The sequence below is a fragment of the Lottia gigantea genome (genome assembly GCF_000327385.1).
Source record: "Lottia gigantea unplaced genomic scaffold LOTGIsca_37, whole genome shotgun sequence".
NCBI lineage: Eukaryota > Metazoa > Mollusca > Gastropoda > Lottiidae > Lottia > Lottia gigantea.
In genome coordinates this window covers 374090-498275 of record NW_008709259.1, presented here as the reverse complement: position 1 = coordinate 498275, position 124186 = coordinate 374090, and the positions used below count along the sequence as shown (strand labels likewise).

The window sequence follows — 124186 nt, the reverse complement described above, 5'->3', positions numbered from 1 at the left end:
TGTTCTTCAATTTACATCTGTTGACGGATCCTAAACATGAACTTCAAGACTGTACAGTCAGTAGCATGGATGTTTAGAGTGCCTCAATTTGACGATCAATCAGAAGAAACAAGTCAGTCCTTTAGAAGACCTACATCACTAACAAGGAAAAATGGCTTTTTGTTTTAAAGATGAATTTCCTTATTTTTTTAGTGTCAAATTAAGCAAACTATTTGATTAATTGGTGTTTTCCATGAATTATCATGTATTGTTAATTATATCATTATGTTCTTAATACATATAATTAAGAGTTTTAACCAATCATAAATGTCCATGTATGTACAGTCTGGATAAACAAAAGGAACCCATCTTTAAGCACATTGACCTTCTTTCCTATTTTGGTTCTTGATGTAATAACCAAAACATCTACTTAAGCATTTGCAATGTTCACATCTATAAGTCCACCAATACAAAATTGAAGTTGCCATCTTGCTAACCTCCTAAAATAGAACTTACACAACACCTAACCTAGTTTCTAATAAAAAAGATTCATCCATCTATTGTACAATAGGTAAAAAGTATGTTAATGGTATGTTACAGGGCAATATGATCTGACCATATATCATATACTGTTATTAACTAGTACAATACCTAATACTAACATTACTATTACCAAACACATTATACATATATTATCATAGGGTATCTACTAACAATAGGTATATTGTACTGGAGATAAAAATTCTGCAACTTTTAAATTTTGCTGAATGTGGCATATGATAGACAAATATTTCCTGTAAAGCAAATCTAACTAGCTTTATCAGTCTTTACATGTGCAGAATCCAAGTTGTAATCCCTTGCATTGCTCCCTGAATCTGCTGCAGGTCAGTTAACTTGGTATCTCCCCATCATTTGCTTTTGAAATTGATGGCTGTGGTTTCTAATCTCAGTTGATGCAAAATCTTTCATAATTATTCCCTATGACTCACCTGTAAATGAGTTTTGGGTAATTACAAAAGACCATTTGATTTCGGTCAAAGGCTTAAAGTGATTCCCAATAAACACAAATTAGAGTAACAGTTGATGTCATGTTATCTTTCAAATCACATCCAATATTAAAGTCTAATCCACAGTTTTTGCAAGAGACCAGCTGGTAGAGTTGATTTCCTCCAGAAACCTAAGTCACCGTTGATATCATATATAACATTTCAAATCACATCCAATATGAAAGTCTAACCTGCAGTGAACCTGGATGAACCCTTCACAATAGTATCAATACAGAGACACATGTATGAATCTGATTAAAGGCTTAATTCAAATATAAATAGATATGTTTTCTATCATTGTAAGATCAAAAGCAAATTCAATTGATCCATTGACAAGATCTCCAGCTGATCATTTTTCACCTGAAGTGACCCCTCTAATCTATTGACCACTGCGGTTTGACCACTTGACCAGAACATGCAGTCATTGACATACTTGTTAATAATATACAGTTAGTGTAGGTTCATCAAGTGGAAAATTGGTTGATTGTCAGATTAAACTATCTGTTGTAAGGTGCATTGCATTCTACAAAACAACAATCCAAATTGTCAAAACTGTAATTATGTCCAATTTTTTAAACCCTCTCTATGTCCATCTGTATTTATCAATACTTGCTGAGATTACATCCCAAACTATAAGTTCCCTCACACCATATCGATTACCAGTTGCATAAGGTTGTAAATAATGAAAATGGTCATACGTTTAAAACGCAACTCAAAACCCAGTTGCATTCAAAATGACTCTTATTCTTATTCGCAACCATACGCAAACTGGTGATCACTACCTAACTTAATAATTAAGCTTTAAGGTAACATAAAATATACTCTATAAGCTTGTTTTTGATTCAGTTTGACCGGTGAAAAGGAGAAAAATCAATTGAATCAATAAAATAAGGCGGTTTTAGAAATGATAAATCACACTTTGATGTAAATGGAATGCTGATTGATAAACATAAAGCTATGAATAGGAGTACAAGGTTCACAGTGGGTGGTGGCCATTTCGATCAGTTTTTCAATTTAATTCAAAACAATGTAATGAATAGTTCAAGGTATTCAAATAGTTACTATTTAACTTAACAGAAAACCTAAGAAGTAAGCAATCATTCAAAGGACACATAGGACAAAAATAACTGTTTTTTTACAGAGAGTTCTACTTTAATATAGCAAGAAATAAAAGCCTTATCAAATTATTTTTTTAACATTTCAACAGGTGATAATAGCCTCTTAATAGAACTTTTCATCAAAATTTAAAAAAAAAATCATTAATAGATTACATAAATGATAAAGGTCTCAAAATGGAACCTTGCTTCAAGCCTAACTAAATGCATTAAGTTTCACTAAAGGAAATAAGTAATCAAGATTAAATGTGATAACAAGATATTTATTTTAACACAGGGAATTTATAGGTAATAGTTTTGTGGCAAATGCAAATGAAATTGTAGTTTCTTAACCCAGGGCCTTCTCAAAAAAATTTACTTAGATAGAATCCTGATTTTAAGAATAGCATTAATTTGAAAAATAAAAATAAAATCAGATTGGAACACTAAAAATCATTTTCTTATTAGTTGAGTTTTGGAGAGAAAAACACCAAGCTTAAAATTCAAATTTGATTGCATGACAAATACCTTCATGTACCAATCAATTCAAATTTGATTGAAATTGAAATGTATCATTTAATTCATCTTGTTACCAGTATAAAATGATAATTTGGTTACAAGTCAAATACCATCATTTATCAATCAAATCAATCAAATTTGATTGGTATTAAAATTCATTAATCTGGTTGGGTTATTTCAGGTCATCCTCTCTTAGTTTTTTATCATTGGTGAACCTGACTTGACCTTTCAAATCCCTATGTAAATATTTGTATTATAGTTTCGACATTTTTAACAATGTGATACAAGGGCACTCATTTTCAATTTTCATTCAAACGTCAGATTACTTCAAAACATTATAATGGAGATGCCACTTTGATTTTTAGATGAAGTCAGCAATTTTCCAGAAATGACAATTGCCTTTGAAATACCGATTCAATTTTAGCCACATTATCAATTTTGGTGTTCAGAAATCTGTATATGTATGTTTCATTATCAAAATAACATGGCTAGAGGCATCAGAGAGAATTTTACATCGAACAAGACAAAAGTATCCATCAAGTTTATCCAAAAATAAGAAAATTGGATCTGGAAACAGGCTAACTATTAGCTCTATTTCCAAGTTTTCTAAATTACAAAAATCTGACAAGCCAAAGACTTTTTGAGAGGCAAGATACCACAATGGAATCAACAATTCAAATAGGCATAACATACTTCATTAAGATGCAGAATTTATGTGGAAAAACAGCATTATTTTTTGAATTAGCACACATTTTTCTAAACTATTTGGCATCATATGTCACACAATATGAAAAGAATACCAAAACCAAAGTTCAGAACTTCCCACTGCAATACTGCTGGTCACACTTACAGAAGCAAGGTACAAAGTCCCCTTTTGTATGTGGAATATAGACTTGGGTCATAGATAACACTAATTAAAAGGTAATGAATGAGTCATAATTAAAAGACTGTAAGGTTATCTGCATTTAGAGGATATACCTTGACTTCCCGCCCTATATTTACTGATAATACTCAGTTGTATTAGTTTAATTATAAACAATGCCTTTCATTGGTCTAATGACATATACAAATTAAAATTCAAGACAGTTTAAATGTCTCCTCTTTTATAAGATATTTGTTTTATATCTAGTTTGACAAGTACTTGGTGAATAATGCATGTTACTATGTTCATTCTTGGTTAGCAACCATTTAGATTCCTGGTGCTTGTAAATTTAGCTCATTAACTCCTGATACCTGTAACTTTGATACATTATCTCCTGGTACCTGTAACTTTGATACATTATCTCCTGGTACCTGTAACTTTGATATATTATCTCCTGGTACCTGTAATTTTGATACATTATCTCCTGGTATCTGTAATTTTGATACATTTCTCCTGGTACCTGTAACTTTGATACATTATCTATGAAGGGTAAAGATGTGCAGGAACACGTAACTTGAGTCTTTTTTTTTTATAAGGCAAAAATTCTGTTGTCTTTGAAGTCAGTTATCTTTACCACAAACATCAAATAAGGAATACATTTAGTGGATATTATCTTTACATTTTTAATTTTTTAAACAAAATTTCTTTTTTGTTAAATCAGACAATAGGCATTAGCCTCATTTGCCTTGATGTAGTTACGTTATGAAGTGGTGGCATAAAGATTCTCATCAATTCAAAATAGCCTAGTAACCATGGTGGTGATTGCTTGTAGCCCCTTAAGTTACAAGAACCCGAGGAGTTTAAAAACCAGGGATTTATATAATCCATTAATTCATAACACCTAAAAAAAAGACTCAAAGTTACAGACTTCATTTTCCACCTGCACACCCAGAATTCTCATAGTGTTTTTTAAAAAAATATTTTGGTGAACAAAAGAAACATGAGCAGACTGTCCTAATTTTTGTCTGATAAGACCTACTTGTGTTACATTTTTTTTAGATGCGCATATTTTAAAATATTCAACTTACCTTTCAAATAATCTACTTATTATGAAAATGTTTACAGTTTTATGGTCAACATTGAAGTTATGTATCACTTATATTCACAAGTCAGTTGCACCTATTTGCAATTTCAACAAAATCATTTAAACATAAATACATCTACATAATCCTTAATTCATCTGAAGCCATAGTTCCACATATTTGAAGAAAAGAAAACTTGGCAAAATGTCTACTACATTCAAATACTTATACCTATTTCCACTGGCCACAATGTTGTGGTCTGTCAACTAGGCCATACATTAGTCTATTGTGATATAGTATGCTAATTAGATGGGGTCAGAAAGGTTAAAGATATATATGGTCAATGTTGACCAGTATAGGTTTATCAGTCTAGGGCTATTATTGATAATAATTAGATATTAATAGTAGATATTAATATTGACTTGGTGTTAATTCAGGGTTTTATAATGTTTGTTTCGCCTGAAGAAGATTATCTATTCCTAAGTAATGAGCAAGACCTTTAAGGAATTGTAAAGAGGTTTTCTAGTGTGTATTTTTTCTGGCTACTAATTGCATCATTCCAATTTTCAGTCTGATGTCTATGGTTTCTGTAATAAAAATCTATAGAAGCAAGACAATTCTGTCCATCAAAAATCTCGTCCAAAGAATAGCAAAAATCAAAATACAAAAACCTCTAAGCAATCCCTTTAACTTAGGATTTTATCTCCCACATTTGAAAATCATGAAGTCGACCTAACTTTAAAAAGAATATTAAGGTATCAAAGTATATTTGAAGGTAAACATTAATGAAAATTGATCTGCCTTATAAATCATATTAAAACCAATATTGACAGTGTATCATATTCTTTGACAGTTTCTAAATAAGAAGGTATAAATAGTCTAATCTATGTTCTCAATAACAGTAAGACACTTGAGTCTTGTATTCACTTTCAGATTTTTGATTACTGATACATGTCCGGGTTTTTATTTATTCAGTTATAAAATCAAGCCCATACTATAGCATATTATACTGTGACAACGTTACAATATAATATTCCAGAGAATTTAATGCTTAACGCATAATGGTTTATAAACAGGTTGAAATGAGGCCATGATACATACACAGACTGACATTGGACCATAATGATACATAGACAGGTTGAAATGAGGCCATAATGTTACATAGACAGGCTGACACTAGACCATAATGATACAGAAACAGACTGTCATTGGACCATAATGATAATACATAGATTGAAATAAGGCCATAATGGTACATAGTCAGGCTGACATGGACCATAATGATACAGAAACAGTTGACATCTTGCTACATAACCATACTGCAATGATTATACATAAAAAAGTTGATATTGTACAATAATGATACATGAACACAACCATAAATGATACACAAACACAACTTCTGCACAGAACCATTATGACGCATAAAAAAGATGCATAAACAAATTGACGAAAAACCACAAGGATGCATACAGACTGTCAAAGAACCATAATGATGCATACAAGTTGAGGCTAAACCAAACTGATTCATAAATAGATTGACATTGAACATTGCATCTTTGTAATATATCAAATCTACCATAACAGATATGCTATGACCAAAGCAACAACACACATTGTGTAATTATGACTAATACAGAAGACATAAGTCACTCACTAATTACCTAAATGTAGCCAATAACCACAAACACAAACAAAATAATACTTAGTATATCTATGTAAATATATGTAATAAAAATTAATCATTAATTGTATCTCAGATCTAATTAACAATCTGATTATGTCATGACAGGACAGAGAAACATAATTAACATAAATAATTATCAATCAATGACTAGGGTCATGTCAACAAACCAATTTTCTACTCTATTTTGAATATGTAATACCCTTGTCAGAAGACATAACTCTTTCAATTGAATTAATCAAGATGAAGATAAAAATAAGGTCACTCTGAGGATTGATTGGAATGTAATGTTTGAATGAAAAAATGGGAAAAAAAATCCTAAATTTTTGACCGTCTCTTTTATTAAAAATATTTCTGACAACTGTAACTTTTATGCTACAACAAATCATGATCAATATTTTGCAATAATGTTACGAACATATATAAGTATATATATATAAGTTATATGTATCTCATACAAGTATATAGGGCAAATAATACCCAAAATTTTAACCACCTTCCTCAAAAACAGATTTTACCAAAGTAACCAAGACTATTGAATAGTGGATGTCAACTTATCAACTGTGCACAATTCCAATTTTCATTCGGACGTCTGTGGTTCTTGCAATTTCCCAAGAATGAATTTTATGATGTCGGAATGAAAATTGGAATGGTGTAAATTAATACTATCAGTTTCCCTGATACACATAAAAAATTTAGAAAACCTCTTTACAATCCCTTTAACTTACAGTTGATCTATATTTCCTGGTCAAGTATTAAACAAGATATATAAAGATGTAGATTGTAGATATGCTTGTATAATAACAATTGATAATAACCAGCAGGTAGTCTACTGTCTTTATCATTTCCTTCTTATATTATTATATACTACACATTTCCTCATTGACCAAACATTACAATGGACAATGGTCAGAATGGACACCTTTAAATTTATTTTATGTCATCTAAGGTCCAATTGTTACTTCGAAATATTTCAGTTCATGTCAAAATATATGAACATTGAGAGAAAAATATTGAAGAACTTTCTTCTGAAGGTCTTAAAATTTGTCTAGCCATTTTGTTGGCACCATTCTCCATTCATTTCAAACTAAATGGTACTAACATCATTGGCAGCAATTTTTGAAAATCTGAACAGCACAAATAGAAACTGCCAGTGCCCCAAATGGACATACAAAGGTCAGAAGTGATCTAGTTTCAATTCTTTTGAGAAGTTTTGTACAATGCACTCAAATATTCAGAAAAGGAAATGGTAACTTTTATAATCTAAAGTATCAAAAGTTAAAATAGAAACAATGAAAAGCAAACAATTTCAAAATCACACGTTTGTCAACTGTATTGTGTAATTATTTGTAGGCTTACGTCAATGGTGGCTTTTTAAAACTTTAAACCCAGTTGCTAGATGATGTCACTAACCTAAAATCTATTCAATGTTTAAAATATTTTGAATGTTTTTGTTCAGGAAAAGTTGAATTGAAGTTAGTATCCTGTGTAGATGTACCTACATTCCTTTTAAAGGTGTAACAGGGTGAAGTCAAGAACGGCAAAGAATAAAAATCCCTACAAGCAAGACAATTCCATCAATCAACAATCTCGTCCATAGAATGTCAAATTTGGGAGTAAAGGTAGTACATTAGTGGACTGCTCTAAAGAGAAGTAACATCAGGTGTTTCGAAAAGAATTAATTTGGTTCACACGCGACAACCGTTGTTAAAGTGATACAAAGCAACCACAAAGTTTACATAACAAATTAAGCAATTTTAAAGTTTAAAACCACAAAAAAAAATTTTATCCAAACTCCTTAAAGGTAGTTCGGATTAACTAATCCTTCTGTTACAGATTCAAACAGCTCAGGTCATTTTTGCGAGAATAGAATCTCTAAGTTACCAGTAGTCTTGAAATAATAGTTGCCACAGTGACTGGTATCATACTGTTTGTTGAAACACGATATATCTGTCCCCCCTTTTTGGGGACCTTTGCTTTTTTTAAACAAACAGTCCCTGTGTTAGTTGCTCTCAGATTCTCATAATTTTACTTAGAAAAGATTATTAGAGTCTTACAAAACTTGAAGTTTAAATATTTAAATATTATCATTTTGCACCTCTATAATGGTTGTGGGTAAATTTTTGTTTAAATCTGTCTCCATTTTTTTCTCATTCAGCTCAAACTAGCTTAATATAGATTATAAATAAAAATAGTGTCATCAGCCATGTTTTTATGATGTTGTTTTTAAATTATATTATAATTACCCTGAGGGTAAACATAGTATATATGAAGGTCATAACAGATTAACAACTAAATAATTTTCATATTTCATGATTTACAATCAAGCTGATAAATAAATGCAGTTAATTCTGTCAGCATCAGTCCCTTGGTTTAAAATATTTATTTCAACTTAATACCAGGGCAATGGGATAGCTCGTTCAAAAGAAAATGAAGTTGGTAATGAAGTTAAAATTCTTCTTGGGCCAAAAACAATTTCACAATGATCATGACCTTCAATGGTCTCCATCCATCAAAAGTGTTCAAGGTCATTTTAATCCTGAAAGATTACCAATTTTCACTTTGAGTCATAAAAATCCGGAATGTTTCAGTCAAGTGTGGGAAAGTTCAAGCTTTTGATTTCAGAGAACCAATCAGATTAATAAATTGACTAACTCAATGGTCCTAGGACACCTTCATTTCAAAAGAGCAGCTGACATGTTTAAGATACATTATTCCTCATCAGGACAGCTGTTTTGGAAATTGGGTTTACACTACAATACCAGAAGTTTTAGTGTACGAGGATAGAAAACAGATTCTTTATAGAAATGTATACCTAAGTTAGTTTATCACTATCCATATCTCAGATTATCATTATAATGAATCGAACAATATCATAGTAGTGACAAATTCCAAGCAGGTTACGCTTACTCTTTTCAGAACACCTGATGGTACTGCTCCATGGAGGTGTCCACTACTATACAACTTTTACTTCTGGTTTCAACGTACTTTGAACAAGATTTTGATTAATGGAATTGTCTTGATTGTACTGTTTAATTTGTTCGTAAATATTGGCCGGATCAACTATCTTACACAATGTCCAATATAAAATAGGTAGATTGTTGCTGGCAGACCACTCCCCCAGATTATCACCATGATTTAACAATTGTTGTTATATATGTATAGATAACGGGTGTATTTTCTCAATTAGTCATAAAACAACAATAATCACAAGTTAGTTCCTTATTTAGATATATTTAGTTTAAACTATGTATAGGATTGTTTTCAATGAAAGTTTGGGATTGTAATACAATGGTGCAATACAATATGATTTTGACATTTTCTTTCAAATTTTGTTCATCCAATAGTGTAAGTTTCAATTCAAATGAATATAATGATCAATACAGCCTTCAAATGATAAAGGGGAGCAGCGGTGGCTCAGTGTGCTTGGTCCAGGGTTCAACTCCAGCAAAGGTCGAGATAATACCTTCAGATTTTTCAACAGACTAATGCTGCTGTCCTGACATTATTTCTCTCACTGCACCCTGCCTGGCGTCGCTGTCTACATTAGCCCAAACGGTGCAGAAAAGTAGGATGTAAAACTCCATTCATTTTATTTAAAATGATATAGTGCAGTATAAAATAAAAATTTCAAATTTTTATATAATATTTTGACTTCTTAATCATATTCTGAACCTAAAGGACTGTTAAATTGTCATCTGATCTGTGATGTCAGAGTGAAGTTACCAAACATATGGTCACAATGCTCATAAATTAACTGAAGTAGTCTTTTGTTTTTGATAGTTTACAAAATACTGGGAAAAATTGAAGAAAAAGCCAAGATATAGGTAATATGACAAAATTTAATATACAAGAAAATATGCAAGGGTTCCATTGTTTGAATTATAGGTAATAAGGGGGATCAACTAAACCCTTGCCCCACACGTCATTCGTCCCCTGACATGAAAGGGCAAACTCTACATATTATGACAAGAACTAGAAGAACTCACCTCAATCTGTCAACAATACTGTATAGTAAATTTAAATAATTTTACCAGAAGACAAGTTTAAAACTCCAGACATAAGTCAACATAGATCACTTGAGGTAAACTAAACAATAAATACACACTGAAGCTTAGTGTACTTGATAATGTTTATCATGGGTAGTCCATTCACAGGTAGACAGGATCATAAGACCTTTAACTAGCTTCACATCACATACACACAGACAGGTATGATGTTGATCTAGAATTTAAAGGGATTGTAAAGAGGTTTTCTAAATTTTCTATGTGTCGCGGACACTGATAGCATTAATCTACACTATTCCAATTTTCAATAAGACGTCTGTGGTTCCTGTAATTCCACTAAAACTAAATGTTTGATGCCGCCACTAATCGCAAAATATGCTTATCACATAAGGACTTTTGCGATTAGTGACGTCATCAAACATTTAGTTTAGTGGAATTACAGCAACCACAGACGTCTTTTTGAAAATTGGAATGGTGCAAATGGATGCTATCAGTGTCCCCAACACACAATTTTTTTTTTTAGAAAACCTCATTACTATCCCTTTAAATGTTAAAGCATAAATCCAGATGGGAAAAAAGCAAAAAACAAAATTACATATATTTGATTTCAATTTTCGCATTTATTAATACTAAAGTTCATTAATATTGTAAGTGAAATCTATTATAATACTTCTTTAAAGATTTTCATTTCTTTCAAAACCAAGTTAATCTTTAATAGAGTGCTTTCAAAGGATACAGGAACTGAACATTAATTGAAAGCTCTCCTCATAAAAAGTTATCAAAAGCCTTTGAAAAAGGCAGACATGAAAAAAAGGTGATATGGATTTCATAAGCTTTTTATCATAACTGATGAAACTGGGTTATCATAATCATAAATACAGGTTGAATTCACAGGTGAAATATTGTTAAGTTTATACATATAGTTTTAATTTTCAAAAATTGAAGAGTCAAAAAAAAACTGCAATTCAGTTTAAAATTTTGTCTTTTCAAAATCAGTCATGTATATACAAGCAATTATAAAGGAAGGCAACTTTGAGAAAAAGATGCATTTTTTTAAAACTACCATCTACAGTTATTTATGATATAAATAAAATTCAAATCTGAATAAAAAACCTCTTGTCATAAAATACTTAAATTCAAACTATGACAGCTTATATTTGTTTCAGAAATCTGCCAACCAATCAGATTGCAGGCACAAATTTTGGAAAACCATCTTCATGTTGATAAATGTACATGCATTAAATATGTTCACCAACTTAATGATAGTTGATTTTACTGATTTCATTTCAATAGCTGATCTCAATTGTCTGCATATGGAACCCTAATCAGGACAGAGAAAACAGGAAACTCACTAATAAGTTGCAAAACTCTAATCCTTAGGCTCAAGCACTATGGTGCATGCAATTTCAAAAATATGTGTTTAAAATGAAACCTGTCCAATGAAATATAAATGTCAAGAGTAAATAATATATTACATATTCAACTGACATTTTGTCACTATATGTAACAAGTTTTAAAAACATGGATGAATAATAATAGTTTAAAATAAATTAATTGTCCTATGATTCAGAATACACAATGTGGCCAGTCATCAGCTGGTATTTTGATGCCTTTGATTCTCATTAAATTCAGACAAGAAAACTTCTGACACCATGGCCAGTGAGGATAGATGACTTATTCAAGATAATCAGACAAAAATATGTTACGAAAATTGGAAACTAAGAAACAATCAGGTGGAAAATGTTTAGGACAGAACATATTCCGTGTTTCCTATTGAAATTTGAGTCACCTGCATGAAGACAATGATACAATCCCTTGGTGTTTAACCTTTGACCCAAATTGTCTATATTTGGGGTATGAACCAGGTCTAATAGTGTTTATTTAGATATAGTCTTCCCTGTTTTCTACTGAAATGTCACGTAAACAATGAAAGGGAAATCCCAGAATGACCTGTATAAGATCAACTGATAGGTGATATGTCATGTGATGTGGTTGTATTTTGAATTTTAATGTCATAGAAGCAAATGTTACAATTTGCAGTGTACTGGATGTAGGAGTCTAAATAAGAAATAATATGCAAGAGCAAAGCAAAAGGTTTCATTTATGCAGACATTCTAAGACTGGACTGTTATTCCAATTCTGATAAAAAAAAATTGAAATTTTTTTAAAAAATTTTTAACTTTGCTCGAACAATGGATGCATTAAAGTAGATTCCAAAAACTGTTTTTGCTTCATTCAATTGGCATGGACTTCAGGTAGACAGCATTTCTGCTCAAGTCTCTCATGGCGCTTTGTAATTATTGCTTGAAAAAACACTAATTTCTGCCTTATAGAAATTCCAGTTACATATAGCAATAGATTATTAACATTATATTGCTATTAAAGAAGTCAAAATATCAAGAATCCAATCAAATCTGACTTCCTCACCAACAAAAATGGCAGCCACTGATAAGTAAGATGTAATGTAGAAGTGACAATGAAATTTCAACTATGTTCTTTAAGTGAACAATGAAGCATGTGACATGAAAGTGTCTTCTCTTTGAAGTGCCATTTGTTTTCATGTCTGTGCTTTGAAATAACTGAAAAATGATGTGTTTTTGATGCTGAGCTTGCATCGTGCACCTAATATACATGAAGGTAAGTAAAGGGAAGGAAGACCAGTTACTTGGTACAATCTGAAATGAGACTTACCTCTTCTTCTAGGAGGAGGAATAGGACTGTCAATATATTCTCTAAGATTAGAATCACGATCTTCACTACATGATCTCTTTACAGTCTGAAAATAAACATTTAAATTATTAATTTTCCATGGAATTAGATATAGAGAAATTCCAAATAGTTACATAACTCTTGAGAGGCCTTCAGACGAGGCCTTAAGGCTTTTTGAGGCAGAAAACTCATAGAATGATAGTATTATATCAGAATATGTGTACGTCCAATAAAAATAGAAATTGCAAAAAAATTTCATAGAAATTTACATGTACAAATACTCTTGATGACCTTTTGCTCATAAGATTCAAGATTAAGGCTGGGTGCATAATAAAATACCTTTTGAATGCAAAAGTAATCCATACCCCAACCACATTTCTGACCTGAACAGCAGAATATTAACTGAACACCATATACAAAGAATGATATTTGCACAGGACAACAGGTATCAACCTATCATACAAATCAACTAATAAATTGAAACCATTCACACAAGAAATTTGTCCAACCAAAACATACTGAACCATCCAAAATAAGAACACATTTAAATAAACTAATCACACAATAAGTACGTAAAATCAAATTAATATTAAAATTCTACCAATCAAAAATACATCATTATCAAAAAAACATCATTCCATCATCAAATTAAATTGAAAAATAAAAATTGAACCATTCTATCCAGACACAAAACTGCAGAAAATCTGAGTATATTAAAAACTGTATATAGCAGACGTAAAGTTGTGCCTCTGTTCATATCTACTTCACTTTTGTTTAATGTTATAATTTGAGAAGATGTTTAACATATTTCAATAAAATTAAAAATTATAAAAAAGATAAACTATACACAGGTGCAAAATAAAAATTATCTTTAAAAACTCATTTTAATTTTCAAATGAACCACATAATAGAGGTAGCAAAAGAAAAATTTGTTAAGCTGGTAAAACCATTAAATTTTCTCCCTTGCCATGCAGTATTTTTCTACAATTCAGGTTCACTGCCATATGATGTTGTTACAATTACAATTAAGAAAAAGTCTACAAGATTACAAATGAAATGAACGGAGTTTTACTTTCTACTCTTTGGCACCTAATTTTGCTCATAAAAATGGGCACAGACATGTAGAGTGGAGGGAGTGTAGCCACAACAGCGGCAAGTTAACTGCACAGACTTTAGCACACTAGCACACAATTAAAAAAAAAAAAATGGTTTCGAACTTTAGATGATGTAAATAGCAACAGTAAAGCCTATACAAAATTCGATTCTCAACAAAATGCAACTTCTTTCTGACTTAAGCTCAATTTGGAAATGTTATTCGATTTATTGATCCAACTATACACATTTTTGCCAATTAAGTAATGTAATAAATCCATGGAAATCTCCATGTATCAACTCTTCATCTTCCAATTTAAATTGTATCAAAAATCTCGCTTGTTGTGAAGGGAATTTTCCTTCAATTTTGGGGATAATGAAGACTTATTATTATCAAAATCAAATTAAAGTATCGTGTCACAACTACAGTTTAAAATTCAGGACTTATGACATCACAAAACCTGCAACTGCATGTAAATAAAAATTTTCCATTTCTACTATAAGAAATGACAATTCAAATTTCTATGACAGAAAATAAGACATTACCTGTAGAAAAGTCACATCTAATCCAAAAGAAAAAATCTTTGCCAAAGTTGAGATATCAATCAAAGAGTGAGTTCAAGAGTTTATGGTTAACCTACAGTAAAATGATGATTAGTGTAGAAGAGTTGAACCATGTACATGTTAGCCTATTTAAAAGAACAAGATGATTGAAATTTTTTGTAGATGTAAACTAGAGGTATAATGAGACCATGTGGTAATAATATAAAGAGAAGATATCTGGTTATATTAGCTAGGTAAACTAATATGTATTCAGTGCACCATGATATCTTCTCTATTTTAATCAGTATAGGTCAGGTGATTTTTAAATTTTTTATGAAATTATCTAAGGTTTCTTCACTGTTTTGTGTTAGTTAATTGTAAAGCCATTCCAAGTTTTGTGTTTAATTCCCATATTATGATATTTGTTTCCTCATTTTGCTTGGTTTTTACCCCTTGGCATGTACCTGGAAACTTTATTCTGTTTTCATTAGCCCAATTAGGTGCAGGACCTTGTTTCTCAAAATTCCATAAGTCTAAACTTATAATGTTTAACTAAGAATAAGAATAATTTTTTTTAATTTATAACGTTTACGCTGGTACGTTAATCTAAGATATTTTGTGAAACATGGTGTAGGAAATAGGCTGACACATCTACCTCTATTTCAGTCTCTGATAGATATTTTGCAAGTTGTCGGCTGGTGTAGAGACAGAAAAACTAGCCCTGATTTGTGGAGATTTTTCCCTCCTTTTAAGTTGCAGGGTTTTCATCCTATTTATTTAAATCAGTGAAATCCAGATAAATCCATGAAGATGGATATTTTTGTAGTTCAGTCATACCATCATATTCACCCCTACCCTACAACCATTTATGTCTTGTGTTTGGCTCCATCTGGGTTGTCTAATTTTCACATAAGACTTAAGAGTCGTTGATTGGTTTCCAATGATCTTGAATACACCTACATAGTACTCCAATAAATAACTAATATATGATCGGTATGTTAGAAAATTATATTGAAGTGGTTATAAACCTATCGGTACTTCACATACCAAACTACTATTAAGTACTATTATAAATTATACTAGATTACTAATACTTATTAAAGATTTAGGCTTTTCCTCATATAACATTTATTCTGCATTTAACTTTTATTTTATGTACATGTAGGTTAGAGGATTTACAAGCATGCCTTAAATCGAAAAAATTTTCACGAAATTTAATAATGGCATTTACAGCGACATAAAAAGAGAAATGGTCGACCACATTATTTCAACTTTTTAGTCTGTCTGCACAACTGGATTAAAGTCTAAATTGTGCAGAGAAAATTGAGTTTCCCACAAGCATTTACATCCGAACTCGAAAAAAATTTCCATTAGTATGACATTTCATTTCCAAGGAGTTCAAATGATAATATCTCCATCCTGAATAAATATCAAAAATACAAACCTTTCTTTTAACAATGGATATCCATTTCCTTAGTGGAGAAGCCATTTTGCCTTTAACGTAGAGTATGCATACTTTACTAGTACAAAGTGGAGTTTCATAAAAAAAAATTAACAGTTACAACAGGTCTATCAACACATACCACAAACTTATTAGGTCCGAAAACAGACGTACAGATGATCCATGTTTGTTCCTATTTTAACAAACCGAAATATTGCACTGCTCTCACTGATCATACATTTGTGTTACAACAGATGATGAACTGCTATCCAAAGAAGAGACTTTTGACATTATTTCATAAATTACAACATGGACATTCAGGATAAGACTGCTGCAAGACATAAAACCAGTTCTACAATCATGGATAGCTTAAGATGCCGTCTGGCCTATGTGCACACATTTGTCTGAAATGGTCCAATCGTTCAATAATCATTCCATATCAGAGTATTCTGTTGCTGCCTTCATCAAAGTATATGCCTCAAAATTTGCCAAAATTCATTCACGCAAGTCACATTCTATTCATTGTCAGATGCGATAATTTAACCAGCCGTTTAAAATCTGTAATCAATAGTAAGTATTATCTAATCAAGGTTTTGACATGGACAAGATGGAGATATTTTTATCAGAGATTTCAATGCTGGTAGATGATAAATTCACAACTAACTGATATTTTTCATGTTCAGGACTAACGTAACTTTCAGTTTCTATATCAAATCACAAGCTCACATGTTTCAAATTCAAGATAAAGTTTTGAATATGTGTATGTTAAATTAATTGAGTACTAGTAAAATGACAAAATGGATATTCTTATGGCTTCTTCAAATTCAAGAATGAACAAGAATATTTTCATGTGATTAGGCTGCTAGAAACTTTCTGATTTCAAAGTCCATTGATGAATCCAGACAATCCATTGAAATTGTCTAGCATAAGTAAGTTGCAAACTTCAAATCTTATGCCATTTCTTTGCAACATCAAAAAACTAAGTGGTTACAGATCCTTTTGTATGTTGAACCAGGGTAAAGATCAATGCCAAAAGTTTTGTCCAAGAACTGGCTGGTAGACATGATCTTCGTGAACCCAGGTAGTTAACCTAGTATAAAATATACCAGAATTGCGTCTGTTCCTTTGGAATCACATAAGTCCAGGCTTTCACAGCTTTTTCAGAAAATGTTTCACATCCAAAAAAATCTATCAAAATTATTTCCAGAAATATCTACTTTTTAACAGTTTAACCTATTAATTTATGAACAATATAGAAGTACAATGTCATAACAATAAAATATTTACTTCATACTTGCCAAAATCCAAAATCAAACAATTTAAATCACTAATCATCACAAGAGCTCAAGGCCTACAAAAATGTGTTAATTTTGGTTTATCAATAACACATGGGCTGTCACAAAAAGAAACTAAGTTCTCTAAATCTACATTCTATTCAGATATAATGTCCAAAGCTTACATGGAAAAGATATAAAACCATGTGTACCTACCGTATACCTATCAGCAACAGTCACTCTACCTATTCCACAAAAACGCAGTCCACATAACATTTTAAATCCAGCTATATACTGACGAAACAATGCCCAACACAAAAAGTCTCCACAGAACACAGGTACGAAAAGTGACTTTTCTACCTCCAATATAAGATACTCATAGCAATATTTCTAGATGTAAAAATACGATATCGTAAATGATTCCCAAATGTATTTCTTTATAAATAAATGATATACCTTTATATCTCACCTGTATACCACATGACAATAGATTCTACTTATATCAGTGTCAAATTGATAACATTGTGATGAGATGAAACAGAGTTTTAGGACATAATTTTTGTATCTTGTACACTACTATGAAAGAATTTACCATTTATTTTGTCTGAAAAACGTCACCAAGCATTTTGTCTGAACAACGGCACCAAACATTATGTCTGAACAACAGCAACAAGCATTTTGTCAGAATAATAACACCAAGCATTTTGTCAGAATAACAGCACCAAGCATTTTGTCTGAACAACAGCACCAAGCATTTTGTTAACAGCACCAAGTATTTTGTCTGAAAAACATCACCAAACATTTTGTCTAAACAACACCACCAAGCATTTTGCCTGAACAACAACACCAAGCATTTTGCCTGAACAACAACACCAAGCATTTTGTCTGAACAGCATCAAGCATTTTGTCTGAACAACAAAACCAAGCATTTTGCCTCAACGTTACCAAGCATTTTGTCTGAACAACGTTACCAAGCATTTTGTCTGAAAAACAAAGCTAAGCATTTTCTCTGAACAACAGCATCAAGAATTTTGTCTGAACAACAGCATCAAACATTTTGCCTGAACAACAACACCAAGCATTTTCTCTGAACAACAACACCAAACATTTTGTCTGAACAACAGCACCAAACATTTTGTTTGAACAACAACACCAAGCATTTTGTTTGAACAACAGCACCAAACATTTTGTCTGAACAACAACACCAAGCATTTTGTCTGAACAACAGCACCAAACATTTTGTTTGAACAACAGCACCAAACATTTTGTCTGAACAACAACACCAAGCATTTTGCCTGAACATTTAACATTTTCAAATTTGAAGAAATTGAAAAGTATTAATTAATATATTCAGTTGATAATTAAAGAAATGAGATACAGACTGACATGTACTTTATCTTGATAAATAAATTGACAATAAAAATAAAGTTATAATAATAAATACAGAGAGAGGAGAGTGATTTCTGAGTGAACTGTAGATCTAAACATATCTTATCTCACCTGTATACCATATGACAGCAGACGTATAGATACCTGAGAATACATCACAATTACTACAAATGTTACATAAACATTCAAACACGTTTTTAAACTTTCAATTCTTAATGTTAAATGAAAATTAAGTGAGATTTACACCCTATTTTCTGCCCCTGATTGGCCTAATGAAAACAGGTACACAATGCAGTGTACAATGAGAAAATGAGCTTTGTCGATTATCAACTGTTAAGAGATCTTTAAAGTGCACAGCCTGTAGCCCAAATGACTAAAGAATTTCACCATGTCATCCCCCCCCTCGGAGGACTTGCATCACTGGAGGGAAACGAGTTGAAAAATCCAAAAGTATTTTCTCACCCTATGCCAGTTGTGAGCCAATCTTAAGTACATCTCTAACATTATCAAATTATTTATGAACATTGCACGAAATTAAATGCAGAAATCTATTTAGTGCTTTCTTGTCTCAACAGTCTTTCAAGACTCGATTAACATTAGGATGTAAACTTTTGTTATCGTTAAACTTCTGGCAGTGTTTTCTAGATTGAAGACTAAAGGGAGAAAACCTACATGTTATATATCAGACAACAAATGACTCTTTGGTATAGTTTTAATGTTTAAAAATGAAGTACAACTCATGTTTGATATTTTCTTTCCCTTTCCTTACTCTGAAATTTAATACGTTTTGTTATACACAAATGAATCTTGTGAAATATTTTATCAAGACTACCTGTAACGTAAAAGTCAAACTCTTGAAGAACAACAGACTTGCTTCAAGACAACATTCAAATCTTGGGCGCCATGGCAAGTTATGCATGTTTTTCATGAAAATATTGATTTGTGAAAGCCTTTCCCAGATACTTTCAATTAATGACAGTAGCCTCCAATGATATACTGGCAATGCTAGCCCATAACCAAAGTAACTAACACAGTATGGTAAGAGTCATGGTAAGAGTCATGGTAAGAGTCGTGAAGATTTGAACAGATGTCATAGTTCTTAAAATCATACAAATAATCAATCTAATTAAAACTCAATGCCAAGAAGATTCCAGGGACTCGCTGGAAAAGAACAGAGCTTAGGAATCAAAATTGCTATTCAAACAAATACAAAATTGTTTGTTTTTAGAACTGTCTATGTTTAATTGCCATCATCCATGAAATATCATCCATGAAAAAAGACAACAAATCAAATGTCAACCAAAAAACAAAGTTATATAAAGCTAACTGAAGTTTCACAAACAAATCAACAAGAGTAAACGTACAACTATAAAAGAGAGAAAGTTGTAAGTTCAAATCAACACAATTCAGTAGGTAAATATCAAATATTCCAAATATTCTACACCAGTCAGCCAAGTTTTAAGTCTGAAAAGTCTAGTTCAAATATTTATAACATAACATTAAAGATACCTTTCTACCAGACTTGATTTGTGCTTGTTGATCTCATTAAATATTAGATATTCAAATTTATTGCAAAATAAGGTCATAAATATAATAAACATTGTACAAAATTGGTAAAATTGTATCTCCATCAAAATTGTTTTCCAAATGAACTGGAACAAAAATTGTCCTAATAATTCAAGTCTACTTTGTACATTATCAAGAACTGAAAAGCAGTTTTGATTATCCTGACGCTCAAAAATTGAACAAGTGGATTTGGCTATAAGTCAAAATAATGATTTCATGGATTATGTGCAATTAAATACAGATAAGAAGTATGTGAACAACTTAGGTTCACTGTTAGGGATCTTTTCTACCAGCTGGTCCTTGTCTAAACCTCTTTGCATTTTCCCAGATTATCTGTACCTATTTACAGCTGAGTTATTCCAGTCATCCTGATCTAGATCAGAACCCACAGTCACCATTTGCTTGACATAACCAAGCAAATGACGTCATTTAATGAAAGTGCTTTAGAACCTTACAAACCTCTTATCTGGGATGCTAACTTTAATATTTGCATTTTATTTAAAATTCCAGTCAGAACTTCCTTAAATGCACAATTTTAACAAAGATTAAAGAGTTTTTTCTGCAAGTGGCACCTTCGTGTTTAATACTGCATTTATCTTCAAGATTTAGCTAACAAAGTAAACTTCTTAAATGTAAATCCAAACATGCTTTGTATACACTTCACTTCATTTTAAAACAAATGTTTGAAACAAGTGAGATCTAATTTACCAGTTACATTAACAAAAGAAAATGGAGGAAAAGATTAATAGTAACTTGTTAATATCTTGAACGCATTAAAATGTGGAAATCTTCAGTCTTTGATATTTTGAAATAATGAAATATTGCACATAATTCTAATCTAAGTGATTTTTTGACAACAACATTTAACAATTAAGCGATGCGACAAAAATGTCCATTGTTTCCAAATTAAAATATGGGACCATTGTTAACTTTATCCAAATAGCTATGTATGAGGCTACGACCACTTAAAACAACTTTTTCATGACAGAGGGGTTTGTACCTTATAACAACTAACAACTCAGTTTCATAAGAAATGTCTTTGAAACGTATGACCGCTATTCTTATTTGCAACCATACACAAGCTGGTGATCCCTATGATCTGAGTGCCCCTATACAGTCTTACATACTGTAGTCAAAACACAATCGTAGTACTTAATAATATTGGAAAATATCTTGAGATATAAGACAGTAATCAATAATGTAATGAAATTAAACTAAGTTTAAACTTACCCTCTTGGAAGACCAGATGTATCCTTTCCTCCTGACAGCAGGCTGCCGTCTTAATACTAACTCTGTATCTTCCTCGTCCTCAGACATTATTTCTGAAAAAACAAAAAAGTTTTCAGAATTTTTGGTCGGCTTCAATCAGGTTTCTTACATGGTTAAGGGTCAGTCAATGTATCGTGTACTAAGGAAGAAGACAGTATATCATGTTCTTTCAGTTGACGCGGAATTCCTTATGCATCATAGGGTGGTACAGTCACGAGGCTGGTGATGTACATACACGAAACATACACACATTCAGCGATTTTTAATCACCCAAAAAGAAATTTACCAAAGTTTCTGGAGTAACATTAAAATAGGCATCTGCTTGTCTAACATGAATATATCAAGAATTACAAGACAGATTTCACAGATCCTCTTTACTAGCTTAACCTCTTGACAATAGTTTTAGAAGGAAGAAATTAAAAATGTACTTGACATTGTTAGAATGAAACTTATTTTATATCTTTAATTTCCTTGAACCTTTTTATCAATTCACAATATTCACCAACCTTTTCCTGTATTTGTTTACAAATAAACAACAACAAATTATCAAAGGCATTTAGGTGTCTAAACAAAGCAAATCTCTTTTAATTAATGAATGACAAATTAAACCTCTGTTTTTAATACAATTTCTATTGAAACCTAAATCTTGGTTACAAACCCAAATTATGAAAATTGATAAAATGAAAGCCAGCATTTGACAAACCCTCGAAGGCACACGCCATGGCATCAGAAATATTCTCCTTCTGAGCCAAATAATTACTAGTCAGTAACAGAAATCATTTGTCAAAGGTGAACACCTTGATAATTTAGGATTAATGTCATAAATCACATTTCTAATCTTTACAATTGGAAATTGCCTTGATTGATGTGATGCATGTAAGAAGGGCTGACATAGAAAAAGCGTCTAGTCTTTCGGATGGGACAATAAACCGAGGCCCCGTATGTTGGAAATTGAAAAAAGAGCATGCTAATGCTGCTGTCCTGGCATATCAAAATATTGTAAAGAGCCAAAATGAATATGCAAATCTCTCTTATTTTAAATAATTATTAATCTTAATGTATGATTATGAGATCTACCCTTCAATATGTCCTTAGACACAAGGTAAACAAAATACAACATCAATATCACAGAGGGTCAGACACTTCGAATTAAACAATATTTATTATGTAAAAATCATATTGACATGATTCGCTGAGAATTCGCTGTGAAAATCAAACATCTTTCATTATATTAAGAGAATATACTCTATTCAATAGAGAATAATGAATTTCATACTCTTTTTCTTGTTCTTATTTTGATATGTCACTGAAAATTGTCAATGGACATCGTTTAGAATTGAAACCAAAGAAAACTTTCAATGCCCATGCTTTTGAAATGAATGGAGTTTAAAGTCCTACTTTTCTGCACCATGTGGGCTAATGAAGACGGGTAACGCGCCATGCAAGGTGTATTGAGGGAAATTTTGCCAGGACAGTGATTTTAGCCTGCTCTTTTCGATTTCCAACTGTCGAGCAATCTTTCACTTTCACAGCCTATAGCACACGGGGCCTCGGTTTATTGTTTCATCCTAATAACTAGATGCTTTTTTCATTTCAGCACCATTTACCTGTATCACTGACAGGGGTTAAACTGGGTTGAAAAATCTGAAGGTATTATCTTGACCAATGTCGGGATTGAACCTTCAAGTTAGCGAACAATCGTCTAACTCACTGAGCCACTGTGCCATGCCTTTGAGAGTCGGCTAGTATCTGGTCTCTCAAAACCATCCAAACACATTAAGAACTAGCTGGCCAGGATTCCATGCCAGAGGTGGACGTCCTTCCCTGTCCCTCAAAGGCAAAACAATCATACTGTTCTAACAAACATCAAAAAAATGTAAGAAAATAAAACAAAAATTAAATTGAAAGGAAAGATAAAGAGAGCAAAAGTTAAGCTAATATAAACAATTTTAGTAAATATCTCTTAAATTTAATTTTATTTCAGAAGATCAATGGCCTTCATCATATTTAGTTTGGCAGACGGCTTTATTTCTACAGTAATATCTCTCTAATACTCCATTAAACATTATTGTCTCTTGATCATCATACACACATCTTCTCTCATCAAATAATGATACATATCTCAATACATCATAGGATGGGTAAACTTTGTATCAAGGACTTGGTGAATTTCTTGCCAAACCTTTTCTACATCTTTAACTGGTCAAACTTGTTGATTTATTTTACAAAGGAATGAGAAATTCAACTATCACAGGGTGGTTCTCTCAAAAGATGACAACTTGTTTAAAGTGCAATATGATTCAACTTCAACTGATGACCACACAGTTGAATTATAAACTAGCTTTATACCCTCTTCAGTGGCACAAATTACAAATCTTAGGTAGTGTCTACCATTCATGCTTGCACATCTTCATAACTCGCCTGTATTTCCTCATAAAGTGGTCACATCAAAAGGTACCACGTTTTTTAAAAAAATTGTCAATTAAAAAGAAGAATAACAACAAGATAGTGTACAAAACAAATCTCTTTTAAAACAGGACAAAAAAAATCATTAAAATAATCTGACAAACCTTGAACAAAATAATCAAAAATCATCAAAATTAATCCACAAAATATGTTAAATTAATCCATAATTTTCTTTTTTACTTTCCTTTCCACTGATATAATAAATGGAATTGTTATTTTAATGGGTATATATGTCAAATACCTCCAAATGTTTCATATAACACCATTTAAACAGTGAAATCTTTGTATTGTAATATAAGACAGTCAAAGTGTTAAAATAAAAATAAAGAGTTGAAACTACCCATCCTGGTGGAAATAGATAAAGGAAATATATTAATAACATTTCAAGTAGGAGTGAGAACACAAAGATATTGTTACCAAATTAGAGTGAAACCCAAATATTCAGTAGCCTACTTTTTCCGTTGCCAAATTAGAACATGTTTTAGGGCATAGGCACAACTCACATACTAAATACTGTGTCAAACTAGCCAGCAGATTATTTGGCACAATGACCATGGTAGCTCAGTTGGTAGAAAATTTGAAAATTTCCCCCTGCCTTATGATTAAGGGCTTCAGTAGCTCCAAAATCAGATGGTCTCTCCTTATTCATTTAGATACAGCCCATCTTTATCCTGTAGATATACCAGATCTGATAAGAAAAGTGTGTGGATAAGGGAGTGTATACTATTTGCCTCACATAATACTTCCTATTTACATCACACATCATGTTTTATATTGTATTTACATCACATCATGCTCATATAATGCCTACATGCCTATTATTTACATCACATCATGCCTAATATTCACATCGCATTATGCCTACATGCTAACCATTTACATCACATCATGCCTACATGCCAACCATTTACATCACATCATGCCTACATGCTAATCATTTATGTCACACCATGCCTACATGCCAACCATTTACATCACATCATGCCTACATGCCAACCATTTACATCACATCATGCCTACATGCTAATCATTCACATCACATCATGCCGCCATTCCAACCATTTACATCACATCATGCCTACATGTTAACCATTTACATCACATCATGCCTACATGTCAACCATTTACATCACATCATGCCTATGTACCTGCCTACTATTTACTGGTATCTTATGTGATGCATCTTATGTGATGCAAGCAAAGTTCGTAGAGGAAACGTCTTAAAACGTTTTCGGGAAATTGCAGCAACCACAGACGTCTGATTGAAAATTGGAATGTGGAAATTGATGCTATCTGTGTCCCTATTACATCACTATTTACATCACGTCAAGAGCATATAAGAATTTAGCTGAATGTCAAAGCTGCATATTACATAGCAACTAAAGCAAAATAAAAAATATTGTATTCAAAAAAATATAAGTCATATAGCTGTCAGTCTTGATGAGGTTTGACAATTCTATGTAATTTGAATAATAGAACCAGTACAAGTAAACAGAAACTAGAGATATATGTCAATACTCAATATATTTATCCTTGAAACAACTTATCCATTTTCACCACTTTGAATATTGAAATAGTCACTAAATAACTGTATAAATACATACTAATGAAAGTTGGGAAATCTTGAAGGAGAAATGGTAGAAAAAAATTTCATTTTGTGAACAAAATTTCAGAGCTTTTTTCCCTTTCATTTTTTCCATCCAAGGCCTGTACATTTAGGAGAATCAACACTCCTTGGTGGAATTTAATAAATGTCTGGAAGAATGCTTGTTTTCATTCTGCAAAAAGCTCAAGACAGCTAATAAAGAAAACAATTTCGAAGCGTAATGTATCAATTTGAGAGTGAAATTTTAATTTTGAAAAGTGACACATAGGATTATTTTTATTAGATAGCAAGTTTATTTCACTCAAATTTGTACAGTAGTTTCTTTCAGCTTCCAATAAGCTAAAAATTTACATAAATCTTTTTAATAGTTTTGTTGTTAAAAAACAGCTGGATTTTTTTTGTTATAAATATCAGATAGTGAAGGGACACTTTTCTCTAGATTGTGGTGTATAGATTTCACAGAAATTTTTCGACTTACAAAAAGGATTGAATGTTCCTTTAAATTTTAGAAAATAAATTTGATGAAAATATGTGATTTTATTACAGGCTTAACTCACATTTATCTAAAACTTAATCCATTAATTCTAAATCTCAAATAAACTCTCTATTTTATAAAAATATAATCCAATTAAATATTTATCTCCATCCCTAAATCATAACATCCTCGAGATGAGGACACACGCTAAACATAAACTTCTTGTGTATATCTATCATAATAATTATCTACATTCTTGGTTTCGCTTCACTTACTATTAATATAAGAATCACATTTCATAAGGGACGAAGAACCATATAACATTATATACTTCTATATTGCCTAAATATACCTCTATTTATGTTGTCATGTTATTTAGTTATAATTTTCATAACATAACTTTCATTTTCATGACATTTATTATAAAATACATAACTGAATTTCTGTAATACTCGATTTTATTATCAGTTGAAATTTTCATAACATAACTTACATTTTCATGACATTTATTATAAAATACATAACTGAATTTCTGTAATACTCGATTTTATTATCATTTATAATTTTCATAACATAACTTTCATTTTCATGACATTTATTATAAAATACATAACTGAATTTCTGTAATACTCGATTTTATTATCAGTTATAATTTTCATAATATAATTTTCATTTTCATGACATTTATTATAAAATACATGACTGAATTTCTGTAATGATCGATTTTATTATCAGTTATAATTTTCGTAATATAATTTTCATTTTCATGACATTTATTATAAAATACATGACTGAATTTCTGTAATGATCGATTTTATTATCAGTTAAAATTTTCATAACATAACTTTCATTTTCATGACATTTATTATAAAATACATAACTGAATTTCTGTAATGATCGATTTTATTATCAGTTATAATTTTCATAATATAACTTTCATTTTCATGACATTTATTATAAAATACATAACTGAATTTCTGTAATGATCGATTTTATTATCAGTTAAAATTTTCATAACATAACTTTCATTTTCATGACATTTATTATAAAATACATAACTGAATTTCTGTAATGATCGATTTTATTATCAGTTATAATTTTCATAATATAACTTTCATTTTCATGACATTTATTATAAAATACATAACTGAATTTCTGTAATGATCGATTTTATTATCAGTTATAATTTTCATAATATAACTTTCATTTTCATGACATTTATTATAAAATACATAACTGAATTTCTGTAATGATCGATTTTATTATCAGTTATAATTTTCATAATATAACTTTCATTTTCATGACATTTATTATAAAATACATAACTGAATTTCTGTAATGATCGATTTTATTATCAGTTATAATTTTCATAAAATAACTTTCATTTTCATGACATTTATTATAAAATACATAACTGAATTTCTGTAATGATCGATTTTATTATCAGTTAAAGTTTTCATAACATAAATCAATTATAATTATGTAACCGATTATTTTTTACTTCTAAAATGCTTGATTTTATTATCATTTAGGGGGTTCACAACATAACTTATCAATTTCTGAATTAGAAAATATACTAACAGGGCAAAAATTATGAAAGTGATTAATTTTTATTTCTATAATGCTTAATTTTATTATCATTTGGGGGGTTCACAACATAACTTGCAATTTCTAATAAGATATGAATCCTACGATTTCTGAATCAAATTAACTTACAAATTTTAAACAGAAGGTGTGAATTATGAAACTTAATTTCTATAATTTGGTCAAGTTTGTAATCACAATTATGTAACAGAAGCTGTTAATTTCTGTTATGTAACAGAATTGTTTGATGAATTCTCAACTTCTGTGTAACAGTATTTTTCAGTGTGCACAAATATTTCCTGAAAATCATTTTTTTAACATTAAAAAATATTAAACATACCTGATTCCTAGTATTCCAATTTATAAAGGTTCCAAAATATTGGTAATACTTTTCATGATAACCTATACAATCTTGTACATATACATAAAATTATAACCCATAAAATACAAAATTTCCATAAGGATCACTTCTAAAATAATCTATAACCTCTCCTTTTGAAGCTACCTTATAAATTAGCTCTTTAAATTTTATCCCAAAAAATGTTCCATAGTTTGCATAGATGTTAGATCACAACACAAAAACACTAGGTTTTCACAAAAATCATAAATCCTTTTAAACACTAAAAATATCCAATGGTTAACGATTCAGTGTTAAAACACTGATTAACAGAACCACAATGGCCAAAAACAACTCAGTTACAGAAACTTAACGGTCCGACTACAGAACAAGTAATTCATTGAATAGACACAAGTGTCTAATGTTGACATTTCGGACTTAGCTACTTTCTTCAGTCAACTTTCAATGTATGTGGACAAGCAAGTATCGAACATACACAAAGTTGTCAGAAGCTAGTCGCACCCAGAAACTAAATTATCTAAATGGGACGACAGCAACCAGTTTTTCTGTCAATGTTGTTGAGCTAACAGTAGTAAACAAGGTCGAATTTAGAGAAACAATATAAATTTATATTACAATGATAATATTTATCACTCAGACACCCTAGGTTAAAGGGGCAGTCCAACATAAAACCTAATTTTTGATGATAAATTAGAATTATTACATAAAAAAGAGATAAAACATTTTATATTTTCTAAAACATCTTATTTCAGTGCTTTTTGTTATTTATGTGGAGATAAAAGAGCACAGTATGACACAGAATAAATTTGATAAAACATTTGGCATTTTCTTAAACATCGTTGTATTTCAGAATTTGTTAAAATTTATGTAGAGATGAAAGGGGCGATGCAACTTGATACATATTTTTTAAGATGAATACCCCTTATCACATACAACAAATTTGACAATAATAAAACATATTTTATTTAGGTATGGGTGAAACCAAGGCTAAAACTTTTGATTTGTATTCTAGACACCTGATACCCCCTTTTCCATTATGAAATACTTACTAACTTATGATTGATATACCTCCTCATATGAAAAGTTAATTATCTGCTACCAATGTTTTGCCAGTATGTTTTTTGGACATTAGGCTTTGTTTGTTTTGTGGTTTGGATCGTTAGTATTAAGGTTATTTATTCAACTAAATTTGAAATTTTTTTTCACAAATATTGAATGATCAGTTTCAATTCATGTTACTAAAGCTCATTTTCTGCTCTTATATGCTTTTTGGATATAAGATATACCTTCAGGCCAGATTAATTACAGGAATTAATTCCCAATGTTTTGACTTGAATGAACATATAAACTCTCTTTCAGTAGTAAGAAGACAACCATGACAATATTCTACAGCCTTTGTGAGGTTCTATAACATGGGGAGCTGGCTTTTAACATGACGTCATTTTTCTTTATCAAACAAATGATGACTATGTTCAAATCTTGATTTGCTTGTAAAATCCGATGACCTTGAATAACTCTTCATCATAAATTCAGGCAATCTAGCTGTAAATTGGTGTGGATAATCAGGGAATGATCAATGCCAAGAGTTTAGTCAAGGACCAGCTGGTAGAAAGGATATTTAATTGTGAGTCTTGTTATTGTTATCCTTGTAAAATACAGTTGTTTCTTTCTGGACTCAAAATACATAATTTCTAGACAATATTGCAATATACAGTTGATGTACCCCTTTAAATCTGAAGTTGATTAAGTTCAATCAAATGTCAATTTATAATTTATATCTTAAAATCACTTTTCATATATAAATTATAACCCTTTAATCTCTTATTTTATACCTAAAATAATGATAATCTATCATTTTAACAAGTATACAGGTTCAAAAGTTTATATCTTTATAAGTGAGTGATGAGAAATGGAGTTTTACACCCTACTATTTCAATGAAGGTGACAATTTGTCAAGTTAGTGCCATAAGAAAAAATTAGTCTGAATAATTATATATTGATTTAACAAGGGTGTGACAGTCAGACCATCTTGAGCACATTTTCTCCTTTGTTCTCCACAATCAATTTGATCAATCAGCAATCAAGTAACATATCACAAGGCAGTAAGGAAAAGCTATTGGACTTTGCATCGTAAGAATCACTTTCATTTTATAATTTGCAAAAATGATTTCCATTGGTTACAAACTGAATCCTTAACCAATTAAAATTAGTGACAAGAATATAGCCCTCTTGTATCAAAGGCTAAATTTTATTTCATGGACACATGATGAGACAATCTAAGAGAAATCAAAATATCCCAACTTTTTAGATTTTTATTGATTGATGTTCCTTAATGGTAAACGACACCTACTTCAGATTTTGAATCTAAAAAGTGTTACTATTGATCAGCTGAATCAGAATCGACTGAGTCAATAATCATACATTACAAATACTATGATACACATGGTTAAAGAAATGCAGGTTTGAACGTCAAAATCTATTTTCATTATGCAGTATATAGACTCCACCCTGTTAAACCTTGAACTATTCAAATTCTATTCAATCATGATTTAAGTTATTTCTATTCAAGCATAACATAACATTATTAGTTACTGCAATTCAATCATATAACATTACTAGTTACTGTAATTCAATCATAACATTACTAGTTACTGTAATTCAATCATATAACATTACTAGTTACTGTAATTCAATCATAACATTACTAGTAACTGTAATTCAATCATAACATTACTAGTTACTGTTATTCAATCATAAACATTACTAGTTACTGTAATTCAATCATAAACATTACTTGTTACATTATTCCATCATAACATTACTAGTTACTGTTATTCAATCATAACATTACTATTTACTGTAGTTCAATCATAACATTACTAGTTACTGTAATTCAATCATAACATTACTATTTACTGTTATTCAATCATAACATTACTATTTACTGTAATTCAATCATAACATTACTATTTTCTGTTATTCAATCATAACATTACTAGTTACTGTAATTCAATCATAACATTACTAGTTACTGTAATTCAATCTTAACATTACTAGTTACTGTAATTCAATCATAACATTACTAGTTACTGTTATTCAATCATAACATTACTAGTTACTGTAATTCAATCATAACATTACTAGTTACTGTTATTCAATCAATAACATTACTAGTTACTGTAATTTAATCATAACATTACTAGTTACTGTAATTCAATCAATAACATTAATATTTATTTGAGAATAAATTATTGTTTCCACAATTATATTTTTTATTAAGATTGTTCTCCCTAGTGTAATGCATTTAATCTCACCATTCAAAAGTTAAATAAAAAAAAAAACAGGGTAAAAAAAAAAGAAACAAAAATATTTTTCTGAAATAAGTTGGATGACTAAGTTTAAACTTCAAGAAAGCTACATTAACTTTCAATGCCATTAATCTCAAATCCACCCACACTATTAATAATATCATCAAACCAAACTTGATGTTGGGAACTCAAACAATAATTAGAATAATTTGGTTGAAGAAGTTCTCAATATTTGACTAGGGTGATGTTTAGAACTCACCTGTCCTGACCTAACCTAAATACAGGTAAAATTCTTTACAAACTATATAAGATAACACACCTTTGAGTAGGATGATATATTTTGGTTTGACAATTGCATATGACGTCACAAGTAACATCAGTCTAATAATATATATTGCTATCACACTAAGGTGCAAAACGCCTTTGTTGTCAAGTTTTTGACCTGCCTGGAGCCCTGTTGTCTTACATACCAATGATTCACATTGTTGAAAGTAATTAATTTACATTTAAATTCAGGGTTTAATTATTAATCAACATTTCCATGCCAGCAAAACATAAGTTTTTTTAAATTAATCAATAACCAGTTGGTTCTTGAAAAAAGTTTCTTTTATTGAATTTCTACCTGTAATTTCTTTTTCTAAGAATTTGTCACACCTGTGAAAATTTCTGAGTCTATAAAATTAAATCTATTCCATAAATAAGAGAGTACCGGTACATTGTAAAAATTAAACATGTAAATTGTCTGTCAGTAGATTATGATTTCAGATTCAGAAAAAGAAAATATGTATTCATTTCTGTACCTTTCAACAACTATAATATTTTTTTTCCAAGTTTTTTCCCAAATAAAAACTTTTTAGCAAACTCAAAATGCTACTCATGCTGTTAGGTAAAATATATCCTATAACAATTGTGGCAGTCATGGACACAACTTTTCATATTTCCATTCTCAATTGAGAGTCTCAACTTGAGACAGTAGTTTCATTGTAGGAAATTGTAAAAATTAACCCTAAAGTGTTACTAATAATTTGAAAATCAAATACATTTTCGAAAATAGTCCTATAACTTAATAACCTAAATCTAAATCTTAAATTTTTGAATGTGTTTGTACTACATTTAAGATAAGCGCATGCATCATCTTAATGTTTACTTGTACACATGACATTCAGGCTTGACTCTTTAAAAAAAGAAAGTAAAAATAGTCTACCTTTAATTACATCCATGGACCCAATGTATCCTGGTGTCCTCACTTAACCTTTTACTACGTCATAACATAGGATTATCCTTATCCTTAATGACATACCCTACACAAATATCCATTATTAACACTAACTAATCCATAAGTTATATATCAACATTAATCCAGTTTAACACTACAGCCAAGACAACACTTATCATTTAAAGTCTTGGTCATATAGTTTCAGTTGGCCACACATGGTTTCATTGTTGATAAATAGTTCAAATTTACATATCAATAATCACATAAGTACTACCATACGCATAGTAACTACAATCTTACAATCTTTAGTTAGACAGTTTCTTTATACATTTATTCAGGTTTATAAGAAGGTGTAAGGTTATTTATTCATTCATTCATTCATTGGATGTTTGTTTATGTATTTATAAAAGTTTTGATCTTTTACTTTTAAAGGTAGTGTACAGTATATGTGAAATCATTGTAAAGTCATGGTAATACATAAATTTCTTTACTTCGTCTAAGTCTAATATGGATTTTTTTTCCTTATTGAAATCATTATATACTAGCCAAGCGGTTTTCGTCCTGTTTTTGTATGCGTCCCCGAATCGAATCAGCATGAAAATGATGTCCCCAAAAATTGAAAGTATATCTATGATTGGATACCAGGTACGTTCTCACATAGTTTGATAGTAATAAATCTCTAGACTTCTAGACAATGTTAATTTAGGCTGTGTATAGTGTAGTCATCATATGAGATGTTATATATTGTAGTTGGATAGTTTTTATTTTTCACAGCATGAGACACATCAAATGTCCCCAAAGAAAAGTGCAAATGCCCCTGCCTGACCAGTGACCATTTCATCATATCACATTAGTATAGGTTGTCGAGCAAAGAAATTACATGAAGATCAATTGTTGAGAAATGGAAGAGACTGTAGCTCAAACAGATAAAGTGTTTAAATTCTTATGACATCATCTTCCTATTTTCCCAGTAGGACCCTGTTTTACAATCTGACAACACAACAAATTTCAGAGCAAAAGCATTGATTTTCAAATGGCGGTAAAATTTCCAGAATAAGGTTGTATATTACTTCAAGGCAACCATGACCATCACATAGTTCCCAACCTGGAGTGTTTTCACCCCCTGGGGGTGTGGGACTAGGGTGTCAGGGGCACCTCACATCATCGCATGCTGCAAATAAGGATGAAACAAATTTTTGAGGGTGTGAAAGATCCAGGTGATTGCTCCAGGGGTGTGAAGGCTGAAAAAAGTTGGGAACCACTGTCACAGTACCTTCACTAATTAAATAAATACCAATAGGGTGTCACAGTGGTATGATAAAAGTTCAATATAATTTTCACAGTAATAAAACCAATTAGGAGAAAATACTGACACCTTTCCTCTAAATAATGCTAAATACCCTATACTATCTTCAACTTAAATTTTGTCTAAAGCTATTTTCTTAGTTTCCTGTTCACACAATTTGTGTAGAAATATTTGACAATGGAGGGAGAGACTGGTGAGGGGGGGTGGGGACCTTCCGAATGTTAGTTAGAGAAGTACTTATCATTATGATAGTCAATTCAACATAAACAAATTTATCAGTGGCCATCTTAGATCTCTTGTACTTCTAGTCAGTGAAAATCCAGTATCTTTAATTAAGAAAAATAAATACAAGGGCAGAAGTGACCACAGTTTTTTCATTTGTGAGATTCTCAAAAGCATCTTTTTATGATTGTAAGCCTTATCATCTCCAAAAACACCCATTTTGATAACAACTCAATGATTTGCAATCTGGAATGACTGCACTGGATCCTATATTGAGTAGATGCAGATGCAGATGTGACTATGATATACCACTATACTGTAATGTTAGATAAAATAATTATAATAATGACTAAAAACCTACCTGGTATATTATTAATAATACCTTCCATTAGTATGTTCTTCAATTCAGACATATTTTGAAATAAGATCAGAGATTCCACACATTAATTTCCATTTGCATCAGAATGGTCAAATTACTAACATCATTAATTCAACATGGTTTTTGATGTGTCTTCTGTACAATTCACTAAAACTTCCAAAATTCTACCAAAACTGATATATTGCTCCTATATATTGTTAAGAGTTCCTATATCCAGCAGTAATGCTGCAAGACTTTAAACTCCCAGAATTCAAAATATTGAACACCAATATTTTATTTGAACGTCTGCTTGAACGTCTCAACTTTGGAAGGAACAAATTTTATGATTCACTACACTATCCAATTGAAAACTGCACATTACCCATGGTAAAAGTCTAATGCATGAATACACTCAATTAAGTATGCAACACTAACTATAACATGAATCCTCTCAAATTTGAACTTTTCACATAAAACTTGGTAAAATTGATAGTTGAATAAGCCTGGAGGATGGTACATAATCTATCATAATGACAGTCAGGCAAACCAATAAAAAAATAATCATTTATTTGCCTTGAAGGTCCAATTGAATGTATTAGACTGGTGTTTGATTGAAGGATTTATTTTATTTAATGGCCTATGATTGAGCATGAAACATGAAAATCTTCTTGAAAAATTAGTCAAAAGTCAAAAAATAATGTATTCAATTTAGAGTGGTAGACTATTACACCTTGTACCACCTCTTATCTTTGACAAAATTTCACTGTTATTTATAGATTCCACCTAAAGAGATTGAAATTTTAAAGGGACAGTTAGGCCATTTTTTTTCACCAATCATACTTTCGTCTCAGAAATGGAATTTTTTTTATCTGCGTTTGAATGTTAAAATAACGACACATCAATTTAAGATACTCTGTGATATATAAAAAAAGACCTATGTAGAAATAGTGAGTAAAATTCCTAGTTTGAAAATTAAGTTTAAAATTTTAGTAGCTCTATGGCTCAATGAAAAACAGAAAAAAAATTCAATTTTCAACTTGTTTTATCTGGGGTCTTGAACCATCACATTCATGTCCCCGAAAGAATTTTGCTTATTTGTTTTTTGTTTTGTTTTTTTTAAATATTTTTTTGAAGATGATATTTAACGATAACATTTTTAAGTCATGGCATGATTTGGGATTTAACTGGTACAGTCTCTTTAAATCATGTAAAGAAAAGTGCACTAAATTAAAATTCAAGTAGAAATTGAAATGTTCTGTTATGTTAATGTGTCAATATTTGAAATTCACTGTCACCAACTGATTCAAGTTCCAAGTACACTTAAAGTCACTGTAAGAGGATACATGAGAGGATACATGAGAGAATACATGAGATGAGAATGCAGCAGTCTGATTAAAATGCAAATATTTTGTGTTCAGAAGGTTCCCGTCGGTTGCCTGAGCCGTTAAATTTTTTTACTAGAACATGCCATCACTAATTGCAAATACTCAAGCCAAATAACTTAAACAATAATGACATTAAAATCTATTCAAGTTTATTTGGAATTACAGAAGCCAACCAAAATCTGAATTTTGAAAAGTGCCACTTATGCACATTAAAAACAATATGAATCTCTTGAAAAAGATTTCATGTATTATTTGCAATTAAGTCCCACTAATAATCATATTTTTGCCTAGATTTTGAACACATCAAAAATCTTATCAGAAAATCAAGATGAGATTAATTTTGCGTGTTTTTTTGATGAGGAAAAACTTTGGTTGAAACAAGATGTCCAGAGTATTTACATTGCAAAATCACAATTAAAGGGAGATAACAAAATTATCCCCTCAATCCAAAACTCAGACCAACATAAACTTTCCAGATAGGCCTTCTATGAAATCGTACTTAAAATGATCTAATAATATAGAATACAAATTCTTAATAGTTTTTATAATTCAGTAAGTTAAGGAAACACAATCTTATGGTAGTTTTCTTTGAGTACGTTCACACTTGACCGGCATTTATAAAAATTTCAGGTCCATGCTGACTCAACAAACACAAAAAAAAAAGTTTTTAACTTTTATTTTCATAAAATAATAACACGCCTTACACGGGTTCTATAGGTATAAGGCTTTATATTGTTGAATGATAAGCCTGAAATACATTGTTATATCATATAAATATTTACAATAAAACCATTGTCACCGATCACTTACCTGTCAAAACTTTGATAATTGTTCACTAACTTTTGCTTTTCATAGCTTCTCGTGAGGAAAACCATGGCGGGTTCATCGAGGTCAAGGTTGACTTTGAAGGTGAAGGTCGCTGACAGGGTTTGTGCTTAAAGCAATGTTTTTTCCACATTTTTTATAATATCTTCTTTCTGTCTCCGTATTTTTCTTAAATTTTTAACTAAATTTATTCCTGAAGGCCTTAGTTTCACGACTGTCATGAATTTATTTCCATTGCATTGATGTAAAATGCTTAATTTTGGATGTTTTGTAGCCTGAGCCGGTATTGTAGAAATGCAGAGTGGTTGAAAAAAACATAACAAACTCAACTGAAGTGGCAAATGGTGTTAATTTCGAAATTGCAACACTTTCTAGCCAGACAAGTTCCATTACTATTTTATTTAGCATCATCTAGAAGTTTAATGGCGTGGAGATCAAGTGGTAGCAGCAATGAGAATCTCATTGACAATCTTCATAGTAAGTTTACCATGGTTTTGTCAGAAGATTCAAGAAGTCTACAAGATGCGGGAACTGAGATTACGTTTGGTTTGTGCTATGTTTTGGTTCATGAAGTTATCAATGGAAGAGTGTTTCAATGTTTCATGTTAGACTATCTACAAAATGATTTTTCCAGTTTCTTAATCCTTTCACATGACTATTTTTTTGTGAACCTCATAGAAATTCAAATTAGAGTCATCAGTTTAATGCAGTATTGAAAAACTTAAGTATGGTGAAAAAAATTATTCAACTATGGATTTTTCTTTGACATGTGCTTGTTATTTAGGAAATAATATTTTGTTTTTGTAGCAAATGGAATTATAAAGAATTTAAGAGTTGTTGAAACTATGAAAAGTGTAGACAGAGCACATTTCTGTAAACAGAATAGTTATACTGATGCTCCTCAAGGAATAGGTTATTCTGTTACAATTAGTGCACCTCATATGGTCAGTTGATTTTATTTTGCATTGTGTAATTTTATTGATAATCAGAATATGAGTTGAGACAAATTATGAATGCCTTTGTTAACAATTTCTATGAAAATGAATTAAAATTCTTTGAAAAGAGCATCTTCTTCACAAATAATATGAGGTATTTATCAACCTCGACTAACTCACACATTAATTCCCGATGAAGAGCCAAGAAATTTTATGAGAAATCTCAGTGCAGCAAGTCCTACTTTTTTTTACGTCTGCTGTAAAAATGCAGCAAACTATGGAGTGTACCATGAGGGAAATTTTGTCAGGTACTTGACTACAGAATCCTTAAGCCTGCATCACTAATAGGGAAAATCCAGAGGTTGAAAAAATACCCGACCCACAGCTTAACAGACCTAGTCAATCTAAATTATGTGTTTTTTTGTTGTTTCAGCATGCCCATGCTCTAGAGTTATTAAGTGAACATTTAAAAGAAGGAAATAAAGCATTAGATGTTGGTTCTGGAAGTGGTTATCTCACCGCCTGTATGGCTTTAATGGTAAGATTACTTTATAGATGGAGGACAACTTGGTTAATGTTGAGATTCCAAATGTGAATGCAGCAAGGATATGAGGGGTTCTCACCATAAAAAAATTGGAAAAAAATTGCATTGATTTGTTGCGTTCCCTCACATATTTTGGGAAAGGTTATGATGTTACATGACCTAAGGTTATAAAAGACATTTTTTCAATTTTGTTAGAAATGAAGTAGGTGTATTAAGGCCTCTCTGTTCCCCCACTGGTGCAAAAAAAAGTTGTAATATTAATAAATGTCCTTTCCATTGAAGAATATAAATTGATTCACCAATCATTTGATTATAATTTCAGGTTGGTGCTAAGGGTAAAGCAGTAGGTATTGATCATATAGATGAGTTAGTGGAAGGATCTCTAACTAATGTTCAGAAAGATCCTAAACTTGGTAAATTATTAGATAGAGGACAGTTAATGTTTGTTGTAGGTGATGGTAGACAGGGATTTGAACCCGAAGCACCTTATGATGCCATTCATGTTGGTGCTGCGGCCCCTACCTTACCTGAAAAGGTTTGTTTATTACTGTTTATCTATAATCTCTGTAATTGTAGGAGCAGGTTCTCCAAATATTATATCTTTGACTGTTTAACATTCAGACAAAATTGTGTAGAATTGTGTTGAATTTCTCAGGTTTTTCAATTTTTGTCTATTTTGTAAATCATGCTTGGTTTTCCATAACTGTCAATCAAAATTACTTTCTGCTGCTGAATAGGGTATTAACATTAACTTTGACAGCAGGCAGTGTGCAACAAAAGGAATCCTGCCATTGCATTGGAATAAGCTTGGTATTTTTTGGATGTCTTCAACAGGTTTAACTAACCTGTAGATTCACATATTAGGGATGGTGTAAAACAGTCCTTTATTTATATGAAATTGCTGGAAGTAGCCTTTTATGATTTCAGCTAGTTGAACAGTTAAAACCTGGTGGTAGATTAATTATACCAGTAGGAAATCAGGGTGAAAATCAAAAACTATTACAAGTAGACAAACTAGCGAGTGGAGAAGTGGTGAAGAAAAATCTAATGGGTGTAATATACGTGCCTCTTACGAGTAAAGATAAACAAGTTCCAAGGTGGAGATAACTTTTACAATATTAGCATGATTGGGCATGTAGGATTACTTCCCTTTTCTTTATTAATTGAAGTATTTCCATGTGTTTCTGTAATGGAAACATTACTAAGACAATTATTTACACTGATCAATATTTTAAAGGGATTGTAAAAAGGTTTTCAGATTTTTTTATGTGTATCGGGGACAGTGATATCATCAAATTGCACCATTCCAATTTTCAATCAGACATCTATGGTTCCTGCAATTCCACTGAAACTAAGTGTTTGATGATGTCACTTATCGCAAAATATGCATTATCACATAAGGTCATTCAAACACTTAATATATTGGAATTGCAGGAACCAATTGTCAATGATTTTTTTTTCAGCATCAAATTAATTATTTATATGCTTAGTCAGCACACTCTTGTTGACTTTTCATCACAACTGAAGCACCTCTTTCAAAGCGGTTTTGAATAAGTGAAGAGATCACTCTGGCGTTGAGTTGTCATGGACTATCATATGCTGGCTAATTGTTTCTACAAAATATATTATTGGTGTCCAAAATAACCAGTTCATGATGCACATGCTTTAAAGATGAGAATAAGATATTTTTTTCCAAGATATTTTATCAAAACTCATTTCTTTCATTGTAGGAGAAAGGTAGATTTATAAAGAAGTTTAGACAAAAGATATGTTGTAATTTGACCTGCTTCCTTATCCTTCTGTGATTCAATTCTGCATTCTGCTTTAATCAGAGACTTTTTACGATAGCTATATTTTATGAGCCACTCTCGTTGTTGCTAGGATTTTGGTCACACACGTGCTTGTAATTATTTCCAAATGTGATGTCGCATCCTAGAGGTCACTTGCTTTGGGAGTAATGACCTCACAATGCTACACTCATTGTGTTTATAGTCAAGCTGAGATAATTGTACCCATCCAAGGTCAATCTCAGACATAAATATAAGCAGTTTATTAGAATCTCTGCAAGCCATTCCTCTTATATGTCTACGCAATTGTAACAGTGGATTGTCGGTGATGATATTTTTTATTATTCTTAAATGTGTAATTCTTTCTTCACTTATTACAATTGAAGGCAAATGCTTATATTATGCCTTGATGAGAAGAGGGGCGAGAGGATGGAATGTTTTCAGCAAAAATCACTTTTGTGACAAAGATATGCCCAAATACAGAAGTACTGGAAATATTAGAAAGGATATCAGTGGAAATATAAGTTTGAAATGATATTACTATAATGACAGCCAGTGATATTAGACATTGTGCCATATTAGGGCTTGTTTTTGAATTGTACAGTGTTGATCTTGTGGCTTACTAGGTTAACAAAGAATATTTGTGTAGTTAACTTATTAGTAGTTCAACCAAACTTGTAATTGAATGAAGTCATTAAAGGGACAGATGCCCCATTTTGGGGGGTTGATTTGAGTCTTGAAAATATGTCAATAATCTTCAGAAGTAATTGCATAATTCCTTCAAAGATATCTCAAACTAGGAATTTTACTCACTATTTCCATATATCACAGAGTATCTTAAATTGACAAATCATCATTTTAACATTCAAACACTGATAATTCTGGACACACATGGATATGAAGGCTCAAATTACATCCGTGAGCTGTTTCTGAGACTAAAGTATGATTGGCCAAAGAGAATGGTGCACCTGTCCCTGTAGATGGAGACTGAATTCTCTGTTATATTTTATCATAAATGATATCTTACGAAATACAATAGCCCTGATTTAAAATTCATATTTTAAACTCATTCAGAGAACATTAAAACATATTTTACTGCATATTAGTTCTTGTTTTCGCTTAATGTTGAATTTTGTAAGACATGCATCATTTCAAATCTTTGAGCATACTCTTTGCCCTTACTGTTGCCAAAGTGTTGTAGCTTAATAGGTTGTGAAGCTATTTTGTGTTTCCTGGAACTAGGGCTAGTTTTGCAATACTCTTATGAAAAATGTAAGATCAAATTTATTGATCATGGAATTAGGTTTGTCTACAATTACTTGTAAAACAATCAGTTTTAGGCCTACAGTCTTATTTTAATAAGTCCCAAAGTTCTGGAAAATCATGATTATATTTAAATGAGTTTTATCATCTGGGTTTTGAAAGTTAGAATCAATATTCTAAGTTAAACTATCTGAAGTCACAAAGATTTTGATAATATGACATTATGTTATTGATAAAGCTTAAAATGTTAACTATTTATGTAAATAAATTGTTTCAATAAAATTAGAAAGCTTTCTAAAGGGTTTTTATTTTTCTCCTTGCAAATCTACCTTGAAGGTTTTTAATTTACCTCAATGACAGTCAATGATTTTTGCTTAAAATCATTACCATACATTACCATAGTAAGCACAGTGCTCAAATGCTCTAATTTGTGACTAGATGCTAACCAACACTGACCAGTGCACGACGGCTGGGTCATTTCAGAAGTTGCTCAAACCAGGCACCAATATAACATATTCTTTAATGCCACTTTATATGTGCAGGCTTCAAGCAAGAAACAAACACAGGCACATGACTGAAAGACTCTTAAATCTAAAACCTCAACCTAATTTTTCACCTTTTAGTTTTTACTCCTTTCAAAGCGCCTGAAAGTAAAGACATCTTCACATGCCTACCTTGATGATTGTCATTCATTAAACTAAATTAAAGAAAACAAAGATAAATTCATTAGAGGGTATGTAATTGTACGGAATTTGAAAGTGGTCTTGGTGGTATCATTCGAGATTTTTGAATTGCGGAATCCTGATTGCTTCTGTTCTAGCGTTCAGTTCTGAACTAGATTTCGAACACACCAAAACAGAATCGAATGGACCCTGTGATGTGATCACGTGATGTTCAAAATGGTGGCTTATTGGTAAACAAACATGAATAAAGTGGAACAACTTTCAACGCGGGTAATCCGTGTGTTAGGGTGTAATCCATCGCCTCTTACTCTTCAAGGTACCAACTCCTACCTTGTTGGTACAGGATCAAAGTAAGCAAACTATGATACTAGGCCTGGCATGGTTGACAATGACACACACTAGGCGCATATCACTATAGCCATATTTTATAAGCCTACTGCAGACGTCCGTCTCTATTTTAATTCTGTGAAGATGCAGAGAGAAGCAAACTCTTATGTTCATCCTTATTCTAACAATATGTGAGCTATTGTGAGGTAGATTACCTACACCATGTTAGTTTTCAAAATCAAAGCTTGGACATTGTGTTGCAGATAGCCTAATTAGATTGTCAACAAGGCATATTGAGGGTACCAGTACTCATATTTTTAATTATGTTAATTGTATTCATTGCAGAAGAATTCTGATAGACACAAGTCACCCAGAGAAACCTGAATATATCAGTTTATTAAAGTCAACATTAGATATACACCAATGTTCAATACAAGAAATTATTGTTACACATTTTCACCCTGATCATACTGGTTCTGTAACAGACGTCTGTAGACACATCATTAATGATAAAGGTACGAAATGTATAAATGAATATTCTGTATTCGTTATCACTATGCCTGTGGTGTGTAGTAAATTTCTAAAGTGTAAGTTTACTAGTTAGAACAATTTCAGAACTGATTCATTTGTTCAAGATTATGCTTAATAAAATATGCAGCTTCATGCAGTATCCTATATTTGAAAACCTGGCCCTCAGTTTTCTATTTGTAAGTGTGGCAGGACTTCAAACATATATAGTCAGCTGCAAACAAGGCCTTGGTTTACTGTCCAATCTAAAATCCACACTTTTTCGTTATGAACCCTTGACCAGAATGGATTGTGAAAATGTATGTTGTAGAATCATTTCCACATATACTGGGATTGAATCCTTTCTTCGGGTTAACTTGCTAAAATAGTCTATTGCTCTACTTTTATTCTGTGATTTTAGATGGTCGAATAAAAGTGTCGAAAATAAAGAGATTAAATGGAGAAGAGGTGGATATTAAACAAAATTATACTTTCATTGAAGATAATCATCCTTTTAAGACTGAAGGTGCTGGTCTAAGGTAAATACAGTCAAACTTGTATTGAGCATGCAGTCAAGAGAATGCTAAAAATGGCTGCATACTACAGGATGATGCATGGGTTGGTGCAAGCAGTTAAGAATAACTAGTTGATATTTTGTTACTACAAAAGCGCTTATGATCTATTCTAGAGCTGTATATGATCTATCAAGAGCTGTATATAATCTATTTTAGAACTGTTTATAATCTATTCTAGAACTGTATATAATCTATTCCAGAGCTGTATGTATAATCTATTCTAGAGCTGTATCTATAATCTATTCTAGAGCTGTGTATAATCTATTCTCTAGCTGTATATAATCTATTCTAGAGCTGTGTATAATCTATTCTAGAGCTGTATATAATCTATTCGAAAGCTGTATATAATCTATTCTAAAGCTTGCCATTGTGATAATAATCTACTGGTATATTTAATATAATCTATTCTAGAGCTGTATATAATCTATTCTAGAGCTGTATAAAATCTATTATACATCTGTACATAATCTATTCTAGAGCTGTATATAATCTATTAGAGAGCTGTATATAATCTATTAGAGAGCTGTATATAATCTTTTCTAGAGCTGTATATAATCTATTCTAGAGCTGTATGTAATCTATTCTAGAGCTGTATATAATCCTGGCCACTGTGATGATCATCTAGTAGTATATTTAGAAGAAGAACAAGCTGTTTTTACTGGTGATACTGTTCTTAATGGGACCTCAACTGTAAGCTTTATGATGTTGTATTATATATATGACAGTTTTTGTCATTGTAAAGATTTAATCTAATTATGTGTCCCCAACAGATTTGATATGATGAACTCAAAATTATCTGGTTGCAGAGAATATTTTCCCTAACGACCCCAACTTTCAAGTTACCTCTTTCTTGAAATTACCAATTGCATTGTCTCAAATTCTTCTGAGCGAGGCGTTTATTGTTCGTTTTTCCATCAATTCTTCTACATCGAGCTCAATAACGAAAGGGATTCGTGTTAAATGAATTGTATAGAAGTTTTCTCAACACAGATAATATCACAGATATGCACCACTCCAATATTCTTGTTAATTCACTAATACTGAGCATTTAAGACGTCACTATCACAAATTGGATATCACAAACCTTTCATTGTAGACTGTAAGAGATTTGAAAGCTTATATGAACTCTTTAGAAAAAATATTGGATCTGAAGCCAAAGAGATTGTACCCTGCCCATGGTCCTGTGATTGATAATGCTGTAGAGAAAGTACAGGAATATATCAGCATAGGAACCAAAGAGAAACTCAGATAGTAGAATTTTTAGAAGCAAATCACCAAAGTTCATGTACCTCCCTTGATATAGTTCAAGCTGTTTATAAGGTGTGTTATTACAGAGTTATTGCCCTTGTCTGAAAAAAACGAAATGATTTTAAAAAGAAGATGGCTACTTATGTATAACATTGGAATTTCTCAAGGATCAAAACAACCAAATTTTAATGAGAAATTGGCCTCTTTAATGGGCATTTCAGGGTTTACATGAGAAATTAATAAGTTCAGCCAGAGATAATGTGATACAACATTTAATAAAACTTCAAAATGAGAACAGAATAGGTAAGTTTTGTTATTCTAAAGACATATAGGCCTTGCTCCTCACAGTAATCTATTCAAATAAGATATTATGGTCAGGCCTGTAGCCAGACTTAATTGTTCAGAGGGACAATAGTATACAGTTGCAGTAATGATTGGTGGGTTCTCAGGTTACAGGCCTAAAGTTAATAAATTTGACCTCTTGATTTACTGCAAGCTTTTACCAGTAATTTCCAGATTGGCAAATGCTGGTCAATTGAAGTTTTTCTATTCTCAAAGTTCTATGGATTTGTTGGATTCTACAATTTTCCCTCGGGAAGACATGAAATTTTGGTTAATTTTAAGACATGATTCCTTGTAATGGTTCTGTGAATTTTTTTAAATGGACTTAACATTTAACCTTTCACTTTATCTCGCACAATTATATTGTTTTTTTTTTTACAGAAAATGTTGGTGAAGATCAATGGAAATTCAAAATAAGTTGAAATCAATTTAAACAATTTTTTCATACTTGTGATATCAAAATAATATTTTAATAATCTTATTAATTTTTTAAGATAATTTTATCTAGTAGAAAAATTTAGCTGTAGAATGCCAAAAATAATTTCCTATGTAATAAATCATCACAACTAAATTGTTGTATCTTTTTCATGTCAGTCTCACCCAGCTTTATGAGGACTGTTTGAAAAGTTTTAAGCCTAACTTTGACCAACTCATATCAGGTCAATCGTTTTCATTTATTTCTCTAAATAATCCCCTCCAAATTTTACACACATTTTCCAGCAAAGTTTGTATGCAGTCATACACAAAATAAAAAATGGCGATTGCCTTATCCCTTTTAATATTGGGAAAAATTTTGAAGCCTGAAGGTCCAAATCAGGCTATAAAATCATTAAATGTTCGTACTGGTTGGTGGCAAAAGTTTGTTTCACCCGGATTGAGATGTCCGATTTGGGTTTAAAACTTTTCAGCCAACCCTCGTAACATTAAAAAATTAACACATTATGATGTAACGAGTTCATGTTTATTTAGGATTGTTAAAGAGTGATTTATAATTACAAATAATTAAAAATGTGTAATCCCAAAATTAAAAAATTTAAAATAATTTACATAGTGAGTTGAGATGCAAAGCACAATTTTTGTAAATTTATATAGAAGGATTGGTCAATATTAAAGTGATAGTAAAGAGGTTTTCTCTATTTTGTATGTGTATCAGAGACACTTCTAGCATCAATATGCACCATTCCAATTTCCAGTCAGATGTCTGTGGTTCCTGCAACTCCACTTAAACTAGGTATTCGATGATGTCACTAATCGCAAAGGGCCTAATGTGATGCAAGCATTTTTTGCAATTAAAAACAATTATTTTTTGTGGAATTGCAAGAACCACAGACGTCTGATTGTAAATTGGAATGATTCAAATTGATGCTATCAGTGTCCTCGAAGCCCAAAAAAAAAATTAGAAAACCTCTGTACAATCCCTTTAAGCTTGAGAAAAAAATATAAACACAAAAATCAGCTTTCAAGCATTAACCCTTTAAACATTGTTAGATGATCCAGGATGCTTATATTGAGGTTATATGTTGTGATAACACATGGTCACTTTCAGAGAGGTCTAATGTTTAAAGGGTTAATCGATTAATCTAAATATGATGGAGTTAACATAAGAGGCCAAAAATTCCAAGATTTGCATTTCTTTTTTCAAAATCATACCCTAAATTCTAGAAAAATATAACATTTAAAAATTACATCATTATGCCACATCAAATAAGCAAAGCATACCAATTCTACCTTATAAATAAAAGAGCTTATGTAAAATGATTTTATTTTTACTTCCAAGATCCAAATTGTAAAATAACAAACCAGATACAATTTTTGTAAAAATTATTCATTTTTAACACAAAATTCATTGGCCAAGGTTTTTCTTAAGAGGGGTGTTCTTGCAGTATATTTTCCCAAAAATTAAAAAAAAATGTATTACATGTATTATAACTGCACACGGGGATGTAGTAATGCCCTGAAAATGGCAGTCCAAACAGATACACAAAATTGCAGGAGAACGAGCCATCAAATATTCATACAACTGAAACAATTTAGAAGACTATATCTACTATCTATGCATTTCTATAATGCCACTATGCCTTCTAAATGAGCAATAAATATTTGTTAATTACAAAGCAAGTCAATATCACATCAAAACAATACAGCTATTAGACATAAAAGATGAGCAACTATGGACATTTATACAAATCGACTTTTCCAAAAAAAAATTAAACCGAAGAAGGACAATTATATTGTCAAGCACAGTTAATGTGTAAATCCAGATTCCATTCAGCACAGTTAATGTGTACATCCAGATTCCATTCTGCACAGTTAATGTGTACATCCAGATTCCATTCTGCACAGTTAATGTGTACATCCAGATTCCATTCTGCACAGTTAATGTGTACATCCAGATTCCATTCAGCACAGTTAATGTGTACATCCAGATTCCATTCTGCACAGTTAATGTGTAAATCCAGATTCCACTCAGCACAGTTAATGTGTACATCCAGATTCCATTCTGTACAGTTAATGTGTACATCCAGATTCCATTCTGCACAGTTAATGTGTACATCCAGATTCCATTCAGCACAGTTAATGTGTACATCCAGATTCCATTCAGCACAGTTAATGTGTACATCCAGATTCCATTCAGCACAATTAATGTGTACATCCAGATTCCATTCAGCACAGTTAATGTGTACATCTAGATTCCATTCAGCTGATGCATATGTGCACATCCTTACATTTTTGTTAGAAAGAGAAAAAAAAAAAAGAATGCAAAAACCTGTACTAATGCCAAAGTTTAAAATTTCACAAGTGGAGGTTTAACTGTGATTGCACATTAAAAAAAAATAATTATTTAAAATATAACATTTTGTGATGATTTACATTTATCTTTCGAGGTTTTATAAATTTTAATGATAAATATCAGCACTGAGATATGCTGTAATTTAAGTTTTATGTTCACCTTACATATATGACAAGAAAGATGGTGGAATCTCGAGTAAAATCTCTTGTGTTTCCCGAGCTTCAACAACATGATTATCACGTCAGCGTCAGGATTTTGACTCATGACAAGACATCTGTCTGCCACAAAAATTGGTGACAAAAATTATCCGTGTTCCCACAGCTTAATAGCTAAATTGACCCAATAAACACTTCATAAAAGAATACCACTATGACACTTAAAGATGGGTTTCCTCATTCTTAAGTGTCAAATATGGAAATTATTGCATTATTTGGTGTTTCTAATGAATTATCATGTATTCTTAATCAAATCATTATGTCCTTATTGCATATAATCAAGAGTTTGAACCTATCATAAATGTCCTTGTATGTACAGTCTGAATAAACAAAAAAATTCTTTTTCACCTTTCTTGATCGGTCACTCATTGGAATTCTGCTGGTAGTTTTCTTCTAACTTAGCTAATTATGAATTAATTATGGACATTTGAGACAAACTAGTATTTTTCCAAGTCATTATAACACCCATACTTTCTATTCATAAAAGTATTAGCATACTCATCTTTATAAATGAAAATAAGGGAACCCATCTTTGATACTGTAAATATAATATTAGGACTAGTGGTAGCAAATGCATATAACACTAACACTATAGCACTATTGATGTAAAATTGTGACATTTCTTTTTTGGCAGGACATCTTTATATTCCAGTTTTTCTTTGAATTTGGTGGATGAAAATAAAAAGTAGGCATCTTGCCTGGATGAACAAAATCCAGATACTAAACTTTGAAATAAATATTCTTGAAATTAACTAAAACCCTACTAAAAACACATGTAACACAAATAGCAAAGGCATTAAATACATAACACAATAACACATGAGCAATATAGAATATCATATCATTATAATACTTAGTTATAATAATTTGATATATCATATCATTATAATAATTAGAATATCATATCATTATAATAATTAGTTATAATAATGTTATATATCCTATCATTATAATAATTAGAATATCATATCATTATAATAATTAGTTATAATAATTAGAATATCATATCATTATAATAATTAGTTATAATAATTTGATATATCATATCATTATAATAATTAGAATATCATATCATAATAATAATTAGTTATAATAATTTGATATATCATATCATTATAATAATTAGAATATCATATCATTATAATAATTAGTTATAATAATTAGAATATCATATCATTATAATAATTAGTTATAATAATTTGATATATCATATCATTATAATAATTAGAATATCATATCATAATAGTAATTAATTATAATAATTTGATATATCATATCATTATAATAATTAGAATATCATATCATTATAATAATTAGTTATAATAATTTGATATATCCTATCATTATAATAATTAGAATATCATATCATTATAATAATTAGTTATAATAATTAGATGTATCATATCATTATAATAATTAGTTATAATAATAAGGATATCATGTTATTATAATGATTATAATATCATATCATAATTACAATTAGAATATCATTAGATTAAAAATATTATCTCAAAAAGTCTGGTAATGTTTAAATAGTTTTCTAAAAATCTCCAAAAAAATTTTACAATCCTTAAATACAAATCATTGCACAAAATGTGTGTTTTCTACATTTTAAGCTTACATAAAGCAAAAAACTAAATATATCACATAATCATTTACATATAAAATTCATTGTGTTATTGTGTGAAATACACTATTTCAATATATTATTAGGTTTCAGTAGGTTTAGAATATTAATACAATAGGTATAGCTATCTAAATAATATTTGATATATGGGATATCATATAATTTTAATACTAATTCTATATACTTTCCTGTCAGCCTTAGTAATTTTCATAAATTTTTAATCAGATCATGCTTGTCTAAATATTTGCGTTACCATCTACAGAATATTTCCGATTATAATTCTCAGTTTTTTACCCCAAAATGGTCCCTTACCAAAATTTTAAGTTTTTTTTCCCCTTTGAAAATACCGCAAATAGATGTTGAGGATCCGTCATTTTGTCTGTTTAACTTCAGCAATCAGTATCACGTATCATAATTCAAAATCTGACATCTGATTCCCCAACGATTCAATAAAAGTTTTTGAATATTGAAGTAAAATTGAGCTCCAGCATCTATTAAAGCAAATATTTGACTCTTATCGATAACGAATTTAGATATAGTTCTCAAGTCATATATGTAATGAATTTTGACAACCAGAAGGTCAGGTATGAAACTTGTGATTGAATGAAGAGATCTATTTAAGAAGCAACCATATTGACTTTCTCACATAGATCCTAATGTAATTTACAATGAATGATACCAGATATAGGTTTGATATTTTATAATATCATGGTTTATTATTCGATGATATTTAGAAAATCATAAATAATCTAAGTTTGATTCTATTTACTGTGACTCAAATAAGACATCATGTTAAGCTCAAACAACAGAATCTCAGCCACAATATTAAGAAGAGAAATACACCATCAATTACAACTAACAATTTTATACGTCTACGTTCTAAAGACAAGAGTTATAGAAGTTTTAAAAACTTTTTATGATTATCAAAGAGACTTACAGCATCTTTTTGCATCCTTCCAATTTCAGGCAGACGTCTGTGGTTCCTGCAAATTCATTGAAACTAAGAGTTACAATATCAAAAGGTGCTACTAATAGCCCCTTAGCCTTTGGGATAGTGTTGTCACAAAGCACCTAGTTTCAGTGGAATTGCAAAAAAAACAGACTAACTATGGAAGAATTCACATCGATACTATCAATTTCCCTAATACATAAAATAAGTGAAGAAAGCTTATTTACTAAACTTGGGCAAACTAACATTGATTCTACAATGACTTATATTGTATCTATTACAGATGACTGATGCTGATATATTTGACAATTCTTTTGGGCCTTTGCCTCTATCAAAAATACTGATGCTATATAATTTCTATAGTTCATAACAAAAGTCAGTTAATATATCATAATGAGGTCAAATAACATCAAAAACCAGAACATACAACAATCATGACATCATCATGAAATATTTTTCAGATCACTCAAACATGATCAATGATAGGCCTTTGATTTATATTCCAACTCATATTAATAGATCTTCATTTCATTTTAATGAAGCATTTACAATTGATGGTAATGTTTCAGCCAACAAAACATCCAGTTATTTATATTGAGCAGAGACTCATTTTGGACAGGAATCAAAACCTTTTTTTTCCTGTTAAACTAAACCATATCTTTCTCATTTGGTACATTTTTGCTTTTTGGTATACCCTTTTTGATTCAGTATTAAAATGTTGTAAAATCCTTGTTATACCAGTCCCTGGGACTTTCCGTATTGTTGCAAATTTAGTGCGCACCCGTTCTTACCCTCCAGTGATCTGGGAAAATCTGTCACTGTAAATAATGCCCTTTCAAAAATATCAACAGGTTGGCATAACACAGACACCATAATAATGAGTGGTTATATCGCATATTCCACGGCTTTCACTTATTCAGGCTTACTTGTATACGTAACAGTTGTTTTGATATCCAAAACCCTTTCCCTCAAAGAAATTCATAACAACCATCTGACGCATTTTATCCTATACACACATTACAAAACGGTGATCAATACGACCTTGACATATGATATCAATTAAGAAATGATACCAAATACTCATCATGGCAGACACACACAGGCTTATTCAAAATATACAATTAGAGAATTAAAATTAGTGACTAATATTCTAGTTTTATTCCTGCTTCAATCCAGGATCTTGAAAACAAATGAGAGTTATTGAGCCTTCTTGTCTTTTAGCTGAATACCTGTAATGGAAATCAATACACATGTAAAATACAATATTTCTGCCCTCATTTTTAATTCGATGAGGGCTTATCTAACTGAAAATCTGCAATTTCACGACTCGCCCTTTATCTGTGTAAATGGAGTCTGATGTTTTGCCAAATTTGCTCTGGAACCAAGATGTAAAGAATCAGACTTATTTTATCTCCTGCATGCCTGGTTCACAATGAATTGAATGAGGTTCTAAGCTAAAATCTTGATGCAAGTGACAACTTGTCAAAATATATCTGCTTAATTTGCTTTGGTAACTAGGGAAAAACAGATTCTTTGGAGGACCCTAACCTATACCCATGAAAAGTAGTCGCTGATTGGCTATATAAACAATGACATAATGAGTCAAGGGAGGTTATCAGGCTTTATGACAAGAATATTGATCTGCTATGGGAAATGTAAAGTGGCAGATTCATTTCAATGACTACTGACCCTTCAAACCTGAAGGTGTACTGCATAGGGCTTCTACAGTTAGTGATATATCACTCAATAAATCGAATCTCCAGATATCATAGAGGCTGTACCAGGTAAGAGATGAGAGTAGATACTTACATTTTACCTACAGGAATGAGCATAGAATCATTAGGTTGTAAAACATATTCTTTACCATCTACTGTTATAGTTGATTTATTTTCCTGGAAAATATCATAAAAATCATTGAGACTACTGACCAGATATAAATTCACATCCTTTTATTTTCCATTTAACTTTTATAGAAAACAGATTAGTTTAGTTTTACTGACTATATCTCCTTGCATTTGTCAAAAAATAACTATCAGAGAGCAAAAAAGAACAAGTCTGCCCTCCAATGGCAAAACCTAGTGAGTCATTTGTTCATTTTGATTGGCTCTTAGAAACAATAGGTTTCAATTGTAAATGCCATAACTGACGGACTCATTAGGTTTTACCTTTGGTATTCAAGTTTCTTGGATCCATTTTTACAGATTTGTTACAGTATAAATATGTGGTAGTAACTAGTTACTCTAGTACCCCCAAAAAAAATCAAGTTTGACCAAAAAATGACTAAATAGGTTTTGCCATTGGTATAAAAAAAGTGGACAGATACTTACGATTTGCCAGATCCAGGTCTCTGCCACTAAATGTTTCCCTGAATTTTCTCCTTGTCCATAAACCATGACTTGAAACTGACAACCACAGCCAAATAATAACATACTGCCTTTCTTATTAATATCTGCCCGGTTTTTATCAATCCATTTCTTTAAACTAAAGGGATTTTTCAGTGTAACTTCACTGTCTAATACTATTGGTGGATCTACAGGGATCGCTCCTGAAAAATGTACAGAAATAAAAAATTAAGAGCTGAGCAATGAAAATTGGAATTCAAACTGAACCATTCTGCTACAATTTGTATTAAATAAATGCACTTTAAAATGAAAATCTGAATTTTTTATGCTGTAAGTATAAGATATACAGATATGATTTATGAGGTAAAGTTTATATGAGCTATAAGCTCTGATGCATGATATCTTAATACTATATATAATTGATGCATATCTTGAGATACCAAAATACACACAGTCAATCATTTTGGGGTCATTTTAGTGGTAATATCTACAAATACACTGCTTTTGAAAAAGTTTGATAACATCCCTGACGTTCATGTAGTTGAAATACTATATTATCATATCCATGTGTATAAGGTGTCTTAGAATGGCCAACCACATTCGATGCAACTTAAACTTTTGATTTCTTCTGTGTATACATTTTAACCTGGTTGTATACATGTTAATCCGGTATGCCCAGAATCTTAAAAGTATTGCTATAAATTATCATACAAGCAAGGGGGGGTAACAAATTGGATAAAAATAAATAAATATCTGGAAATAAACTTGAATCTAACAGAATACCTCTATTCAATAAGAATAGAAAACCTCTATTCATCAAGAATAGAAAACCTCATAATACAATCAAATAGATAGAATAAAAAAATATAACTACAAGTGAATGAATGCAAATTTGAGTGAATAGAGGAGAGAAGAAGAGATGAGTAAACAAATGATTAATATTATTATTATTACTATTAATCATCTAATTATGATTAAATATATTCAGTAATCAATGAACTTAACTCAGAAATGTTCAATACCACTCAATATTAATCATCTAATTCTGATTAAATATCTTCAGTAATCAATGAAATTAACTCAGTAGTGTTCAATACCACTCACTATTAAATCATCTACTAATTCTGATTAAATATACTCAGTAATCAATGTACTAAACTCAGTAGTGTTCAATACAACTCACTATCAATCAGCTTCTAATACTGATTAAATATACTCAGTTATCAATGACCTAAACTCAGTTGTGTTCAATACAACTCACTATTATATGGTCTACTAATACTGATTAAATATACTCGGTAATCAATGAACTTAACTCAGTTGTGTTCAATACAACTCACTATTAAATCGTCTACTAATTCTGATTACATATACTCAGTAATCAATGAACTTAACTCAGTAGTGTTCAATACAACTCACTATTAAATCGTCTACTAATACTGATTAAATATACTCAGTAATCAATGAACTTAACTCAGTAGTGTTCAATACAACTCACTATTAAATCGTCTACTAATACTGATTAAATATCTTCAGTAATCAATGAACTTAACTCAGTTGTGTTCAATACAACTCACTATTAAATCGTCTACTAATACTGATTAAATATACTCAGTAATCAATGATCTAATCTCAGTAGTGTTCAATACAACTCACTATTAATCATCTACGAAAATTGATTAAATATATTCAGTAATCAATGAACTTAACTCAGTAGTGTTCAATACAACTCAATATTAAATCATCTACTAATTCTGATTAAATATACTCAGTAATCAATGAACTTAACTCAGTAGTGTTCAATACAACTCACTATTAAATCGTCTACTAATACTGATTAAATATCTTCAGTAATCAATGAACTTAACTCAGTTGTGTTCAATACAACTCACTATTAAATCGTCTACTAATACTGATTAAATATATTCAGTAATCAATGAACTAAACTCAGTAGTGTTCAATACAACTCACTATTAATCATCTACGAAAATTGATTAAATATACTCAGTAATCAATGATCTAATCTCAGTAGTGTTCAATACAACTCACTATTAATCATCTACGAAAATTGATTAAATATATTCAGTAATCAATGAACTTAACTCAGTAGTGTTCAATACAACTCAATATTAAATCATCTACTAATTCTGATTAAATATAGTCAGTAATCAATGAACTAAACTCAGTAGTGTTCAATACAACTCACTATTAATCATCTACGAAAATTGATTAAATATACTCAGTAATCAATGAACTTAACTCAGTAGTGTTCAATACAACTCACTATTAAATCATCTACTAATTCTGATTAAATATAGTCAGTAATCAATGATCTAATCTCAGTATTGTTCAATACAACTAACTATTAAATCTTCTACTAATTCTGATTAAATATATTCAGTAATCAATGATCTTATCTCAGTTGTGTTCAATACAACTCACTATTAAATCGTCTACTAATTCTGATTACATATACTCAGTAATCAATGATCTAATCTCAGTAGTGTTCAAGACAACTCACTATCAATCACCTTCTAATTCTGATTAAATATAGTCAGTTATCAATGAACTAAACTCAGTAGTGTTCAATACAACTCACTATTAAATCGTCTACTAATACTGATTAAATATACTCGGTAATCAATGATCTAATCTCAGTAGTGTTCAATACAACTCACTATTAATCTTCTACTAATTCTGATTAAATATACTCAGTAATCAATGATCTAATCCCAGTATTGTTCAATACAACTAACTATTAAATCTTCTACTAATTCTGATTAAATATATTCAGTAATCAATGATCTAATCTCAGTTGTGTTCAATACAACTCACTATTAAATCGTCTACTAATTCTGATTACATATACTCAGTAATCAATGATCTAATCTCAGTAGTGTTCAAGACAACTCACTATCAATCACCTTCTAATTCTGATTAAATATAGTCAGTTATCAATGAACTAAACTCAGTAGTGTTCAATACAACTCACTATTAAATCGTCTACTAATACTGATTAAATATACTCGGTAATCAATGATCTAATCTCAGCAGTGTTCAATACAACTCACTATTAAATCTTCTACTAATACTGATTAAATATATTCACTAATCAATGAATGAACTCAGTAGTGTTCAATACATCTCACTATTAAATCGTCTACTAATTCTGATTAAATATACTCAGTAATCAATGAACTTAACTCAGTAGTGTTCAATACATCTCACTATTAAATCGTATACTAATTCTGATTAAATATACTCAGTAATCAATGAACTTAACTCAGTAGTGTTCAATACAACTCACTATCAATCACCTTCTAATACTGATTACTGAGCCCTGGACATTCACTTCCAGCATTTAACTCACTAAGACCATGCGAAAACAGAATACCCTCAATCTATGCCTTTGCGTTTTCTACAGCCAACTTTCACTTTTAACTCATTTAGGTCATTATCCTATACAGCTTTCATTCATGATGAGTTGTCTGAAGATTACATAGCCCGAAACTCTGAATGACAGCATGTTTTTGGAGGTCTGTTATAATATTTCTATGTCTATCATATATCATATATATTAAAGTTATAATTAGTTATATAACATGGATATTTAAAACATTACAATTAGACCAGACTTAATTAGAAGTACAACATGGAAAGCATTCTGTACATCAATATCATTCCCATCTTCACAATACCGAGCTATTATTAACTAAGTCTCATACCTTGACTGCAATAGCCACTATTCTTGTATCTAGGAAGTTTGTAACTGCAGTTATTTGAATGGATTGCACTCTGGCGAATACAGCCAATCAGGGCTTTCTACAGACTTCTGTAAAGCATAAGCCATACTGTTTAAGTGCCTTGCTTCCCTGTATTTGCAGGTGTACAATCCAATCAACTCCCTGCATTTTGTGATATAGAAATAGTGGCTATTGCAGTCAAGGTATAAGATGAAGTGTGTAATAGCTGGACATTGTGAAGATGTATCATTCCATGCTTTTAGAGGTTTCGCTTGGCGGAAGCTACAAAGACATATAAGTTCTGTTACTCTGTTAATTTAGAATTTTGAAATTGAAATAGTTAAATTCATGCATTGTAAGAAATAATGACATTCCACTATTCTCGAAAACCATTTCACTGGTGCACCTGTCCGTTTAAGCTCACTTTTAAAAGTTAATTGACTTATTTCTAAAATCAATAATTGCATCATTCACTTTCTTACATAATACAGAGAAAATACTTTCCTAGATCTTTTTGTTGAATTGAAAGGTAACCAGACACCAAATAATAAAAAAAGAATATGTTTTGGAGAAAAATGGTCTATATTGTTAAGAAGTAATACATGAAAATATACATTTCTAACCTGATTCTACTTTCTTGTACTTGGCACTTCGACCTGCTAAAATGCATGACATTGAAATGCTTAAAAAAATTCATTCAGCCAGAAACCATAAGATATCTTGTTTATAATGTCATGGATGATGAGATATCTTCTCTTTAGTGTCAATATGGATGAAAATATATATTGTTTCTAGTGACAGTATGGATGATAAGATATTTTGTTTTTAGTGACAGTTTGGATGATAAGATATTTTGTTTACAGTGACAGTATGGATGATGAGATACCTTGTTTATATTGACTGTATGGGTGATATATCTTGTCTACAGTCAAAATAGGTGATGAGATATATTGTTTATAGTGTCAATATGGGTCATAAGATATCAGACTTATGGTGACAGAATGGATGATAAGATATGGTGCTTATAGTCTTAGTATGGATGATGAAATATCTTGTTGATAATGTCAGTATGGATGATAAGATATGGTGTTTTTAGTGACAGTATAGATGATAAGATATATTGTTCATATTGTCAGTATGGATGATAAGATATATTGTTTATAATGTCAGTATAGATGATAAGATATATTGTTTAAAATGTCAGTATAGATGACAAGATATATTATTTATATTGTCAGTATGGATGATAAGATATATTGTTTATAATGTCAGTATAGATAAGATATATTGTTTATAATGTCAGTATGGACGATAAGATATATTGTTTATAATGTCAGTATAGATAAGATATATTGTTTCTAATGTCAGTATGGATGATAAGATATATTGTTTATAATGTCAGTATAGATAAGATATATTGTTTATAATGTCAGTATGGATGATAGATGATAAGATATTTTGTTTATAATGTCAGTATAGATGATAAGATATATTGTTTATAATGTCAGTATAGATGACAAGATATATTGTTTATATTGTCAGTATGGATGATAAGATATATTGTTTAAAATGTCAGTATAGATGACAAGATATATTGTTTATATTGTCAGTATGGATGATAAGATATATTGTTTATAATGTCAGTATAGATAAGATATATTGTTTATAATGTCAGTATGGACGATAAGATATATTGTTTATAATGTCAGTATAGATAAGATATATTGTTTCTAATGTCAGTATGGATGATAAGATATATTGTTTATAATGTCAGTATAGATAAGATATATTGTTTATAATGTCAGTATGGATGATAAGATATATTGTTTATAATGTCAGTATAGATGACAAGATATATTGTTTATATTGTCAGTATGGATGATAAGATATATGGTTTATAATGTCAGTATAGATAAGATATATGGTTTATAATGTCAGTATGGATGATAAGATATATTGTTTATAATGTCAGTATAGATAAGATATATTGTTTTTAATGTCAGTATGGATGATAAGATATATTGTTTATAATGTCAGTATAGATAAGATATATTGTTTTTAATGTCAGTATGGATGATAAGATATATTGTTTATAATGTCAGTATAGATACAAGATATATTGTTTATATTGTCAGTATGGATGATAAGATATATTGTTTATAATGTCAGTATGGATGATAAGATATATTGTTTATAATGTCAGTATAGATAAGATATATTGTTTATAATGTCAGTATGGATGATAAGATATATTGTTTATAATGTCAGTATAGATAAGATATATTGTTTATAATGTCAGTATGGATGATAAGATATATTGTTTATAATGTCAGTATAGATGACAAGATATATTGTTTATATTGTCAGTATGGATGATAAGATATATTGTTTATAATGTCAGTATAGATAAGATATATTGTTTATAATGTCAGTATGGATGATAAGATATATTGTTTATAATGTCAGTATAGATAAGATATATTGTTTTTAATGTCAGTATGGATGATAAGATATATTGTTTATAATGTCAGTATAGATAAGATATATTGTTTTTAATGTCAGTATGGATGATAAGATATATTGTTTATAATGTCAGTATAGATGACAAGATATATTGTTTATATTGTCAGTATGGATGATAAGATATATTGTTTATAATGTCAGTATAGATAAGATATGCTGTTTATAATGTCAGTATGGATGATAAGATATATTGTTTATAATGTCAGTATAGATAAGATATATTGTTTATATTGTCAGTATAGATGATAAGATATATTATTTATATTGTCAGTATAGATAAGATATATTGTTTATAATGTCAGTATAGATGATAAGATATATTGTTTATAATGTCAGTATAGATGATAAGATAGCAAGTATGATCTTCACAAAGGAAGTTCATGTGAGCTTTGAACTTAAGTTGAAGTCATGCTGCTGACAGAGCAAGAGTAAGCTTAAATCCTGGGTATATATGATATTCTTCGATATTTAAACAGTTTTAATATCAAAAGAAAACATGAGGCCATTATAAGAAAAAAGATTTCAAATCATCAGAGCAAATAATCCAAGACTTAAATCTGTTTTCTATATATGACTTCAATATAAAATATAACAGTTAAACCTATGTCACACTTGATGAACAATATTTTAATAGTATTTTAATTGTTTTCAAATGTGTGTCAGTATAATATTCATATTAGTACAAAAATCTAAGATATGGCTTAGTAATGTGCTTTCAAGAGCTTGAATGGTGAGTCAAAGCATCTTCCTCACAGTCAATCTGAGTAAAACTCATATACTAAGAAATTGGGTCACTTAAGGGCACAATGCTTGAATGATATATACCTTTTAACAGGAATTTTGTCAAATAGGGCCTACATTTGTCAGAATCTTTTTCAGTAATTTTGTAGATAAAATTAACATGTGCATCATTTTTTTTACCTGTGTCAATTCCTTTTTGATGAATGGTTAGGACTTGTGTATTTTTTTAACTGTAAAAAGCCAAGTTGTACAAGCCCAGAGTTGATACATACTACAGATTTTTGATCTAATAATGTGTATAATAACATCTAAATGCTGATTGTAGCATACTCTTCAATATCATACCATAATCATCAATGCTTTAAAATTCAAATTTCCACAAAAAAAATAATAAAACAAAATACATGAATGAAAATTTGTTCACCAACCTGCTTTAGGGACTCCAGTTTTACATTGTGGTGAATCAAAAAATCTGAAATAAGACAGATAACATATCGAATGAAGAGAAATATTTATTCCATTGTTTTAATGGCTACCCTAGGTAAATGTTGACTATTCTGAAGTTCAGGGAGTTGCACAGTCTGCTCACATGTATGAGGGTTTGATGGCCGATGAAACAAAAGCTCAGTTGTTTTGGTCAATCAAGTAAATTTCCCTCATTGCACAATACATGGTGTCTGTTTTCTGACAATGAGCAAAATGGTACAAGATTATCATTTAGAATGAATTCTACAAGCAGCACTATCCATCATAGGCTGTAATCGTTGGGTTACAATCCAATAAAATCACAGCATTATGTCATACAAGAAAGGCCGCTATTGGAGTCAAGGTAAAGGTAATAGCTTGACATTGTGAAGATGAGTGAAGCCCAACAAATCTATTCTTTTTCTGGCCCTAAATGTAACAATATCCCTTCCATATGTCAAGTCTGAAAAATGATAGGGCCAGATTTGTTAAGCTAGGCTCAGTGCAAAACATATCACAAACATATACTTACTCTTTTATTATAGGCACTAATTGTGTTCCTAAATCTTCACAATAAAACCATTTTTCAAACAAAGATTCCATTGTTTTTTCACCTTCTACTTCTACATAATATCTGTTTAAAAGAGAATTTTAATCTTTATCCTCTGATCAGGTAGGTAAATGACAAGTTAACGTTCGCTTCCAGCAGATGCTGATATCGCATATCCTTTGATAACTTGAAGTTCAAGAGATTTGATGTTATTAGTTTGTAATCCTCTGATCAACGAAGGTCAGAAAATAATAACATAACAAATAAATAATCTCCTGAACTTCAAGTTATTTAAAGTAGTTATATGGATTAAAAATTAGTTCATGGATTTGTCAGGTTATACAGGATTCTGTTATATATTTATGACACCAGGTTATTCCATTGATGAATATAAAACCTTGCCAAGTTTGAAAATCAAAATTTATGCTCATTTTAATAGTACATGTACATACCTTAATCCATCTAATTCTGATTTGAGGCGTTCTCGTTCTATGACTAAACCAATAGTATTTTCTGAGCGTTGTGGGGAATGAGCTACACGACCAGGTAACAAAAATATCTGAAATGGAGTTGACATGTTGCCTTTGATGATGTAAAAAATTTTAATTTGTCTGAACATCATATATGAAAAATCATAAGGTGGTAATAGTAACTTTAAGATAATCAGAAGAACAAATCTGATTGGTTGGTTATTATTACAGTGATACTGACAAATCAGATTTTAAAGGGACAGACTCGCTATTTTTTGGCGTTGTTTTGGATTTTGGATATATGCAATTAATCTTTGGAAGTACTAGAAATATACGGAAAACGCAACTAGGAATTTCAACTTTTATATCAATAGATGTCTTTGATAAGCTGACTTTTTAACTTTTAACATGGATAATTCTAGACACACATGGATTTGAACGTTCAAATTTCGACAAAAACAGTTAAAATGCAGTCTAATCACAGTTAATGTTAATTTTGAAATTGATTTCCTTTTTATGAGGACATGATAGCTTTAATGTATTAGTATTTAATCAGTAAATCTATAATATAATTCTATAGACTGATTTACACAACAATAGGATAAACCTGATTCTATATCAATGAATTCTATATCATCAATCAAAGGCAATGCAGAATTAACTCTAATCTATTTTCCGCTTAGTTTACTAAATTTTAACACCAAAATAAATCATGTACTAACTTCCGAACCCAAAATCCAAACAACATTGGCAAAACATTAGTAATGAACTTTCCACATGAAGTATATCAATCATAAGTGAGTAGTATTTTATAATGCAAAGTGGTATCAGGTGTCTAGAAGAGTAAGCACACCCTGCGTGGTGCCACAGCTGTAATAGCTGTTTAACATGAAAAACAAACATGAAAAATAAACAATACTTTAACCCTGTGCCAGTGCCTTTGAGGATAGTAATTTGTTAGTTGAAAAAATCGACAAAACAAAATGATTGAATGAAATTAAAGGGGCAATTCTTTAATTTAGCTTATCATCTGATAACAGGATTATTATTAGACATCAGTATCTTTTAAACAGTAAATCAGATGAATAATTCCTAAGAAATGTGATATTGTGGTAATAAATCAAAAAATCAATAATATTCAATATATCTTAATTTCAATCTTAATAAGTTTCCTGCACTCAGATAAATGTTAATATTGGAAGTTACAGAAATTTCACATTTATGACTACAACTAACAAATTACTATCCTCAAAGGCACTGGCACAGGGTTAAGGTATCTACTTTAAAGTCGTGATTAATTTGTCATGTTAAAAGCGCAACGATTCATTAGAAGATCCAATTTGGTTTTTGAGACACAGAAATGAAAGTTCATGTTCGCATAAATATCAGAGAAGCAATCTATTGCAAACACAATTTATTCTTTTATGACATTACTTGTCAAGGGTCAAGGTCATTATAGGACTTGAGCAGAACTCCATGAATAAGTGGGTTTGGCCTAGAGGCATGTTTTCACTGCACCGATATATTTTGCTGTGCCGTACTTGCGGAATTCCGTTCAAGTGAAACACAGTGCCAAGCCCTCTGTTTTACATGGCAACTTTTTCTCAGTCTGAACTCGGCCCTTCTTATGTCTATTGGCAGTCTAAACACAGCTTGTTTGACAATGTTAATATATCAAACAGGCTAATAAACCACTGGTATGTGTGTTGCTAACCAATATCTAACATTGTCACACGTTAATTATATAATAAAACACTTCTTCAGATTAGAAAAAATATTAATAGAAAAAACAGTGGTAAATATGTGTCTATAATAAAGTGAACTACATTAAAAAGTCATCATTTTGACAGTTTGTGAGAGGAAAAACCAGAAAAATGTAAATAAAAGTTAATGACAATACCTCTCCTTCTTTTATTATAACATCTCTATGTTTACCATGTTCCACTACTTTTAAACACATATCTCCTTTCACCATGTAAAATAACTAGAAAAAATAAAATATAATAACAGATGGACATTTCATCAATAGTTCTATATTCTAGAAATAAGATATTTTTCAATAAAATTATACCGAAAACAAAAAATGCACACTTTTCTTTACATTTTAAGACCTTTGAAAGAACATTTTCACACGAATGCATCGGATTCTCTAAAACTTAAAGGGACAGATTCACCATTTTAAGGCTTTGGTTTGGGTGTTGAATATATGTAAATAGTCTTCAGAAGTATTAGAAATGTAGGAAAATCACATAATTCCTTTACAAATACTTCAAACTAGGAATTTTACTCATTATTTCTATAATGTCTTTTCTATATATCACAGAGTATCTTAAATGACGAGTCGTCATTTTAACATTCAAATGCAGATAATTCTGGACATACATGGATTTGAAGGCTAAAATTTCGACGATGGGCCGTGAACATTATAACTGAGCTTAGTTAAAAAATTCCACTTTTTGTGACTAAGGTACGATGTCGCACTTGTCCCTTTAACTTCGGTCTATTTCAAGATCAAATCAAGTTTCAGTTATCTTGATTACTTTGATTTTCATACATTTCTAGCACTACTGAAGACTATTTACATATATTCAAGACTAAAATCAACCCCCCAAAATGGCACATCTGTCTGTTAGATTTGCTGAGCAAACAAATTTTAAAAAGATATCTTGATCTGCATATTTACTGGGAAAAATATATGAAAATGCAGACATTAAGACCAGTATCTAAATTAGAAATATATTCAGAAATAACTTCATACTATGATATCATTAAGTATGATCATATGATATGATATGATTTTTATGTTTGAAGTTTTCACTTCATTAATAGTTAATGATATACCATAACTTGAAACAGGTGTTTTACATCATACTGTGATAATTTAAAAATATTCACTTTGTAGTAATGTATCAATATTAATATTATACATGCTAATCTAAAGAAGCATTGGTTTTTATTGTAGGTCAAATTTTTTTTGGCTCAAAAAAGTTTTTGTGAAAACTATACATCAATAAGTAGAGAAATGTGTCCTTTGACATATCTGAAAGTCAACAAAGTTAACTAAAAATCAAGCCATTAACTTTTAAGTTAACTTTTAAATTTCGTTATGATTTTTAAAGATGTTCGAAACTACTGTACGGATTTGAGTAAAATAAACGTCTTATTATAGAGGCAAATCGAGCTATTATAAAGCTAAACGCTAAAACTAGATCAAACTGCATAATTAACAAGTAATACTCTCCGTCTTTAATTAACACTTTTAAAATAAATTCAGTTTGATCTAGTAGATACAGGTACATAAATATAAATAGCATACTTTAGAAATATTTTCAGGTATAATTCATGATGTTTTTGATAATGATTTTTTTTTCAATTGGAGCAGTGGTGACTAGATGCTTGCTGACTAAGCTGAAAAAGAGTAAGCTAATGCTACTGTCCTGGCAAAATTTACCTCAATTTCTTCATTTTCTTTACAAATACAATGGCCAGTAAAACCTTTTTTAATACATCAAGCTGGATCACTTAAAAAACACTTTAAAAAAACTTATCAAACTAATTTGTTTACATCAATTTATAAAAAATATAAATTAGTTGGAAATAGATGGAAGTTATAACTTGTTATAACAAGTTACTAACTTGATAAAAAGACATTAAAAATTATATTAAGCTAATTGTCTAAAATTGTTTAAAATGCTAAAATAATATGTGATCTTTTAACACAGTTGACATTAGTTTAAAACTGGACGGAAACAATTAGTCTGGCATTGTTTTGATTGGCTATAATTTAAAATGACACCCCTTAACTGATTCAATTTGTAAAATGATATGGTCTTTAAATACAATCCTCCACAGCAATTTGGTTGAAAATTGATTTGATGAGGAATAATTGTTTTCAATAGTGTAATATATGATATGATAAACTGATGTAATGACACAACTTTAAAGGGACAGTTGCCATTCTTTTTGACCAATCATAATTTAGTCTCGGAAACCGGATTTCTTTTTAGCAAAGCCAATCAGTAATAGTGTTCAAAGCTAACTGTCCTAATTTGAGCTTTCAAATCCATATGTGTTGAGAATTATCTGTACATTTCTAGTACTTCTGAAGATTAATTACACATATTCAAGACTAAAATCAACCCCATAAAATGAAGTTGTTCTTAAATATTTGGAAGCCTGAATTTCAATTTACAGAAATGTACTAAGTGAAATTTGATTTACCAACAAAAGTAAAAAATAAATTACTGACAATAAAACACTTAAAAGCAATAATGATGATGACAAAAGGTTTTGTCTAATATAATAAATCTATTATTTACCTCTTCTCCTTCCTCTATATGATAATCTTTACGTTGATTTGGTCCACCTACATAAAATACCTTCATCTGGCCCTTCTGATGCCTGAAAAAAAACAAATTATTATGGTAATTCAACTGTAAATATCATTCGATTTTTGTATTTTATACAAAGAGGGTAACTTTGATGTGTTTAGGCGAATAAATATCCAAGGAAGACTCAGTGGTTCAGTGAGTTAGACAATTGGTTGCTAACATAGAGGGCCCGGTCGGGGCTGTTCATTGTTCCTCATAATTTTTAAATGAAATGAATTACAGTAACTTAACTGTAAAATATTAGCTTTGTGATTTTTTGATTTTTCAACATTTTTCATGGTTTATCAAAACAGAACATGTTCAAGAGTTGGAGTAAGACCAGACTAATGCCACTATCCAAACAAAATTTCCCTCATGGTACACTGCATGGCAGTGTCCACCAACATAAGTACAATCAGTGGTATATGCTCTTCTAAGTAGTCATAGTTAAAATTGAAAAATTTAAATAGCTATTTGTCAGTAGTTATAATTTAATTCCTTCTGTCAAAAATTGCTCATTCATCTGACCAAAATACAAAATGCCTTTTGACAGTTCAAATTGAAAAAGATCAGGCTAGTGTTGCTATTCTGATTAACTTTTACTCATTGTACACTGCATGACTGTGTTCACCAATATTAGTTTAATTAGGGGTTCACCTTATGGTTTATGTAGTCCTAGTTAAAATAGAAACATTTAAATATCTATTGGACATTACTGATTCCTTTTGTATTTTCTGTGTCAAAAATCACTCATTCATGAGTATTGACAAAAAAATCAAATGGCTATTTTTTGACTATCCTGTCCAAAAACATAATGCCTCGTTTTGACTGTTCACTGATGCTGTTAATCTTTTATCTAACACCATTACCTACTTCTTTCTGCTTAACTGACTTCTGATACTTTGGTAAAATAAAGTTTTGTGTATAGTAGAAACTGTTTAAGAGATCACTCAAGGGAATAATCTATAACAGTGGTCTCTTAGCAAGAGAATTGGGTAAGAATAAACACCATAACTATTTTGTTTTGATAGCCATTTTATATCTTCTACTGTTATAATTAACTTATAATTTAATTAATCTTTTAACGATTAGCAAATTGTCAATAATAATATAATAGCCACCTTACTGTATCATAGAAGTTTGTAAATGAAGCGATTTGATTGGATAGTACATAATGCGAATACAGATGTAAATGAAGCGATTTGATTGGATTGTATGTTAGCAAATACAGCCTACCAGAGGACTCGACAGAAAGTCTGTGAACACAAATGTTTACAGACTTTCTGTTGATTGACTGTATTCGCTAGTGTACAATCCAATCAAATCACTGCGTTCTCTGATAGAAGAAAGTTGACTATTGACATTGTGAAAATTCTACTACATGTAGTTCTTTTATTTTATGTAGATTAACAACATACTGGATTTTAATTTTGATAAGTGTTACAGATAGTTGAAATTCTATCAGGTGGTAAAGTGGATAATAGGGGGACTATATCTGTAATAGATAATCTAAAGAAAAGTAACATATGGCCATTATGAGATAATAGTATCATTATATACCTAGCTTATGATAAGAATTAGAAATAGAATTATGTCAATGGACATATTTTACTTATAGCAGCTCTTCTAAAGCAATGCCTTCTGACAAAAATTGACTTTGGAATGAAATGCTCTGAAGTCTCATACAAACTACCATAGTGAAACTAAAAAGACAGTCTGCTATGTGATTAGGTGCTGTTGGTTTGAAGATCCTCAAGGCAAAAAAAAAAATTTAACTGAATAAAAAATCATTAATGAAAGTGAAAAAATTGAGTTATGGACAGAAATATACATCAATCGAATCAAACACAATTCTCATGATAATTTTATAATAACAAGAGATATATGTAATTATTAATCGATGTCTGCATCAGTAAAAATGCTATATTTTTCCCTCTGTCAGGATGAATAATGGTGAATTGCTTACGAATGAGAGAGAACATGGGAAACTTTCATTTCAACAGTTTGGAATGATAATTGAAGGGACAGATTCACCATTTTAGGGAGTTGATTTGAAGGCTAAACTTTTGAGAGTGAGCTTTCAACACTATTACTGATTGGCTTAGCTAAAAAGTTTCCATTTTTGAGACTTAGATACAATTGATCAATGGGATGGCGAATCTGTCCCTTTAACTGTTAAACACAACCAGATATAAAGTCATTGTAAGAAGGACAGACTCATAAGCTAAGCAAACCAGATAATACCAGACTTAACCAATATAATATAGTATCGGTTATAGTACAGTACACTATTTACTAAGTATATTATTATTATCTACACATGTTTACCTGGCTTGTGTGTACTAGTTAATAAGGGTACTATACAAACAAATACATGTCATCAATGTTTAAATGAAATAGGTTCAATAACATTTTTCAACAGACTACAAGTGCATTGGACAACTTCAAAGTGACAGGTGTGCCATTTTTTTGACCAATCTAACCTAAGTCTCAGAAACAGAATTTTTTTTATCGTTATAGTTTTCACAGCACACCGTCGAAATTTGAGCCTTCAAATCCATGTGTTTCCAGAATTAAAAGTTAAACAGATTAGTCGTCATTTCTTGAGACACTTCATATAGAAAAGGAAAAGAAATTCCTAGTTTGAGATATTTTTGAAGGAATAATGCAATTTTCGTACATTTGAAGACTATTTACATATTCAAGACTCAATTCACCCTCAAAAATGGTGCAACTGTCCCTCTAAAGATAGCCTTAATTTTAGATAAAATATCATGCATTGATAAGTAAATCTAAAAAGAAATTGACTTTTACATGAAACTTTGCCTACCTTAGTTCCTTAGCTTTGCCCCTTAAATCCAGTGTTCTAAATTCTATATCTTCCATTTTGAAAATTAGTTCCAAAGCAAATTCAGTCTAGTAGCAATCATAAATAGAATTTGTAACTTTTTCTTCTAATATTTCTCATCTCTGATGTAATCTAACAAGTTTTCAACCAAAATCCAGTTCTAGCGATATAATTTTTTGTCTTGTAGTACCTGTTTTTCAATAGGATGAATTGTGGGATATAAAAAAACCAAAGGGGCTGTCATATTGCTCCTCTTTTTCACTATCCCACTATTCGTTATGTTATAAAGAACAGGTCCTTATTAACACCCTTTGATTGGTAAAAAACAATGTCAATAGAATGGAAATGAAATACAAAACTGGTAAGATTACATTGGACATGAAATATCAGAAAAAAGAAACAAAGTTTATTGAACTCTGAAATAAGTCATTAGTCTATTGCTTATAATATTGATTAGTTACTTTACTTTTTTATATTCAATGAAGCAACTCTATTAGGTCGTAATAATGTTTAGGTACAATACTGGTTCAATAACTGTTATTATACTGTGTAATTGATTGTAAAATAGTGCCTTAGTCTGTTGAAAAAAATGAATTTCATCTGCATGTAACTAACCTATATGGTCTTACCTAGATTAAATATTTTCTTGAAATCAAAATAGTAGGCATACAGTAATATTTATCATTCATTTATTTAATGAATTTGAACATATAATACATGGAACCAGAAAGCAAGATATGGATCATACATCATCTGCCACATATGCCTTGCTTATTCCTTATTCCAGTCTTTTCATTAAGCAACCCTAAGTGCTCAGACGCCTAATGAAACTGTTGTAATTAAATCCAGTAACAAATCCTTCTAACCAAAAGGGTTCTCAGGAGTTGTCATGTTTTGACTCTGAGTGCCAGTGCATAGAGTTGAAAAATATAATGCAGTAATGGCAAATTCACAAATGAAATCACATTACATAGCCTACAATAAACTAATAAAGCACTCACATCATTTTGTTGCATACTGGAGGCTCGAAATACTGTTTATTCTGCTCAATCCAATTATCTACATTCACTACACAGACACTGTCTTTTCCACCTTCAGTGGATTTTGGATCCATTTTTACGTTGTAGTTTAACTAAAATTTCTAAGAGACTGAACCATAAATACTTTCACAAAAGGTCAATATTTTGGGTCAATGTTTGATTATCCAGCCTCTGCATTTCTACCAGTTACAAATGGCGTACTTGACATTCAAAGCTAAAGTTAAAGATGAATTATTATTTAAGACGTTATAATTTTCATGTTTTGCATAAATAAAAGGTATTCGATAATTATTGACAGGTAATAAATTATTGAGCTGGAATAAGAAGTTAAAATATTGAAGCAGCATAAGTAGCTACTTAGATGCAAATTTGCCAAATTCGTCTGCTAAAGAATCTTGCTAAAGAACATAAAACGTTTGTCAGTCTCTTTAACTAAATCTGACCCACTTTCAATTAATCAAGAATTAAATTAAGTAGACTAATTAATAGTCTCAAATATATTTATTCCTTGATTTAAAAAATTAATTAAAGGAATTGAAGTGATTGAGGATTTTATTTTGAAAAAAATTCATTTGTTTACAAATTTTTATCCATTTATTTCGACAACAGGGCTCAAACCCGAGACTTGGCTGACGTGTTAACAAGTGCGGCGCTACAAGATGTCAGCCGCCATGAAACTCATAGATCAAACAATATTTTTACTATTATTTTCATTTTATATTTGTGTTAATTCCGGTAAAATATCCGACCTTAAACTCTGTGCTGATGAAGATTGTCAAGGTGATTTCATACTTTGAGTAGTTGTCACAATGTAAAGGGATTATGTGCTAAACATCTGCTGAGAAATGTCCCCACAAACTCGGACACTATCCATCCACACCGGCACCTCTACCCACACCATGTCCATCGTCTACAATCATTCACGTTAATTATCACTGAAATCTCCCAATGTAGATGCATTTGTATTTGAGTGATATTTTCTGTAAAAATTCTAAGTATTTTGTTACGGCAGCATGTGTTTTCAAATAGGAAGTAACTATTGTTATGAAAGCTATGATCTTCGTAATTATTTTTTTAGGGTAAGGTAGGGATGGCCATTTCTTACTAGCTGCCCTTTAAATCCTTGTTAGGGTTAGTTTTAGGATTTGGAAGAGTTCTTTATTGTATAAAACAAAAGATACCCAGATGTATAGTCTGCAGTAACTATAGACAATTTATTTCAAAGTAAAGTTGCTCTATCCTATGCCTTCCAAATAATCTTTTTTTCATTAAATACTTTTTCAAACAACCAAATGATTTATAAAATAAGTTATCATTTCTTTAATTTTTTTCCAGCAACTATAAGTAAAGCTCAAGCCCTAGCAAATTATAATCCAAATGATCCAACATTTCTCTCTTTTAAAAGAGGTTCTGTGATATCCGTGAAGAGTAAATCAGCTGGTTCCAGACCAGATCTATGGAGTGGTGAGGTAGGTGGTGTTTTCATTTTAAAGGATCAACATTAACATGTTTGAACTAAAAAAGGACATGAACACATCTAGTTTAATCATGGTGCTTTATTATCACTTTTTTTTATGCTGTTTTATTTTAGATAAATGGAGTTCGTGGATATTTTCCATATGCATTTGTACGTGAATTTGATGTTGCTCATAGGAAATTAGACCATATCGTACCTACAGAGGTAAGAACAATATTTTTTTACTTTGTAACAGACTCTTTATTTGAAACTAAAGGATTGATTCTGTATTAATGAACTATCTCAATTATTGTTGAATTTGACAAACTGAATTTGGTTTTATTTTAGAAACATCTTTCACCTGGTGAATTAGCTTTGCAAAAAAGTGAAGATGCTAAAAAACAACAGGAAGTGACAAAAGAAGCACCTTCTGATCAAGAAGAGAAAAATGCGGCTACTCAAGATGAAGTTGCTAAGCGACCAGATACAGTTGCTGCACCTGTCAAAGATAGCCAAAAACATGATACTCAAGCAAATATCCCGCCACCACCTTTCAAAGAAACTGGTGCAGCTCAGACTCAAGACCCTGCTACTACACAGAAACAAAATGTTGCTGCCAAAGAAGAGGTGGCACAGCCTGCAACAACAGACCACAAACTGAAAGTAGGAGAAGGGGTTATAATGGGTAACAACAACCAAGAGGGAGTAGATAATATGAAAGTAGCAGAAGAAGAAATTGATGATACAGAGGTAGATGTAGAGCCAGAATCACAAACTCAGACTTCAAAAGGTAAATTCTGAAATTGTCCCTGTAATGATTCTTGTTTTGTGTCTTACTTAATTTGAGGCTTTATAGGAATAGGAATTTCAAAATCTGTTTTTCTCTTTTTTTGTAGATGATGTAAAAGAAAGTATTTTACCTAAGGTCAGTTCATTTCTGTATGATAAATCATTCAATACAATTTTCAGTGATATTTTTGTAACCTAGGCCAGTGCTTCTATTGAAACTATTTTCTATAACACCTTATAGAAAAAGAAGTCCTCTGTCACTGAATTAATTATTCCTTTCAGCCTAACAAAATAGTTTTGTTACTTTCCACTTGTTTCAAACAATATCGTTGATTTGTCTATAGTTTTTATCTCAACGAAATCAGATTAAACCAGGACATTTTTGTAAAATTCTTAGCAGAAGTTATTCTCATACCATACCAACCATGATAAAAACAAAAACATATGTTTATAAATGTATAATTCTTGAGTTTCATTTAGTAAAGAAGGTGTTATTGACTTTTGGTCTTGGGCATGATCCCTGATAGTAGGTTTATAAAATGGTAAATGGGTAGCCAAACATGCTGTCTGTAACTTGATGTATTTTCATTAGGTTGATGAAGGTAAGACTGATGATAGTGAAATAGATGAGACTGAACTAGAGGATTATGATGAAGATCATGATGACAATAAAGATGTGGATGAAACTGAAGTTCCTGATGATGATGACAGTTGGTCCTTTGCAAGTAGGTCTTTTGTAGTTTAAGATAGTAACTTTGAGAATTTCTGGTTGATTAAACTTTTCATACATCTTTAAAGGGCTTCAATCTATTGAATATCTGTTTTTATTGAATGGTACAAGAACAGTGATGTGTAAAGCTGAGTGAACTGTGATAGCAAATATTTTGATGACTGTATCCCATCTGGGATAAAGGTGCCATTTTTCATAACTGATTTTTTTTATACCAGTACTGTGAAAGTTAAAGTTCTCTTTGAAAATTGATCCATAAAATCCGTATTTCTATTGTCAAATCGCAAATTATAGATCAGGGTACATACTTATTATCAGAATTAAAAATGATCTTTGCTGGTGGAAAATCTATTCTTATATACAGAAATCAATGCTTGTATGGCTTACAGAAGATTTCTATCCATCATGCTGCTTGTTTTTCGCTTTTTGAAGAATTTACATATCAGACATTTTCTTTTGCATGATACAGAAAAGATCCTTTCTATATCAGTCATGATTGTTCAATTCATTTTTGAGACTTTGTTTTAATGTAACTCTATTGTCAGATGTTACCAAAAATATTTTTGTCTCTATTGTTCCTTAAAAGTTGTTTACTTTCAGTTTTGACTTTTGGCATGTGATAATCAACTTGTCTGTCTGCTGCATGACTTATTGTAATTTCACTTTGTTTATAAATAGAATCTTTTGTTTGCAGACGACAACAAGAATAAGAATGAAAATGCAGCAGATAAAATTGATGAAATGTTTTCACATCTGAATGACATTTCTCCTCAAAATGTTGACAAGCATTCTGCAGAAGGTTACTATAAATAGAATCATAGTGTACTCAGTTTTAGTTTAATTATCCCCCCTTGGCTTAATTCTAACTCTTCAATATGAACAATAAAGATGCTTCTTTTTCATTACAAAAGATGTTTGGAATGAGAACTATGAAATTAGAACCATGAAATTAGAACTTTGAAATTAGAACTTTATAGAATACAAACTATGAAATTAGAAAGACAAACTATCAAAAAAGAAATATGCACTATGAAATTAGAACTTTGAAATTAGAATACGAACTATGAAATTAGAAATACAAACTATCAAAAAAGAAATATGCACTATGAAATTAGAACTTTGAAATTAGAATACGAACTATGAAATTAGAAATACAAACTATCAAAAAAGAAATAAGCACTATGAAATAACTATCAAATACAAACTATGAAATTAGAACTATGAAATTAGAACTATAAAATTAGAAAAACGAACTATGAAATTAGAAATACAAACTATGAAATAAGAAATATGAACTATGAAATAATAACTGAAATAAGAAATTGAATGATAATTTACTGAATTATTCAAATAAAGTTAAAAATGATGTGAAATGTATAAAAAAAAAAGATCCATCTTTATTGTTGAAATATCTAATAGATCATTTGGTTTGCAGAGTTCTGTATGGCAACTACTTTAGTGAACTGATCAATTCTTCAAATTAATTCAATACACTTTATAATTCTGTAGTGTTCTGGGTAGTCTGTATGCTTTATTCCAGTGAATTGATATATTTCTTTGATCAGAAAAAATAATTTGTCTTTGTGGAATTTTTGCAAAAAAGAAAAAAAAGCCAAACATTGTTTTTTTGAAAAGTCTAGCAAAATTACATTGGCAATCAGTGCTGATTATATGCTCTACAATACAGATTTTTTTCATTGTGATGTACTTAAATTATGATTTATCTGAAGAATTGATTAGTTAATCTTAATAGATAAATGTCCCACTTATGTTGTATCACCATTTTGTAACTTTTAATGATTCACCCATTTTGTTTTAATGTCTTGGTTTTATGTTAGTCTCACCCCTCACTGATATATGTACATTATCATCACATGTCAGGGGCACAACTTTGGTCTTTTGGATCTGGCAACCTTGTCTTTTTTTTTCTTGAAGGTTCCAACTTCCAAAAAATGAATTCCATCCCCAATATTTTTTTTAAAGTTATAAATTTTTTGTATTGGAGTACTTTTCTAGTTGTGCTCTCGAAATGAAATTGACATATGAGCATATATACTTTTTTCTGAGCTATCTTTTTGATGAACACAACATAACATATATTTTGATTGTTTCTAAAGCATCTGATCTCATTGGTGGAATGGCTTTAATGCATTTACTTGCTCACTTGGCATGATTTTATATATGACTTAGTTTATATATGACTTACAGTAGTTTATATATGACCACAGTAGTTTATATATGACTTACAGTAGTTTATATATGACTTACAGTAGTTTATATATGACTTACAGTCGTTTATATAAGACTATGTATGACTTAGTTTATATATGACTACTGTAGTTTATATATGACTTACAGTAGCTTACATATGACTTACAGTAGTTTATATATGACTTACAGTAGTTTATATATGACTTACAGTAGTTTATATATGACCACAGTAGTTTATATAAGACTATGTATGACTTAGTTTATATATGACTACTGTAGTTTATATATGACTACTGTAGTTTATATATGACTTAAAGTAGTTTACATATGACTTAATGGCTACTGTGGTTTATGTAAGACTATGTATGACTTAGTTTATATATGACTTAGGTTATATATGACTTACAGTAGTTTATATATGACTATGTAAGACTTGCAGTAGTTAAATAATGACTAAGATTATGTAATGACTACAGTAGTTTATATAATGACTAAGATGACTAAGTTTATATAATATCATGCATGGCTTGGTTTATGTATTACTTGTATGCTGTAGTTTATATATCATGACTGTGTTTATGTATGACTTAGTGCATTTTTTTAAAACACACGTTAATAGAATTTATATGATTCATTTTATTTCAATTTTAATTTTGTATATGGTTAGAATTTTTCAGTTTCTTTTCCAAATGAATGTGAATGATTATGTTTCTGGACATATTTTTGTGACAAAGGACCAAATTGGTAAAAATATTTTGCTGTCTATTCCAGATTTGAACAAATATTTGAAGAACACATTCTCAGGTGGCAGTGATGAAACAGAGTTGAAGGAAGAAAAGATTGAAAATGCAGACACTCCCCAGGAATTGGAAGCCAAAAGACCTGAGATTATGAAAGAAAGCATTCAAAAAGAGCTGGAAAAAGACAAGACTTCACAGGTCAAAGAAGAAAAGGAACTTCCAAAAGATGCTTTGCCAAAAGACACATTTGATGTGAGATTGGATGATGAGGAAGAAGATGCTACAGAAATTATGGATGAAGAAGCGTTGACTGACTCCTTTGTAAAAATTTCTGGAGAGCAGACCGAGCAAGATCCTCAAAATTCTCCTGAGGTCCAAAAATCAGAAGAGAAAACCCCTCCTCTGGCTAATCAAGAACCACCAGTTGTATCTAAAGCTCCTCCTGTAGAAGATAAACCTATAGTTGAAGTTTTGCGCAAAGAAGACCTGGATGGATTGGATTCCCAGAAGAATGAACAGATGCCTGCTCAGAAGCCAGATATTCCAGCCGAAACGGTTCCTGATGCTACAGCTACACAGGAAACTGAAAAACCTCCAGAGAGACTAACTGAAGTACCACAACAGACTGAAGACTGTGGAATCAATGCCACACCCACTCAAACTCCACCCACTGCCGATAAAGGTGTTCCTGATGCTGCCAAAACCTCCCAAATAGTGATTGATGGCACAACCATTGATCTCAATGAAGACTATGAAAATTCATTACTTTACACTTCCAGCCAGTTGGATATTGAAAGCTCTACTGGTCAGCTGAATCATGTTGATAATTTGGCATCGGATCAACAGATGCATTCGCCAGCTGAACAAATTATGGCCAGTGCCGATCCTCTACACCAGGAAGATCACAATGGGGATCCTATTGTTGATATTCTCCAACACAAAATTGATTCTATTCCAGCTCAACCTGATCTTCACCTCAAGCCTGAATCACCCAGCGCCTACCAGAGTAATGATTACTTGTCCAGAAAACCATTAGCAGTAAACGCTCAAAGTGTTGGTCAGGCTCCTGTTGCATCATCTCAAGATGCTCCTTCATCTGGAGAGAAAGCTTACCAAACTAATCAACAACCAGTTTATAATCAAGATTTGCCCAAAGACAACGCTGGGTCTTTAGATATTTTGGACTTGAATCCTGTGGATAATTCAAATCAACAACAAAATGAACCTCATTCTCAAGTGGAAATAGAAAATCGAGACCCTTCACAGTCCAAGGACTGGCCAAATGGTAATGAGCAAGAAAAGGAAACATTAGGTGATACTGAAGTGAAAGAGGAAGTCTTTGCTGAAGTCACTACTCATCCTCCTGTTGTAGGTGAACCAATCCCACCTCCTCTTGAAGAGTTCACTAAAGTACCTGAACCAGTTATTGCTACTGAGGCCACTACCAAAGCCTCAACTCAGGCATCTGTAACTGATGCCACAACACAAACACAGACTAAGACTACCACAGAAACTGATCCTGTGACTAAATCTACAACACAATCTACATATGGCTCAGATCAATTACCAGAGGACAACAAGCAAGAGTCTGTCAAAAACCAAGAGACATACGACGGAGAACCAGTCATCCCATACGATGAATTTCCCACACCAGACAATATGGAAGACAGTTTCAGTGATATTCCTGAAGAAAGGATCAGGGAAAGTAAGAGTCTAGATGGAGTACCACCAACTGATGATGATCCTTATAAAACTGATCCTGTTTCCAGTAGAAAGATGACTGATGAGCATCTGGAAGATGATCAGTTTGGAGTACCTCCTAAACGTAATGGTTTATTTGATAGATTGTTCTCACCAATTCTCAGTGTAGTAAGTATTTTTATACGCCCACATCTCTCTATGTGGACGTATATTGTCGGTCGGTCTGTCAACCTTTGCTTGTAAACTTTCTAAAAACTAGATTTTTTGATGGAATCAAATAAAATTCGATATGTGTATACATATTCATAAAACGAAGATGGAATTTGAATATTTACCATCCGCATGCCGTGGTGGGCGTATGTGGTCCACTATCTTATGATTTTAGAGGTGCTGATTAGTGATTAGATTTACTAACATTGGGGACAGTAAACCAGGCTCGTTGGCTACAAACTGTCCATGTTAAAAATTGTGCAAGTTCCTTTCCAAATCATATGCTATGTGGCTTTTACATTATTTTGGAAAATAACATCATATGCTTGCCAGTTTTTAAGCAATGAATAAACCACACAGACACCAGAAAATGAGAATAGTAGAAAGATTTGATGTTAGTGCCCCTTATATACCTATAAAGTCTTGCAAAAATAATGCAATGATTATGTACTTTTGTCATTTCAGTTACCAGGATTCTTGGGACGTATATTAGATCAGGAACCATTAGGACTATCACCAGCTATGACTTTACTTATGATTATAACTACATTTATTATATTGACTATTACTACTTGCTGTAGCCGTAGCTCTTCAGGGGTAAGCCATATTGTTTTTTTTTTTTTTTTTGTTACTGGGTTTCTAGGGATTTTGTGGATTAACTAATCACATAGTTGTATTGAAAATCATCGACGAAAAAGTATGTTAAGAATTCTATATGCAGGATATACTCAATATACAGGAATATAATGCTTACATTTTTATTTTTAGGGTGGAAAGAAAACTGCAGACGCACTTGGTAAGTATTTTCTCCATTTCCTTTTCCTAACCCTATGTCAATCTCCATGGTAACCACAATAATGCCCATTTTATGATAGCATTATTTCTGAAAATCATTTTGTCATTGTCATCATCATGGTTTTATCATTATTATTGTCATCATCATCATTATTATGTTATTATCATCATCATCAATAAAATTCTATTATAGCTGTAGTAAGAAAGTTAGAAGAGAAGTTGTTTATTGAAACTAAAGAAAAAGAAAATCTAGAAGATGCTTTAAATCAAGCCAAGAAAGAGGTAATTTCCTCTGTCTATTTCTGCATGTTTTTTAATTTTCAAATCTTTATTTATTCTTTCTTTTTGGAAGTTTTGTTGAAGTAAAAATCTGGTCAATTTATTTTGTTTATTACTAAATATCTATTAATGATCTAAAAGCAGAGTTAAAACTGATCACATCATGAAAAAATGAAGTTCATAATAAAGAAAATATGTGTCCCAAAGAAAGACATGATTTTTTGTAATTTTTGTTATTGTTAAAGAGGCACAATTATCCCCTTTAAATGTTAATTTGACTTATTTTGAATTATAAATTTATAGATAATTGATTATGAAAAGAAACTAACCAATCAGCAATCTAAATCTGGTTCACATAAGGCAGATTTACAAAACTTACAAGTAAGTACAAATTTATACAATGTCTTTGAAAATGGTTATTTGATGGTACCTTTTTTGTCATAATAGTAGCTCCATATGACATGCAATAATAAATAAACCAAATACTAACAAGAACCACAAACAATCCAAAATGCAAGAATGTGCTGACTAAAATCTTAGTGAGATGATTCTACTGACAATACATGACGTTACTTAGATAGAGCTGGGAAATATACCAGTATTGCAGTAAATAAAGGTATAAGAATTAACATAAGGACTATATTATTGAGATATTCACTAATATTGATATCGCTCAGCCCTATATTTAGACCAAAATAAATCATGAAGCATTTTAAAGTGTGGACATTGGACAAAGAAATTTATTGGAATTTTGTATCATTTCTATAAAGCCTTGAAGTGATTGGTAAGTATTCTGCATTAAAAACCTTGATGATAAGTACAATGTTCAATCTTGTAGATATAACAATGCATCATTTTCCTTCTAATTTTTTACAGCTCCATAATGAGTCACTAAAACAACAAGTAGTAAGTTTTCAGACACAGATAAAGGAATATAATGATGAGGTGAAAGATATACAGGGTGCTTCTCATGGTAAAGATAAAAAGGTAATAACTTTTCACTCTCCTTAATGTGCACCCCTTATTTTGCAAGCTCATTTGGGGGTAAAAATTGAGCACTATACACCTAGACAAAGGTGTCTAAATTATTGAAAACTTTACCAAGTAAAAATTTAATGTGGCAAGAGATTAATGAATGAAATTGGTATAGACGTCTGTTCATATTTGAAACATTTAGATGGAAACTTATTCAAATGAATTTTGATACCAGCAGATCACAAAAACATTAAAATGGTCAAATCCTCTAGATTTCCTTCCCAAATCTGTAGCCTACACTATTTTTAACACTGGATGATGTCATATGATTTTACTTCTATTTATTTGGTTTATTGTAGGTAAAAGATTTAGAGAAACAAGTCAATAAATTAGAAGAAAGAGCAAAGAAGGCTGAAAAGGCTCTAGATAAGGTAACTATGGCAACAAAATAAATATTGAAAGATTGCTATATTATGTAACAGAAACAACAAAGTCTAACTTTGAAATATAAATAATGTCTTTAGTCTTGGGTGTAAGTTCTTAAGGATCCATTCTATCAGCTGATATAAGAAGTGATTTTTTATTATTTGATCTTGCAAATGAATTCAATTGCTTCTCACGACTTGATTTTGTTTTCTGTAGAAATGTAAAGAAATAGAAGATAATAAAGAAGAGGTAGAAACTAAAAGATCTCAAATGAAAAGTTTATCTGATCAAGTTCAACAATTAGAAATTAGAAAACAACAAGTGAGTATTCATGTTCTCTTTTCTACACACACCACCCAATGTTATCTGCTGTTAGCTTTACAATTTAAGACAACCGGAGGCTGTTGGGGTCATAACTTTAAGATAATTGTAAATGTATAGTATTTAGAGCTACTATGGTTACAATGAATCGTATTTCTAGATGTTAACTTTTCAATGATAAATCCCCTGATTTGTGCAAAATTTCATATATCAATCATCGATATTCAAGACCATAATAAAATTGGTTTGGTTTATAATTTCAGCTGTTATCAGAAGCTGCTGATTGGAAGGAAAAGTAAGTTACCCCTTAACTTTATCTTTAATTAGTCCAGCAACCAACACACACACACAGCTCCTACCTTCTATTACTGCTTAAAACCAGATCTCAAATATAACAAAGTCATATGACTACCATACTAGTAATGAAATAGGATTCCGAGTGTCTTCAGTCTAAGGACTATATTTTACACTTTCTTCAACCCTGTTCAATCTATGATAGGTAGTCATATGATCAATACTTTTATCTGAATTTCCCTTATTGCACACTGTCTATCTTGTCTTCATCATACATCATTTCTATTTGAGAAGGTATGTACTATTTTCTAATGGTTATTCTGTATTTTAGAGTGGAAGATTTAAATGAACGATTATATCAAAGAGATGAAGAATTTAAACAGATGCAAGAATCAGTCACGTTTAAAGATAGTGAATTAGAGGTATATGTCTTTCTGTAAACTTTATATCATAGGTCCTCATTGTTACAGGTTTAGAAAAACATTTGAGGCTCAAATTTTCAGTTTCTTTGAACACTGATTGTGAATAAAATAAAACTCTAAGTATTATGAATTTAAGCTTAGAAATATTAAAACATAATCTTAAAAAAAACATGTTGTTAAAGAGAGTTTCATGCAATGCAATCTTTAGACATCTGACCTATTTCAGCCTATGTTCCTACTGAAGTTGAATAGCTTATGATGTTAACATTATATGATGTCACTCAGTAATGGCCGCCTCACTTGCTGCTCGGGTATATGTCAAGTAAATAACTTGCCGGTAGAGCAGACGCTACTGTTTGAAGGGTTAAATTAATTATTACTATCTCTACTTAATTTAAGCATGTTTCAGAAATTAAGGATCACTCGTGTAAAATATTTTCTTGTAATTATTTAGGTGTTAAAGGAATGCTTCCTGCAATTAAAAGCATTTGAAGATGAAAGTGAAATGAAAGAAGATCCATCAGAAAGTAGTATAGCAGTACAAGATAAACTACAGACTATGATAGATGTAGCCAAGGTAAGTACACCTAATGAATTTTGAGGGACAAATCCATATCTGGTACAACACATTTTAGTACATGTAACATATTCTGTGTGGGCAGAATTGGGTGAGACTGAGCCTGAACAGAACTCTCCAATCCAGTGATAATTATTTTAGATGAGAAGTTTTAGAAATTAGTAAATTTAATACAATATATTTATGTGTTTAGGTAAATGCCACATTACGAGCTGTACAAGATGAAAAAGATACATTGACTAACAGATTAGAGATTGAAACAGAGGCTAGAAAAGAAGCAGAAGGTACAAAATATTTTCATCCTTACTGTAGTTCAAGGAAGGCAGATTTGATTTAACTAAGTTAAACTTGATTTTCCTGTTAGATCATTTATCCTAGCACAATTAATCTAATAAAGGAACTCAAAGTCAGATTTTCATTCTAAAAAGGGATACTGTTGGAATGACTGTACTTTTTTAGATTTTATTTTGCAGTTTCCTACACTCTTAGACTGTACATTATATTTGTATCATTTTCAGAGAGTCCACAAAGCTGTTCCTTGATAATATTTATTGTTGATCTAACCCATTTGTCTTCTCTTCCAGATCAGTTAGATAAAGCCAGACTGAATATGGAATCATTCCAGGCAGATAAAATGAAGGCTGAAAGACAATTTCAGGAATCTCAGACTAAACTAAATGTATTGTCTAATTATTTTAAAGAAAAAGAAATGCAATTACAGAGGTAATTTCAAAAATAACAAAAAATGACTTTTAATCTATGTTTAGAAAATCAGGAAACATGTGAAATTTATGATTCCTTCAAACTGAGTTTCAGAGTCATTTCCTACTTTTTGCACCTGATTGGGATAATGAAGACAGTCAATGCCATGCAGTGTGCAATGAGGGAAATTTTGCAATGACAGTCTACTCTTGTTTCAATTTCCGAACTATAATCTGAAGAGTAGAATGATAATGTTATCTGATGTCACTAAGTTGTATCAGGTGTTTAATCTGGCTGGTAAGGAAGGTGCTTGTTTTAAAATGTTATTTTTGAAATAATTTCGCATCCTTATTTTAATTTGATAGAGAGTTAGGTGAACAAGAGGTATTAAAAAAACAGAATATTAATAAATTAAACTCAGTAGATGAGAAATCTAAACAAACAGAAGAAGAAAGAGCTATGTATAAGTAAGTAATGGTTTTTATATGATGCTGTTTGTGAAAGCTAGAGAAGAAGCGCCCTCTTGTCATCATTGAACTTTAAGGTCAAAAAACTGACTTTTTGCTTGAAATTTTCTTTCCAAGAAAGTTTTCAACGAATGGATGCACATATGACCTTTTTTAAGATTTTGAAAACTATTAACGGTAGATGGTTCAAAATGAGTGTAGACATGCGCATAAAACTCTATATTGAAAAAAATGTTTTTGGTTCATCATTAGCAGACCACAACTTGTTATTTGTTCTCCTTTCTTTGCCAGTGCCTTTCGACTTTGAATAAAAATTAAGGACGATCATTTACCCTGTAAAGCCATCATTAACAGTATTTGTCTAAAATGTACTGTATATATATTTTATCTAGACAACAAGTAGAGAGTTTAAAGAGAGAATTAGAAGCAGCAGATCGTGATTTTAGAGCTCAGGTATGTTTTGTTTCTGTTATTTCTCCATAACTGGGTTGTCATAGTAACACAATTTATTTTTGAATTACATTTCATCTCTTTATGTTGTAGAGAAATGAACAGAAGACTCTTTGTTATTATAAACTATGGCTTCTGACCTGATGCAAATAATAATTTTCCAATATGTGTATTTATTTTTGTAGATTGCTGCCAATGAACAAAAGGCTCATGAAAATTGGGTGAGTAACTTTCCTAAACATTGTTCTTAAAACCATGTCCCTTATCAATGAATATATAGAGCAGTGGTTCACTATATCCTAATAGCCTCTTATGATCCAGGGCACATATTCTCGAAAAGATCTTAGCACTACAATATCCTAGAAACAGTGTTAGAAGTTAAGAACCTAGGACATCCTAGCACTAAGATCAGCACTAAGATCGAGAATACGGGGCCAAGAATTTTAAACATCAAAACAATAGTATTCTAATATTATTCACAAGTTTCTTGCGTGTCATCATTTTACAAAACAAAACTTAGAAATTGTTAGGTGCAAGTGTTGGGTGACATCATGAAAATTTATTACCTCAGTGTCACAATCTGAGTTTTACCTGCTAAAGGAAAACATGGTAGAAATACATAATAGTTATCAATGTTTTGAAGAGAAGATGATCCATTATGAAAATAATGGTCTATATTGAAGCTCTGAATTAAATCCAAACATGAGAGGTAATTGGAATTATGATTTCAGATTGCTGCCAGAACAGCTGAAAGAGAATTAAAAGAATCCAGACATCAGAATACAACATTACGACAGAGATTGACAGATTTCACTCGTAAACCTGGTCCTGAGGGATTAATACGACCACTACCAACTAGAGGTTTACCACCAGGTAACCTTTTAATCCAAAATTAATTTCAATCATTAATCCATTTAAAGATGGGTTCCCATATTTTCATTAATGAAAATGATAATACTTATATGAATAGAAAGTAGAGGTGTTATAATGACTTGGAAAAATACAAGTTTGTATCACATGTCCATAATTAATTCATAATAGCTAGATTAGAAGAGAATTACCAGCAGAATTCCAATGAGTGACCGATCAAGAAAATGTCTTTTTTTTCGTTTATCCAGACTGTACATACATGGACATTTATGATTGGTTCAAACTCTTAATTATATGCAATAAGAACATAATGATATGATTAAGAATAATCCATAAGAAACACCAATTAATCAAATAGTTTGCTTAATTTGATACTAAAAAATAAGGAAACCCATCTTTAAATTGTCAAGTTGATACAGTAAATCTTTGAGAATTTGTAGTGCCTGAAATCAGCTGTCCAAATAGCTTTCAGCAGCAAGAATTTAGCTATTTTGAATGTATGAAAAAGAATTCTGATAATTCTGAACCAATTTGTTATTGATTTCAGTGTTATATCTTTATGTTTATAGGGATGATGAATGGTCCACCAATGCCTTTACCTCCAGGAATGGATCGACCTCCAGTTGAAAGGTCACCATCGCGTGGTTCTTTACCTCCACCCCATCCTCCAAGGTAAATTTCATTTGCTATGTTTGTAAAGGGATAAAAATCTGGTTGATTTTAGCTATCTGGATCACTTATCAGAAGTAAAATCTCATATCCAGTTCCCCTAAAATAGCAAAATTGTTTAAATATGCATGTCTAATGTGGTCTTATTTGATTCCTACCTTCTTACGTAATCACTTGGCAGTTACTCACATTGACCAGTGAGATTACTCACTCATTCACATATTTTCTATTTGCAGTGGAGATTATTACAATGATAGATTACCTCCCCCTGATAGAAGATTACCACCAGGTGGCCCAAGATTACCTCCACCACCATTAGATGCTAGATCACCACCTCCATTTGACAGACGGCCTCCTCCTCCACATTTAGACAGAAGAACACCTCCTTATAGGCCCCCACATCCAGATATGATGCCTCCTTATCGAGGTCCCCCTCCTCAAAGAGATGGTATAACCTCCCCACCCCCATTAGGTCCTCCTGGATATGATCCAAGATTAGGTAAGTCACTGTAAATTATTTAAAAGAAATTTTAAGTATTGTCTTATAAAACTACAGCATGTAAAAAAAGGTTTCATTATGATCAAAGAGGGGTGGTTGATGAATTAGGTGATTGACCAATAAGAAGTCAAAGAAAATTGAAATGATTTAAAAGTTGCGTGAAAAGGATTCAAGATTTTGTCCACCAGCTTTTCAGTTTTGATGAGTCCAGATCATAAGAAAGCCCCAAAAATTCAAATGGGCTTAAAGTCAAAAAAACAACAGAAGAATGCTTGGGCTGCATCCATGTCACCTAAGTGATTAAAATGGGCTCATTTTGCTGTTTAGGAATTTTGCAGAAAAAAACAGCGTATAGGCACAGATAGTCTTGCCATGTTCAGCAAGTTGATCTTCTAAAAATTGCATCATTCATGGTAACCAACGCGTTTCTATTGGTTAGCTACTTTTTCTAGCTCAGCCGTCAGCTAAGACACCCGCGCACGGTAAATTTCTGGCCTCTTGAGGCAGAAAATATCAAACAAGATAGATTTTTTCTCACAGCCTCTCGAGGCAGAAATCTCACTAAAACTTCAGCGCACATGGGGAAAAGAGTCCAGCTGTCAACCTCTTGAGGCAGGCAGCTCAGCTAGTTCCTCTCGTCTGCAGCAGGCTTTACATGCATTGGTATTAATTTCAGGTCCCAGAACTTCATCGCCTTATACCAGACCCCCTCCTCCTGGAGCACCTCCTAGAGATATGAGAGATAAACCTCCACCAAGACAACAGAGTCAAGTGTGATAAGATATTGAACAGACGCTCTCATGACCTGATTGTGATACTTATAGAATTCGGAAATAGGGTGATGGGTGTAATTCTGGTTAAGGATTGAATTCGAACTGAAGATAATTTGACACCAAATCATGAAAATTTTAATTGAAATTTGCTTCAGCTGGTTTGGATATCAGTTGAATTGTGATAAGCCGAATATAGTTTGCCAGAAAGAAAGGTCATTCTTAAATCTACGCATAACTCAGTATTTTGTATATATTTTAGTGCATTGTGGCCTTTTTTGTCATGCTTATTCTGGTCACTGGAGCTCAATTAACTCATAGCAGGCTTATTACATGATATATCTATAAGCTGAACTGCTTAAAAAGTAAGATCTGTTTATGACCTAATTTGATTAAAAACACTTCAGGTATAAAATCAGGCAGGACTGGTAATACTGCACAATCAACAACCCTGAATAAAATGGTTATCAGAAATGTATGAAGGTTGTATATTAGATTCGCAAAAGATATATTATGTAATTAAGTTAATTATGTTATTGAGCTCCTCATATCCAAACGGTATGATTTTAATGCCAATGATATATTTAAGCCATCGAAACTAGTCATTCAACAAATAATTATGTACATACCCTTGCATATGTAATTATGCTTTAATAATGATGTGCTTGTATGATATTCATAAGACTAGTGCAAGTTGGTAATTTTTTGTGTTTCTTGTTAGTGTGGAAAATGTTTATCCAGTTGACAAAGGAGTTGGTCAAAGTATTTCAAAGAAATGGTAAATGGAATCATTTTTGAAATAGTACTGTTTTAGCTTTATATTGTATGTTGAACTCAGTTTTTCGTCCAGAATTAATGTTTATTTATGATGTCATAGTGGAACTCTCTTCAGTAAAAACCTCATAAGGTATGCAGTATTTAAAATATTCAAAAAAACATGGGACATACACAATCTTATTATTTAAGAACCAGGTCTGTAAATTTTTGAATGGGTAAACATCCATGATGTAAGTGATTGACATATTAAGTCCCGCCTTTTTCACAGGCTTTTGTCATGACATCCTAAATAATGAATGAAAACTGACTTAAGCTTTTTTTAGGAGAGTTCACCATTAGTTTAATGTATTTTAACTGTTGTCTCATTGTTATGTTTTAGTGTAGGATTAGTGTAAATGGTTGGTTGCCATGGTTATGGAATATAATATTGTTGTTTTATAATAAATAATTTTAATACAGGAACCATAATGATACGGTTCTGTTTTAATTTATTTCCACCTATTATTATGTACAGTATATAACAGTATATGTCATGTATGCTTGCATGAAGCCTGTCTTATTCATGAAGCATGTCTTATTCATGTTTTACAGATGCCTAAAACTTCAGAGTTCTCCACTGAAAATGGATGCCAAGGCATTGCAAGCATTTTTGCTTTCTGCCACCTTTTATGTTTCCTAGGTAACATAATGTTTAAATTTGTCAATTCAGAGCTCAAAATTGAATAACATGAACTTCATAAAATTCTTGCAAATAGACTTTTCATATCGGCCTTTTCAAATATCCCTGTTTCTGAAATTGAAAATTTGGATGCCAGACTCAAAGCATTTGGCAGTTGGTCACACATATATGACTTTTATTTGATAGTTTCCTGGAGTTTCTCCTGACTAAGGTTAGCTACTGAAATATCAGTATGTACTTTGACTATTCCAATGTTGTATTTGTTTTATTATTAGTATAATTATGTAAAATATTGCATTAAAATTCTGTTAATAATAATAATAGAACTATTTGTATATATTAGATTGTAAATGATATTAGATGTCTGTAAAGTTTGATTTCATTCATTTTGTTTGTGAGCACTCTATCTCTCATTACTGTCTTGGTGTATATTTGTCTTCAAATCTTGATCTTTACTAACTCCTCATTGAAGAGTTGATTTCTGAATTGTTTGTGATGGAAAGGACATAATTATGATGTGTGAATATGCTCTGCAATTCTGAATGATGTGTATGTTATATACAATTACGTAAAATTTCAACAGTGCTTAAAGAAAACTACCTCTTAGAATGAACAATAAATGTAAGTTTTCAAACATGGCCAAGAAGAGTATATGTTCATCAGTGGACTTACCTGGTGTCATAAACATGGATTTATCAGATTAAAGAGGGATTCTGTTGTAAAGCTATGACACCAATGAATATATACTCTTAGGTATTTTCAATTTTAGACTTGTCCAAAAAAAATGACTGTAAGATAATAGTCCACAATACTGTATAATTGGTAATTGTAAATACTATCAATAAAATAAATCTTCATCTCAACAGATAAATTTCAATTATTTTTTTTAGGATAAAACATGCAATATTTTGAATTGTAGAGAAAAAACTCTGGTACATCTTTTACCAGGGCATACAATATTTGATCATTTTATGATGAGATCTAGCACAAGTTCAAATTTCGTTATTTTCTACTAAAGGGTTTTGAGTTATTGCCCTTGTGTTGTAACACTTAATGCTTAACTGACATCTACTGAGCAAAACTGGCAGAAAATCATGAAACTCAATGTAAATCTGATCCATTTCAGCTGACATTAATAATTGGAAATGGTACCATTGTGTATTCCACAGGAAAACTCAAATACAGAATGAATAAAATCTTTATTTCATAAAGGATAAGCAGTATTTAAAATAATTTCTACACTGTCTTTGTGTTTATATAAGTCTAGCACTACCAAGTAGCGCTGGTCTGTTAATAGTCTAGCACTATTTAACACTGAGTCTATAGCACTGATATCAACAATATCTTCTGATACACCAATATCACACTGTTTAGTTAACACATCACTAAAATCACTAGGATCATCAAGTTCTTTACATATTTTAACAGATGTTATGTCTATTTTACTATTTAAACCCATCCAAGTTATTTTGAAATAGTCTTGTTTCTGAATCGTCATGGCAACATTAGCAGGATCTGTAAGTGAAAATAGAATTTTACTTATACTATACAAATCAAAAAATCAAAACAGCAAATTTTCATTTTGTACATTGTGTCCAAAGTAATTAATACATGTGCTGCTAAATACAATTTTCACCTCGGAAATTGGGCTCAATTCCAATCATATATAAGATGTATACATTTTTCATACAACCTAAATTTCTCCCAAAGAAGGCTTTTTTACAAATGTGCTATGTCCAAAAAACAAAAAATAATATAAAATTGTGCATTTTCAATATTTTCACAAATTTGCAGACATATCAATGAAAAAAGGAAGAAATTTCCAAATGTCAAGAATAAAAAAAATTTATAACCTGTATTTTGATGAGATGGACTATTGGATGGTAAAGAAACCTGAGATACTGGAAGATCAGTTGAAGTAACAGAGAAGACATGATCCTGGTTGTTCTGGTCTATACCTATATGTTGATATTGTTCTTTAGTATCATTCCAATTATTATTTACTATGACGTCCTTCACAACCTATAATAACAATATTTTTGCTAAAAATCTTCCATTCATAAAAAAATAAGGTTTTCTTGGAAAATATAAGAAAACACAATGAAAGTATTGCTAAAAAAAGTAAAAAAAATATTGACATGACCAATTGAAAGAAAATATAGGCCACTTATACAATAAATAATTGCACATCATATTCAATAAATAATTGCACATCTTATTCAATAAATATTTGCACATCATATTCAATAAATATTTACACAACATTTACGAACCTTATGCTGAGATATATTATTTTCTGAATCTTGTAGACTAAAAAAAAATATAATGAACAATGAAAATAATAATCATAAACATCATATAAGACATAATAATAATTTTGATTTCCTACAAATTATTCCCAAAAATACTCTGTACTATGCAGCAAGATCAGGGAGCCACAGTGAGTTAGATGCTTGCATGCTAACCTGAAGGTCCAGGTCCAGGCATAGGTTGAGATAATATTTTATGACCGATTTCCCAAAGGGGGGTGATATGGAAAAAGCTTCTAGATAGGAGGCCCTGTGTGCTACAGGCTATGCCACTGTCCTGGAAAATTACCATATTGCCCACTACATGGCATTGCCCATCTTTTTTAACTCATAAGGTGCTGAAAAGTAGGACTTAAAACTCCATTCATTTCATTTTTAGCAAGTTAAGCTATTGGTACCAACCTGTCATGAGACACTGTAGCCAGTTTATTACAAATAAATTGTATTTGGACCAGAACAGCCTGTACATATAATCTGGTATGTTGTCTGTATACTAAACTATCTTTAGTAAACTTCCACATAGTACTGTTAGTAATCTGAAATATGATTTCCACATAGTACTGTTAGTAATCTGAAATATGATTTCCACATAGTACTGTTAGTAACCTGAAATATGATTTCCACATAGTACTGTTAGTAATCTGAAATAAGATTTCCACATAGTACTGTTAATAATCTGAAATGTGATTTCCACATAATACTGTTAATAATCTGAAATGTGATTTCCACATAGTACTGTTAGTAATCTGAAATATGATTTCCACATAGTACTGTTAGTAATCTGAAATATGATTTCCACATAGTACTGTTAGTAATCTGAAATATGATTTCCACATAGTACTGTTAGTAATCTGAAATATGATTTCCACATAATACTGTTAATAATCTGAAATGTGATTTCCACATAGTACTGTTATTAATCTGAAATGTGATTTCCACATAGTACTGTTAGTAATCTGAAATATGATTTCCACATAGTACTGTTAGTAATCTGAAATGTGATTTCCACATAGTACTATTAGTAATCTGAAATATGATTTCCACATAGTACTGTTAGTAATCTGAAATGTGATTTCCACATAGTACTGTTAGTAATCTGAAATGTGATTTTCACATAGTACTGTTAGTAATCTGAAATATGATTTCCACATAGTACTGTTAGTAATCTGAAATATGATTTCCACATAGTACTGTTAGTAATCTGAAATGTGATTTCCACATAGTACTGTTAGTAATCTGAAATGTGATTTTCACATAGTACTGTTAGTAATCTGAAATATGATTTCCACATAGTACTAATAGTAATCTGAAATATTATTTCCACATAATACTGTTAATAATCTGAAATGTGATTTCCACATAGTACTGTTAGTAATCTGAAATGTGATTTCCACATAGTTCCTTTCAGAAGTTGACACAGCTGCATCAGCCTTCATGCTATTGACTTGATAGTTCACTGTACCTCATAATCAGAATGCTGTGTTTTAAAATCATCCAAATTATCTGGCAGGGGTGGGTATGTGAAATAACCACCATATTTACAATGTAACAACTCTTTTGATTGGTTAGTTCTGTACCATTTAATAAACTGATTCACTATTGGTTGATCTGATAATGCATCAGGGAGATTGTCTGTAATTGTGTTTGCTTGAAACACACTGATCTGAAAAAAAACCACACCATAAAACAGATGCCTCTTCAGGCAGGAAGTGAATTTACTTTGAATGGGTATTCTTGGATCAACACCATTCTGACAAGGTTTGGAGTAAAATAATGGTGTGCGCCATGCATTTTTTTTGCATTAATGTGTAATCTTAATACTCAGATTCCAAGTTGTTTCTATAAAAGGCATATATATTGAAAAGTCATTCTTAGCTATGTATACTCTTGATGTCATTTCATTCAGCCTCTTGTTCAATAATGAAACACAACAATGAAACCTAAAGACACACGAGTGGTGTTCGACCATTTTATTAAATATCCATCTACAAACCTGAGTTTCAGCCACTGAAGACAGATAAAGATGTCTCTTCTGTTTAGAATTAGTTAATAATTGTAAATCTTGTATAACTCTTAAATGTCTACATATTAGAATATCACCTGCTTTTAGATTATCAAAGAGACTATACTGAAAATTAATTGGAATATTTGAGTATATCGAAACACAGTTAAAAATTTACAAGTCAAATGCCATGGTCGTTTTCAATGAATTTCATACATATGATTAAAAAAAAATGGAGTTGTTCATCCTAAATTTCTGCACTTTTTTGGATTACATAGGACGCTTTGCAGTCTGCAATAAGGGAAATTTTACCAGTACAATGGCATTTAAGTTTAATGATTAAACTACTCATTCTTAATTTCCAACTGTCAATGGATGTTCAACCTGTAGCAAACAGGGCCTAAGTTTATTGTCCCCTTCAACAACTATACGCTTTTTCCATGTCAGCCCCTTCAACCTTTATCAATGACAAGTGGAAACTGGGATAAAAAATTTGAAGGTAATATCTGGACCCATTGAGGAAAATGGGACTCGAAGTCTATTCTTGACAGAAATTCCAAGAAAAACAAGTGCTTATTCTGAGGAGCTTCTACTGAAAATTTGGTTGGTTTTGTACAGGTTATAAGATTAAATTCAAATAGATATAGGTCTTAGGAAAAAATCAAATATAAAAGCCAGAAAGTACTATGTACCTGATTTGGTCTATAGAGTTGTATCATAATAGGTTTATAACTAGTATGATCTACTACATGAACCCATCTTGATATCCAATAACATCCACTATCACCTTCTAATCTATCTACAATACATGTCATGGGCAAATAACTCAGAATGTCCTTGATGTATAATCATGACAATTGAACTCAATCTAATCCATCTATAATAATCTTATCTATCAACAGTGCCTAAATTGAATTTGTTCAAAATATATGTATATTTATAAGCATTTAAAGTTGATAAAATCATATTAACTATGAATGCTTTCAAATGGGCATCTTAAAAAGTACATACTTTTCATAAGTTCTCTTCCCATTCTTCCAACAAACTGAACATATCCTATTACATCACACATAGTATTATCATATATTGACCTAATAAAAATATAATATCACATAGTATTATCATATAATATCTCCTATTATTATCATATATTGACCTAATAAAAATATAATATCACATAGTAATATCATATAATATCACATAGTATTATCATATATAGACCTAATAAAAATATAATATCATATAGTATTATCATATAATATAACATAGTATTATCATATAATATCACATAGTATTATCATATATAGACCTAATAAAAATATAATATCACATAGTATTATCATATAATATAACATAGTATTATCATAATGATCTAATCAAAAAATAATATCACAGAGTATTATCATAATGATCTAATCAAAAAATAATATCACATAGTATTATTATCTTCTGATAATCAAAATATATCATCACATAGTATTATCATATACTGACCTAATCAAAAACAATATCACATAGTATATGATATACTGATCTAATCAAAAACAATATCACATAGTACATGATTTACTGATCTAATCAAATTATAAAATCACATAGTATATGATATACTGATCTAATCAAATTATAAAATGACATAGTATATGATATACTGATCTAATCAAATTATAAAATCACATAGTATATGATATACTGATCCAATCAAATTATAATATCAAATAGTATATGATATACTGATCTAATCAAATCATAATATATCATAGTATATAATATACTGATCTAATCAAATTATAATATATCACAAGTATATGATATACTGATCTAATCAAATTATAATATATCATAGTATATGATATACTGATCTAATCAAATTATAATATATCATAGTATATGAAACACTGATCTAATCAAATTATAATATATCATAGTATATGATATACTGATCTAATCAAATTATAATATCACATAGTATATGATATACTGATCTAATCCAATTATAATATATCATAGTATATGATATACTGATCTAATCAAATTATAATATCACATAGTATATGATATACTGATCTAATCAAATTATAATATATCATAGTATATGATATACTGATCTAATCAAATTATAATATCAAATAGTATATGATATACTGATTTAATCAAATTATAATATATCATAGTATTATATACTGATCTAATCAAATTATAATATCACATAGTATATGATATACTGATCTAATCAAATTATAATATCAAATAGTATATGATATACTGATCTAATCAAATTATAAAATCACATAGTATATGATATACTGATCTAATCAAATTATAATATCACATAGTATATGATATACTGATTTAATCAAATTATAATATATCATAGTATATGATATACTGATCTAATCAAATTATAATATCACATAGTATATGATATACTGATCTAATCAAATTATAATATATCATAGTATATGATATACTGATCTAATCAAATTATAATATCACATAGTATATGATATACTGATCTAATCAAATCATAATATATCATAGTATATAATATACTGATCTAATCAAATTATAAAATCACATAGTATAGGATATACTGATCTAATCAAATTATAATATATCATAGTATATGATACACTGATCTAATCAAATTATAATATATCATAGTATATGATATACTGATCTAATCAAATTATAATATCACATAGTATATGATATACTGATCTAATCAAATTATAATATATCATAGTATATGATATACTGATCTAATCAAATTATAATATCACATAGTATATGATATACTGATCTAATCAAATTATAATATCACATAGTATATGATATACTGATCTAATCAAATTATAATATATCATAGTATTATATACTGCCCAAAAAAAAATTCTTTAATTATCATCATCTTCTGATGTAATCAAATAATATCACATAGTATTATCACATGCTAATCTTGTGACACAATGTTACCAAAATTAATAACCTTAAGAAAAATGGCCTATACTAACCTTAATTTTTTCCTGGTCAGAAAATGGTATTGTAACGATGGGATAACATTATCACTGATACTAGTTCTATCAATAATCTTGAGAACTGTCATAGGATGATGTGCATTAATATTAATATCTATTTCAAATATATTACCATATTCTTCTCCTACCTTCCATCTACTACTAGAATGATACGACTTCTTTACTGTAAACATCTGTAGTAATATACACATACCCTCTTTCAGGCTGAAATTAACAGTTTTAATAGTGAATCACTGAGATTTTTATATCCTACCTTCCAAATCAGCAAATCAAATTTCTGCCCTCACCAATGCTGGGATTTTGTGACATGAACAAAAGGTGTATTCTGAAAAGCATCAGAATGCATGTCACAAAATCCCAGCAATGGAGAGGGCAGAAATTTGATTGACTAGCAGTATCATCAAATGGACGAATGTTCAAGAGGCCCATTTTAGACCCTAATTGAAGGGGCTATATTACAAAATAAAAATGAAAATTTAGTCTAAATTTTAAAGTCAGTAAGCAATTATTTATATTCTAAGGCTCATCCATTTTTCATTAAAAAATATGTAGTTTGAAATTAGCCTTGGATTTTTTTTTGACAGAAATATCATTTGATGGTACATACATGTTTAAATATTTAATAGGTAGACTATTCCATAATACAGCAGTACAACAACCAGTTATATCTCCTATTAACATGTGTAACTGAAATATATATAATACATTCAATTACAGTAATGTGTCGATTAATTGGAATATTATTTTCTAAAAGCAGAGTTTAAACTGACTGCAATGGTGAAAATCAAATCATTTTTTTTAAATCTTTAGTCAATGAAGATCATAAAACAATGATTACTCCCTATATTGACTTTGTGCCAGTGCTTTCTGTTGAATAGTAACTTGTTAACTTTCAACCACCCTAATCCATAACTTGCCATAATGTAAATGGAAAAATCATAAATGATTTTAAAAAAATAAATTTCATTAATCTGTTTCCGCATGCAAACAAGATTTTTTTTTTTGACAATCTTTTTATTTTTGAACCTGGCATTCAGGAATTCCACAATAGAGATAAAAGATATTTACCTGGAAAGGATATCTTTCAGATTTACCAGTTTTCACATAATGTAACAATCTAGATATTTTTAGAATTTGTACAACTATAGCTGGTTTTGAACCTTGTAACGTTTTCCATTTTTTACAGATATCTTTTAAACCATAATAATCTCCATATACTTTTCTATTTTCTTCATAATTTCCCTTCTGAATATCTGAAACAAAAAAAGACTTGCCTAGATTTCAAATAAATACTTAAAATGAATAAAATTATTTTTCTATAATGATAACAAAGATGCACTATTGCAAAGGTTCTAAGATATTATTAGCAGTTTTTATCTTCTGTTTACTACAATACTACTGTATAGTAGAATTGCCTTATATGGTCAACAGGTCATGTTCTACCGACCCACTTATCATCATAAGACATGATTGGGTAAATTGGTGACCTTTATAACCATGTGACTCCATTCGTGCAACCCTGTAAATATTATTTATCAAAATTTTCAAAATCCTATTGCGATAATTTAAGAGATGCTCATTTTTACTTTGGAACATCATTTATGTGAGCTTGATTGGATTTGGAAGCTCTCCTGAACTGGTATCCCTTTTATACCTTTCATTTTCATAACCTCAAAGGTAACAGCCTGGTTGAGTTTTACCTGATATACTATGTTGTGAAGAAGAAAGGTCTATATAACCAGTGGACCAGACATCAATATAGTATCTTCTACCACCAGCTAGAGGATGATCTACTTGTTGTTTCAGATTAGTTTCTGGATACCATGGTAGGTTCACTTCATCTAAATATAACATAGAAGTAACTAATTGAGAGGGGGCAAGAATTCACCAAACCATGACATACTTGATCAATATCTGTGGTTCTTGCAATTCCACTAAAACTAAACTCTAGCTCACTAGAGGAGAGCTCCCGGAAGCTACTATTAATATATATGTAGTTCCCCTCTAGTGACGTCATAAAACATGTTAGTTTTAGTGGAATTGCAAAATCCACAAACGTAGAAATAAAAATTGGAATGGTGCAAATTGAAGCTATCAGTGTCCCTAATACACTTAAAAAGTTTAAAAAACCTCATTACATTCCCTTTAAATTTGTAAAGATATAATACCTGGAGTTATTGACCTCTGACCAGTAATATCTAACTGATGTATTATCACCATATCATAAGACTCTAAATCACTTTCATCAAAATGTACCGAACATTTCTTTAACTTGATCAAACTACCTACAGACAACTGAAACATATAATAACTTTCATCAAAATATAAGCATAAGCTTACTTAACAACTTTCTAATTTGATCAAACCAACAGACAACTATGACAATCTATGATATTTAATAACATAATATGATTTAATCTCACTGAACACTCTATCGACAACAGAGAAATGTGCTTGAAGTATTATTTCTCAGAAATGCATAAAGACAAAATTCACTGAAAGCATGGTCAAGAAGTTTATTCAATTCTGATAATATGATTATGCCTCTGTATTTAGATCTAGATTCAATAAGCCGACACATACATTCTGTCTTCAATGTCAAGAATTCATTCCATTTCATTTTAACTTCACCAACTATTTCTCTCACCTGGTAGTTTTGAATCAAATGGTTTAATGATGGATGTAAAATATATTTCATTTGATTTGTAGAGTCAGACAAGGTTACATCAAATACATCAGAATATCTTGTAGTATCAATAGATGTTTGACTTTTAAACTCAGGATCTACTAAATATCTCTGTAATTTAATCACCTAAAATAATGAATTAAATAACACATTAGCCTATATGATATGAATATCAAACAAAGTTTTCATTGTGAACATGGTATGCAGGATAGAACTTACTCTGACATACTCAAAAGATGTGTTGTTTTCTTTCTACATTACTGATTGCATCATACAGTGTTAACAGTCATATTTAGCATTCTAAATTGGCAGAGCAGAGAGCCTCGATGGTTAGAAATGTTCCCATACACGACTAAGTCGTCTAGAACTGTAGAAGCAAAACAGAGGAGACTAAATAAACCGACAGTTTCAAATCGATAGATCAACGGGAAGGGAAAGGGGTCGAAACTGCAACAGTGCCCAAATAATAATGAAAAACAAATATATTACGATAAAATCTGTTGTGGAAAATGGTCTGTTATGCAATTCCTCATCTTTTATTGCATTTAAAACATTTTGGAAATTTTGACAGGTCGTATTTTCCGCCATGTTGAAAGTGAAACGGAAGTTTACGAGATATTTCGTACACTTTTCGAAAGGCAAATTGGTGAGACATTTCGTTTCAGCACTTTTCGTGCAATTTAAATCGTCTAACTTTGAAACTATTATTGAAGAAAAAAAATCAAGGAGATCAAACAAAATGTATGATTTTGTGATTTTACTATGTATTGCAATAAACTGTGGGTAATCACCCTTTGATTATTGTTGATATAAGACTGACATTCCCACAACGGCATTTCTAAGAAAAAACAATAAAATCCACATACGTACAGTGGTGTAGCCTATTTTCGTGCATATAAGGATTCAACACCGAATTTTGTCAAAGTTAAATTTTTCTAAAAAAACAGAAGGTAGGGAATTTGTTCACTGTCAAATTTGAGGTTCTCTGGGTGACAAAGCAGTCATTCATCGTGGTTTGCGATTGTTTTATCACGTTGTTTGTTGCATCCAAAGGTAGTTGGTAGCTAACAGCTACACCAACCCACAAAATAGAGCTAAGTTAGATTTCAGGGAATACTTATTTCAGGACTGGTGCCATGGCTATATACAGTATATTATATAACATGCAGTGTATGTTTGTGTGTGTGTCTCTTCAACTAAAATCATAATAGTGACAAACTAATTTATTAAACATATCTATTGTGCAGTGACATCTATTGCCAGTGCTTTCATTTTCATCGCCTCAATACACCCTAACACGAACTTAGTTGACCGCCATTTGAATCACTACGCCAGACAAAATCAGTCGACTTTTTTTGATGAAAATGTATTTATTTTTTTTTATTCTTGCAATATAGTTCGTGATCATTCTGGTAGCTCCGTCAAGCGCACAGTTTCATAGGGCCTAGTCGATGGAATTTCTTTTTGGGATCAACTCAGTTTCTGACCATTCTAGTCTACATCAGACGCATAGTTTCGTATGCACGAACTTATCATTAACACAGAATCGCTGAGACAAATCGCTCCAGTCAGAGCTAAGTTAAGCTATTATGTATGTTACTGCGATTTAGTAGCTAAATTAGAAGAGAATTACCAGTAGAATTCCTATGAGTGACCGATCAAGAAAGGTCAAAAAGTCTTTTTGTTTATCCAGACTGTACATACATTGCCATTTATGATTGGTTCAAACTCTAAAATATATGCAATAAGAACATAATGATATGATTAAGAATACATGATAATTCATAAGAAACACCAATTAATAAAAAAAAGTTTGCTTAATTTGACACTAAAAAATAAGGACACCCATCTTTAACACTGACGTAATGAAATATTAAAGGGAATGTTGAATAAAATCGATCATCTGACATCTCTTTGTGTGTTAAAATACTGATTGTCTTATTTTCAGAATGCTCTATTCCCATGGGTTCTGAATGTACTCAAATTATTCTGTAGATCCATTCAATTCATTAGACATCAATAAAAGTTCAAGGCTTATATGAATATTCTATATCCCGACAATAAATAATTACTTAAAGTATGATGTGGTAAGAATGAAAAAAAAAATTCTGCCTCAGTACAGCAAATTGATTAAAACGTCAGAGTTTTTTGGATTTTTCACTGCATCGTTAATCCAGGCGCGGCATCCCCCATTGCAACAGTAATTCCAACACGAACTCGGTAACCCCGATACAGACACAACTGAACAAGTAAACCCGACAGTGCTCTTCCAGGACGGGCTCCCAACTGCATCAATAATCTCATCATGGATTTTTCCAGTGAACGGACTCCCCGCTGCTCCCCCGGAACGGGACACTTTGCAGTCCTAGCAATGACTCTCCACTGAACCAGTGATTCCGACAAGAACTCCCCACTGAACCAGTGGCTCCGACAAAGAACTCCCCGCTGAACCAGTAATTCCGACAAGGACTCCCCACTGAACCAGTGATTCAGACACGGATCTCGAACTGAACCAGTGATTCAGACAAAGACCCCCAACCAAACCAGTGATTCAGACAAGGAGTCCCCACTGAACCAATGATTCCGACAAGGACTCCCCACTGAACCAGTGATTCAGAGAAGGAGTCCACACTGAACCAGTGATTCCGACACAGATCTCAAACTGAATCAGTGCTTCAGACACAGACTCTCTTGTGGATTCTGAAGAGGTTTTCAAAATTCCAAAAGAGGAAAAACGGTATTGTTTTTTTTTCAAGAAGCTTTAATTTGTAAAATCAATGATTTCCAGTTTTATATCTTCACTTTTTTTTCAGTTCATTGATTGAGTAATCTAAGAAAGTTTCTATTCACTTGATTGTGCTATAAAATTTCCATATTATATTCGTCCCTATTAACATGGGTTGTATCAGGACTTTCAGAATGAAAACTTTAACGTTCGGTTCGTCTACAGTAACTTAAAAGACGTAATTGAGTATGGTCCAATTTCAGGGACTATTTTGTGATTCTCTGGTCATGACGACTTTGATTATATTCTTTTTATACTGATACGAGCCCAACGTTAGATTTGTATTCTGGAAAGTGTTACGGGTAGTTGAACTAAGTTGATAAAGCGAAATATGTTGGCGATTACATATTTCTCCATATTTATGTTGGCCTACTCTGAGTTTTTAATATATTTATGGTATTCCTCCAGAATTCGATCTTCAGAAACTGTATCGTATGGACCAGTCATTACATCCAACAGCAAATCTGGTAATTTTATCACCATGTCTCTTGTCTGGTTTAACCCCGACTGCATAAAAGTCACACTGGAGTCTACATGGTTGATGGTTCGCCCTAAGTAGTTGTTTCCTATCTTCCTAGTCAATGTCTCCATTTCCTTGAGAGCAAACTCTTTCAAATTCATGACTTCAGCGGCAGATCTCGACGCATTCATCTTCTTGAAATACGACTCAAATTTGGTTGGTAAGTTTGAATCTATCGTCTCAGTAGTGCCCATTGACGTCATCAAGAATACTCTGGACATGATCGGTAACTCCAAATGGACCCCAAGTTGATTTCTGTTGACTAAATAACCAACTATGAAAGGTAACCGTTTAAGAAGTTTTCTGATTGTTTGAACCCGCTCATCCAATATGGCGGTCAGTTCTTCGCTTCTGACTTTGGTATCTTCTAAGGCTTTCAATGTCAAATATCCAGCCATACGAATCGTTTCAAGTTGTCTTTGACGCTCCATGATGACTTCTATATCAGTAAGATTTGGCTTGGATGTTGATACAACTTCCTGATCAGGTTTGCCAAATTCTGGCACTTTCTTAGCAGACTCCTTTTCAGCTCTGGAAACCACTCCCAAGGTCAGACACAGAAACACCAAAACATACATCTTTGGCATATTAACGATAGGAAAAAAGAATTCAGTTAAATCCAAAAACAACCGATAAAGTAAAACGAGTCAGAGAGTCAAAAATTGTAGACAGAATTCACCAACTGACAAGGCTTTGTACTAGGAAACATTATATAGCTAATATTAGCCTAGCTAACTCGGAAAAGATAAGCCTGGAAGCGTTATCATAATAAAAATTTGAATAATAAGCTGATAAATTCTCGAGAAATAAATATATCTTGATGACTGATAGTCTATTTTTTTTTTTAAATAAAAAATTATTTATCTTTCTTTTTTGTAATTCAATAATTAACAATGTAGTAAAGATTAGCCTTTTGTAATTAAAGGTGAACAGTCGGCATTTTCTGGAATTGAATTTGGTCTTTCTTGTGCATTAATAGTACTAAGAAGTACAAAAACGCGGACTTTAAGGCTCAAATTTTGACGATGAGTTGTGAACACTAGGCTATTACTGATTATGTAAGCTAAAAAAAATTCCTGTTTCTGGAACTAAGGTATGATTAGTGGAATAGATAGTGAAGGTGCTCCTTTCATTCTAAAATACATTATGCATGTGTAAGCCAGGTTTTATTATTATTCTAAAGAGTTGACCGATCAACATAATTGTAATTTTAACATGCGAAACATCTGGTAAATACACAGATACCGTTACGTATAGTTCGTATAAAGAAAGTTTGGGATTTTCAAATGGTTCATCACTTGTCATGATTTGAGTTAGGGCGAGAAAAGAAGCAGGATTTTGGGAAAACCCGATCGTCGTGAGTCGTGAGTCTGCATTATAGACACTCTGAAGTAACCATCTGTACCAAAACAACAAATCTGTTCCTACCCGTTCCTTGGACGTGATATACAGATAAAATATCGGGATGTTTAGAGCTAGACATAACAGATGCTCTTACCTACCGATGGGTCGCTAGTTTTTGAGAATTTTCACCATGTTAAGACCATCACGACCTTGTCGGATATTCTATAAATTTAATGTCCCACACGGATCCAGCACAATATTTACTGACCTTACATTCGTGACATCAACATCATGGTTATTATATGTTCAATAACTGCTAGGAAACTAAGGCAGGGTGCTCAAAACTATGCATGACAACAATCTGCGAAATATGCTAGAAACATTTAATTTAATGGATATGTCTTATAAAGAGATTTTATTCTTAAGTCGTGGCACCTGGTAAGTCTAACTGATGAATATGTCTTATATAGAGATTCTATTCTTTAGTCATGACGCCTGGTAAGTCTAACCGATGAATATATACACTTGTTAACCAAGTTTGAGAGTAAGCAGCTTAAACTTATTCTCAAACCACTTGGTATTTGTTTCTTACTTCATCACCTAGACCAGTGCCTTAACGGGAATATTATTGTCATCTCACTCTAACTCAAACACTCATTCCATTGAAGATCTCGTTAACCCCATAGAAAAGGTTTCTGTATCTACAACGACCAAATGCAAAGGGAATGTTTCTGGATAGATCAATTACAATCAGTTGTACCTAACGGCCTAAATATACAGCATGACCATCAAATCATACCTTTCGTTGCCACCTACAATTCTACAGCTAAAAATGCCTCTGTGATTGTCGAACGCTTTAATAAAAAAACTTCAGGACGAATTCCCTAACATCTATACTAAACGTCTGGTGACTGCTTACAAATGGAATAAAAATCTGAGTAATGTTCTTGTCCATGGTAGATAAGATCCCCTTTCATTAACTCCCTGAAACAATCGCTTTGCATTTCTGAATTATTTGTTTATCTTGTAAATCTATCCAGAAGTAGGTAATTTCCTATCAAATTGATTGTGAAAGAGAATGGTTCAGGTTTCTCCAGAACGACCATGTTTTCCTGCAATCGAACGTTGTGTTAGGGAGTAATGATTCTTCCGTTGTAGACGATTTATACCTTTCTACAGAATTGAGGTAACACTTACCACAGGTACTAGTTTGATTAGAAAGAGATGTTGGAATTTTTTATGTCGATCCAAAACACCATCACAGGAACCTAATGTCTACGAGAATCATCTGGTAGTGAAAAGGGAATTGATCAGCCCCATGGGACACAAAGGCGACCTATAACCACTTGCCGTTAATCATTAAACTTTCCAAAACTGAACTTTCCAAATGTTCGTCAATTGATCTTTCGAACTATCTTACCGATGGACCCATTAAAATTGAAACCATGACGGTATATACCAAAATAGACTAAAAAGAGAAAATAAAAATATGGTAGAAGACATTCTGGCAGAGATTATCAACAACCTAAATTTGTCTGACATTCCAGAAGTTTTAGACTTTGATTTTCAGATAGAATAGGGACACTACATCACAAGAAAGGTATCATTATTTTTCCTTACATCAAATTCATTTTCTGAAATTCCTTTGCTTCAACAATGCCTCTATTTTTGTTCGTTGCTATAACTAACGGCTGGTACTCACTACCAGTTTGATGCCATGGAGAATAAGAGAAGGGAATCAAGTAGAAAAAAAATATCCTAGCAGATTCTCCTGATATTACTTTATTTATATAGACAAGATGAGTTTTTGAGTTCTTTTGGAAATTTTATCATTAAGGCTTCAAAGAATATTAAAATTATTTTTGAAATTATTTTTGCAAATGGAAAGAAATGGTGAAAAAAAAGTTGTCATAGGCCTATTCAATATTCATTATCATATTCTCCCGTAATGTATTTTTTTTTTTTAATTTCAAAATATACAGTTTGTATCTATCTTCTATGTAAATGGGGCTATTTACGACTACGAATGGAAGAAGCGGGCCTAATTTTAGAAGTAATAAGAGATGAGATCAGATCAGCTCTCTATTTCAACTCACTGGTACGCACCTCCAGTTTGATTCTGAGGAGATGTTGGAGTATTTCAGGCCAATCTCATCAACACATTGTCGACCTCTGAAAACTTATCTGCATTTATACAGATGTTTCTATCTATCTTCCATTATAGAGTCATTACGACTGCGGATGGAAGAAGCGGACCTTACTTTGGAAGCAGCAAGAGTTGACATCAGCTCGCTGCTCCAACTAACGGCTGATTCTCACTACCAGTATGATTCAGAAGTGGTGTTGGAGGTTCTGGTAAGGTTGATATCATCTCTAAAGAATTACAAATGGAAACAACAAAAAGAAAATGCCAATATTCAATTATTTAATTTGGTGAACTAAATGGTAAAAGACTTGATCTTACAAGAAACAAACCAATATTGTTACGGAACCAGCATTTGTAAACCACCAGAATGAAAGTAGCACGAGTTAAACCACTTTCATTCCGAAGAGATGTTGGAGTTTCTGGAATCTATCCAAAAACAAATCACAAGAACCCAATGTCTACTTCAGCAATCAGCATTTTAATACACCAGCATCACCATGCAGAGCCAAACATGATTTTGGGAAAAGATGATTTAAATTCTATGGAAGACCTCTGAAAAGTTGAAAAAGAAAAATTCCTCTGCACCTAGTAGTGATACACAAGAAAAGGAATTGAGCAGCCTTTCAAGAGAACAGAATGACACTGTTAGGCTAAAAGTTCATCAAGAATTTGTTGAATGAGAAATAATAAGATGAGAGCGTAACGCTGTCTTGGTTTAGAACCAAGAGGAAAAGAAGAACATTAAATTAAAGGGATTGTAAAGAGGTCTGTGGTTCTGGCAATTCCACCAAAAACTAACGCTTTTTATGACGTCACTGGAGGGGAGCTATCGGAAGCTACTATTAAAATCTAGATGCAGTTTCCCTCAAGTGACGTCATAGTATAATTGCAAGAATCACAGACGTTGGAATGAAAATTGGAATGGTACAAATTGATGCTATCAGTGTCCCAGATACACATAACAAGTTTCGAAAACCTCTTCAACCCCTTTTAAAAAATAAATCATTTCCTTACAAATTTTAATTTCAAGGGAAGTAACTTGTACCATAATTTTCTTATATTCTAAAGTAGGTCAAAATGATTCAGCTATTTTACTATGCCTATCCTGCCATGTTGTTGCTACGCTTACAGGATTATGCCCAAGCATAATGCCATAATATAAGATCCTATAAGCCATAATATGCGGTTCGAGATATTTGCCACGAGTGGTAAATAGCAAAAAGTCATTCAAATGGCTATATGCCACGCGTGGTAAAAATTAAAATTGCATAAAATGAGTCTGTTTGAATATAGTATGTTTCGGGCATGAAATTGAAAGATTTTATTGTGAAGACCAAACAAATATTTCATAAAATAAACGGCTTAAAACAAGATTTTTCAAACTCTAAAACGAAAGTAGGATTTCCAAGGTCAGGGTCAGTTTAGAGCTCGAGGACACGTTGTAATGTTTATGAACCAACCATGTAGAAATGACTGGGCCTTATGAAATTTAGTATGCCATCATGATCCTTTGTAGTGCGATGCAATACTCTTCATATAACGTGATACTCGGTTAGTGTTTAGTGACTCTAGATAGATATTAATGACTATAGGTGATATTCAGTTAGTGTTTAGTGACTATAGGTAGATATTTATGACTATGTGATACTCGGTTAGTGTTATCAGTTATCTCCCTTAAAGTTCCCTGCCTCTTGATCAAAAGTATAAAACACGTGAACTCTGAGAAAATTACTCATTCATTGATTGACTTGTGTCTTGCTACTTGAATAAGTTTCATTTAAATAAGGACAAATAATACAAATACCTATTTGATATTTTGACTGCTTCTGAAAAGCTGCCTTGGGAATGAAGACTTCTAACATCAAGTATATTTCCACGATGTCAAATTCAATACGTGCAGAATTAGAATCCCTATTCAAAATAGGGTCCATATTTGCATCATGGGATGAACTCAGTACACACTTAGAGGAATTCAAAGTTTACGGAGTGGTTTATTCTATCCATAGAGGTACCAAATTGAATTTTGCACACCCATGTAAATATTATGAGGTAGAACTTAGGTGTAAATTTGGTGTGAGGGTTAGAAATAAGGCGTCATCACGGTGAAATCAGAAGTATTATGGGGTCCTGGGGTGTAATTCGCGCATGCGTCTCAGGTACAATGAACATAAGAATGTATTGAAAGTGATGTTTTCTTGTTTTGAACATGCTGATAAGGATGGACATGTACATGACACAAGTAATAATGTATCAAAATACATTCCAGAGATACAACACTGCGGGAAAACCTTACATTTCTTAAGGCAATGGAAGTACGGTCCTCCCTCTTTCATTATATTCCAATTAGAAACTTGCAGATTGGAAAAAATGTTTTGCGATATGCTGCCATAACAGATTTCAATTCTAGGTTCCGCATTTAAATTGAGGGGAGTCACAATAAACAAACCTGGACATTTTTTTTCAAAAATTCACAATAAAGACAAATGGTTTGATTTCGATTGTTTAGGTCACAATAACGTCAAACAATCGACATCTCTAAAAGCCAATGGGAATCTTGGCTCTGCACTCTACATACTGCATCCATAACATTCAAATGCATATTTTCCGTTAAAACTCTAAAGTCCTCTAAATGCCCTGAGTTCCTTTAGTTTCTTTATATAGATTGACTTCCTTTAGTTTCCTTATATAGACTGAGTCCCTTTAGTTTCTTTATATAGACTGAGTTCCTTTAGTTTCTTTATATAGACTGACTTCCTTTAGTTTCTTTATATAGACTGAGTTCCTTTAGTTTCTTTATATAGACTGAGTTCCTTTATACAGACTGAGTTCCTTTATACAGACTGATTTCCTTTAGTTTCTTTATATAGACTGACTTCCTTTAGTTTCTTTATATTGACTGAGTCCCTTTAGTTTCTTTATATAGACTGAGTTCCTTTAGTTTCTTTATATAGACTGAGTTCCTTTAGTTTCTTTATATAGACTGAGTTCCTTTAGTTTCTTTATATAGACTGAGTTCCTTTAGTTTCTTTATATAGACTGAGTTCCTTTAGTTTCTTTATATAGACTGACTTACTTTTGTTTCTTTATATAGACTGAGTTCCTTTAGTTTCTTTATATAGACTGAGTTCCTTTTGTTTCTTTATATAGACTGACTTACTTTAGTTTTTTTTATACATACTGAGTTTTAGTTTCTTTATATAGACTGAGTACCTTTATACAGACTGAATTCCTTTAGTTTCTAGACTGAGTTCCTTTAGTTTTTTTATATAGACTGAGTTCCTTTAGTTTCTTTATATAGACTGAGTTCCTTTATACAGACTGAGTTCCTTTAGTTTCCTTATACAGACTGAGTTCCTTTATACAGACTGAGTTCCTTTATACAGACTGAGTTCCTTTAGTTTCTTTATATAGACTGAGTTCCTTTAGTTTCTTTATATAGACTGAGTTCCTTTATACAGACTGAGTTCCTTTAGTTTCTTTATATAGACTGAGTTCCTTTAGACTGAGTTCCTTTATACAAACTGAGTTCCTTTAGTTTCTTAGCTTCTTTTTATTACTCTCATATTAAATAATTATGTTATGAAATTTAGGCCTTAACCACGTGGTCATATGTGAATGAGATAAAAGTAACTATACACCGTTTAAATAATGGCCGACAAATTTCATTGCTTGCTTTTTTCTGAAGACAAAAACAAAACTTTAGTTGAAATTTATATATCATTTACACCATTATAACATTGACACACTAGCCTCAAACTATAAAATCATTCAAAAGTTGTGTCAGACTTGTGTATATTAAAACGTACGACTTATCATAAACACGAAGCCTTGTGGTGACCTTGCTACAGTTACCACGAGTGGCAAATAGACACTCTCATAATAGGCTGGGAATGAATATTGCCAAGGAAAACTGCAATCATCTCATTTATTTGTCATGATTTGATAGTCTATGATGGTAGCTGTCATAACGTTCTGTGTTCAAGAAACGGGACAATCGATAAATCCAGTTGATCAATATATATCGACAGGTTTGTAAGTTGCGATCTTCACGCAAGAAACTTGCAAAATTCGAACAAATTCTAAATTGAAGAAATCAGTCTATCGGATCAGCGTGCAAATGAGGCCACCCTCTTGGGCCTTTGGCATTGGCACATTGCGCTACGGGCCTGGCGCCAGTGGTGGTGGTATGTAAATGTCATGGTATCCATGATTAAGCCAAAGGAGCAAAAAATTATGATTACCCATTGACAGAGCATAAAATAGAGTTACATAATAGCAGCTAATCTATATCAGTAAACATAACAATCAGCCGTCTAGTGCCCAGGCGACACAAGCAAAATGGCGAAATTTATGAATTCAAGGGAAATAACTTCTACACTAATTTTAAATGTTTATATTTCAGTACGTCACAGATATAATGTTATTAATTAAAAGTAAATTCGCTGTATAAAATTGGGTTAAAACTAAACATGATTTTAATTTCAGCTGCCCTGGAGGATATCCTCGTCTATTGTGCAACACTATGTCTATGTTATTGTTCTTAATATAGGCTAGAATGATATTTGGTTGTCGTCAAACCATTCGTCAAACTTAATAATACCCGTATTCGTCATACGATAAGCATCTACTGACTAGACCAATTTGATAATATGTCGTTTGTGTGGATGAAATTAATTTTGTTGAATTTATTTGGATTTTGGAATACAGATGAAATAGTTGGAAAGTGATTTTATCTAACATTATATAGAATTATCCTGGTCCCTTCAAGGAATGCACCGCTATAATACCAGCTGCTGAAAAATGGCAGCCTTGTAGCGCAACTGACACACAAATGTGTCTACAGTATGTTTACAGATGAACAATTGTACAAGTTTATGGTCCTAATTTAATCAGCACTGTTAATTATCAAATACTGAGATGTTTTTCACACTCAATAGATAATGATCAGTAGGGGGGAATAATATTTCCTGATGAATCAACAATTTTGATACTAAAATTTATGTTTGAGACAAAGCTAGATGAACTGAAAGAGAGAAATTGAATGAAATGACTCTTGACGAAACTGGAAAGGGAATATGCTACCATGGCAAAAGTGTTATTTTGTTGTTTGCTTTGAAAATGGCAGCCACATTGGCATATTTTTACATGGAATTGTAAAAAAGATTGGTCTTTCTGAGTCGTTCAGATGTAATTTGGTAAAATGATGAGGTAAAAATGTTAAGGTCCTCTCTTTGAGACTTTACTGAAATGAAAATGTGTTATCCTTTTTAGGGGGCACCCGATATTGATGTTATATCTATCACAATTTTTTTGTTTCATCATGTCCTATTTGGGCTCACGATTATAATTTCTATTTTTTTTTTATTTATGAACCATTCCAATTCATTTCATCCTCAGTGAGATCATTCCTCCCCAAAGAGCCAAATATATTCCTCCTCATAATAAATCAATCATTTTTAAAGTATTCACTCGAAAAATTTATTCTATGATTAACCATGCATGGATATAAAATCATACTTCACATATCAAGGTATTTTAATGTGACCCTTGTGTCGAAGCAGGTTTTTTTGTGAGTACATCATTAACCGTGCTAAACCGCATTCTACCTAGTATTTGGTAGGAAATGGCAACAGTGGATTCAACATAGCACGTTTCTTTGTGAGTACATCATTAACCGTACTGAAACCGCATTCCACTTAGTACTTGGTAGGAAATGACAACAGTGGATTCAACATAGCACGTTTCTTTGTGAGTACATCATTAACCGTATTGAAACCGCATTCCACCTAGTACATGGTAGGAAAGAGCACAGTGGATTCAACAAAGCACGTTTCTTTGTGAGTACATCATTAATCATGCTGAAACTGCATTCCACCTAGTACTTGGTAGGAAATGACAACAGTGGATTCAACATAGCACGTTTCTTTATGAGTACATCATTAACCGTGCTGAAACCGCATTCCACCTAGTACTTGGTAGGAAATGACAACAGTGGATTCAACATAGCACGTTTCTTTGTGAGTACATCATTAACCGTGTTGAAACCGCATTCCACCTAGTACATGGTAGGAAAGAGCACAGTGGATTCAACAAAGCACGTTTCTTTGTGAGTACATCGTTAATCATGCTGAAACTGCATTCCACCTAGTACTTGGTAGGAAATGACAACAGTGGATTCAACATAGCACGTTTCTTTATGAGTACATCATTAACCGTGCTGAAACCGCATCCCACCTAGTACTTGGTAGGAAATGGCAACAATGGATTCAACATAGCACGTTTCTTTGTGAGTATATCATTAACGTACTAAACTCGCATTCCACCTAGTACTTGGTAGGAAATGGCAACAGTGGATTCAACATAGCACGTTTTTTTATGACTACATCATTAACCGTGCTGAAACCGCATTCCACCTAGTACTTGGTAGGAAAGAACACAGTGGATTCAACAAAGCACGTTTCTTTGCGAGTACATCATTAACGTACTTAACCCGCATTCAACCTAATACTTGGTATGAAATGACAACAGTGGATTCAACATAGCACGTTTCTTTATGAGTACATCATTAACCGTGCTGAAACCGCATTCCACCTAGTACTTGGTAGGAAAGAGCACAGTGGATTCAACATAACACGTTTCTTTGTGAGTACATCATTAACCGTGCTGAAACCGCATTCCACCTAGTACTTGGTAGGAAATGACAACAGTGGATTCAACATAACACGTTTCTTTGTGAGTAGATCATTAACGTACTAAACTCGCATTCCACCTAGTACTTGGTAGGAAATGGCAACAGTGGATTCAACATAACACGTTTCTTTATGAGTACATCATTAACGTACTAAACTCGCATTCCACCTAGTACTTGGTAGGAAATGGCAACAGTGGATTCAACATAGCACGTTTCTTTATGAGTACATCATTAACCGTGCTGAAACCGCATTCAACCTAGTACTTGGTAGGAAAGAGCACAGTGGATTCAACATAACACGTTTCTTTGTGAGTACATCATTAACCGTGCTGAAACCGCATTCCACCTAGTACTTGGTAGGAAATGACAACAGTGGATTCAACATAACACGTTTCTTTGTGAGTAGATCATTAACGTACTAAACTCGCATTCCACCTAGTACTTGGTAGGAAATGGCAACAATGGATTCAACATAACACGTTTCTTTGTGAGTACATCATTAACGTACTAAACTCGCATTCCACCTAGTACTTGGTAGGAAATGACAACAGTGGATTCAACATAGCACGTTTCTTTATGAGTACATCATTAACCGTGCTGAAACCGCATTCCACCTAGTACTTGGTAGGAAATGGCAACAGTTGATTCAACATAGCACGTTTCTTTATGAGTACATCATTAACTGTACTGAAACCGCATTCCACCTAGTACTTGGTAGGAAATGGCAACAGTGGATTCAACATAACACGTTTCTTTATGAGTACATCATTAACCAACAGTGGATCATTAAGGAACTTTCTTTGTGAGAACACAGATCTTTTCATTATTTATTTATAGGTTCGTGTCTATGTTGTTTTTTTATAATAGAGCCTATGTCATATTAAAATATTTGGGTGTCTGAATAGCATCTTCCATCGTGTCTAAACCATTCGTCATACTTACTTAATAAGACCGTGTCAATACCCGTATTCGTCATACGATAAGCATCTATTGACTAGACCAATTTGATAATATGTCGTTTGTGTGGATGAAATTAATTTTGTTGAATTTATTTGGATTTTGGAATACAGTTGAGATAGTTGGTAAGTGATTTTATCTTAGATCATATAGAATTATCCTGATCGCTTCAAGGAATGCACCGCTATGGCAGCCTTGTAGCGGGACTGACACACTAATTGTTCGAATTGCAATCCAATCTGGCAAGAGTCACCGATAATAGTCAATCATAAGTTGCATGCACTCTTTTTACGCTATCGTGTAAATAAATTTGATTACGCACATATACAATTACCCAAAGCTACGTTGTATACGTACATTTAAAACAAACTTTATGTTAGTAAAGTTATTGTAAACCACATGCTGAAAATAAAGATGCATACGTCAATTTACAATTACCTAATGTTGTAAATAAAGATGTATTCACAGATTTACAATTACCTTAGGCTAGCATGTAAATAAATTTGTTTACGTATATTAACAATTACCTTAAGCCTTGTTGTAAGTGAAGTTGTATTAGCACATTTCAAACAAACCTTATGCTGTACATAAAATTGTATACAATCATTTACCATTATTTTATGACTTTAATTAAGTCATACTACTCAATTACAATTACTTCAACTGTAAATAAATTACTTTTATTTCGATGTTCAGATAATTCTTTCGTCTCTTTCTAGTTTTTGGATTAGAGAATCTGGCACTAAACAAACCAACAAGACACACCAGTGAATATTCAAATAGAACATATTCTTCCAATGCGGTCGATGGAATTCTAAATAAAGACGGCGACAATAATTGCTCTCATACACATTTGCCAACAGATACACCCAATTGGTTGTTGGTTGACTTAGAAGCTGAATATGAAATTACAAGTATCAAGATCTTAAATAGATATGGAGTTAATGGTTGAGTATTTTGAATCTTGAAAAAAGGTCAATTTGACGAACATTCAAGTGGGCTGTCGTAAGACCGTAATTGAAGTGGCTATGTTTAGAATAAAAGTTTAAGAAACAGAACGAAAAATTTGGTCTCGTTTTAATTGAAATTCTGTTTATTTTACATCTTGAATTTTTTTTATTTAAAATTTTTTTCACAGTGACTATTTGAATTCTACTTAACATAGTTTTTATTCGCCCACATTATAATTAAATTATCATCTGATTTGAATAAAATTTGGTGCTAGGCAACCATTGTTATCTTAAAAAGGGAGCAAGGTTGTTAAAGTGTATTACGCACTTGTGCATTAGGGGTCTGGAGTTCGATGCAGGCATACGTCAAGATGATATATTTTTCAATTCGGTTTCATTCTGCCATTTTGGCCCCAAAACAGCTCGTCTAAGCAGATATGGAAATGATCTCATTCACTATTTGTCGGATGAGAAAAAATACTCAGGTCCCTGTCAGTTGTGATTGTATTATTGTGAACAATATTCAGTGAGACAGTGTGAACAATTCTCCTACAGTCACAGATTATCAGTCATCAATTGAAAGAAGATTTGGCTGTTTAAGTTGTTGATATTAATTTTAATTTTAGGCGATAGATTAAGAGATTTTACTGTTTCTGTTTGGCAATATGATCCTGGTCCTCATATCAAATATAACATGGTGGATACTGAATACTGTATTTGTGTCAATCACCCGAACACAGCAGAGAGAGCCACCTGGACAAATTTAACATGTACGAAAATATGTTTGGGAAGATTTGTTCTGGTAGTTTTGAACAACCCGACAGTTTTAACAATATGTGAATTAGAGATATTTGGTGATATATACAATGGCTGTTCAACACAGTACTTACCTGGTAGGTTTAGAATAAAGGGATATATACTTCTAATAAGGAGATTATAGACAACTAAATATTTGATTTACTAGCCGTTAAAACTCTATTTCAGAAAGTAAACCCAAACGTGCAATTTGTCAAGAATTTCAATAAATATTTTTTTATTAGCGTCATTTCGGTTTCTCGTCAGGTAATTAGTGTTTTTTTTTTTAAATTCCAGAAAATGCTTACCGAATCATGATGCAATTATCTCAAAAACTCGGACATTGTGCTAGAAAATCCTCAATAAATCCAATTCAAATTAGAATACAATTTAGTTCCTTTTTATACGCACACATGAAATGGGGGCGTATATTGCTGTCACTCATGTCCGTCCGTCCGTCCACAATTGCTCGTAAAGACTCTTTAAGACTCAATTCTTGACTGATTTTGACAAAACTTATTGTGAGTGTTCGTAATCACCCAAAATTGAAAATCAGAAGAATTTAAAAATATTTAGTTCGAGCTACTGCCCCTGTTCTTGAGAACGCGCTCAATTTAAATCACACAATTCTTGACGAGTTTTGAGGAAACTTGGTGTGAGCGTTTGTTATCACCTAAGGATGAACCCTATCGAAAATAAGAAGAATCGAAAAATATTTAGTAGGAGTTTCTGCCTCCGTTCTTGAGAACGCGTTCAATATTTAGCTCGCAAACATTCTAGAAGGCACAATTCTTGACGGATTTTGACAAAACTTGGCTTGAGTCTTTGTTATCACCCAAGGATAAACCCAATTGAAAATCAAAAAAATCGAAAAATATGCCAGTGGGCGTATATTACCTTGCCTGGCAAGCTATCTTTATTATTGATATTGTTCGCCTTCATTGTGTAATCTTATGATATTTTTTAACCATAGTCACGTTCTAATGACGTCTGTTTTAACCAATCAAAGCGTGTAATGCTTGTAATGCAAAAGTTTCCACACTATCAGTTTAAAGAGAGTCCAATTTAGGATTTTGCCAAAGCTAGTTGCTTCCAATCTAAAAGAAAAACTAAAGCTACATAGACCGCCTATTTGTTACCAAAGTTTTGAGGCACTTTGGAACAACACTCATCAACGTTGACTATATTCTTTTTAAAGCAACAGTGAGCAAGAATTGGAAACCTTTAAATATATGATTATCTTCTTTATTCCAGAAATTCATGTAAAAAAAGTGACAGGTAAACGTTCCAGTTCACCAAATTGTACACTCTTACCATATGAAGTAGCCAATGTATATGAGTGTATCCAGCAATGTTTACAGATGAACGGCTGTATCAGTTTTAATTATGGTCCTAATTTAATCAACACTGTTAATTGTCAATTAGTGAGATGTTTTTCACACCCAAAACAAGACTTTACTGTAGATAGTGCATGGGACTGGCGATATTTGTCACATTAAAACATTAAAGGTTCATTATCTGTTTGACCAAACGTACGCAAATTCTTGAATAAGCCAATCAGTAAAAGTAGTTAACATCTCACCGTCTCTTTCTCTTTGTCTTTAAGTTTTCAAATCCACGCGTGTCCATAATATTATCCACATGATTATCATTTATTCTTTTTTATTATTTATGATCCATTCCAGTGCTTTTCAACCTCAGTTACAGACCCATATCAATTCTACAAGCTGTCTCTAAAGCACTTGAAAAACATTTTCATTTCCATATCAACAACTATTTAACTACTTATAACCTTTTATATTTAAAACAATCTAGCTTTAGATTAAATAGTTTCTGCCACACAGCACTCATCAATATATGTTACAAAAATTTAAAATAAAAATTTCGAATAGTCTTTTTTTTGAATCTTACACCCATAACAGAAACTAATGTACCTCCATTGGGCAAAACCAATCAACATTTCAATGTATAACTTTGGTGTACCTCAAGGATCTATTTTAAGTCCTTTGTTATTCAATCTTTTTATTAAATGATCTTCCACTTCATAGTACGTGTAACCGTGATTTGTTTGCTGATAATACTACAATTTATTCATCATCTTTAGATATTTGCTCTTTAAACTCTGTTCTTCAATCAGAAACTAATAAAAATCGTTCAATGGTGTCATGATTATTCTATGATTATAAATCAATCGAAAATTAAAACTATGTTTTTGGCTCAAATCATCAATTAAAAATTCAAGGAAATTATCTTTCTTTGCAACTATTGAAATCTCTTAGACTTTAAACTATTGGGTGTTATTTTGGATCAAAATTTTAATTGGAATAAACATGTAAATCATATTTGTAAAATTTTAAATCAGAAATTATTTCAAATGAGCAAGATTAATCCTCTCCTCCTTCAAACTTTATTAAATTATTCTATTTCGCTCATTTTCAGTCCCGCATATAACTGCTTCACCATTTGGGATACTTGTAATAATTATTCTTCAGCTGCCTTTAATAGACTTCAAAAATTGATTTTTAGGCTAATTAATAATAAACCAGTACTTAAACCATCTCCACTGTCACCTTCCCATGAAACCTTATCTACATCATTGAATATTCTTACAGTTCAAAAACGTCATTTAGTCAATAAATACATTTTTCTCTTTGAAATAGCTAATTGTAATTGTCCAGTTGATCTTCAAAATATTGTTCATTATAAAAACGCCATATCCATCCATTAACCAGAGATTTCTTATTCCAAAACCTATTAAATCTATATATAAGAATAGCTTGAAATATAAAGGCCCTTGTTTATGGAACTCTTTACCTCGATCCTTAAAGAAAATCAATGTTTTGGCAAAATTTGAAAAAAAATCTTGAAAAGATCAAACAACATATTCAATTGAATGATCAATGTATATAATTGTTAATAATTTTACTGCTTTTTTGATTGTAGTTTTTCTGTTTTTAGTTTCTTTTGTATTATATGTTATGTTCCTTTGAAGGGCAAAATTGTGAAAAGGCCAGGCTTAATTTCCACGCTAATAAAGATTTTATTATTATTATCATTATTATTATTATTATTATTAGTGACATCATTCCTCCCCAAAAGAGACAAATATATCCCTCCTCATAATAAATCAATCATTTTAGAAAATGTATTCCATGATTAACCATGCATGGATATAAATTCATACTTCACATATCGAGAGAGTTTAATGTGACCCTTGGGTCGAATGTTTGTTCACGATTATCTGTTTGTCTGGAGTGAATGATGTAAATTTCAGTCGTAGATCACCTCGGTCAGTTATCTTCAACTAACCACGTTTCTTTTACCGTGCTGAACCCACATTCCACCTAGTACTTGGTAGGAAATGGCAACAGTAGATTCAACAAAGCACGTGTCTTTGTGAGTACTTCAATAATCATAATTCCAGAAGAATTGGAGGAATTCCACGCCTGTTGGGAAACACTGATTTTTTCATTGTTTATTTACAGGTTTATGTCTATGTTATTTTTCGTAATAGAGGCTATGACATATTAAAATATTTGGTTGTCTGAATAGCATCTACCATCGTGTCCAAACCATTCGTCATACTTACTTAATAAGAACGTGTCAATATCCGTATTCGTCATATGATAAGCATCTACTGACTCGACCAATTTGATAATATGCGGTTTGTGTGGATGAAATTGGTTTTGTTGAATTTATTTGGATTTTGGAATACCGATAAAATAGTTGGTAAGTGATTTTATCTAACATTATATAGAATTACCCTGGTCCCTTCAGCGAATACACCGCTATTATATCAGAAATCCAGTTTAACAAGAGTCCCCGATAATAGTCAAAACATGTATCATAGGTTTGTTAGAAGAAAGAAATTTTGGATTATTTAAAGTAGTATGGGATTTCGGAAGTCGAAAGATATGTCAGCGTTTTATCAATGCTTCTGATTTTTAATAGGATTTTTCCTTAGGTGATAACAAACACTCACAGCAATATTCGTCACACTCGGTCAAGAATTGTGCCTTCTATAGTGTTTAAGGGCTAAAAATTGAACGTGTTTTCAAAGGAAATAACTCATACTAATATTTTTTCAGATTTTAAATCTTTGGGTGATTACAAACGCTCACACCAAATTATAACATGCAGTGTATGTTTGTGTTTGTGACTTTTCAACTAAAATCATACTAATGACTAATTAGTATTTTCACATAATTAATAGACTTATCTATTGCTCTGTGACCTAGGCCAGTGCTTTCATTGAGACTCGTCTCAATACACCCTAACACCAAATCTCTTCAAATTCTGTAAATGAGTGTCGATTTTTTAACATACAACTGTTATGACAGATACGTGGTCTAAGATCAGCTCTTCGTCTGAGTTTTTTGTTTGTTGTAAGTTCTATAAGCTCATTCACAATTACTTAAATTACAAACTATGTTGTAAATACTTTTATATACGGTCACAAAGTTGTTTACGATCATAAAGTTGTATGCGCTCAATTAAAATAAAACTTAAGGCGTAACTAAAGATCTCATTTATAATACCTTAGAATTAATTTGTTAATGTTACATGTTACAACCTCAAATTTCTAAGTTACGTTGTAATAAAAGTGTATAAGCACATTTAAAATCAAACCTGATGCTGTACATACAGATACGTACATTTAAAAAAATTGTGCACATAAAGTTATATGCGCTCATTTAAAACAAACCTTATGCTGTTTAAAATTACATTAGTCTATGTATATAGAACTCATATTGTAAAAAAAAAGATGCATACGCTGATATGAAGTAAATCTTATGCTGTAAATAAATACGTAGACACTCATTTACAATAACCTTAAAGATGGGTTCCCTTATTTTTATTTTTGAAAATGAAAATTCTAATACTATTATGAATAGAAAGTAGAGATTAGGGTGATTGAAGAGTAACCAGTTACTATTCAATATAAGGCACTGGCACAGGGTTAAAGTTATGTTTACAATAATTGTGATGCTAATATGCAATGAACTAAATCAAAGAAGACCATAACGGTTATCCTATAAATCTTCTTGGACCTAATAAAGAAATTCATAATACTTATAATCTACATTTACGGAAATAACATTATTGGGACAATTGTCTGTGGAAAAGACAGAATCATAAAAACTCTGACTGTTTCAAATTTTCTGGAATAATGAAGAAAAGCGATTAATGGCTGCAGGTATAGAAAGTAAATTATTTTAGACTATTATATACTATAAAGTACAAAGACAATGAAAATGAGAATATTTAATTCTGTTAGATCACTCTACATCATCGGTGGGGTCAAGTCGACCACGAACAACAATATCCTGTAGATTTTTTTTTTTCGAATAAGCTATGCCTAATTTTTTTTAAAAAATAGTGGGAAATTTATTTTGTAATTCTGTGTAGTATCTTTTGATAATTCGGGATGCTTGGCAAGAAATGTTATTGAATAGAGCAACAAATGGGATTGTTTGATAATCAAACTGTATATTTAGTCCATAGGGTGAAATAGTTTTTAGTTGATTCATCCAAAAGCTCTCCCTGTATAGTCTTGAACTTTTAGGGTTGGTGTCTTCTTCTGCGATGACCTTTTCAATGGGCGCCACCTTCATATCTGCGAGGGAATGGTTGGGAGAGTTGAAATGGTTCCCAATAGGTTTATCCAGATGATGGGAGATGTCGAAACGATGGCCGTTAATTCTTTCTCTCAAAGAGTTTTTAGTTTCGCCTACGTATTGTAAATGACATTTGTCGCATGAAATTAGGTAAATGATAGTAGAGGTGTTCTAATGACTTGGAAAAATACCAGTTTGTCTCACATGTCCATAATTAATTCATAATTAGCTAAATTATAGAGAATTACCAACATAATTCCATTGAGTGACCAATCAAGAAAGGTCAAGAAGTCTTTTTGTTTATCCAGACTCTACATACATGACATTTATGATTGGTAAAAACCATGCAATAAGAAAATAATGATATGATTAAGAATACATGATAATTCATTAGAAACACCAATTAATTAAATAGTTTGCTTAATTTGACATTAAAAAATAAGGTAACCCATCTTTAAGCCTTGTTGGAAATAAAGTTGTATTAGCACATTTAAAACAAATCTTATGCCGTACAAAAAAATGTACAATTACTTCTGCTACTCAATTACAATTACTTCAACTGTAAATAAATTACTTTTATTTCCATGGTGAGATAATCTTTGCGTTTCTTTCTAGTTTTTGGATTAGAGAATCTTGCATTAAACAAACCAAGTAGACACACTAATGATTATCCCGACAGTGGTTTATATTCTTCCAAAGCAGTGGATGGAGATCTAGCGAACGACGACTATAATTGCTCTCATACAGAAATGCCCACAGATACACCCAATTGGTTGTTGGTTGACTTAGAAGTTCAATATGAAATCACAAGTATCGCTGTCTTAAATAGACTGAGAGTAAATGGTTGAGTATTTTGAATATATCGAAGAGATATAGACTTTAATCTTCTCTTTATTCAGTCTAATTAAAATTGAACCAAACTTTTGTTCCGATTTTTATTAGCCTTTATATTAAATATAGCCACTTCAGTTAGTGTCGCGTTACAAAATACCAGTGATGGAGGAGATAGAAATTTGATTGGTTAAAGCAGAACGTCATCGAGTTCGGTCAAAAGGTCAATTTCACGAACGTTAAAGAGGGCTGTCGTAAGACGCTAACTGAAGTGGCTATATTCAGAAACGGAACGAAAATGTGGTCCTGTTTAAATTAGACTACTCTTTATTTTACACCTTAAATTATTTTTGATAAATGGTTGTCCATGTTCATTTTAGTGACTTTTAGAATTCTACTTTTATAACTTTTATCACAAAAAGGGAGCATGGCGGTTTTAATGTATTATGCGCTTATTCGTTAGTTCAATGTAGGCATACGTCGAGATGGTATATTTTTCAATCCGGGTTCCTTCTGTCATTTTGGTCTCAAAACGCCCCGCCTAAGTAGACATGGAAATGGTATCGTTCACTATTTGTCGGATGGGAAAAAAATACGCAGGTCCCTGTCTGTTGTGATTGTATTATTGTGAACAATATTCAGTGAGACAGTGTGAACAATTCTCCTACAATCACAGATTATCAGTCATCAATTGAAAGAAGATTTGTGTAAGTTGTTTATATCGATTTAAATTTTAGGTGATAGATTGCGAAATTTTACTGTTTCTGTTTGGCAATATGATCCTGGTCCTCATATCAAATATAACATGGTGGATACTGAATACTGTATTTGTGTCCATTACCCGAACACAGCAGAGAGAGCCACCTGGACAAATTTAACATGTACGAAAATATGTATGGGGAGATTTGTGCTGTTTGTTTTGAACAACCCAGAACCTTTAACAATATGTGAATTAGAGATATTTGGTGATATATACAATGGCTGTTCAACACAGTACTTACCTGGTAGGTTTAGAATAAAGGGATATATACTTCTAATAATGAGATTATAGTCAACTAAATATTTGTTTTACCTGCTGTTAAACTATATTTCAAAAGGTAAACCCAACGTGCAATTTGTCAATAATTTCGTAAAGAAATCAGTGAAGATATTGTAATATGCCATCACCAAGCGGAGATTCAAAATGGGATTAGAGATATTTTTTATGAGCGTCATTTCGATTTCCCGTCAGGAAATTAGTGGGTTCCAGAAAATGCATACCAGATCATTATGAAATTATCTCATAAACTCGGACATTGGATTAGAAAATCCTGAATAAATCCAATTCAGATTAGAATACAATTTAGTTCATTTTTATTTTTTGATATTGTTCGTCTTCATTGTTCATTGTGTAATCTTACAATATTTTTTAACCGTAGTCACGTTCTAATGACGTCTGTTTTAACCAATCAAAGCGTGTAATTCTGGTAATGCAATTTTTTCACACTATCAGTTTAAAGAGAGTCCAATTTAAGATTTTGCCAAAGCTATTTGCTTCCAATCTAAAAAAATACTAAAGCTACATAGACCGCCAATTGATTATCAGTTTTGGGGGCACTTTAAAACAAAACTCATCAACATTGACTATATTCTTCTAAAGCAACAGTGAGCAAGAATTGGAAACCTTTATATATATGATTATCTTCTTTATTCCAGAAATTCATATAAAGAAAGTGGTAGGTAAACGTTCCAGTCCACCAAATTGTCCACTCTTATCATATGAAGTAGCCAATTTAAATGAGTGTGGCCATCAATGTTTACAGATGAACAACTGTATCAGTTTTAATTATGGTCCTAATTTAATCAACACTGTTAATTGTCAATTAGTGAGATGTTTTTCACACCCAAAACAAGACTTTATTGTAGATAGTGCATGGGACTGGCGATATTTGTCACGTTAAAACATTAAAGGGACAAGATCATTATCTGTTTGACCATTTCCATATCAACAACTATTTAACTACTTATAACCTTTTATATTTAAAACAATCTAGCTTAAGATTAAATAGTTCCTGCCACACAGCACTCATCAATATAACAGAAAATTTCTAAAATATCACTCAATCATAGCATCCTTACTGGATTAATATTTTTCAATTTTCGTAAAGCTTTGGATATGATAATTCATAATATTCTTTTACCCTATAATTTTTCGTATAGTCTTTTTTAGAATCCTACACCCATAACAGAAACCAATGTACCTCCATTGGGCAAAACCAATCGACATTTCAATGTATAACTTCTGGTGTACCTCAAGGATCTATCTTAGGTCCTTTGTTATTCAATCTTTTTATAAATGATGTTCCACTTCATTTTACGTGTAACTGTGATTTGTTTGCTGATAATACTACAATTTATTCATCATCTTTAGATATTTGCTCTTTAAACTCTGTTCTTCAATCAGAAACTAATAAAATCGTTCAATAGTGTCATGATAATTCTATGATTATAAATCAATCGAAAACTAACACTATGTTTATTGGCCGAAATCATCAATTAAAAATTCAAGGAAATTATCTTTCTTTACAACTATTGAATTCTTAAACTCAAAATGTCACAGAATTAAATTATTGGGTGTTATTTTGGATCAAAATTTTAATTGGAATAAACATGTTTCTTTCCTGAAAGAAGTGAACAACATATTATATGTTGTGTTCCTTTGAAGGGCAAAATTGTGAAAAGGCCAGGCTTAATTTCCACGCTAATAAAGATTTTATTATTATTATCATTATTATTATTAGTGAGATTATTTCTCCCCACAAGAGCCAAATACATCCCTCCTCATAATAAATTTTAGAAAATGTATTCCATGATTAACCATGCATGGATATAAATTCATACTTCACATATCGAGAGAGTTTAATGTGACCCTTGGGCCGAATGTTTGTTCACGATTATCTGTTTGTCTGGAGTGAATGATGTAAATTTCAGTTGTGGATCACCTCTCTCAGTTATCTACAAAGAACCACGTTTCATTAACCGTGCTGAACCTCATTTCAGTACGTGTTAGGAAATGTCAATAGTAGATTCAAAGAAGGACGTTTCTTTGTGAATACATCATTAAACGTATTGAACCTGCATTCCAACGCCTGTTGGGAACCGCTGATCTGTTCATTGTTTATTTATAGGTTTCTGTCTATTTTAGTTTTCGTAATAAGACAAATTAAAATATATTGTTTGAATAGCATCATTCGTCGTACTTACTTAATAAGACCGTGTCAATACCCGTATTCGTCATACGATGAGCATCTACTGACTAGACCAATTTTATAATATGTCGTTTGCGCGCATGTATGAAATTAGTTTTGTTGAATTTATTTGGATTCTGGAATACCGATGAAATAGTTGGTAAGTGATGTTATCTGACATTATACTTAAACTTTTTTTCATAGAATCTGAGACATAGAAAACAATAATTGGACAGAAAGTACATAAATACAATATCAGGCGATCAATTTCATCAGTTATGTTACATATTTTTTTTTTAATAGTAGTATCAGACGTTACATTTTCAATTACATATTTTCACATCTTTTAACAATAATATCAACAAATGTACATAGTTTCTAGAGTCCTGAATCTTTGCTTGTGAACAAATTCTGCATCTTTGAGGCAGATGGGAACTTTCTATAATAAGATTTTAAATCGTTATTTCTCTTTAAGTTAAAGTATGGACATTCAAAGATAAAATGGAATTCATCTCCAATATATGAATCTGAGCACAATGGACAAATTCTTTCATTTCTAGGTATATTTCTGAATATACCAGACTCTATTTTCAAGCCATGACTACTGCAACGAAATCTACAGTATGAGCGTCTGATTTAGGGGGATAGGGTGACTAAATAATCTTCAAATTGAAAGTTTGACTTAACGATTCTATAGGCACGGCATTTGTATCTGTTACTAATCTTTTGCCACCAATACTGGATAGACTGATCATTAAGTCTTAATACTAGTGAATTTTTCATCGATGCCACTTGCTTGGTTATTCCAAACATATGATAGACCACTATCTTTTAGAATTTGCTTGATGTAAGTTAGCCACTGTGTATTTAAATTAGAGTGTAACATAATTTTATACACTTCCGATGATTTCGTGACTTGGCTTCTTAC

The 124186-nt window shown here is 31.4% G+C and overlaps 10 protein-coding genes across 10 annotated transcripts; 6 read left to right on the top strand and 4 right to left on the bottom strand.

The window, feature by feature from the left end:
* Nucleotides 1-3826: 3826 nt before the first annotated feature.
* Nucleotides 3827-34510, bottom strand: LOTGIDRAFT_162975 (hypothetical protein; the record flags this gene model as incomplete). Its single annotated transcript, XM_009059037.1, has 7 exons — nucleotides 3827-4020; nucleotides 12965-13049; nucleotides 13322-13435; nucleotides 17549-17692; nucleotides 18833-18865; nucleotides 21518-21609; nucleotides 34459-34510. 7 exons carry the CDS (start codon nucleotides 34508-34510, stop codon nucleotides 3827-3829), a joined length of 714 nt encoding a protein of 237 aa, XP_009057285.1.
* A 2577-nt stretch (nucleotides 34511-37087) lies between these two features.
* Nucleotides 37088-39251, top strand: LOTGIDRAFT_178722 (hypothetical protein; the record flags this gene model as incomplete). The annotated part of the gene is made up of 5 exons (XM_009059036.1): nucleotides 37088-37142; nucleotides 37473-37609; nucleotides 38034-38138; nucleotides 38467-38679; nucleotides 39072-39251. The coding sequence occupies 5 exons, from the start codon at nucleotides 37088-37090 to the stop codon at nucleotides 39249-39251; spliced, it is 690 nt and encodes a 229-aa protein (XP_009057284.1).
* A 7905-nt stretch (nucleotides 39252-47156) lies between these two features.
* Nucleotides 47157-47687, top strand: LOTGIDRAFT_121653 (hypothetical protein; the record flags this gene model as incomplete). The annotated part of the gene is made up of 1 exon (XM_009059035.1): nucleotides 47157-47687. The coding sequence occupies one exon, from the start codon at nucleotides 47157-47159 to the stop codon at nucleotides 47685-47687; it is 531 nt and encodes a 176-aa protein (XP_009057283.1).
* Nucleotides 47688-51614: 3927 nt separating this feature from the next.
* LOTGIDRAFT_121447 (hypothetical protein) lies at nucleotides 51615-69624 on the bottom strand (the record flags this gene model as incomplete). The annotated part of the gene is made up of 9 exons (XM_009059034.1): nucleotides 51615-51687; nucleotides 52268-52350; nucleotides 52786-53003; nucleotides 60236-60279; nucleotides 60805-60906; nucleotides 61275-61381; nucleotides 63193-63276; nucleotides 65612-65693; nucleotides 69512-69624. 9 exons carry the CDS (start codon nucleotides 69622-69624, stop codon nucleotides 51615-51617), a joined length of 906 nt encoding a protein of 301 aa, XP_009057282.1.
* Nucleotides 69625-70209: 585 nt separating this feature from the next.
* On the top strand, nucleotides 70210-73338 carry LOTGIDRAFT_162972 (hypothetical protein; the record flags this gene model as incomplete). The annotated part of the gene is made up of 7 exons (XM_009059033.1): nucleotides 70210-70330; nucleotides 70886-71019; nucleotides 71142-71231; nucleotides 71355-71796; nucleotides 71903-71931; nucleotides 72388-72520; nucleotides 73220-73338. The coding sequence occupies 7 exons, from the start codon at nucleotides 70210-70212 to the stop codon at nucleotides 73336-73338; spliced, it is 1068 nt and encodes a 355-aa protein (XP_009057281.1).
* A 2087-nt stretch (nucleotides 73339-75425) lies between these two features.
* On the top strand, nucleotides 75426-85910 carry LOTGIDRAFT_233267 (hypothetical protein; the record flags this gene model as incomplete). Its single annotated transcript, XM_009059032.1, has 20 exons — nucleotides 75426-77345; nucleotides 77853-77984; nucleotides 78156-78183; nucleotides 78376-78464; nucleotides 78765-78842; nucleotides 79338-79448; nucleotides 79796-79867; nucleotides 80079-80183; nucleotides 80447-80478; nucleotides 80809-80899; nucleotides 81354-81476; nucleotides 81670-81760; nucleotides 82061-82199; nucleotides 82544-82645; nucleotides 83038-83098; nucleotides 83281-83316; nucleotides 83827-83968; nucleotides 84535-84637; nucleotides 84871-85133; nucleotides 85810-85910. 20 exons carry the CDS (start codon nucleotides 75426-75428, stop codon nucleotides 85908-85910), a joined length of 3819 nt encoding a protein of 1272 aa, XP_009057280.1.
* A 2633-nt stretch (nucleotides 85911-88543) lies between these two features.
* On the bottom strand, nucleotides 88544-97985 carry LOTGIDRAFT_233266 (hypothetical protein; the record flags this gene model as incomplete). Its single annotated transcript, XM_009059031.1, has 15 exons — nucleotides 88544-88874; nucleotides 89213-89381; nucleotides 89633-89669; nucleotides 90071-90204; nucleotides 91131-91331; nucleotides 91662-91796; nucleotides 92363-92469; nucleotides 92682-92761; nucleotides 94685-94912; nucleotides 95316-95395; nucleotides 95777-95961; nucleotides 96409-96549; nucleotides 96877-97003; nucleotides 97356-97520; nucleotides 97884-97985. The coding sequence occupies 15 exons, from the start codon at nucleotides 97980-97982 to the stop codon at nucleotides 88564-88566; spliced, it is 2199 nt and encodes a 732-aa protein (XP_009057279.1). The 3' UTR covers nucleotides 88544-88563.
* Nucleotides 97986-100548: 2563 nt separating this feature from the next.
* On the bottom strand, nucleotides 100549-101286 carry LOTGIDRAFT_162969 (hypothetical protein; the record flags this gene model as incomplete). The annotated part of the gene is made up of 1 exon (XM_009059030.1): nucleotides 100549-101286. The coding sequence occupies one exon, from the start codon at nucleotides 101284-101286 to the stop codon at nucleotides 100549-100551; it is 738 nt and encodes a 245-aa protein (XP_009057278.1).
* Nucleotides 101287-111892: 10606 nt separating this feature from the next.
* On the top strand, nucleotides 111893-115081 carry LOTGIDRAFT_162968 (hypothetical protein; the record flags this gene model as incomplete). The annotated part of the gene is made up of 4 exons (XM_009059029.1): nucleotides 111893-111962; nucleotides 112557-112751; nucleotides 113414-113680; nucleotides 114837-115081. 4 exons carry the CDS (start codon nucleotides 111893-111895, stop codon nucleotides 115079-115081), a joined length of 777 nt encoding a protein of 258 aa, XP_009057277.1.
* A 2160-nt stretch (nucleotides 115082-117241) lies between these two features.
* Nucleotides 117242-121971, top strand: LOTGIDRAFT_162967 (hypothetical protein; the record flags this gene model as incomplete). Its single annotated transcript, XM_009059028.1, has 4 exons — nucleotides 117242-117311; nucleotides 119816-120010; nucleotides 120769-121035; nucleotides 121727-121971. 4 exons carry the CDS (start codon nucleotides 117242-117244, stop codon nucleotides 121969-121971), a joined length of 777 nt encoding a protein of 258 aa, XP_009057276.1.
* Nucleotides 121972-124186: the final 2215 nt, after the last annotated feature.